The sequence below is a fragment of the Amblyraja radiata genome, chromosome 39, assembly GCF_010909765.2.
Source record: "Amblyraja radiata isolate CabotCenter1 chromosome 39, sAmbRad1.1.pri, whole genome shotgun sequence".
Lineage (NCBI taxonomy): Eukaryota > Metazoa > Chordata > Chondrichthyes > Rajiformes > Rajidae > Amblyraja > Amblyraja radiata.
In genome coordinates, this window is record NC_045994.1 from 10,062,643 (window position 1) to 10,180,562 (window position 117,920).

At 41.5% G+C, this 117,920-nt stretch overlaps 1 protein-coding gene and 1 long non-coding RNA gene across 11 annotated transcripts; one reads left to right on the forward strand and one right to left on the reverse strand.

The window, feature by feature from the left end:
* Positions 1-3,729: 3,729 nt before the first annotated feature.
* Positions 3,730-102,681, reverse strand: aak1 (AP2 associated kinase 1). Of its 10 annotated transcripts, none has more exons than XM_033013771.1 (21): positions 102,243-102,679; positions 78,232-78,350; positions 77,372-77,480; positions 71,045-71,187; positions 69,477-69,598; positions 62,035-62,116; positions 58,881-59,013; positions 56,225-56,328; positions 55,229-55,308; positions 54,093-54,247; positions 50,389-50,708; positions 45,419-45,640; positions 43,436-43,674; positions 42,332-42,489; positions 38,550-38,663; positions 37,999-38,094; positions 34,319-34,420; positions 32,808-32,924; positions 30,147-30,257; positions 27,140-27,241; positions 3,730-7,078 (listed from the first exon to the last, which is right to left on the reverse strand). In XM_033013771.1, exons 1-21 carry the CDS (start codon positions 102,409-102,411, stop codon positions 5,967-5,969), a joined length of 3,909 nt encoding a protein of 1,302 aa, XP_032869662.1. In that variant the 5' UTR covers positions 102,412-102,679; the 3' UTR covers positions 3,730-5,966. The 10 variants fall into 10 exon arrangements, with proteins under 10 accessions (XP_032869662.1, XP_032869669.1, XP_032869663.1 ...); XM_033013781.1 differs by lacking the exon at positions 3,730-7,078 and adding an exon at positions 18,788-23,674 and having other exon boundaries at positions 102,243-102,681; XM_033013778.1 differs by lacking the exon at positions 45,419-45,640.
* A 472-nt stretch (positions 102,682-103,153) lies between these two features.
* On the forward strand, positions 103,154-105,533 carry LOC116967403. The gene is made up of 2 exons (XR_004410213.1): positions 103,154-103,215; positions 105,229-105,533. It is a non-coding gene; the product is annotated as an uncharacterized LOC116967403 (long non-coding RNA).
* The last annotated feature ends 12,387 nt before the right edge of the window (positions 105,534-117,920 follow it).

A 117,920-nucleotide genomic window follows, 5' to 3' on the forward strand; every position in this document is an offset into this window, starting at 1 on the left:
AAAGTACCTTTGTAGAATTTCTCCAGAAGGCTCAATGAAGGGCGCTGCTTGGAAAGGTCCTGATCAGATAGTACAATATTTTTGATCGGTTTAAAACCAGATTTTTATTTTAGCCTTGGACAGAGGCGACAAAGCTAAGACTGGCCTCCAACTCAGATGGACCTCAGGATTGCAAGTGTGGCGGGAGAAGCCACGTTTCCTACACTTACTTCCCATCTGCAGTGACACATTCCAGCACGTTTGGAGGTGACCTAAGCAATCTATCCTGTGGTCCAGCTTTGTGCCGTCCACACGTCAGCTCATTTGTGACAGGCCTGCCAATACATGCCAAAACTCAACCGACTAAAGTCATAGCCTGGGATCGGGAAGGGGAAACGTCAACAGTAAATGCAAGCAATACTTTGATCCCGTGGTAAGCAGATGAAGGATTAGTGGCTTGAAAACGGAGGCGGTGACAGAAATGTTGCCAGCGACGACAATGGCCTTTTAAGAAATGAAGTCCATTGAGATAAGAAACTAGAAGCAGACCTGGGACAATAAAACAGAAACCCTTGGAAGAAACATTATGTTTCAAAATTTGAGTTATTAAATGGGATCAAGGGAGACTGTAGTTCATAAACAGATCTTAAATATTTCATGGTTGATCATTCTGTTCTTTTGCAGTCTAGTAAATTAAACACATATCAAATATTTCCAACTTTTGCATGACATTTTGTAATAAGATCTCAATGTTCTTAAAATGACTTATTTTTTTCATTAAAATAAAGAGAATGCCACATGTTTGGGGCAGAGGTTTAAACATAATATTCCATGGTAAAGTCAAGTTCACAATAAGGCAATTAAGTGCGGTCACAGAACATGGAACAGCACAGCACAGGAACAGGCCATGATATCTGTGCCGAACATGACTCCAAATTAAACAAATCCCTTCTGCCTACACTCTGGAACATGCTGCTAGGAATGGGGATGGATGAGATAGGATAGTAAGGGCGTCAAAGGTTACAGGGGCAATAGACAATAAGTGCAGGAGGAGGCCATTCGGCCCTTCGAGCCAACACCGCCATTCAATGTGATCATGGCTGATCATCCCCAATCAGTACCCCAAAGCAGAAGAATGGGAAAAATTGATTGGCCATGATTGAATTGGGGAGTAGACTCGATGGGCCAAATGGCCTAATTCTGCTCCTAGAACTTATAGTCTTATGATTGATTTGGGAAGGAATGACAGTGCCTCTGAAGCAGCAGAACTTTGGAATTCACAAGATAGCCAATACCCTCTGATCCAGGCAGCAGTCTGGTAAACCTCTTTACAGACTTGCACCCACTGACTCCAAGCAGAAATTCCCTTATTTATCCTTGAGTGGTCTTCGCCTCTTCCAAGTCACATTCTTGTTTTTAATGTATGTTTAAAATGCCTTGGGATTCTCCAATTCTATTTGCCAATGAATTCCATGGCTCCATTGGCCCCTCCTAATTCCCTGCTTGAGTTCTCTCCTGCATTATTTATATTCCTCAAATGCCCCTTCGGATTTCATCTTCGTACTTTCTTTCATCTTTCCGAAGAAGGGTCTCGACCTGAAACATCGGCAATTCCTTTCCTCCATAGATGCTGCCTCACCCGCTGAATTACTCCAGCGTTTTGTGTCTACCTTCCTGTACCTTAAATAGGCTTCTGTTTTCTTTTTGATCAAATTTACAACCTCTCGAGTAGGAAAGAACTACAGATGCTGGTTTAAATCGAAGGTAGACACAAAATGCTGGAGTATCTCAGCAGGACAGGACACTGTCCAGCTGTCTTACAACCTCTTGTTATCTAAAGTTCCCTTACCCATTGCACTGGTTTGAAATCCTCCCGCGTTTGTGTGGAGTTTGTGTGTAATGGATGCGGCATGTTAACTAAAAATTAATTGCCATTCACAATATCTCGCCAAAAGAGAATGTGCTTCCAGAAGTTCTGCATATTGGAATAGTCTTGCGGAAAGGTTGCAGGAAATTTCTAAATCAATCTAAAGTTTGATGTAATGGAAATTGTTTCAATGCAACATGTAAGAAACCTATAAAATTATAAAAGGAGTGGACAAGCTAGATGCAGGGAAAATGTTCCCAATGTTGGAGAAGTCCAGAACCAGGGGCCACAGTCCAAGGATAAAGGGGAGGCCATTTAAAACTGAGATGAGAAAAAACTATTTCATCCAGAGAGTTGTGAATTTGTGGAATTCTCTGCCACAGAGGGCAATGGAGGCCAATTCACTGGATGAATTTAAAAGAGTTAGATAGAGCTCTTGGGGCTAGCGGGTTACTGATTGTAGATGATCAGCCATGATCACAATGAATGTCGGTGTTGGCTCGAAGGGCCGAATGGCTGTGTCCTGCATCTATGTTTCTGCAGTCTTTGACATAAGGAAAGACAAGGCCTGTGCTGCCCAGTTTAGACTGGTCCTTCCAAGAATGGTGTGTGAAAACATTTCTGAAAGGGTGGGTGATGAGAGGAGGAACGATTGGGAAAATGTTGCATCAATCAGTCACTGTTTTACAATAAATATGGAACCTCACAGAAACTGCAAATGCAAGAAGTAAGCAGAAAAGTATATCCTAAACTGGAAAACTAAAAGGTTAGCATCTTTTTGGTTAGTAATCTTCATTAAAATAGTGAAGATCCATTAAATATTCCAACCTTTCCTTGGACAGTTTAAGCCAGAAATGAGAATGCTCAGCATCTGTAGAGAGCATTGGAATAAGAGTAACCCATGTAATAGCTAAAAGTTGAAATACAAACTGCTGGAGGAACTCAGCAGGTCAGGTAGCATCTGAAGAGGGAAAGTTGAACAATGTTTTGTGCCTGGACACTCCATCAGTTTGAAGAAGGGTCTTGAAACTCTGAAACTCTGCATGCCCTTCCGCAGTTTGTTTTTGCACAAGATTCCAGCATCTGCAGTCTCTTGTATCTCCAGTTAAATTATGATGGATGCAGGATTAAGGTTGTATTCTCTCAAATGTGGGAGATGAAAGGTCAATTACGCCACAGTGTTTATGACTGAAGAATTTGATGGGAGCAAATAAGACAAACTATTTCCTATGGAGAAGAGCACAGAAACAGAAAATTACCACCACCCATCTAGTGTTGGTGTCAGCAAGCGACTTTGTGTGCAAAGCGTTTGAAAATCCATCTCAAACCCACACCTTAAGAAATCTTGCTGAAATCATGGGATCAATTTAAAATTTCAAAACCACAGTAAAGTTTAGTTAGGCAATGTTAAGGATTATGGGTCCAGGGTGAGTTGATGTAATTAAAATACAGATCAGCCAAAATCCAGTTAAATGGTGGCGTAAATGGCCAGCTATTGTTAGAATAACTGTGAGAATATCCCGTGCTTTTTCTCTCTCTCTAATTGTCAAATTCTCTTTTTTCTTTCCCCGCTGCAAGTAATATCGTGGCATTATATTTTCCAATCATCTCGTTTTGAGCAATAATACTTCAAATCATTCATATTCACAATGCACAAAGAGAATATTGCTCTCTTTAATTAGATCCATTGAGTAAGCTGAGGGCCATTTAATAGACTATTATACATATTTTGGAATTGTCTGACATCAAATAATGCCTAGTTCATCATAATTGGAGGAATCGTTTAAAAGCAGAGGTCATCCACACTAAAAATAATAATTCAAGCACCATGCATTGCCCCGATTTAGTTTAAAACATCCTTATGAGCTGTCAATAATGATATATTCAACATCAATAATTTTCACTTTAATACAAAGAGTGGTAAATCACATGGCACATCTTGTTGATATAAAGTTCAAGTCATCCTATGAGCCACAACACACGAGGCAATCATTTTCTTCAGATCAATTCAAAAGTTAGAAGCTCTAGTGTTTAGATAGCGGTTTCTTTATTTATTGTATTGCTACCCCATTGCCTTGCACTAGTATCCCTTTTGTCATTTTGTCATCCTACCTTCTGATGTAGTTGACTTTTCTTTTGTTCTGTCCTCCCTTTATTCCTGCGTCTTAAAACTTGCTCTCTAATTTTTTCCAACTTCTATTTAAATTCACCTGGAACAATAACAACCTCTTTTTCTCTCTTCAGGCGCTGCCTGACCTGCCGTGTATTTAAACATTTTCAGGTGTTATTTCAAGTATTTTCACTTTCCATTTATAGTATTCTACAGATATTTGGAGATTGAAACCTGGTTGAAGAGACCACATTGTTCACCACTAGGTTGCAAGCAGACAGAGACATCGCTGACTCACTTGAGAGGTAACAGGTCTCCTAGCCTTTCAATTTCGATGAATCACTCTAGTTCCACTCCCTAAACATGAGGGGCAATTTACAGAGGGCAATTGACCTGCAAACCCACATGACTTTGGGCTGTGGGAGGAAAACGGAGCACCCGGAGGAAACCCACACAGTTAGAAAGTGCAAACTCCACACAGACAGCACCCGAGGTCAGGATCAAACCTGGGTCTCTGCCGCTGTGGCAGCAGCTCTACCAGCATTTGTCTGGGCGTTTGCAAAAATCATCTCTCGCCCGCACCATGCCCAGCCCTCCCCTTTCTGAGCCAGCTTGCATTAGTTTATTTCCTTCCACCAACAAGTGAGCTCCCCCCTCTCTGTTCCTGCCCCAAACAAGTGCTGAGACGGAAGTCACCGTTTTAGTTGCTTGGCACAATGGGATGGTCACCAGCGAATTGCAAGCAGGCTTGCGTAATAACATAATTGAAAATAAAACTAACATCAAATGCAGTTTAAATCACTTTAATAAAGTGTGCAACTCAAGATTGCTCTCAATGTACAGCGTTCTGCACTGACAACAATGGAGTGATTGGTGTACAGTACTGTACACTGACAATTGAATGGAGTGGTCATGTGTTTCTTTCATTAAATACTTATGATCTACCAATTCTGGGAAATCTTGCTAATCATGCGTGATATGAATTCACGGTGCAAATTAATCCATTCAGACCTCCACATGGATTATTTTTGTCTACTGCAAAAGTGGGGGATCTTCAGTGGAATAATTCACAAACTCAGACGAAGGCATCATGTAAGCTTGAGTCAACTTGAATATCATTGTTTGAAACTATCCAGTAATCAAAGGATTCTCTGATTGCAGCACTCATTTGTGCCCATTGTGCATTAAAATAGGGCTACACCGCACACAGTATAAACCACACTCCACTCTTCTGGAGGGCAGCAGTTGCTGAAGTGCCTCTCCGGACATTGTAGTATCACAATTCAATGCACACTGTCAGTCCTTGGAAAGATAAAAGAGTTTTAAAAAGGCACTGCTAAATTGCATTTATCTTACAATTTACAAATTAGGCAGCTTAATTAAATTGTGTTGCATGGTCATGTTTCAAATTTACACATTTAATGCAGTTTTTATAAAAACACACCAACAGGGGGACTAATCGCTGGGATCATTGAACACTGCAATGGACAACACTTCTCTGGTGGATTTTTGGTCATCCCGGTTTCTGACTATTACTACCAACTTGAGGTATGTTCTGGCATTCAACGTAGCTGAGACTAGAGACCTTACAGATCCCTGCTGAGCAGGAGGAGAAACGATCCCGGCTCTGGTGATGCACTTCCTATCTTCTTGTGCGTCTGTGAGGTTGGGCAAAGCTGAACCACTTCGGCAGAATCCATAACACAATCCCAAACCATTTTGCAAGTCAACGGCCCGGGTCTCATTTCCAAGGTGGTCATTACTTTGGAAAATGCTTCATGCAGACCCGAATGCCAGGGGTTATTTGCACAGTCGAAGGCTGACATCGGACAATTTGACAGGCTGATACTATATTGCTGAGTGACAAGGAAAAGACCCATTGGCCTTGACTGGTCAGGCGTTAAAGTGAGATACTGCTATTTTAATTGATGCTTCATCGCTCCCTGCCACGTCCATCCCGCTCCCATGTAGAACTCCTCTCCCAACTCCCACTTCCATTGAGGTTGGAAGTCAAGGTTTCTGATTTCGGGATTTAGTGGGAAAAGGAGCTGCAGCAAATGGATCGGCTCCTTGCACTTGGGAAGTCCTTGAGTGCAGAGAGGCAGGGTTTGTGGCTCCTCGTGCCCCTTGCAGCATATCGGGAGTGACTGCATAGGCATTGGGTAGCTGACCCTGCCACTCCTCCTCTTTGAAGTGGCGGGAGTACTTGGATAATGCTTGAGGATGAAAGGTTTGGGGGTTCCCTGAAGGCAGCAACGACTCTTGGGATCGCAAAGTGCTGGGGGTTTGCATTTGGTGGTTATGAGAATTATTGAAACTTTTTATCGGGTCTCCTTCTCGGTTAGACTTTGCTTCCTTGGAATCTTGCTGGCCAGCGGCCACGAAAGGTGCGGCTCTGTGCTGGACTCCGTGAGATGACCCAACACTCGAGTCTTGAAGACCAGGGAACATACTTTGAAGAATCTGATGAGTGTCTGCTCCAACACTTCCAAACTGGGATTGAGTAGCTATTTTTTCTGGGGCTTCCGGGACAGGAGGGTACAGAGCCGTCTCTTCCAACGTTGCCAGTGTTTTCTTTTTTGAAAACGGTGCCCTTGTGAAGACATCCATCTCCTCAGTTAGATTTCTAGCAGCATTTGCTTTTATTTTAAACGGAGCCTTGGTAAAAACATTCACGGCACCCTGCGCCGTTTCAGTGCCCCTCGCGTTCCTGAAGGGAGCGGCAGAGAAGACATCTGCCTCGTGGGTCGTCTCTACACTCTTCTCTACGTGGAGCTTGGATGTCTGTGCCAGCACGTCTGCTCCAACTGAACCGTCGAGGCTAGGTTGTATTTCTGCCGCCTCCCCCAAACGGCACACTGAACTCGAGGGCTTATTGGGATCCTCGTCATCTTCAGAATCCAACAGTAGAGGTCGGTGGCCGCTGCTGTCCAGGAGGTCCTCAATGCATTCTTCGTCGCTGCTGTGCATTGAACCACAGCTGGAAGGACACGAACGGTTCGGCCAATTCACTCTCTCGGCATCGGGTCCCTTTGACTCACCAGACTCAGAGAAAAGAGGAACATTATTGGCAGATGATCGGAACTGCTCCACAGAATGGCCAGATGTGTCCATGGGGAAATCTGGAATAAAACAAAAGTCAAATTAATCTCATCCGTCAATGATGCTGCACTCCCCAAACTCCACTGGTACCATACATTGATTTAGTGGTGGAGTGAGTTTGCATAAGACCCTGATTAAATCCTATGATGTTTAGCAAGACTCTGGACCCTGCCGCCACAGTGCACATTTGACTTTCACCCACTCAAAATATTCCTTTCAGTCCAGTGAAAGCCCGGTTTCCTTAAGGCACTTGGGGCATGTGCTTCGAATGGTAGGACGTGAACAAGGCAAATCTAAACAACTGTGTTGATGTTCCAAGGAAGTCCACTTGAAACTCAACAATTTCACCCAAATGTTCTCTCACAATCTGCATGATGAACACAGAAATGGTGACAGGCAGAAGCAATCAGAGACAAACCAAAACAGTCTGCTGTACTTTGAAAGCCAAGGGTGTCTTAGTGTTGCTCCTTTTCCATTGCAATTGATGCTCAGAACTTCCACCCCAAAGCATTTCCATAGAATCTCTCCAAAGTTATTTCTTTCAAAACTTTGCCTCCTTAATTAATTAGGCCACTTTTGCTCCGTACTCAACAGTTCTCCTCTTTTACAAATCAATATTGAACAAGCCTTGCTGTAAAAGCAATGCTAGTTAAATACAAAAGGGATTTAATGGAATATCAATCGCACTATTTTAAATTTTCAAATATCTGAGGGTGTGCTTTGTTTTGCTTTGGCTCTTTGCTTTTCAAAAGATGGCACAGAAAGAGTTCAGAAGATAAGGAGCAAGGTAAAAAGATTCCAAAGTGCAGCCATATTGCAATAGCATATCGTCAGACCACCAATTGCTTTTTCTATGGAAACATGGAGATTGTCATGCTACACGTAAACAGCCACAGTAACCAATGCACAGCAAGGGCCTCAGCAGTAACAAGGAATTAAGCATTTCAAAGGTAGGGCGTCTTGTGCGTACAACATCAAAGGCTTAGTGTGCAATCTAAGTACTGCATGTAAAATCTAGTAGCTGCAGGACTCTTTAGATATATGCTCCAGAAGCTCCTGTTAATTAAAATCGGAGAGCATAGCTTTTTTACACAGATTGTAGGGTAATTGAATGATGACGGAATCCCCAACAAGCATTTCAGAGTGAATTAAAGACCCGTGAAAACTGAATTGGGATTCTAGGTTAATTGAACAATGAGGGAAACTGTTGTGTAAGAAAGAACTGCAGATGCTGGTTGATACCAAAGATAGACACAAAATGCAAGAGTAACTCAGTGGGACAGGCAGCATCTCAGGAGAAAAGGAATAGGTGATGTTTCGGGTGGGAACCCTTCTTCAGACACCATCAGGGAAACAGATTGCCTGCTGTCTGCAAAAGGCAATGCCAGATCAACTAAACAATGGAGACGACCTAACAGCAGGGAAGACCAAAACACTGATCAAGGAGGACCAAAAGCCAGCAGAATAATTTCAGAGTCTGAAGAAGGGTCCTGACTCGAAACGTCACATATCCATGTTCTCCAGGGTTGCTGCCTGACCCGCTGAATTGCTCCAGCACTTTTTTTTTGGAATAGTTTCAGAGACTGGTCTGTTTTCCAACCCATTTCCCACTTTATTTCATAATTTTAACGACAGCATTTTAAGTTTGTTTCGCCGATTCTGTAAACATGATCGCTGCAGAATTGCCATAAACTGAATTTCTAGCATTACAATAGGATGTTGGTCAGTAGATCATACATATGGAAATAAGAAACAACCAAGAGATAATCCTACAATTAAATGCTTAACAGTTAATAAGTCGCATATTCTCATGGGAGTCGGAGAGAGTAATGGGATTAGTGTAATTCTGTTCTTGATGGTTAATGTTGACTTGGTGAGCCGGCCCTGTTTTATGCAGTATGACAACATCACTTCCCAGCAGCGATCCGCTGCAAATACTGCTCTACCCTTCCATCAACAAGCCATTGCCTATTGTTAAAGCACTGGGAACTAAAGGGTCAGCTGGTATTTTGTAACAAATGACAACATTGCAAGGGAAAGCGCAGGAGGACAATGTAATCAGCTCATAACTGAGCAATTGAACCTGCCCCATTCCTCTGCTCCTTCCTCAAGGCGCTTCCACCTTTGGTTACTAACAGCAGCTAGTTGGAAGTGGTCACAAACAATTTACGTGGAACATAGAACAGGAACAGGCCCTCCCGCCCACAGTCTGTACTGAACATGATGACAGGTTACACTAATCTCCTCTGCCTAATTGACGTCCATTAAGCGACAATTGGGAATGAGAATGGCTGAGTAGATTTTTTTTGTCTGAATCAGTCTGAAGAAGGGTCCAGACCTGAAAATTCACCTATCTACATTCTTCAGAGATGCTGCCTGACCTGCTGAGTTACTACAACACCTTTTTGTCCTTTTTTTGAAAAACAGCCTCTGCAGTTCCTTGTTTCTTTTTTTTGCAAAGTTGGTGTATTATCAAAGGAGTGGCATTCGCTGCCGTGGTGGAGACACATATATCCGCACCTTTTGCAGCTTGTTTCACACCTCAGGCATAACCTTGTTATCTTTAGACTATTAGACTTTAGTCATTAGAGATACAGCACGGAAACAGGTCCTTCAGCCCATCTGAGTCCACACAGACCAGTGATCACCGCGTACTCTACCACTATCCTACATACTAGGGACAATTTACAATTTTACCAAATCCAATTAACCTACAAACCTGTGCGTCTTTAGAATCTCGGACAAAACCGGAGCACCCGGAGAAAACCCACACGGTCACCGGGAGAACATACAAACTCCGTGCAGACAGCACCCATGCTCAGGATTGAACCTGGGTTGCTGGTTTGGCAAGCCAGCAACTTTACTGCTGCGCCACTTTGCTGCCCCACTCGTGATAGTAGGAGTTAGCAAAGCTACTGGGCATATTTTATTGATATTAACCTGTCACTCTGGAGAATGTCATCCCAGGAGATAGTCAAGTCCACATGAAAAGGAAAATGAATGCTGGCAACTGAAAGAAAATGTTTGAAATGCACAAGTCGTTCATCACCTGATATTGAACTTGGCAAGTTTTGGAGGTGGGAATGGGGTGGGGATGGGTGAGCTGATGTTAAAACTGGCTAACAAAACTGGTTGCAGACTGTGCAGCAATCCTGACATTTGAAACAGGAAATTATTCCCTTTTCTCTTCGATGCTGGCAGGTCTGCTCCGCACATCCAGCATTTGCTATTCTCGTTGCATCCAGTTAATGCTGACACGTGGTGAAAATGCTTTAAATTTAGCCGATTCACAACATGAAATCAGTGTGCCTCATTTTACCAATTATACTTCACACTTTTTGGGTGGAATAAAATTTGACTCATCGGTCCTGTAGCTCTTAAACTTTTCAAGCAATCTATTACTCGGCTTATAAACCAGGTCAATTTAAAATTGCTCCTAATGGGATGCAATTTTATGCATTATGTTACTGTGGAAGTGGCTACAATCTATGAAAAAATATAAATGAATGTGGTTCACAACACAATGATTGAGACAGTTCATAAAGCATGCAGATTCATGTCCACTGTGTGATGAGTGCAAGACCTCATCCAAGACATTGAAGAAGGTCTATAACAAGGGTTCCCAACCTGGGGTAAATTTCACCTACCCAGGGGGTACATTTGTTGATTCTGGATTTGTACTTTTTTCATTGACTGACTGTGTTTGGTTTTGGTATACCCGTTATCTGTTCATCATTAATTGTTCATAAATAAGTGAAATAACATTGCTACGTGCGATTAAAGTTGCCAGGGGTAAACGGGACGAAAAAGGTTGGGAACCCCTGGTCTATAACATTATAAGCAAGCCTTAAAGTTCTTTCCAGCTTATGAATTTCATATTTCAGTAAACAGAACACTTTAAATCCCAAATAATATTGCTGGCAAGTGCAAAGTCTCAGTGAAAAAACCCTTGTAGATTAAAATTAAAATTCAAGCTTATCGACTTAATCCACGTATTGAACTTTTAAAACATAAATCTCACCAATAGCTGATTCAGTGCATCATCTGCAGCAGATGTAAACAGCAAGGAATGTCTACGAGGTAAGCGTACATGCCACAATAATAACTAGCCTTATTGGAACCAGAATTGTCAATCTAATATGTAACAAATGGGAACAATTTTTATATATTAAGGCTCTAGAGAAACACTGAAAAATTTCTTACCTTAGCAGAAGTACCATTATGTTTTAAAATGCCATTTCTGCCAACCTCCAGTTGCATTTGCAGAAAAGTTCAGACAGAGTTTAGTACAGTTTAGAAACAAATTAGTTAGCTTCATTTCTCCTTTTCTGATTTTGTGCAAGGATTTCCCCCAATATCATTTGTGCCTCAAATTCCATCAATTTTAAAACACACTTTTTCTTTTCTAAAAATAAAAATGATTCCATCTCTTACATTTCTGTACAAATCCAATGTTAATAAGATGTGATTTATTAGCTCTAGATCCCCACCTGTCACCACACCTCCTCTCCCTAGTTTGCTCAGTGTCAGCCACTCTCAATCAGCTCAGCAGAGATTTAATATAAAGCAGTCTCTTTTGATACCCGGTTTAACTCAACCATCGAGAATATTCCAAGAACTGTACTACTGTGACATTTCTAGCAGTATCTTCCCAGCATCTTTAACTGGGATTTGTCTATCACTAAATTTTGTACCATGATACAAGGTGGTGAGAAAAAAGGGTGCGATGCCAGATCTTTTTATTTTGAGTCTTAACTGCAAGCTAATGGAGGTATATTTAACTTATCTATCCAGATTGAAAGATGGTTCTCAGAATTGTGTCCCGTCTTCCAAATCTTTGTGTGGTTATGATAACTTTAAAGGGTACTTTGACAGTGATTGCAGTTCATTCTGTACCAAGAACCTAGCTCTGCTTTGCACTTCTACCAAGTAAGGGGTAAGCTACGATTGTAAATTAAACTATTTGCTGTTAACTAGGTCTCGCTAATGCACATGCACCCTTCAACTCTGTACCACCAAGTACTGGGGTTTTATCTTTCTCCACCCAAGTGACTGAACCAAAATAGTCTGGACTTTATTCCCTTTTTCATGTATCTGTACACTGTGGACGGCTCGATTGTAATTGTGTATAGATTTTTCCGCTGACTAGTTAGCAGGCAATAAAAAGCCTTCCACTGTACCTCGGTACATGTGGCAGTAAACTAAACTAGTCTATCGCTTCTGACGACAGTGTCAATATTTCAAGTCTCATTATTGCCAGCTTGTCCCATAAATTGAGCATGCAAGCACAGACATATCAGGAACTTCAGCAGCAGGGGGCATCAGCAACAAAACCAAAGGAGATTAAAACACATACAAGATTTATTTTAAGATATATGCATCAAACATTATTTATTGGGAAAATGAATCACTTGGATACATTACACTGTGAAGTATAGATACAACGTCGTCATCAGCAAGACCCCCCTTTAGACACTAGAATCTGTACAAAAATACTCTGATTTGTAGCTTTACTCTGCTCAATAATGCTGCAAACATTCACTCTTCTGCACCATTTAATGCAAACTACTGAGAAGCATGCCAATATGTGTTCTGATTGCAGAAACTAGAAGCTGGAGTATCTCTCCTTCAGGGGGGTTTGCACAAGCCTTGAGTTTTTACAGCAAAGTTGCGCTTTGGCCAGAAGGCCGCGATGAAATCTGGGAAGTTGGGAGGGGCGGGGGTGAGATTGCATGTTACATGTTGCGCCTCTGCGACTTCTGGAAATATATTTAACACAGGACGGGAATTTTGCCTGGCAGTGTCACACCATGTGTGATAACTTACACACTTAGGCAGCATTAAAACAGAAACAAACCCTCAGAGGGAAAAAATAACAAAATAAAGCAGGTGCACTCTAAATGTCTGATATGGACGCAGTGTTCCATGTGGTGAAAGGGAAATGAAACACAGTCCGTGTCAACAAGTGTGTACGTTATGTGTATAGGTGTGCAAGGGGAGAGTGTGAGCGAGAGGGTGAGCAAAAGGGTGAGCGAGCAGGAGACCATGAGAGAGAGAGGAGTGAGAGAGAGAGAACAAGAGGGCTGAGAGAGTGAGAGAGAGCAAGAGAGAGAGACACCGAGAGAGAGAACAAGAGGAGAGAGAGAGAGAACAAGAGAGAGAGAATGAGCGAGAGAATGAGAGAGCAAGAGAGATACTGAAGCTTTGAAAATCACAGTAAAATCAAAGCAAATCAAAGCCTCTTGAAGCAGTTATATAATTGCTGTCCTAGTTTTGTTACAAAACCAGTGTAGAGTTTGGTACTTGCACTGATCTCAGTAGATCCTTTAAATGAAACCTTTTTAAAAAGTTAATTAAACCACAGCACCTCCCTTGGTTCTGAAAGGTGCATGTAACAACAGACATCACATTACACTAGAATTGCACAATACTGCAGCTGGAATAACAACTCACAATTGTATATTTTTACTCGTATGAATATAAAACCAAAGAGGGAGAAAAGACTGATCTTTAAGAAACCTACTTGATAATCCACAATGATTAGAAACTACAGTAATACAGGTTGCATAGGTTGGCGACACATCAACCTTTAGAGTGAAGAGACAGCATTTTTACAGGCAGTTCACATGTACATTATTTCAATTGGGAATCAGAAAAGCAAAATTAGTTCTGTTGGAAGCAAAAAGAACATGGATATAAGTACAGGTTACATAGATAAGACTTTAGGTTACAACAAGATGCACATTATTGGTTACAAGAGAAATGCAGCTTAGTGCAGGGTTTGAAGGAATGTAAATAATAGAGCAGCAAATGTCATTATTTGTTAAAACAAAAGAATGCAAACATCAAATGGCATGAACGTATTCTGAACTGAAAAAAAAAGCTTTATAGCTATAGAATTAAGCTATCTGGATACTGTCACATAAGAAACTCATACTTCAGGAATTTTTCAGTACAGGAAAGCTCTGTCTCACGAGGCTTTTCAAATTGAGAGAGATCAAATGTGCAACATACTTTCCACAGATACATATTGTGATCTCCAAGTTCCTGTCATTTTAATGTGGTGGGCTGTTTTGGAATTTATTGTGCCAGCTGGTAGGAACTCAGTGGTGTGCCAATATCAGCATTGCTCTGTGGACCGGCCAACAGTGAGATTTTGAGCAACACCCTGTTTCCTTTGCAGCTCGTTCCCTACAGCTGGATAAGGGAGCTGGTGAGATGTAATGCATTGCATAGGAGAAAACAGAAATATGTATGCACTGGTTCATGGTCTGGAATTTAAACAAATTTACACTTGCAGCAGCAGAGATTGGCACATGGGATGTTCAAACAGATAGCAGTTGAGTGGCCAGTGATTTGGCTGCTGTTCATATCAATGAGGCCAGGGGAAAATCTATCTGTGTCAGGACCAATGCAAGACTTTGCTCCACATAACACATTGTGGATCTAATCCACTATCACCTAATTTAACAGTGCCAATACATAGGTCAGCATGCATATTGTGGAGCAGTGCTGTAAACCAACATTATCGGCCTGATCTGACAAATGCATCATTTGGTGCATTGCAAGGGCAAGCAAGCTTTGAAGATTCTGACTGTATGAAGTGTGAAGGTACAGAAGCCATTTTCATACATTTCAGCTACACCGCCTACCCTGTCAAAGCATTGTTCAAATGACATAAGCCACTGTTATATTCAACTTACATTTTGCTTTGTATGCCACTTTGACAGTACTGTTGGGAATACATGTTTTCCATGCTACTTTAAAAAAACCCCAACTAATTACATTTTAGCAGACAGAAAACACCATATATTACAATTGGTATGAAGTAAGTGGTGGAGTATAACATAGAAGATGCCTATTACCCTGCCCATTACCCTTTCTCTCAACTACCTGGGAGACAATACAGGAGCTTGAGAGCACAGACACCCAGAACATCTTCTCTCTCCACTGCTGTCAGACTCCTGCACTAATTAAATATTATACACCCGCTTCCCGGGGGGTGCTGCTCACATACTATTACTCTTAAATCCACCTAAATTGTGTTATTCCATTATTGCACTTTAGTGTTTTTTTGCATTAATTCAGATTGCACTATTCTGCTGTTTTGCATTTATTTCATTTTATTTATTGTTATATCTATCATTACCATGTATACTTTTTACTCTATGAGCTTCATGCAAACAAGGGATTATATTGCACCTTGGTGTATGAGACAATAAATTAATCTAATGTAATCTATTTATAGATTTTGATAACATTTATTTCACTGCTTGCAAATGCTGAAAATATAGTCACGTATTATATAAGTTTACACATATCTCAGTCATCCAATTGGGTTGGCCAAAGCCGAGTAAAGAGGTGGGTGGGAAGGACAGTTGAAGGAAGCAAATGCTATGAGTGAAAACATTAAAATCCAATACTGGAGAGGAAGTCATACATCTGCCAGGGAGCATTCATTGCTAAATTTATTTTTGAATTTCAAATCGGCACAAACAACACACATGTGGAGTATACCATTCATGAACACGACACTTATCTATTGTTCCCTAGTGGTAGATAATACACTGTGTATATTATATGCAGTGTACAATACATAGGTAAATGGGGATGGTCAGCAGGAAGTCTTGCTATAATATGCTATTAGCTACCTTGGTCTGGTCATTTTTTAAATATATACGAGAACATCAGGAAAGACACACTCCCGTCATCATCCTCAAATAATACATATAAATAGTCTTATACTACATGACCAATTGGCAAAGCCAAGAGATGCCCTTGCACATTATTTGGAGAGGAACCCATTGGAGACTATTCTGGAAAAGGTTTTGTCTTATGAACACAAAATATATTTTTTAAAGAAGTTGTTTGGTTAATTCATGAAGTAAAATCTTGTAAGACATTAAGCACTGAAACTTTCATGAAGCCTCGCATAAGGTTATTTAATTAACTGGAGCCTTGTTGAATGAGTTGGAACTTTTATACTCGTTTAGGCAATGGCCAAAATGTTAAAGAGGATGTCCCCAAGGGTTGGTGCCAGTACAATTGGTTTATTTGATAAGTTTGAGATAAAAGAAGAGCAAAATCTAAACCAAACAAATTAAGCTCACCACTTTATTAGGTCACAGAAAGGTAAATGACATTTGGCCGAGGTAAATGTAATGTCGAGTGTGGTCGAATCACCTCAGAACATTGCCACAACATGAATTCATCCTGAAAGGAACTAAGAGGAAATGAAAGGTAGACACAAAATGCTGGAGTAACTCAGCGGGTCAGGCAGGATCTCTGGAGAAAGAATGGGTGACGTTTCGGGTCGAGACCCTTCTTCAGGCTGACGTCAGGGGAGGGTGTCTCCAAAGATAGAATATAGTTGGAGACAGTAAGACTAGTGGGAGAACTGGGAAGGGGGAGGGGATGGAGAGAGCAAGCAAGGGCTGAAGTTAGACAAGTCAGTGTTCATACTGCTAGGGTGTAAACTACCCAAGCGAAATATGAGGTGCTGTTCCTCCAATTTGCGCTTGGACTCACTCTGACAATGAAGGAGACCCAGGGCAGAAAGGTCCGATTGGGAATGGAAGGGGGAGTTGAAGTGCTGAGCCACCGGGAGATCAGGTAGGTTAAGATGGACTGAGCGGAGGTGTTCAGCGAAACGATCGCCGAGTTGGCACTTGGCCTCACCGATGTAGAGAAGTTGACACCTGGAACAGCGGACACAGTAGATGAGATTGGATGAGGTGCAAGAGAACCTCTGCCTCATCTGGAAAGACTGTTTGGGTCCTCAGACAGAGTTGAGGGGGGAGGTAAAAGGACAGGTGTTGCATCTCCTGCGGTTGCAAGGGAAAGTACCCGGGGAGGGGGTAGTTTGGGTGGGAAGGGACGAGTTGACCAGGGAGTTTCGGAAAAAATTATGCCTGTGTTATTTGCACAAAGCATTGAATGTTCACAATTAATAGAGAATCGGTGGCAAATGCAAACAATGCAACAGCGATATTTATAACTGATGAAGGACACCATTTTGTCATTGTGCAGATCTTTGGTTAAATGCATCAAATACAGTGAGCTTCTAATACATCTCTGGTCCCCTCACATCAAGGAGCTGGCTAAAAGTTCATAATACAGTCTGAAGAAATGATTCCTCCCATAAAGAAACGGATTAAAAGAACTGGATCTACTTCTTGTCAAGCAAAGGCTTATACATCAACTAATAAGAGGTTTAGTCAGTCGTGAAAGGGATAGATTTTGTGCCAAATTATGGAGGATTCCAGTTTGAAAGATTGGAGAGGAGACTGGAAAGGAAACACACAAACTGTGCAAATTTAGTAATGGACAACTCTGTTCCCTCTATAGGTTGTGACTGGAACCAGTGTTGTGTCCTATTGTAGATGAGTAAATATTTAAGTACATATTATCTCTTTGAACAGTTGTTTATCACTCAAGGGTGTCAGGAACAGTGGGTAAGGGCAGGATAGGTTTATTTTAGTAGGTTTATACAATGGTCTGGCTCTGTCTGCCAATTTGTATGTGCTATTATACAAAGCCATCAATGAAAGCTCTCCTTCGTACTAGTGGATTCCTGTGCATCTTCCCAGATTACCTGTAATACCTTGCAAACATAGATAGGTGATCCCAAAATGTCACCTATCCATATTCTTCAGCGATGCTGCCACTGAACCCACTGAATTACCCCAGCACTTTGTGTCCTTCTTTAGTAACCAGCAACTGCAGTGCCTTGTGTTTCCATCACATCTATCACATTCTCTTATTTTCTCTTATATTATGGTATCCTCTAGAGGACCCTTCGAAGTTACTGTGTGTGCAGGATTACGAAACGGTGCCAACACAAACTTACACCAGGCTATTCTTTCAGAATCCATTTTTCATTGCTTCAAACACATTTCATACAATAACAGCTATTAAAGCCATGCGGACAATTTTGAACCAGCTGGAATTGGGCAAACAAGGGGGGGGGGGGGGCATAAATAAAAAATTGTTGGCCCCACTTTAATGATGAAAATTGTGCTTAAAATGATTTTTAATTGACAATAACAATCTGAGGAATATGAGAATTGACGTAAAAAAAAAAATCAACTTTCACAGATAGGCACTTCCACTTAAGGGGTTGCATGAAAATGCATGAGTTCTCACAGCAAAGTTCCTGCCACATTTTCACATTTAAGCAGCCACAGGAAGTGTAATGAAATCCACAGCTACAGACTTGTATTAACCAGAGACTAGCATAAAAGTCAGGCATTTACATTTCTGAACTCCCAGATGACAATACAAATGTCAACAAAACAGCTCAATTATCATCAACAAGGCTCCTCCAGTGGCTAAACTGAACAGCCACATACTTTTATTTCCTCACCTGTTTTATGAGAGGTGGATTGCTATTGATAATCATCAGTGATCCCATTATTTTTTAAGTATATTGTGATTTACCTAGGTCAAAAAATGATTTATATAGGTTATCAATGATAAACATCCCTATTGGAGAAAGGAAAATAATTGGACCTTTTCTGCCATTTCCAATCTTGAACACAATGTACTTGTTGGTAATGACAAAGGAAGCCAAAACAAACCTAGAATCCTAGACACAAAGAGCTAGAGTATCTCAGTGGGTTAAACAGAGAAAAGGAATAGGTGACATTTCGGGTTGAGACACTTAAGGTTAAACTTAAGGGCGATTTTTATTTTTCTCTGAACACTTATATGCTGCTACAATTTTTAAAATTTCATTTCAACATGTCACTTCCGTTGCACTAAATTACTGACAGAAATTCAAGTTGGTTTATTGGGATGCAACATGTTCCATCTTTTTAAATAGAGGTGTTGATCATAATCCCACTGGGAGAGCCAAGATTCCAAGGACAAAACTGAGGCATTGAACTGGTAATGGGCCACAACGGCATCCTTTGTGATTTTTCAACATGTTGAAACTCCTGCGGCGGCCAGAAAGACGCTACGACTGTTTGGGCGACTGAGGAGACTACTCACGACCATACAGGCAACACCCCAGCGACAGCTTAGTCGCCTGTAGTCGCGTTAAAAAATTGCCTAAGTGGGACAGGCCCTTAAGTGGCTGATTGTCCAACCATCAGGGTCATTAGTATGGACCAAGATCACTCTGAAGCTATATCCCTGTTAGGTTTGAACCGGGTGGATGAGCAGGTAAAGTAATTTATAGGGTAAAGGACAGACATCAGGAATAAGAAAATCACGTCCTTCCAAACCTCACACTGAAACAAAAAAATGGGGAAAATGTTCACGGCAAGAGAAAAGGTTTCAGCTCTTCAGTCTTCCAAAGAAAGCGCACTAAGCAATGTATTATACTGGAGGTGACAATATCATGAAGTATGATCTTTTGAAAGTGGAAGCTAGTGAAGTGGAACACAAGGAAATTGGGAACTCTATTGCTTTGACTACTGATTATTAGATTCTATTCTTACATTGGATGTCTCAACATGATCGCCTATTAAATCTTCCAAACACCGCCAACTACAGTAATGAAACCTCCCTTCAAGCTTTTCCATTCATCTTTTGCTTTCAACATAATTTCACCGACACTACTTCAAGGAAGATCAAGGAGATTAGACAGCTGGTACAATGTGCAAACAGGAGACAAATGAAATCAAATGGCGAGAAATATGAAGTTATATTTTGGTAGGAAGGAGAGGGTGTACAATTTTAAAAGAGCACAAGAACAGAGCCATCTGAAGGGGGAGGGGGGAGACTATGTGCATCCTTCACTGAAAATGAAGTTACATTAAGAAGGTGGTCAAAATTATACAAGATATATAAAATCACGAGAGGCATAGATGGGGTAGACAGTCAGAACCTTTTTCCCAGGATGGAAAAATAAAATACTAAAGGGCATAGCTTTAGGATGAGATGGGCAACGTTTAAAGGATAAGGTTTTTTTTTACACACAGAGGGTGCCTGGAACGTGCTGACGTGTTGGTTGAAGCTGATACATTTAAAAGATTTTTAGAGAGGCATATGGATAAGCAGACAATGGACAGATATGAGTTATGTACAGATAAATAAGTGCTGTTCTTGGCAACATGTTCAGCACAGACATTGTGGGTCGAAGGGACTGCTCTTGTGCTGAACTGTTTGATGTTATATTGCAATTTTACAGATCCAGTGGTTATTTTTTAACTGATCTATGTTCTATGTCCATCCTGGGCTTTATACAAATCAGCAATGGAGTCAAAGAACAAGAAAGGCATAATGAACCATGTGTGGCTACAATTGGAGTACTATATTGAATTCCTGGTGTCAGGTGAGAAAGTTTCAGAGAGAGGATGGAGGACAGATTAACCAAGCTGATTCTCGGCATGAAAGACATAATGAAGATGGGGATTAAAGAAACTGCAGATGCTGGTATTCTGAGCAAAACACAAAGTGTTGGAAGACCTCTGAGTTCCTCCAGTACGTTGTGTTTTGCTTATCTTAACGATGGAGCAGTCTACATGAAAAAGGGGAGGATACTTACGAGACGTGGTACAGGTAATTACCACCTTGAAAGCTGTAGACTGAATCAAGGAAAATAAACTGTTCTCATTGGCAAAGGGGTAAAAAACTGGGGAACACCGAAAGACGCTGATTGTCAAAGAAACGGACAGTGACATGAGGATTAAAATATATATATAGCATGTGGTTTGGATTTAGAATACATTACATTTGAAACTACTGCCACTACTAAGTAGAGTCAAACAGACTGGATAAGTATCCAAAAACAAAAGATTTTGGAGGCTGTTGGGAGAGGATGTGGAAATTAGACTTGTGGAACTGTTCTTGCATAGAACCTGAATGGCATGTCAAATAGTTTCCTTCCATATTGTAACCATTCTATGATACAGTAATATTTGATAGAAAACACAGTGCATGAACTAATAAGAGCATTTCTGTACATGAATGAATAATCTGTAGGTTATGCCCAAAATTATATTTCATTCCTCATATTTCTTTAAAAATAATTTTAAGTTTTCATTTCATCCAATCTTGATGATCAGTTCCATTTTCATCCACTCAAATCACAAATTTTCTCTCAAGATGGCCTCATCTTAAACCCTTCAATGACAACTACCTTCAATGACCTTGGTTGACTTTGACAACTGAGTTTGTTATGTGTTCTATCTCACATCTTTCATTACTTCCTGCTTTTGCCTTGAAAGCAGCCAAGAGTTGGTTTAAATTGACATATGTACCAAAAACAGAACGACTAAATTCTTACTTGCAGCAGCATAATATGTCTGTAAACACAGTACTCATAGATAGGAACGCTCACACCCCCGTCATTCCCTCTTATTCCCTCTCCCATCAGGCAGAAGATACTAAAGCTTGAAAATGCCATATTCAAGAACAGCTTCTTTTGCTGTTATCAAACTTGAATAGACCTCTCATTTGTTAGGGCTGAGTTCTCAATGTTTCAATCTATCTCATTACAGCCCTTGCACTTTTCAAAAAGATGTGCACTTTATCTATAGCTGCAATACTCTATGCTGAAATCTTGTTTATTTTCCTCATTTGTACGACCTGATGTATTCATGTCTGGTTTGATTTGCTTGGACCATGGGCAAAGTTTTTCACTGTATCTCGGTATACATGACAATAGTAAGCCAATACAGTACTAATTCAAACTTTAACATCAATCCTTCCCGCTTATAAAATCAGAGCTGGAGAACAGTTCATAACGAGATACTTCGACAGTGACTAACGTAAAAGGTACTGTTAACACTGAATCTCCAATCTGTGCCCAGGGTATATAAGCAGGTGAAAGGTAAAAATCTTGTCTTACTGCTCTGGTGTCTGGCACTTGGAAACTCTGGAGTTACTGCACCAATCTTTCACAAAAGAGCCACCAAAATTAAAGAGGGATCGTACAGTTCTATGAGGTAACTAGGCGTCCAGGAAGGAAAATTGGACAATTTATCAGGACCAAACTTCTCATTGTACACACTGAGGAAAGAACCCAATATTACTTCAAACAGAAATCCTGGTCCTCCTCCTAACACACAATAACACTGATGAGAGATAAAACTGTACCTTAATTGGTACACGTGACAATAAAAGACCTTTGAACTCCACAGATCTGTAGAGGCACTGTGTGATAGTGAATTTGATCATTGAATCATCATAATTTTGAACAGTGTCAACATTTACAAGATTACATCAGTTTTGGATAACAAGGCACAGCTTGCCTCAACACAGTTGGCTATATGCTGACACTGCTTCATTTTAAACCACTTAATTTACAGAATTACTCAATAACTTATTTTTATTTAGATCTATATTTAGATTTAATGGAACTTCAAAGGCCAAAAGTCTCACCTGCATTTGATGACAGGGGGGACAAAGGGCACAGCGTTTTGGAATACTCCATGCAAGTCACAAAACACTACATGGCATTTGAGATAAGAATGCAAGGAAGGAGGGCAGCAACCAAAATTCTTGACTATTATTAAAATCCTATTTCTTCATAAGATTCCAATTTGTATTAAGAAATATAATCCACTGGGTAGTTATTTAGATCCAAATTTCACAATGTGCCCCTACACTCTGCAGAAATCAACCTCCACCACTACATCAACAATTCTTATTTGGCAGCTCTTTGTTATAATTTTGTTTTAATTGCATCAAAAAGATTTTTCAACTTCCTCGGTGAGGCGGTGTGGATTGTAATCTTTCTATGTAATACAAGGATGGGTAGATTGGACTTTGAGAATTTCAACATACATCAAGTCCAGATTTGCCCATATCACAGCTACTTCCACCTTATAGGGTTAATATATTTCAGAGTTTTTTTTGACCTGACTAAATCCACAGATTTTGTCCGTGGAAGGGCTAATAGTGTCAAGTGCCTAATAATTTCATCAAAGCAGGGACACACTCAACAATATACTGACATTAGTAATTGTACATCAATCACTCACTCTAACACTGTTAGTTTTCGACATGTACTGTTCAAAACTTGCAGTTCGATACAGAAACCATATAAATGACATTCCTGTATCCAACAATACCGTCATTGACTTGACCTGTTAAGAGAAAGCATTCCAAAAAGATCTATTGATTTTGCTAGTAAATACCCCACTAATTTTTCCATGAAAATAAATAATTTAACGGTATGAAAAAGCAAAACCAAGTTTGTTTAAAAGTTGGGATCAGGACATAATGCACTATTGTTTCAGTTTTGTACACTGAATTCTGTTAAATTAATTAATGCCTATCTACCCTTTCTAGGATTTTGCAGAATTTACTTTGAAAAGGACACAATCTTAATAATCAATATGACCGTACTTTTGCTAAAATGGCAAAATTATATCAATTTCAAAGATGAAAGAAAATGTCAGAAAGGTCATGCTTATTAGACAGGACACAATGGCAAGATAGCAAAATGAAAATGCAACCTATTTCCTCAGTCAATGAAACCTTGTCACAGATTGCATGGACAATCCAGAGGGAGATGCAAATGGCGGTGCAGAGGGCTGCTGAATTTAACGTGCTTGCTGGGCCATCCTACAGGTCTATCAGTTGATCCACAAGCAGTAAAGACCTAGCTAAGTTGGGAAGACTGGATTCAGAGCTCCCACTGTTGTTTCTAGAATGGCCACCTGGAAGGGTAACACAAATTGATTTATGTCAAGAAGCACTGGGTTACATAATCACAGGTGTAAGACAGTACATGAGTGAAAAAGGCGATATAAATTTCTAGAGATTTTATTTGGCCTTCTATGCTATTATTCAAGGGCATTTGTTTGTATTATGGGTTAGACAAAGGGGGGGGGGCAACAATATTTTCAAAAATTACTTTTTAAAAAATCACAAATTTGATCCTTCCTTATTGTGCTACAACAGACCTATTTTTACAATGCAAGCTTTTCTTTGTAATTCGAAATGTGATACAGTTACATCAGCCCGTGGTATTATATAGCATGTCCACTGGAAGCTATGTTCTGAGTATAAGCATTCAGAGTGTATTTTCAATTACGCATTTGGGCTAAGGACTGCATCATACACATAGTCTCTGATGCAAATGATGTGTTTTTCCAAATGTGCACAGAAATTATTTTCAAACTTCACATAAATTTAAGACACCTGCTCTGGAAGATTTTAAAAAATGGCCACGAGCATGGGGAAGGCTTTAGAAAAGCAAATTTTGGGGAAATAATTTTATGCATGGATTATTTCAAAGTAGATTTGACTGCTGAGTAAATTTATACTGCTAGAAAAACAATGTTAGCTTAGAATAGGCTGGAAATGTGCAAAGCTGTGACATCAAACTTAATTGCAGTTAAACTTAACTCTCAATACAAAGATTGAAAAAAATATAATTGTACTGAACTCAAAGTAATATCTTCAAATGCGTGACGATATTACCATTCCTATTCGGTTTGAGAGGATGCAAGATTCATGCTGCCTCCTCTAATTCTGTATTTCCAAAATGACTCATGTTCATATTGCATTTTAAACAACCTCAAAATGTCCCAAAGGGTTTTGTAGCCAACGAAATGGCTTTTTACAGTTAAAATCGTCGAATTTTACTGTGCTGGAATAGGCCCTATTGGCCCACCTTGCTTTTGCCAACTGTGATGCCTTTCTACGCTAATCTCATTTGAATGCATTATGCCTGTATCTCACTGTGCCTTTCCTATTTAAGTACCTGCCCTAATACAACCAAGTTTTAATAATAAGGCTGATTTATTTACACCCTCGCCTGCTTGCTCTGCATAAAATATTGGTAGATTATTCATTCATTCAAAGTCCAATGAAATGAATTTGTTGCTATAGTAAAAAGGGAAGTTTTACCGTTTCTCGGTGCTGTTCAAAGAAGAAGCCAGCACTTATGTGCCTTTGCTCTGCTTTGACACCGCAGGCATCGAATATTTAATTATAGCAACATATTCCACATTCAAGCTCAGACTATAACAGTATCTTCATGTTCATGTCATAGGTACAGAATTAGGCCATTCGACCCATCAAGTGCACCGCCATTCAATTATAGCATCTTTCCCTCTCAACCCCATTCTCCTGCCATCTCCCCATAATCTTTGACACCCTTACTGTTCAAGAGCCTATCAATCCCTGCTTTAAAAATACCCAAAGGCTCGGCCTCCACTAACGTATGTGGCAATGAATGTCACAGGTTCACCAGTCTCCAGATAAAGAAATTCCTCCTCACCTCTTTTCTAAAGATGCGTCATCTCCTTTCTAAAGCGACAGCATTTACTTTCAACAGCTTGGGTGCATCTGTGGAAGAGCCAGTTTCCGAAACCAGCTGGCTTTCTTTGCATTTAGCTGCTTTTTCTCACCCAAGATACTCAATATTCTTGTTTCGGAAGTGTTTGGGTCACTTTGACCTTAAAACTATTTGTTCTGGTCGAGTTAAAGATCATAATACATCAACAAAATGACGGATTGGTGGTCGTGGATGTAGTGGTGGAACGACATTATAATCAGCTTAGAAACAACAACAATGACAGTGAATGTGGGAAAGGGAGCCAGCTGGAGGGGTGGACTAACTCAATGTTAATGTGACTATCTCCTGGGGAAAATTATCCTTTCTAATTATATGTTCTATATAACAATTTTAAATAAGACAACTTTCTGAATATGGGAAAAAATGAATTACATGGCATTCCCAGCCATTAGAAAATTGTGCATTATAAGACTTGATAGAAGAATATACAATTATGAGAGGCATAGATAGGGTAGATAGTCAGAACCTTTTTCCCTAGGGTGGAAATGTTCAACAGTAGAGGGTATAGCTAGAAGGTGAGTGAGGGAAAGTTTAATGGAGTTGGGCCAGGCAAGTTTTTTTTTAAACATAGAGAGTGGTGGGAGTCTGGAATGCACTGTCAGGGGTGGTGGTGGATACTAATGAAATAGTGGCATTTGGATAAGCGCATGGAAGTGCAGGGAATAAAGGGACATGGATCGTGTACAGGCAGATGAGATTAGTTTAACTAGGCATCATGTTTGGCACAAACATTGTGGGTCGAAGGACCTGTTCCTGTGCTGTACTGTTCTATGTTCTGTGCTATAACCCTAATCTTACAGCCTAGTGCATTACCTTGACAAATACTTCAATACAATACTGAACAAGTGCAGCACTGTGGGCACACTTTTATTTGAATCTAAGGTGAAACTGAGTCCATATTTTTCTATTTGCCACGGCATTAAAGTATCTTTTTAGCCATTCAAACAGCAGGCAAGTTCTTAAAATACCCAAACCAATGCTTATTCCTCAATGATCATAAGCAAAGACAACAGATCGACTGAACTACCTGTTTGTGGTCGTTCCTTTACTTCATAACTTGCACTTTTGAAAGTCAGGGGAATGTGACCAGCTGCGGTCATCTTTCTAATAGTTGCCAATTTGCCATGGACTCAAAACAGCTGACTGGTCTCCTTCTCTACCGTTAAAATTACTCTGAATTTAATTCAATGGCTCCAGCCAGAAATATCCACAAACTTCTTTTGCTACGCCCCACTTTAGTGTAATTGTTGTCACATTTTCCCCAACCACCCTGCCGCAAATACATATTCTCTTTGTGTTAATGAATTATTATTGTATGATTGTATACCTTTCACCACTCGTCCCTTCAATAGGAGGTGGGAAGAGGAAAAGCCAACTCTTAGTTTGAATAGACTGCATAGAATTTTGGGACATCCCAAGGCTGAAAAAAAAATGCTATATAAATCCCTGGTGTGATGAGCAGAATCTGGAGCCAGTTGAGGGGAACATGGGGCGAATAAAAATGGGATTTGTACAAATTTTGAGGAAGTTATTCGGACAAGATTAGTTTTATTGCTTGATTTTCAATAAGAACTAAAGTGGGACGAAGAGCCTGTTTCCAAGCTATAAAATGGCAAAGTTGCACGATTAAGACTTAAACATTTGTGTAGTTATAGCTGTGGAAGAGGAATGTGTGATTTATATGTGAATTCACGAAGATTAGAACTACTAAAGCAAAGCTTGCATTATTTTCTTCCAATGATGGTTTTGTGGAAAGTGCACGAAATATCAAAAAAGGGGGAGGGTCAGACAACAGCAAATGTTTCATTCAAATCCTTACCTTGTGAATTTTTTGACAACACAGGAATGGGGTCAAATTCATCATCTTCCACTTTGTCATTTTTAATAGAAAGATCAAAGTCTGAGATGAGGTTAGTATCCTCTGCAGCATGTAAAAGGGAAGCATTGATAATAAGAAGCAAGATTTTTGTGAAAGAAAAGTTAAATATAAACAGAATGCAGGATTAAGTTGAGCAAAGTTAGTTCAGGATATTTTACCATTTATATATAAACTTTTGATCAATTTGAGCCAACCATGTGACAATGAACAGGACAGTGTAGAATATGCCAAAAACAATGCACCAATCAAAAGTTGCATTTCTATGTTATATGCTTATCTGTTTTTCAGAACCTTGAGGGTCAATGATTTGATAACTAATTTCTTGACAAGTACCAAATTTGCATGACAGTTTTGTTTAACTTTCTCCCTCTCTCTCTCTCATGCCTCCACCTCATGCAATGAGCAACAAACAACTTCACTTTAATAAACACTACAGCTTTATTTTCCACCTTTCTTTTAAAAATGTCTGACTTCAAGATACAAGGCACACAGGTGAATATCAGGAACAACCTTCTCTCGAACTCTATGCTAGACTGCCACTTAACCCGTTGAATATTGCAGTTTCTAAAATATCTCCTTAACTCATGTAACAGGAGAACACAACATCTTGCATGTTTATTCACCAACACACTGTAGTAATCCAAAGTGGGGGAAGGAAAATAATTCATTAAAATACTGGACCAGAACTTGTTGCCAACAAAGTGTTTAAGAAGGAATTGCAGATGCTGGAAAATCGAAGGTACACAAAAAAGCTGGAGAAACTCAGCGGGTGCAGCAGCATCTATGGAGCGAAGGAAAAAGGCAATGTTTCGGGCCGAAACGTTGCCTTTTTCCTTTGCTCCATAGATGCTGCTGCACCCACTGAGGAACTCCAGCTTTTTTGTGTACCTTGTTGCCAACAAGTTGGTCCATGCCGACCAGCGCACATCAACGCTATCCTGCACACACTGGGGACAATTTACAATTATACCAAGCCAATTAACCTATAAACCTGTACGTCTTTTTGGAGCGTGGGAGGAAACCGGAGATCCCAGAGAAAACCCACGCAGGTCACGGGGAGAACGTACAAACTCCTTACAGACAAGCATCCATAGTCAGGATCGAAGCCGGGTCTCTGGCGCTGTAAGGCAGCAACTCTACCTCTACGCCGCCATGCCGCCCCCATGCTCAACCCAATACTGTGAACCAACTATGGAGTAAGATAAAGGATATTGTGATTGACTTCAGGATTGACACATTCAGGCACACATTCGACTGCTGGCTGCGGGAGCTTCGATCGCCGCGACAGCGGGAGAATAAAGAGGAAGATTGGACTTTTTTGCCTTCCATCACAGTGGGGAATGTAGGGAATCCGCTGTGGTGGATGTTTGTGTTAACATTTATGTAGTTGTCGCTTTTTTTTTCTCGTATGGCTGTATGGTAATTTGCATATCATTGTACCTTAATTGGTACATGTGACAATAAAAGACCGTTGAAACCTTTGAAACATTGAGGGCGCCAAAGTAGAGATGGTTAAAAGCTTCAGATTATTAATAATAAATATCACCAGCAATTTGGTTTGGACCGGCCATACCGAAGAGATGGCCAAGAAAGCACACAAACAGCTCTACTTCCTTAGAAAGCTTTGGAAGTTCAGCTTGGCCCCAACAATGCTCACCAACTTCCACAGATGAGCCTAAGGAAGCATTTTATCTGGATACATCATAGCATGGTTTGTGAACAGCTCTATTCAATGCCGCAAGAAATTGCAGAAAGTTGTCGACGTAACCTCTTATCCATTGACTCCATCTACACTTCACGCTGCCTCGGCAAGGCCACCAGCATAATCAAGTGCCAGTCTCCCTCTTCGTCCCTCTCCCATCTGGCAAGATGTACAGAAGTTTGAAAACACATACCTCCAGATTGCTTCCCAGCTGTTATAAGACAAATGACCAGCTAGAGAGAGAGATCCTCACCTTCCATCTACCTCATTGGAGACATTCAAACTATCTTGAATCGGATTGTATTGGACTACCTTGCGCTAAACGTTATACCCTTTATCCTGTATCTGTACACAGCGGATGGCTTGATTGTAATCATGTGTAATATTTTTGCTGGCTGGATAGCACGCAACAAAAAGCTTTGAACTCTACCTCGGTACATGTAACAATAATAAACTAAACAACAGAAATTTACACAAATCGAATGGCAAACAGGTCCAGTTGAATTTTGAGCCAATTTTATTCAACCATTTTCAGCAAGATTTAAAATCAAAGTGTCTAGAATCAAATTGATCATTTTGCATGGATGAGAAATGTAGAATTGATAGAACAATATCTGATTTTAGCTATCAACTATTATGGGCCACACGATCCTATTAAAGAATTCAGTGCAGAAAATCCAAAAATCCATCTGCACACAGGTCCATAGAGAATGCACCAATAGGAAACAAATCTATCTTGTGAAAAGTGCTCCTTTCAATTCAAACTATAATGTACGGCTGTTTTATGATTAAAATAATAATGAATAAAAGCCCACCCACTAACACATTCAATGCAGCCTTTCTTTGACAGCTGTGAGCGACAAATAAAAATCACTTAAGCTTAAAAAACTATGGCAAAAACACAACTCTCATTTTAAATCAATAACTTGGTAACCATAGAAACACCTTGTTTTTCTCTCACAAACCAATAGTTGAACATTAGCTTTAATTTTGTTTAGAGTTTCTATTGTGGAATTTTAAGCATTTTGTCCCAATGTCTTTTAAAATTAAAATTACTTTTCAATACTAAAATAGGAAAGTGTACTTGGAAACATTTTTTTAAATATAAATGTGTTAAGAGTAAAATAAAACCATGGAGTGGAGGGCAAGCAAAAGAATGGAAAATAATATATTCGCAAGAAAAAGAATCAATGCTGAGAATTACCACTAAAAGGAAACGATTGTAACTGGACACAGGACACTTACCTTGCTTAACCTGCCCAGATGGAACTACAGGAGAAAATTCATCAATAATTTCAGTCACCGGGTTAGAGAGGAGAGAGTAGTCAAGAATGGAGTCCTCTCCAGTGAGAGAGTCTGAGCAAGGTTCAGCAGTGGCAAGTACAGGGCGGGGAAGCAGAAGGAGGATATACAGCAAATGATTAGTAAAACATTATAAAATCTTACATGATGCTTACAAAAACTAATTTCTCCATGCAAGTCTACCCCGTAAAATCATCATATTTAATTACCCCTTTAAAACACTTTAACCTCAGGGCAAAAGGATAGGAATGGTTTAGAGGGATATGGGCCAAATGCAGGCAGGTCTGACGAGTGAAGATGGGGCATTTTGGTCGGCATGGGCAAGTTGGGCTGAAGGGCCCGTTTTCTTGCTGTATGACTCTATGAAAAGATTCTTTCAAAGTAACAAAAAAAACATAATTAAAAACTGTGAAATTTGACCTCTTCGATTTTCTTCATCTAAACACGTTCCACTATTGAACATTTTTGAAAATGGACTTCATAATTTTCAGAAACATGATACTCAGCATTCTGGAGAATTCAATTATAATTAAACATAACAGATGCAGTGCCTGACATGGCATTGACATAATGCCAGTGCACTGTTCTTTCACATATTCCCTGACTAAAGCTCATTTTAAAAATTGATTCACTGTCATATTACATGTATTATATCAGTTCAATGTCCCAGAGGGTTTGCACAAACACAATTGTAGTTTCATTGGAAAGGACTCCATTACTAGCCATTTATTTTAGCACCACTTTTGGAATTCCACTGTAATTCCAAGTTTGCCGTGGAATATATGCTTTAGTTAAACGCTGGGGGGGGGGGGGGGGGGGGATGTTGGGGTGGAAAAGACCTTGCTTTTGATAAACTTATATGCTGCTGATGTAAATACATAGTAACCCCATGTCTCATATTACAGCTTCTCAGCTTGGACATCAAGCTGCAGTATAAATTTACTGTAAATCTACACCCATGTTTGGGATTGATTTTGCAGGTTCAGTTTACTCGGTGCTGCTCAGCAACACAAGGTAAGCTCTGCACTGTGTGGAGTGTGGAAACTCAAAATGGAGGAACCAAACCTGTTACAAGGCAAGGCTACTTTTATTTTCACTACACTACAGACAGGAATGTAATAACTGAAGACATCATTTGAAGAACTAGCTACAATTGTAATGTTTGAACCATTTTATGGCCTCCATAACCTAACACATTTCTATTTTTCTCCCACCACCAACACTCTAACATAATTACATCCTGAAAAGTAGTGATCACTACAGTACACTATGCTACAGAAGAGGACATTATTCTCTTTTCAAAGAACAATCTTCATTGGTTATACACCCCCAGTTAATTATTTGTATCCTTGCAATTACTTTTGCCTCAATATTTATACAACTCCCTTCCTAAACACACAATCAAATCTATATGAATTGCCCCATCCAAATTCCAATTATTCTAATGGAAAAATAACTTTTTCCTCACGTCTGAGGAAATTATCTCACCTTGCCGTATAGCTTCGTAACATATATATATAAAACATGGATTATTCAGTAACGTCTATTTAAAGAGCATTGGAAACAGAAACATCTTTAACGTCTCCGAATAAAAGCAAGAACGTATCAAGAATGAGTGGAGAGCAGTTGTATATTAACCTGTCACATCGCAGCGCCATCAAGAAACATTGCCAGAACTTTTCAACCAACCCTCGTATTGGCGCTAACATTGTCAATATCCTCCTGTTCAATATCATGTCAATATCCTCCTGTTCAATATCATGTCAATATCCTCCTGTTCAATATCATGTCAATATCCTCCTGTTCAATATCATTGTCAATATCCTCCTGTTCAATATCATGTCAATATCCTGTTCAATATCATGTCAATATCCTCCTGTTCAATCAGTTATCAGGTGCTCTTTCCCATGTCTTATTCTCTGGTTAGCCTGAATGCATCCCTTGAATAAAGACCATCCAGATACTGTATGTTAAACTATTAACCTAACAAATTAAACAGAAAAAGTTGGAAACTTAAGGCAGCTAAGAAAAACAAAGTTTCAGGTTGAAGGTAGACACAAAATGCTGGGGTAACTCAGCCGGTCAGGCAGCATCTCTGGAGACAAGGAATGGGTGATGTTTTAGGTCGAGACCTTTCTTCAGACTGAAGGGTCTCGACCCGAAAGGTCACCCATTCCTTCTCTCCAGAGATGCTGCCCAACCTGCTGAGTTACTCCAGCATTTTGTGTCTACCTTTGATTTAAACCAGCATCTGCAGTTCTTTCCTTCACATTCAGGTTGAAGGTCTTTGTTCAAATTCCATCAGTGCTTCAGTATTTATTTCGGATTTTCAGTACTGTTATTCATTGTGTCATTTATTCAAATCCCCAACATTGATTCAAGAATAAAAACCGTACAACGTAAATATTCCATAAAGGCCATCTTCTGGCTTCTCGGAAAAAGAACCCATGAACCAGAACAAAGGGGAGGAAGAAGAAGGAGGTAAATTGCAGTAAAGTGCACATTAGCAGGAATAATTTGCCGATTCAAAAACAAACAATGTGCAAATTATTTGGGAGCCTAACAATGTTAGGTACTGATGTTAAATGCAATGAGTATACCAACCTGAGGAGTTTATAACGGCCACGGCACCCAAAGCTTCCACTTGCAGTGGTGCCAGTTGCTGAGTCTTTGTAGACTCAAATCCAGGTATGAGATTTCCCACCACTACCTCAGCATTTCCTTTTGATTCAGGGCACAAACAAATAATTAAATGCAAGCAGACAATTGAAAGATGTTAAGGTGCATCAAGAAAACAGCCAAGCTGCCACAGAGCGTGAAGGTAAATGGGCAAAGCTTTAGATAATTCTACCCTTCCATATTATACTCTACGATAATAAGCCCTTAACTCTTTGTAGTATTGATGGAGACTTAGACATAGCAACTAAATTCCTTCAGATTATTCTCAAAGAAAGTTTAACTGAAGTACTTTGAAAGAAATTAAAACTAAAATTACTTAATCTCATTAGGACTGTGTTTAGGAGAATCAGAATTATGTTTCAGTCTATAAATAGAATACTGAGCTATTCACAATAATTCACATTAAAGCTGGTGGAGTAGAAAATTAGGATTCTGCAATGTGCCATGACTCAGTGACACATTTCAACAGAATGCAGAATGAACACAATTATGATGGGGCAAGCAAAATGTTGCCAAACAAATATTAATGGCAAATAATGTAGATGTCATAGGAACAATACTTGAATGCATTGTTCGCGCTTTCCCCCCCCCCAGAGCTCTGCAAAAATAACTTGGGTTTTCCCGTTGGATAATTGGTATCACTGCTTATACAAATCAACTGATCAATAATGGACAATTTTTTTCTTGTCACAAACAGGATTCAGGCAAATGAGAAGTTGCAGTCATGGGTCTGTTAACTAGGAGATCCATTAAAATGCCAACGTAACGCAGGCATACCCTGTTGCAGCTGGGTGTTTCTTGAGGCAGTTACAGACACATTAGAAAAAGGCACAGACTGTCACACCACAATCACCATCCACTATAGAAAAATGCTACATGATGGAACAGGGCAAGAAGCTGACACGATAAACAACTCACAATGTACTGTGACAGACAGAAACACAAGCAGAGTCAATGGAAGTGTCAAGAATAGGAACAAGAGAATTTTCAACTCCAACCCCTAAATTCAAATGTCAGGCATTTTACACAACTGATTGGGGACCAATTACTGATGACTGGATGCATAGACCAAAGTAATTGCCATATGACAGTGTTACAATGCCCTACCAAAGCGACAGGGTTCATATCATTTTGCTGCCATCTTTTGCTTTTAATGTGTGTACCGTACTGGTGAGAATGCACCAAATTTTCACACTGAAAATGCCAAATAAAGGGGCCCTTAAATAGACAATTTTTAATAAATAGTGGGAGACTTAGAACAAATATTCACCCAGGACGCCAACTTTGTGTACAATGTGTTATAATCGTGATTTATAAAACATTGATTTTTACAGGATCGCAAAAAGGGGCTGAAACTAACAGTTGAAAATACTCCAGATTCCTATAAGATGGTCATGCACGCTGAGAACAATACACCCAGATATTTTTTATTTTACCATTGATATTATCCTCATTACTCCCAAAGGGGTCAGCAAGAGATAGAAGGTCAGGAAGCAGAAAGGAAGTCTCAGGGGACTTCAGACCCTCTATGAGCTTTTCTGCATCAAGAGATGAAGGAGAGAACAATGAAAACGGATATAATATGAAATGCAAGCATAGAGTAAAAAATAACTGTCGTTCAGCAAAAAATCAAATTACATAACACAGGTTAATTGAGGGATTCGCACCAGCTCACAAGCCGTAAAATACTGAGCAATCTGGAAGTCACTAATTCCCAAAGTGTATGTTGCAATTATGATTCAAATAGTTTCAGGCACAACTCCTCCTAAGATGTGAATGTTATAAAAGCCTATCAAGAGATAATATTTAGTTGAATAATTTGACAATAAAATCGCAGGTTTTTATTTTGCACTGAAAATCCAGTAAAGTCCAGGAAAACAGTCCCAGCATGAAAATCCTGTAGTTCTACAAATATAAATTTCACTTATAAAACCGCTGGCTTTGGCATTGAGCTCTTATTACTATGCAAAGCATTAGTTAAAATTCCAGGATAGTGGCATATTAAAGAATTTTGACCTTCACCCAGGTTGTCAACCTTGTGTACAACATTTTATAATAATTTACAAAACACTGATTTCCACAGGATCTTTAAAGGGTTCTGAAACTAACAGCTTAGGAAGGAAAGGCATAGAGGGAGGGAAATGGCGAAAGAAATGTGTTCCTGCCATTTTATTTTCATCAATTCAACCTCCATGTAATAGTGACGTATCACAGTCTTTCAGGTTTTAAATCAGAGGAGACAGATGGTGACAATGGTATATCCATGTGCAGTGGGTGCAATCTTAATAGTAGATTACCATCCAGTGACTTCTACTGTAAACCACTGATATTGTTCCTTTAATACTTAATGCATAGATCTATCACAGAAACTCCTCAGTGCAACCTGCCCTGCTTTGATGACCAGTCATTTGACTACTCAACAATAGGTGATGGGAGATTATAGTCTCCCAAATGTGATATTACATTTGCTTCCCATTATTGTCTTGCAACAAGGAGCAGGAATCCTTGTTGATCTTCCACTGCTATTCAAACTATGGATGCCAACTGAACTACAATACAGAAAATAAGTGTAGGACTACCATTGCATATACTGCAGGCACTGGAACCCATAGACGAGTTCTCAAAGCACCCATACAATTCAAGGGCCCCAAAATATTTCTGAAAAAGATTTAAACAATTCAATTTCTAACATCCTTTTTCAGAAATAACATGTTCCCTTATTCTTCTCAGAAATCAATATAACTATAAAAATTTAATAATGTGCTTAAAACTGCTCTTTTCAAACAATCTTCCAATGGTTCAAAGATATTGAGTGAAACCAAATAAATGCAATGTGGTGAGTGAAATCACAAATGGTAAACTCTGAATAAAAAAAGCAAACTGCCTGAGGAAATCAGCGGGTCAGCAGCATCTATGGGGGACGTGGACAGTCAATGTTTCAGGTTTGGAACCTTTTTTCAAGACTGAAGAAAAGGAGTCCGACCGAATAGTCGTCTATCTATTTCCTCTACAGATGCTGCCTGACCCACTGAGTTCCTCCAGCAATTTGTTTTTGCTCAAGATTCCAACATCTGCAGTCTCTTGTGTGTCCAAATGGCAAAGCTTGTTCAGGAATCTATTATTATTATTATTATTATTATTATTATAGTAACACACTTTAGTCAGCTGGTAACATTCTGGTTGAAGGAGTAGGGTTTGAGAGACAATACTAAAGCACGCCTGTAGGATGCAATCACGGATTTACTCATTTCTCATTATTTGTGTTTTATGGTGTACTTAGGAAATCAGTGAACTTCGAATGCTTTCATTTGGTGGGATCAAAATCAAGTGTCAACACAGGCAGGCACTGTTCATTATGTTCAATGTCAAAGAATTGGAACAGAGCGTCATAGGCACGTCGAAGGGAATGCAAGTTACTTCCAATGTACAGTTTTATGGATTTCAGCACAAAGCTACAGTGCATTACTTTTGCTTTATAAAAAACTCACTTTAATAGCAAGGAGTGTAGAAGTAGAGTGGGAAAAAAAGATACCAATGCAGATAGTCTCAATGTAAAAAATGAGATGTAATAGGATGCAATGCTTTAGAATAAAACACTGGTGAATGTCCCACATGTCAGCCATTGCCAATCAATGTTTGAATGACAATATTAATTCGAGCCCATGGGAAAAGTCTCATATTGATCTTCCATGATTGATTTTGTACTAACCAGATTGAGAATTTAATCAACAGCCAAATTCCAGGGCAAAAACTAAATCAGAGGCATTATTGGATTACAGAATCTAAAAAGCAGAGGGCATTTAAAATTGTTTAAGATGCATCATTTGATAGATAGTTAAAACCTTGGATTCTGTCCCCAACTGACACTTTGGGACACTTTTATGTTTTCTCTCCCGCACAAAAAAGCCAGCAACACAGATGGTAAAGATAGCTTGAGTTGAACCTAGGGGAATTGTGCAAATTCATAATGCTTTTTGCCAGCAATGAAGTGTCCCTTCGACAGCAAAACTTTAACCCAACTTTGTTCCTTCAATAGAAACACAGAGGGTCGCTCTACACCTGAAACATTTTCTGATTACCATTCCCAGTGTGAACTCTCTGCAGGGTAGATCGAGTCCCATGTTAGAAACAGACGTCTCTTAAGCTTTGTACAATATTGAGCCTTCACTGATATGTTACAGGAATATTACCTTGAACTACAGGCAAGGCAACAAAACTTGGCCTTCTCTGATGTTCCAAATGCTTCAAGCTTGTGTTACATGCTGTTCTCAGTGTTAAGCGACTTCTAAAGCGGGTTGCTGTTTGATGGGAAGTATGGGCCTGCAGGAGCTGTTTTTAGCACTGTGCAATATGGTCATAACAGCAGGTATAATCACTGCCTCCGAAAATGCAAGCAGGAATAAAAAGAGGTTATGCAGAAAGACTTGAACACTCTCACTTAAAGACACAGAAACGACCAGAGGATTGAAACCTTACATCTTTGTTCTCAGCAGTGTTTTTTTCCCCCAGCTTGGAATGTAATAGTGCAATGTGTCACCATGGGAAGGTTCAGCTATTCTCTTTCCAGTACTTTGCAGCATTGAGTAACTCTCTCCTGTAGAAAGTTACCAATCCAAAAACCAATTTAACCTCTCCACATCGTTGGTAGCCAGACAGTATTGTGCAAATTTTTCAACTCAGGAACATTTCTCAAGAGCCAGAGCTAAATTTGATTTGTATTTAGGGTATGGTTAAATGTTTCTGAGGCTTTTGGATTTTGGATTGACAGAAGCTTAGGTTTACGTTATAAAGCCCATGTTTGATTCATTTGCTACAGAACCTCTCGGTGAAGTATACCTATTTAAATGCTCAATAACAAGCGAGCAGCAGGCTTTAAGTGAGGTGACGGATAAGTGTCTTCATCTTTGGGAGTAGGGGCTCATAACTCTAAAGAGATGAAATGGAGGCGAACTGGTCCATTTAAAACAACCCTTCACGATCTTGATCTCCAGAAAACTGTTAATAATAGCCTTGCTCAACCTGATAAACAAAAGCTGTTAGCTGCAATCTGAAAGGTCTCAACTATCCCAGCTTCAGCTCTGGATGGGATCCAAAGGCGCACCCAGTAATTATTTACCTGGCGGGTCAGATGATGGTACAGGAGTGAATGGATCGGGCGCGTTAATTGGCGGAATGGCAGCATCTGGAACCAGTAGTTCTGAAGACTTTTCAGCTGAACCAATGTAGTAGATGAGAGTAGGTAGAAGAGCAGAAGACAACAAGGAACAGCAAAGAGGGAGGAAAGAAGCAGAGAACAATTATACATCATAAAAATGATCCATCTATCTTCGGTCGCTGACTTCAATTTTACTGTTGATACAGATTCATTTGGTCCAACAGGCCCATACCAATGTTTTTTGATTTGAGAAATTATCCCAAAATGCAAGTTCTAAGAATTAACTAAATGTTGAACACATGACATAATGTGTAGGTTGATCAACCTACATCCTTCATTTTCTTTTGTTTCATGTCACTTCCCTTAAGGAAGGTCGTCACTCAAACCAACATAAATCTGCTTTTATTATCGTGGTGCCTGACCTTCAGTGCACTGGCCGCATTTTCAACATGGAACGCAGCACTATTTTAGGAAGTAAAACTGCTACGCTTAAGATTGGTTTGCATACTAACCTGTCCCAGAGGAAAAGGGATCTATTCCAAAAGCATCTGCCTGCACCTGCACCTGCGTAGCTGGAAGCCCTGGCATAAGACTCTCAGTGGCTGCATCAGTCTTCTCAACCTTGCCTGTGAAATTCAGAAACAATTAAATAAAAATGTTGTCCACTTTAAATAAATGTTTTGCACCAAAGGCAAAAAGCAAAATCACTACAATGAAAAACATTTGTTCACCAATTAATCACAGCACATCCGACTGTGGTTAATTTAATCTTTATCTGGCTTTATCTTGCACTAAACGGTATTTGCGTTATTCCATTTATCATGTATCTATACACTGTGAATGGCTCGATTGCAATCATGTATTGTCTTTCTGCTGACTGGTTAGCACACAACAAAGGCTTTTCACTGTACCTCAGTACACGTGACAATAAACTAAAGTAAAATAATTTAAACAAGTCAAAAATACATAGGTACTCAAGGAATAGGAAGGCTGTAATAAATAATGTACTTTTTTTTCCAATAGAACTCGGATTAATAACCATTTTAGCCAGGGGCCACAGGTTAAGGATAAGGAGTAAGCCATTTAGAACGGAGACGAGGAAACACTTTTTCTCACAGAGAGTGGTGAGTCTGTGGAATTCTCTGCCTCAGAGGGCGGCGGAGGCAGGTTCTCTGGATGCTTTCAAGAGAGAGCTAGATAGGGCTCCTAAAAATAGCGGTCAGGGGATATGGGGAGAAGGCAGGAACGGGGTACTGATTGGGGATGATCAGCCATGATCACATTGAATGGTGGTGCTGGCTCAAAGGGCCAAATGGCCTACTCCTGCACCTATTGTCTATTGGCTATTTTTTAGCTTTAATTTAATAGTCATTTTAATAATTGATGGATTATCATGGATGTTGACAGAATGTTGATGATTTGTTGTTTCATTCAACATTTGTTTCATAATTTAGTATTTTGGAACACTTAGGGTGCAATTTAAATCAACATTTTATTTTCATTGTCAGTGAATAGAAAAATAGAATTAAATGAGAAACAAAAATGATTCAAAGAATGTTCACAAAGTTAAGAGGGAAAGCAAAAACAGACACTCAGAAAAATCAAAGACAAATAAAAAAGGAATTAAATTAGTTATCAAGGTCACAGATAATTCTGTCCAAGTCTCTTCGTGCTCTTCCAGTACACTGTAGTGCACAATAACAATCGATTAATTGGGTTTTGCACTGCTTCACTGGAAAGGCATAATACTCAATCATTATAGCAACATCTTCCTAATATTCTTCACACATCTACCTCTCCCACTTCATTTGAACTCAAAATAATGCATCCCTCAAACGCCTTCCAAATATATTTTCCAATCGAAACAAAACTTCTGTTCAAAAGAACTAAAATGAAAATAGAGCAATTTTTTTGTGATTCGTTACTTTCTGCCTATGTTAGTGTAGCTTCCAAAACTAATCTCTTTGATGGCTGCCCTCACATGGTATGGAATGTAAATAACACATGCCTCAGTTCATAACCAGCATAAGGATCTCCAAGGGGAGTATGTGGATCTGCTAGGCAATTTACAAAAATGTGCTTTTATTCAATTGTAGCTCTATCATTTTATCAAAAGCACCGTGAGACTTGCATTAAAGAACATTAATCTGCTCAGTTCCACGGTTCCAACTAGTTTCCGGAAGTGGCGGCGCTGTTAACAGCTGCGGCTCGCCTGCAGTCCGTCTGTCTTTACTTTTTGTTGTTGTTTTTTTTGTCTTGTTTTGGCTAAGTTTTAGTTTATTAGGTTGTGTTATGGGAGGGGGGGGGGTGAAACATGTTTTTTTTGTCTCTCCCTTCGGGGGAATGCGACTTTTTCTTGTCGTATCCCCCTTCTCTGCCTCCGTCTGCGCTGAGGCCTAATGGCGGAGCTGGCAGTCTCCAACCTGCGACCGACCTTGAGGTTCCGGAGGCAGAGCCAGCCAGGACTTACCAACGCGAGGCTGGCCGTCTTCGGGGCCGAGGCAGCGGTGGCTCGACTCGCTGATGCGGCGTTCCAGCTTTCGGCAGCGGCCCGGAGCTGAGGCTGCGGGACTCGGAGCTGTTGCAGCGGGACTCGGAGCTGATGCGGCGGCCCGGAGCTGAGGCTGCGGGACTCTGAGCTGATGCAGCGGCCCGGAGCTGAGGCTGCGGGACTCGGAGCTGTTGCAGCGGCCCGGAGCTGAGGCTGCGGGACTCAGAGCTGAGGCTGCGGGACTCGGAGCTGTTGCAGCGGGACTCGGAGCTGATGCAGCGGGACTCGGAGCTGATGCAGCTGCCCGGATCTGAGGCTGCGGGACTCGGAGCTGTTGCAGCGGCCCGGAGCTGAGGCTGCGGGACTCGGAGCTGTTGCAGCGGGACTCGGAGCTGATGCTGCGGGACTCGGAGCTGATGCAGCGGGACTCGGAGCTGAGGCTGCGGGACTCGGAGCTGTGGCTGCGGGACTCGGAGCTGAGGCTGCGGGACTCGGAGCTGATGCAGCGGGACTCGGAGCTGAGGCTGCGGGACTCGGAGCTGATGCAGCGGGACTCGGAGCTGAGGCTGCGGGACTCGGAGCTGTGGCTGCGGGACTCGGAGCTGATGCAGCGGGACTCGGAGCTGAGGCTGTGGTGGGCCGACTCGGAGCGGAGACGGCGTTCCGGCTTTCGGCAGCGGCGACATCACCACGGAGGTCCGCTGGACTGGAGAGCGGCATCTTTGGCCTGGATCGATCGCCTCAGCGCAGAGGGAGAACAAGGAGGGAAGAGACAGAGACTAAGACTTTTGCCTCCATCACAGTGAGGAGGTGCTTGGTGAACTCACTGTGGTGGATGTTAATTTGTATGTTTTGTTATTTATTGTTACTGTGTATGACTGCAGGCAACGTAATTTCGCTCAGACCGAAAGGTCTGAATGACAATAAAGGAATCAAATTTCAACAGTGCAACTGGGAATAGTTAAGAATCAATAGTTGCTGCATTGCTCAAGCTGCAGCAGCAGCATTTCTTCTAATGATGCCAAGAGCCCAGATACACTCGGAAAAACACAGGATTTAAATTGTTTGTGTTAATCGACAGCACGCTTGGAAATGTGGTGTCTTTGTGAAGTAAACAGGAATGAAAATATGGTTAACCATACAGAAGTAGCCACACTCACTCTCAATTATGCTAATGGCTACTACATTTTCCCTTTGTTCTACGAAAGATCAAAGTTACACCATCATTCATTCCCAAGTGCTAAAATAATGCTGGATTGAACGCTTAATTTGATCACGTGAATTTTCTTTGTCCACTTTCGGAATTAATTCATCTGCTTCATTTGAAAGATTTTCAGGACGTTCAATATTACTAATTCATGACAATTCATAAGTGGGGAGACAGGTCAAACCTTCAAAAAATAATTTGATAATTGGAGAATAAACTTCAGTGATACAATGAAAGGTGGAGGGGGTTACACTGACTGGATTACTTTAGTTTAGTTTAGAGATAAAGTGCGGAAATAGGCCCTTCGGCCCACCGAGTCCCTGACGATCCCGTACACTAACACTATCCTACACATACTAGGGGCAATTTACAAATTTACCAAGCCAATTACCTAACAGACCTGTACGTCTTTCGTGTGGGAGGCAACCGGAGCACTCGGTGAAAAAGCACGCAGATCCTGGGGAGAGCATCAAATTCCGTACATACAAGCATCCATAGTCAGGATTGAACCCGAGTCTCTGTAAGTCAGCAACTCTACCGCTGCGCCACCGTGCTGCCCACTACTCTTGTGAAGTATTCTTCAATTTTATACTTACTCTCTTTGAGCTTTTCAAAGTCCTTGTTGAGTAGTTCCTCTGCAGTAAGCTTGGAGAAATTGTCATCAGCAAATGGGTTCCATGTAGAAACATCAGGAGGATTGTACACATTTTGTTGGGAAGTCCTAGGAGAGCCTGAGGGAGTGGTGGTTGCTGACCTGATTGGAAAAAGGTCTTGTGGTGAATACCTTACTTTGGTTGGTTTCAACGTATTAAACACACCCTTCTGTCACTAAATTCAGTTAAGAACAACCCAATAGTTTTGTAGATAAATGTATTCCCCTTGTATTGCAGTCAGAGTGGTCCAAATTCAATTTATGCTCTACGCAGAGCTGAATGCCTTAGATTGGACTAGGAATTCCCCCAAGAATTCCTGGACTAGGTACAGTTGGTAAGACCAACTCCATAAGACCTAGTGCGTGGATCGAACTTTGGAAATACAATAACTCCAGCAGTGCAGGTTTAAACCTGCAACTGCAGTTCCTTTCTACACAAGAAATTCACTGTGTTTTGTACATGTGACAATAAAGCACTATTGAACATGAGGGGTGGAGGGATTGTGTTTTTGAGTGAGATTGGGGTTAAACAAAAGAGCCAGTGATTATTCATTGAAGTACTGACAGATATAATATTGAGTACTCCGTTCCGAAACAGGAACATCACTTGGTGTCTGGAATTACCATTTGCTCTTAAAGAGGTGTGAATTTGTAACTCGTTACGGAATGGAATAGAATATACAGCCTGCATGGTGCATTTAAAAAGCCAGCTGAATAACGACACTTGAGCGGAACAAATTGAGGGTGATTGAGGCAGAATAATAGAGGCATTTGAAACTTGGAAAGGCAAGTGGATATGCATGATGTGCAGGTAGTTAAAATGGTCTTGGCATCATGTTCGGTACAGATATTGTGGGCCAAAGAGTCTATTGTTGTGCTATACTGTTCTATGTTCTATAAAGAAAGATAGGAAGAGACTTTAAGGAGTCATAATAGATTATATTGTCTGCTCGAACCATAAAATTTATTGCAATTCCTTCAAGACAAATGATTATAATTACACCAGGCAAGGAAATGACTGTTCATTATCAAAATAAATGAAACCTACTTGGATTTGTTTAAACCAGCCTCTGCAGCAGCAGCAGCCAGCAGCTGGGTTGATTTACTGACTGGAACTCCAAATACTGCACTGTACGTGACATCGCTCAGAATCCTCCTGTGCCCTGCACGCTGAGTCTTGGGGGACAACGGAGGAGTCACAGACACCGGCACCAGTTTTGGAGACGGGTTTGGTGCCACCTGCGGCGGTGGTGGTGGAGGCGGTGGCTGCGGCAGTGGAACCTGGGTCTGCAAGGGAAACCAGCCAGCGGAAATCAGTGCATTACACAACATACACCTGCAATCACAAACAGTGGTCAAAATGCGGCTTTGGGAGTGATTGTTTCGTTTAGAGATAGATACAGTGCGGAAGCAAGCCCTTCGGCCCACCAAGTCCGCACCGACCAGCGATCCCCACACATTAACACTATCCTACAGTAAGGATATTTTTTACATTTATACCAAACCAATTAACCTACAAACCTGCAAGTCTTTGGAGTGTGGTAGGAAACCGAAATTCTCGGAGAAAACCCACGCAGGTCATGGGGTGAATATACATACTCCATACAGACAAGCACCTGTAGCCAGGATCGAACCCACGTCTCTGGCTCTGTAATAACTGTACGGCAGCAACTCTACCGCTGCGCAAACTTGCCGCACAAATCAGTTTCACCAAATGAACAGCAACTGTTAAAGACATACTGATCTATAATGATACAGTATTCAAATTCAATCTGAGCACACTTATTCTGATTTCTGCTTTTGCTTTCCAGGATTAAGAAAACAAAAACGCCGTGAAAGTTTTCATGTAGCACGTGATTTCTGGTAGCTCTCTCGTTGTTGTGGTTCAGTTGTCGAGCAGATAACAGGTAACTGAACCATCCTACCAACAACTAGAGAACAGTCCTGAGCTACTATCTACTTCATTGGAGACCCTCGGACTATCCTTGATCGGATTTTACCTTGTACTGAACGTTATTCATGTTATTCCCTTTATCCTGTATATCTGTACACTGTGGATTGCTCGAATGCAATCATGCATAGTTTTCCACTGACTGGTTAGCACGCAACAAAAGCTTTTCACTGTACCTCAATGCATGCAATAATAATCCAACCTAAGCTAAATCATAAAATAGTTCAGACAGCTTTGTCTAGCAGTTGCGAAGCTGATTCATTTTAGTGCCTACAATTTCCATGTAACATTATCACTTGGAAAAATCAGATTTGGCCAATTTTGTGGCTTGTGTGGACTAGGGGTTGAAATCAGAGAAATACCTCTTTTTTATTTTTTTAGGTATGAACGCTGACTGTATGAAAATGGAAACAATTAGACATAGCCTGTATTAGAAAGATGACCACAGGGGGAAGGAGTGAACAAAATTGCTTCATTGCAAACAGCAATGTAAGTATGACAGGCTGCACAATTATAAGCAATATTTTTTTTGTTAATGAAAACTTTAATTAGGTGTAAATTTCATATTTGTATAAATGTTGGGGTAACAATATATTCTCTTATTTCCTTATGACATAGGAGAAGGGCATTTTGGCACATCAGTTTTATGCTTGCTCAATGAGCAATCCCATTCCCCGCTCATTTTCCCTGTAACCCATCCTCTATACTAATCCGTTAATCAGCCTAAGAGTCTACAAATATTATCTACTTGATACGTGGGACAATATATGGTACTCAACTAACCAACCAAACTGTATGTCTTTGGAATATGGGAGGAAACCAGACCAACTGGAGAAAACCCACATGGTCACGTGCAGAATGGGCAAACTCCACACAGGCAAGATGGAGGTCAGGATTGAACCTAGATTACAGGAGCTGTGAGGAAGCAGTTCTACCAGCTGTACCCTGGTGCTGCTGATTTACGAGGTGTATTGGTCTCTTGGCCCATGCTTCCCACTCATCTGCCCATAAAGGCACATCTCACTTCTCTGCAAATGTTTGTATTATAAGGGTTTAAACGCTCAATTTGCAAACTCTTACCATTCCCTGTTCCTGAGAGGCTGCTTGTGCACCTGCAGCATGTTGCTGCGGAAGGGGCAATTGTGTGTGTGCTGCAGTCAGCTGCGGCTGGACATTAGCAGGGTGCTGGCTCGCAAACTGCATCTGCTGCATGGCTGTGGAAAGCTGGTGTTGCTGGAGATAGAAATTCTGCATCATCTGATGTTGCATTACTTGTTGCTGGCCTTGCTGTATCGCGTGGTACTGGCGCACAAACACATGCAAATAAAACACTCAAAATCAATTAAAATAAATCAATAATATAAAGAATAAAATAATGAAAAAGGAAAAGGAATAAGTTGACAACTTGGATTTCACCAATGCCAGATGATGACTGACCAGTATAAATACAGGCACCACAAGTCTGCTTTATCAAAGGATAAGCTTGACTGCAGTAAAATAAACATCAATCTGGAGCAAGTAGATTGAGGTAAAGGGAATGAGACAAGTTTATTCAGCGCATAATTGAAATGAAATCTTAAAATGATTTAAACAATATAAAATAGTTTGCCGTGTTGTGACATTTTTACATAAAGACAGTGGGCCAGAGGTTTATAGGCAAGAACAAGATGACTTTTTGGTTTTAATATCATAAGTTACGAGAGGGTTTCTGGCCAAGGCATGCAGTCTTGGCCTTGGAATGCATGCTTTTTTCAAAAGCAGCATTTATTCCAATTGTACACTTTGTCAGTCTAAATTATATGTTCAAACTGAACAGAGAACATAACGTTAGAGCTGTTCCCTCACATCTCCAGAAACCCGGGTTCGATCCTAACCACGTGTGTGAAGTTTGTATGTTCTCTCTGTCACCGCATGGGCTTTATCCGGATGCTTCGGTTTCTTCCCACCTTTCAAAGATGTGCAGGTTTGTACGTTAAATTGACTTCTGTAAATTGCCCCTAGATGCAAAAGTAGGATAGTGTATGGGTGATCGATGGTTGGCATGGACTTGGTGGGCCGAAGGGCCTGTTTCCATACTTTATGTGTAAACTAAACTAAACAAAATTAAATTATAGTTGTTCAAACCTACAACCTAAACCTAGTCTTCTAACTCAGGACCAGGAATACTAGCAATATAATCATAAGTCTAGACAACCACTAATTGCAGAGGTAATTAAATGAGTTGGCAAAATAATGTTCTGCGGGACTTATTTACACACTAGTGCATGACTTCTATATACACTGGGCAGTCATGGGCAGTCATGATCAATGAGTTGACAAATAGATGGTGAAATTGTAAGCATTCTGTAAAATAGAAAACCCAATCAAACAGAATAAAAGGTAGACCAGACCAATGATTGATAATATGAAGAAATTAAATCATAAAAAATGATGAAGTTTCTCTGCACTTGTCTTCCTTTTTAATATAATTAACTATTGAAGTTGCTGCACAATTACTTTGCACAAATACACATAGGGGATATTTAGAAAAATGACAGTTTCAAATATAAAATTGATTGCCACGGCATCATATTCTACCTATCATTGCGCATTTTGTGCATGATCAATATATTGCCACATTGGTACACCAACACAAAAACCTTATCTAAGCCTGAATTAATAAAATATACAATCTTGGGCTAGTAATGTACTTGCAAGCTGCATAGTTCCATTTGTAAAATTCCAAAATATATAAAGGGTCTCCAGAATTCAAAACAAAAAAAAGCACTCCAGAATATCTTAAAAATAATTGCATTGCAAACTTTGCATGACCTGCTGATGCACAGATGCAGCACTAAAAGTGCACGGCTTCCTTTCACATACCAAAATGTTTCCATTTAAATTGCTATTGCCCCCGGTACCATTTCCCTGTTTCTATCTGTACTGAAGCAAGTTCCACCCTGCCCCCAACTAGTTTAATTAATGATACCAGGGAATGGTGCGCATGGGGTTTGGTAAGGCATTCAAAGTACCACACTGGCCACTTGTTACAAAGATAAAGGCCTGGGGAATGGGGGAAATAAGGGGACAGTGATAGTGTGGATACCACATGAACTCAGTGATGCAAAGCCTGATTATGGAAGTTAGCAATGGTGTTTCAAAATTTAGCATCACCACCATATATATATATATCTATATTACTAAAAGTCTGTTCTTGACCGGTTTTGGCTTTCTGTGCTGCGATTTCCGAGGGTACGCGGCCACCTACGGCCGTCATTTTGGCCACCTCGCTCAGAGCCCCCCTCCGCCGCATGTGTGCCGAGGATTTTTCCCGTCGATGAAAATTGACAGAGATATTAATGTTTTTACAAAATTCCCCATTCTCTCTGCTGCCCCTGCTGGAGGGAGGGGGAGGGACTATAAAACCAGGAAGTGGTGTGCCTCAATCAGTCTCTGCAAGTGGTGTGCCTCAATCAGTCTCTGCAAGTGGTGTGCCTCAATCAGAGCTCGGAATGACACTGACAAATGTCTACAGCACTGTGAGTACCCTTAATTTGGTTTGAAAATGAAAATATGGTTAGAGGTAAAAAAGCACTGCCTGCAAATGGTTGTTTGGGTTGAAGTAAAAAGGCACTCTCTCCCCCCCCATCCCCTCCCCCCTCCTCCTCTCCCCCCTCTCCTCCCCTCTCCTCCCCCCTCTCCTCCCCTCCCCCTCCTCTCCCCTCCCCCCCCTCCTCCTTCCCCCTCTCCTCCTCCTTCCCCCTCCCCTCCTCCTCCCTCCCCCCCTCCTCCCCCTCCCCCCCTCCCCCCCTCCCCCCCCCCCCCCTCCCCCTCCCTCCCTCCCCACCTCTCCTCCCCTCCCTCTCCTCACCCCCCTCTCCTCTCCCTCCCTCCTCCCCCCCTCTCCTCCCTCCCCCCCTCTCCTCTCCTCTCCCCCTCTCTCCCCTCTTTTTCTCCCCCTCCTCCCCTCCATCTCCTCCCCCATCATCCCTCCCCTAAACTCCCCTCCCCTCCACACACCCCTACCCCCTCCCCTCCACCCTCCCTCCCCCTCCCTGCTCCCCACCTCTCCCCCGCCCCTCATCTCACCCCCCTCTTAGCACCCCCTCTCTCCTCCCCCTCTCTCCCCCCCCCTCTCTCTCTCTCTCCCCCCCCCTCCTCCCCTCCATTAGCGTGTGCGGGGGGGGGGTAGTTAGTGTGTGATGCTGCATGCCGCCTCCCCCCCCCCCCCACAACCGCACGTTGGTGGAACAGACCCAACGGGTCTGCACTTTGTCTAGTATATATATATATGATCTGTATATATGTGTATATGCGAGTATGTGTATAGATATATGCGCACACACACATTGAACTTATTTTTCTCATTTATTATATAGGTTACAGTGTACTATGTTTACATATTCTGTTGTGCTGCTGCAAGTCAGTAAGAATTCTATTCTATCTAGGACACATGACAATAAAACACTCTCGACTCTTGACCCATAGGGAAGAGAGAGGGAGTATGGGAAGATGAGAAAGGATTTTGAAAGAATAAAGTTTCACATTTCAGTGAGTGGGTGGAGCCAGAGTTTGTAATTTTAAATTAAGTACCAAAAATATAGAAACAAATTGAGGAAGTATTATATCACTGATACACTTTTGTACACCGGTGAGACCGTTCAGAGATCGTTTCGCTGAACACCTCTGCGCAGACCGCCTTAACCTACCTGATCTCCCGGTTGCTCAGCACTTTAATTCCCCCTCCAATACCCAACCTGACCCAGCGCAAATTGGAGGGGCAGCACCTCATATTTTGCTTGGGTAGCTTACACCCCAGCGGTATGAACATTGACTTCTCTAACTTCAAATAGCCCTTGCTTTCCCTCTCTTCATCCCCTCCCTCTTCCCAGTTCTCCCACTTCTTACTGTCTCCGACTACATTCTATCTCTATCCCGCCCACTCCCCTGACATCAGTCTGAAGAAGGGTCTTGACCCGAAACATCACCCATTCTTCCCGAAACATCACCCATTCTTTCGCTCCAGAGGTGCTGCCTGTCCCACTGAGTTACTCCAGCATTTTGTGTCTCTTATATCACTATGGTATTGTTTTACCTAAATAAATGAGTGAAAGTTGGCTCCATTAAACAAAGAGTTGGACAGTTGTTGAGGATGAAGAAGCTGAATAGTTACCAAGGATATTGGGGTAGGTATGATAGGGCTTTCAAACAACAAGCATTAAATGCTGAACAATCTTCTTGTTTGTTATTTTACCGTGATTTTCAGATCTTAGCCGATTGTCAACCCCATGACCATCTCCACAATAGCATAACCTAAACCAGCATCTGTATCAGTTCTCAACATTCAGAAACAGAGCAATCCATAACCAAATCAAAGAATTTAGCAAATGTTCAGTGATTACAGTGATTGAAATTTTCAGATGCATTGTAAGCCACATTCATTTGAAAATAATGTTCTCTGATGTTCCCTGTTGATGTGCAAAATGGGCAAAATTGGGATCTTATAGAAACTTATAAAAGGACTGGACATGCTAGATGCAGGAAAAATGTTCTCAATGTTGGGCGAGTCCAGAACCAGGGGCCAGTCTCAGAATACAGGGGAGGTCATTTACGACTGAGGCGAGAAAACACTTTTTCACCCAGAGAGTTATGAATTTATGGAATTCCCTCCCACAGAGGGCAGTGGAGGCCAAATCACTGGATGGATTTAAGAGAGAGTTAGATAGAGCTCTAGAGGCTAGTGGAGTCTAGGGATATGGGGAGAAGGCAGGCACGGGTTATTGATAGGGGACGATCAGCCATGATCACAATGAATGGCGGTGCTGGCTCGAAGGGCCGAATGGCCTCCTCCTGCACCTATTTTCTATGTTTCTAAAATTATTGCACCAATGTTGTTTTCCAACACAAGCTCCAAATAATCTCCAGATAAGGTCCACAAATAGGAACGTATACATTTCATGGGCTGTAATTTTGAAATATCCTCACCAAGGTGAGCACGAAGGCAGAAAACATAGAGCAGGAGACTTACCATGAGAATGCTATCAACACATTAAATTGCATGTAACTTTTACCTGCTGCACCATTATCTGCTGCTGCTGCTGTTGCTGCTGGTATTGCTGCTGCTGTAGAAGCTGTGATTGCTGGAGGAAGAGCTGTGGTTGCACTGGAGTTTGTTGCGTGACTGGAGGAGGCTGCACTGTTGCTTGAGGCAGCTTCTGCTGCGCAGTTGCTTGCGGCTGAGGTTGTGCCTGTGCCTGTTTCTGCAGTGCCACTGCCTGTGTCTGCTTTTTCTGCAGCAACAGTTGTGGTTGTTGTAGCTGAGGTTTTGATTGTTGCAGGGCTGGTTGCAGGCCAGGGGGTTGGTTATTATGAGCCGTGCCAAGTACAATACCTGTAAGAAGAGAAACATTTGGAAATAGCACATCCTACAAAGGATGCTATTGAACTCTTTCTCTTATTCAAGAAGGAGGGTCTCGACCCGAAACGTCACCCATTCCTTCTCAACAGAGATGCTGGCTGTCCCGCTGTGTTGCTCCAGCTTTTTGTGTCTATCTTCTATTAGTTTAGTTTAGCTTAGAGATACACTGCGGAAACAGGCACATCGGCCCACTGTGTCCGCGCTAAATGCCGATCCCCGCACACTAGCACTATCCTACACACTAGGGATAATGCACAATTTTTACCGAAGCCAATTAACCTACAAACCTGGACTTCTTTGGAATGTGGGAGCAAACTGGAGCACCCGGATAAAACCCATGCGGTCACGGGGAGAACGTACAAACTCCATACAGACAGCAACCATAGTCAGGATCGAACCTGGGTCCCTGGCGCTGTAAATAAGCAACTCTACCGCTGCGCCACCGTGCAACTCATAAAAGAATTCCAAGTAGGTAACGCAAAAGAAAATTGAAATAATGTCCTGAATTTTTGGTACAATAGTGCTTTGGAAAATTTAAGTACAGTATTCTGTTATAATGGGATGGTTTACCTTTCTAATAAACTATGTGTTATAGAAAATCATGTTATAAAAACATTTGTCAATGGGGAAAAAAGGGCTGAGTTTCAGACTCATAACAGTGAAGTTATTTCTCCCACAGGATTCTCAAAAATGTAGGTCTTTTTAGTAGCTGCAAGTTTATTTTTGTTACTGCGAGTCAAAAATAAGAAAGGCGGTAAGGTACATTGTTTAAAAGAGTATCCTTGCACGAGTGACAATAGAAGCGATTCTTGTCAATTTCAATTGCCAGCCGCACGGAAACTGACAGACTATGTTCTTAAGAAATAATATTGTCTGATTACTGCATGGAGGTTACATGGAAACACATAGACTGTTGTTTTGCCCAAGACAGATTTATTTTCTGTTTTTCAATTTGAACTGATGCCAATTGTATTAGAAAAAATCAAGCCACAGAATAGCCCCAAATTAATTGGCATACAAAGATTGGATTACGTACATTTTTTTAATGACAGATGAGGATTTATAAAACTATAAAATGGTTGTTTACATTTTGAAATGTTTAAATTCAAATTCCAAAGAAACAATATCCCATAAGAGACACAATGCTGTAATGGAGGATGATTGTTAAATAATTAACATCCTGAATGAGGCAATGCAGAGGCACCACGTGCTCTCTGAGCACTCATTCAACCAAATTAAATGAGTACTTTATTCCATTTCCCTATCCTTACTGTATATCAGCTGAGACTCAATTATCAGCAATCTTAGACTAGTTCATGCAACATTCATTTCCAAAGGTGGTGAACAAAGCAATTGATAACAATAGACCCAAGAAATAGAGGATGTGGATTTAACGTGCCTGACAGAGAAGCAGGGACTGAAATGAGGAAAATCATGTCAGGCAGGGAGTAATCTCTGACCTGGAATTAACTGCCTGAGCGAGTAGTGAAGGCAGATTCAACTGAATGTCTTACAGAGAAGAACTGGAAAGATATCTACATCATCTTCTATATCTCTCGTTTCCCTTTCCCTTGATTTCAGTCTGAAGAAGGGTCTCGACCCGAAACGTCACCCGCTCCTTCTCGTCAGAGCAAGGTGGAATAGTTTTATAATTCCCTAGCCTTAAGTTCGTTCCATGTAAACCAGCGGATTTAAACTGTCAGAAGTAAACTTGTGAAATCCTACACATGCCAATTACATATGTGGTTATCATCATGCCTGACCAATCCTTGAGAATGAATCATCCATATGACAGGAGCAATCTCGAGATTTGATCCAATTTGATCTCCAGAGTTGACTTGAAATAGCTTAGCACAAAACTCCACTATTAAACTCAAAGTTTTACATTTCCAAGTAAACTTAGATGGTGGGAAAGGTATTGGTAAATGTTGGGAAAAGAGTAGGTGGCAAGAATTGAGTCTTCATGGTAAACAATGTGATCTGATGGCTCCTCATTAACTATAGTGATTTGTATCCAGAGCACAAGGCAAGTTGCCCAAATCTTCTGGACATAGCAATTCAGAGGTAATCATTCTCAGGTAGCTTGGGAAATAAAAGATATGCCAACCAGTTAGAATATCTTGTACAATTTATAATTTATATTGCTGCAGGAGCCAAGGGTAAATCTATAATTCTTATCGATTTCATCCGCTACAGGTCTACCTTTTCCAGGCAACAATCAATGAGGCCAATGGAATGCCAAGCAACATGGACCAAAAAAGTGAAGAAAGCCAAACCGCAAAGTGATCTAATCAGACCACATCTTTCGTGTCCGATTTTAGGTGCAGTATGGAAGTTCAAGTTCGAGAGTGCAGCGTTGAACTCTAAATTGACTGTAACAAAAGGTTTTGGCATTTTTGGAAACTTGAATTTGTGTCTTGAAGGAAGCAAGGTAGTTTTCCAAACTGTATACTAGACACTAAACAGAATTTAAAATTATGTCACCTTCATACAATAAAATTGACACAGGAAAAGCATAGGGGAAAAATTGCTTAATTCATGATCAATTTTGAGATCATAAAAATGCCCAGAAAGGTTCATTCAGAGAAATCTTACGACGGAACAGAGTGTGCCATCGCAGCAGTCTCTATTATGTAGAATGTAGAGCTCTGAAACCAATACATAGACAATCTTCCCCACGTCATCCAGAGATGGGGTGAGAGGGATCTATGAGTGCAGGTACACAGTTGTTTGAAAGTGGAATCACAGTTAGATAGGGTGGTCAAGAAGGCTTTCGGCACTTTGGCCTTCAGAAGTTGGGATGTTATGTTACAGTTGGACAAGATGTTGATGAGGCCACATTTGGAATTTTGTGTTCAGTTTGGGTCACCCTACTACAGGAAAGATGCTGTTGAGCTGGCAGGAATACAGAGAGGATTTAAGAGGATGTTGCCAGGACGAGGGCCTGAGCTGTAAGGAGAGGTCAGGCAGGCTTGAACGATGAGGGGTGATCTTGTATAAGATCATGAGGAGAATAGATACTTCCTTGCAGGGAAAATCATCTTGGGGTTCTCTCGTTCACTGACTCACAAAAAGATCCAACCGATATCTCTGGATTATTCTATTGAAATTAGAATTCTCAGTGTTACTATGAATACTTCTTCTAAGATGGAAAACCATAAGACTGAAGTTTGTTAAAACATTTTGACTAGGTTGTATGCACAAAAAAGTAGGTGGCATTAACACTTGTGCTCACTCTCCACTCATTATTGTACCAGAAATCTGACGGAAACATTTAAATATCGATTACAGTTCTTGCAGGCCAACAATAGAGGCATTTCAACAAAAGACAGAGAAGATGGATGCAATTCATCAGACCTGCTGGTGGTACAACTGCCTGAGCAGACGGCCTCTTTCGTGGTGTCAGTGAGGGCTGAATCGGTAGCATCCCTGGGTTGGCTGGAGCCTGCCCAGCTTTGGGCCTTTGGCGAGGAGCTATTGAGGTCTCAGTGGGAGGAGTTGGGTCTGTAAGCCTTGAGAAAATTAAGTATCCTTAGTGTGTGGGAAAGATACGGTACCAACATTCAATTGATCATAACATGCATCTTTCTTCAACCTTTTCAATATTTCTTTCTTCGAACTCCAATCAAGTTCAGAAGAACAAATATTCAGTAGAATGAAAATTGCCGAATAGCATGAACCATTCTTATCTAAGTCCATGGAGTTCTCAAAGGAGTTTTGTGCTTTTCACTTTTATTATCTTAGTGCTAAGTGTAATCAAATGAGTATTTTTTAATTCAAATAAATAAATACAAAATAGATTATTTAACAATCATAATTCGAGTCATAATCAGAGACATACATACAGCATGGACATCCTTCGGCCCCACTTGTCATGCTGACCAAGATGCCCCATCTGCCTGCATTTGTCCCATATCCCTCAAACATCTATCCATGTTCCTGTCCAAATGTTCTCCAGAAATTGCTATAGTACTTGTCTCAACAACCTCCCCTGGTAGCTAGTTCCATACACCCACCACCCTCTGAGTGAATTGAATACTTTATTGTCATATATGACAAGTCACAGTGAAACCCTCCTTAAATGTACCATTTCAATAATCTACATTGAACAATTTTTATAGTGTTGCCCAATAATTAAATGGAAAATATTTGCTTCATTCCTCTATGTGCAGTAAGAGGTTTTCCTCACGACTAACGTCACTAAAATGTTCTGAAAACAATGTCATTTTCAGTCACCATCAGTTTCCATATAAAGACTTATGACGAATTCCAGCTATAAGGCATTCATACGATGTTGAAACAAGTTCATTTGATGTCTCAAACGTGACAACTGATCGACCTCAGCCTACCTCTAACTCCCAACCAGCTCCACAACTATTCAACCACAATGTCACTCATGATGGTAGGTGAAATATTCATCCCAAAAGTCTATTACAGCTTTTCCTTAAAAGGCAAGCACCTGCTCCATTTAATTACATGAAAGTGATGCAAACCTCGCCTTGGGCTGTGTCTTCTTAGCAGCCGCTTCACTGGCTTTCACTGGCTCAACAAGCTTTGCTGGAATGGGTGAGTTCTGCAGAACAAAGTAATTATACAATTATTGATGAGTTCACTAACTTAATTGCAGCTCAATAATATCACCATTTGCTCATATTTTTTAATCTATCCCGATCAAAGAAAGTTCATGGGCTATGTTGCCTTACATTGCATTTGCTATAAAATCCACAAAAGAGATGAATGAGCTGTGCATACATGTGCACAAGCTAATTTTATTTCCTCCACCCATTAAAAACTCAAAAGGTTTCTGACACTTACTGTACATTGATAAACCACGGCACTTCAACCATAATTTCTCACTTAATTTAGCTAGATGTGTAAATATTCAGAAACAAGGAACTGCAGATACTGGTTTACAAACAAAACAGACACAAAGTGCTGGAGTAACTCAGCGAGTCAGGCAGCGTCTCTGGAGAACATGGGTAGGGAAGGGTCTCGACCCGAAACATTCCCCATCCATGTTCTCCAGAGATGCTGCCTGACCTGCTAAGTTACACCAGTACTTTGTGTCTTTTTTGTGTAAATATTCAATGAACACAGGCTGGATTGTACGTACACAGAACTCCACTCACTGATAGAACCTATAATAAATGTTATTTGGAACTTGACACTAAAGTGAGGTCAGTAATTTGTTTTAAACAAAGAATGTATAATTTCACTCTGATTTCTCCAATTTCAAAAGTTTGCTTGGCACTTCCATTCATGGACAAGATCAATATCTAATAGTGTTAAGACTCACAGTAACAAGATGGGCTCACTTCATTTCATGGAGGCCAAACACACTGTGTCATCCCACCAAACTATCGGTTACTTGCTGATAGTACATCTCAATTGGACATGGATTGGTTTAACATTGATAAACATTGATATTTTACATGCACTGTTAATAGACATCTTACATGCAATCGAATTCAAATTATTTCTAGACTTACACCAGCGTTCTGAACAGGGCATTCCTTCCTAATTTGTTTAAAAGCAAAGTGGGACACCTGATAAATATCTGGCCTCTTGTCAGGGTCTGGTTCAAGCATGAATCCTGCAAAGTGAAACCAGTGTGAGTGGACAATTTCACATTAGCATTAAAGCAGTTTTACTTTTAAGAAAACATTTATCAAATTTCCATTCCGCAATAACATTATTTTAACCATGCATGTTTGGAAACAGATTTCATTTTTACTTCTATAACATGTTTCCTCCTGCACTTCCATTTTCAACGTCCTTTTAGAAACATAGAAAATAGGTGCAGGAGTAGGCCATTCGGCCCTTCGAGCCTGCACCGCCATTCAATATGATCATGGCTGATCATCCAACTCAGTATCCCATCCCTGCCTTCTCTCCATACCCTCTGATCCCTTTAGCCACAAGGGCCATATCTAACTCCCTCTTAAATATAGTCAATGAACTGGCCTCAACTACCTTCTGTGGCAGAGAATTCCACAGATTCACCATTCTCTGTGTAAAAAATGATTTTCTCATCTCGGTCCTAAAAGACTTCCCTCTTATCCTTAAACTGTGACCCCTAGTTCTGGACTTCCCCAACATCGGGAATAATCTTCCTGCATCTAGCCTGTCCAACCCCTTAAGAATGTTGTACGTTTCTATAAGATCCCCCCTCAATCTTCTAAATTCTAGCGTGTACAAGCCGAGTCTATCCAGTCTTTCTTCATATGAAAGTCCTGCCATCCCAGGAATCAGTCTGGTGAACCCTCTCTGTACTCCCTCTATGGCAAGAATGTATTTCCTCAGATTAGGAGACCAAAACTGTACGCAATACTCCGGGTGTGGTCTCACCAAGACCCTGTACAACTGCAGTAGAACCTCCCTGCTCCTATACTTATGACTGCTCCTATACTTATGACAGGTCTATTCTTGTGCATTAACTGAAACAAAATGTATTGCAGATGCAATCAAAACCTGAAGCATGTCTACATTTCAGCATGTTATCCCATTCTAGTTTCCCTCTGGACCTAGCATTATTCAACCTAGATTTCAGGCCTTGAACAATAATAATATTTGGATATGCCATTGTGAGAGGAAAATGAGTGCCTCAGGATTTTACGATCAGGTAAGCTCCTCCTGAAAGTATAGATAAGACATTGGGAAGGAAGTTGGGAAGCATAGATTAAAATTCACATCTAATCACTGCGACACAGTATGCAGACATTGCAAAGTGACCAAACTGCCTATGATTAATATGGATAGTATACATTCAATTCCTTCACCTACAAAAGCTAACTTTTATTCAAGTTTTAATTCCTGTTCACTTGATTTGTGATAAAGTAAATTCTGCATAAATGAAACAAAGGTATACCAAACGGTAAGATTATCAAAATAATTTCCCAACAATGTTTTACTCTTTTAGGAAAAATAGCTCTCAATGTTAATGGATGCATTCATTTCAATTCAATTAAGTAATTGCTCAATACCACAAGATTCTGACTGCCCCTGGGAAAGACCAGCCTCACATTAAAATCTTGTTTTCCACTGTATTCTCTTCTCCAGTAGCCGATCCTTATTGTTTTGTCAGCAGCCGCAATTCCTTCTCATCTTTTGCCTGAGAACTGTTCTCAGGGATGCAGCATAGATGATGGAATGTGTGTCTAGCCTACTTATCTGCAGACTTTAATCATGCCACACAAACACAGAAAAATACCAAGACAAGATTATACCAGGAATGATAAATACTAAGATGAAAAGCTGTTTTAAAAACAGTTGTTTTGAAACCAATCAGTAACAGTGTGACGAATAAAAGGAAAGGTTTTCTCTGAAGCATCGGAGGCTGAGGGGAGACCAGATCTATATAAAATTATGAGAGGCATAAATAGGGGTAGACAGTCAGAATCTTTTCCCACGGTAGATATGCTTAGCACTAGAGGGCATAGCTTTAAGGTGAGGAGCAACGTTTACAGGATACCTGTCGGGCAATTTGGTTTTATACATAGAGCATGGTAGGTGTCCAGAAAGCGCTGACAAGGGTGGTGGAGGCAGATACAAGAGAGGCATTTAAGAGGCTTTTAGTTAGGCACATGGATATACAAGGGAATGGAGGAATAAGGATCATGTACAGATTAAGGAGATTAATTTAACTTTGACATTGTGGGCAGGAGGGCCTGTTCCTGTGCTGTATTGTTCTATGTTCTATGGAAAGGACCAGCACTGAAATGTGTTTCCTACTATCCTCATAACTTAGCAGTCACAAATAGAGACAAAACATATGTGGAACATCAAACCAGGCTAAACCAGTCAGTTTGTCAAGGAAAGATAGGGTCAGAAAGCTTGAACAAGAATAACACAACTTTAAATACATTAGATTCTCATGATATTGAAAATTCAATGTCTTCAGCTATGAACTGTCTTTTCTACCTTTCCAATCATCCTGTCTCTTAACTTTAACACAACATTTAGCTTGCCAGTAGTATGTCTGCTTCTGATTATCGGTCACTTTAAAGTGGATTTGATCAAACAAAACTTTTTGGAAATCTATCCTAATTTATTATTAATTTCAGTGTTCAAGTGTTACCGCAATGTTCAAAAGGAATTAACCAGAAACTGAAGAGGAAACAAACTGAAAAATTTAGTAGCATGTACTTATTAGGCAGTGCATGTCGCTGGAGTACTTGGAGTTATCTGGGATTGTGAAGTTTCCATCACAGATTGCAACCTGGCTTTCTCCAAATGGCAGTGTAAAAAAGCAGAGTTTGTACAATAAACATCCAAGTGCCTGAAAAAGAAAGTAACATAATTAGCAGATGCTGAACAGCAATTAAACAGTTTAGTTCTTCAAAATTAACTCAACAATCTGCTTTGCTTTCGACAAATGCTCCTACATCAATAATGTTTTGGAATTAGAGTGGACTAAACCCCAAGCATACGGACCTTTCTTTTTCTCATCACACAAAACAATTAAAGCAGTCCGAAGCTCTGCATATAGTATCCCAAGAAATAAAAAAAGAGACACACAAAATTTGGAGCGACTCAATGGATCAGGATGAGGATCCGGAGAAAATGGAGAGGTGACATTTCGGGTTGGGACCCTTCTTCAGACCAAGGAATAATGGTCCTGCTGAGAAACTAACTGAGAAAGTTGACAGCTAAAGGGCCTGTCCCACTTTCACGACCTCTGCCGAGTTTGCCCTTCTCATACTCGCAGCATGGTCATCACAAGGTCGTAGGTAGGTCGTAGCAGGCCGTGATGCTAGTCGTAGGTACTCGTGGCATCAAGTAGGTCGGGGCATTTTTCTGATGAAAAATGTCCACGAGTAAAAAAGGTTGTGAATTAGGTGGTGAAAGTGGGACTGACCCTTAAGCCATCCTGTCCACAGGTACGCACATGCGAATAGGTACATGCAGTGTTTTAAACATGGGAATCTCTATACATCTCTGTACATACAACTCACCTGGATTTGGCATTGACAAACAGATGAACTTTAATTACACTAACAGTGAGTCCCATTTTATCAAGCTTTGTATGTTAATAACTGTCCTGAGACTACATTGCAATTGCAGTATAGTAAACCAATCAGTGTAACATTCAGATAGAAAATCCTCCAAACTATACTATGCATGAATGTCAAATTGACTGTAGATTTACTAAAAAAAAATACTATCAATTATTTAACTGCAGTGTTCACCCTTGATCAAAGTTAAGTTTTTTATTCCTCTTGTATAATGTCGTTCACCTGGTATTTTCTGACAAGGATACTTTAGATGCTTCAAATAAGTTGACTTTCACTAGCTTAGCTTCACTGTATACTTCTAAAGGGGGCATGTAAATACAGAGCATCGTTGAGGTTATAAATTCTGGGATCATATTTGAATAATCTTGATGTAAAATTAACCACAGGTTGAACAGCGATTTTCCGGCACACTTGGTTTTAGAGCTTTCCTGTATTAGCCATTTTCACGGACGAACAGAGGTGAGGAAATAATGACACAATAATAATAATAATAATAATAATAATGGATGGGATTTATATAGCGCCTTTCTAATACTCAAGACGCTTTACATCGCATTATTCATTCACTCCTCAGTCACACTCGGTGGTGGTAAGCTACTTCTGTAGCCACAGCTGCCCTGGGGCAGACTGATGGAAGCGTGGCTGCCAATCTGCGCCTACGGCCCCTCCGACCACCACCAATCACTCACACACATTCACACACATTCACACACAGGCAAAGGTGGGTGAAGTGTCTTGCCCAAGGACACAACGACAGTATGCACTCCAAGCGGGATTCGAACCGGCTACCTTCCGGTCGCCAGCCGAACTGTACCCCTCCTGTGTATCTAAAGCACCATGGACTGCTAGAAACTTAAATAAAATAAATATTAAATGCAAATTAATTTTACAGCAAAACTTTCTTCCGTGGGCAGCCATGGAGCCGGTTAACGAGTTGCCCTCCAAAGTCTTTATGCGGGTCGGATCGGCAGCCGCCCACAGGATCGAGATGCTGTTTTCCCGGCAGGACTATTGGGCCGACCTGAGATTTTTCGAATCTGTCGAAAATGCGGCCCTACGAGAACGGTACCGGAACGGTCCACCTAGGCTGCAGGGGTGCCGAGATACCAGCCCGCAAAGTCGGCCAGGGGAACGGATCTGCTGGCACCGGCAAGGGCCAGAGTCCGAGCGCTCTGGCTGCAGGCTGCAAATTCGACCTGCTAATCGGTACGGAAGTCCCGAATCGGTACGGAAGTCCCGATGAGGTCAAGATTGGCCGTCTCACCCCGCATTTTCGGGGGGGGATGTCCGAGGGGGTGGGGGTGTGTGTGGAATTTCAAGTGCGCTCTAGTGATTTTGTCCAGATCAAACGAGGAGTCGGACCACCAGTTGTTGGAAAATCACATTTAATTAACGTAACATGAGTAGACATGTCAAACTCTGTACAGCTGGATCTTTAATTTCATGGAATGAAAAACTTTGCCAGTTGTGGTTTAAGCATTTTGTTTCTGCACTTTTTCAGTTTCCTCCCGCAACATATATTCGCTGCACATGAATATAAACTCAACAGACTAAACCACCAGACATAAATCCCTTCCATGCCAAGGCATTTAGTTAAATTAGAAATATTACATTATCCAGTCACATTTTTATAACAACTAAGCCTATCAAAAAGGAAAAGATGTAGAAGATAAATGTGAACTGCCCCACTGCAGTGAAATTTAACAACCTTCACTCCTGATACTGTTATTTTCTCCCCAACTGTTAAATTGATTTCCATACTTTCAGAGGCGTTAACTTTCAATGAATATATCTGCCTACTTAACAGGATGTAAAAGATTGCAGAGAAATATTTGAAGATTACCACAAAGGTTTTCTGGCCAGCATTTTATTTATTATCCACCAGGGGACTGAGACTTGCTGCACTGCTCTTATGTGGAGCCAGATTGGCCTATATCCATGCTGTAAACATTATGATTCTGTGATCACTTGAACACAATGCTGTTGAGGTTATTTGCTGTAAATAAACCATTTGCTACATTTTTTCTACTCTACAACAGTGGCTTAACGTTGAGAAAAAGACTTCACTGGTCATCCAGAACACTGACACTGTGAAAACTGCACAACAAATGCAAGCTTGCATTGTTGCTAATGTTGTGCAATCCTATCAATTGAAAGTACTTGCTTGTCTCGTTATTCCCATGACATCAGCAGTGGAGAATCAGGAAATGCCTAAGCACACATAACCTTTTAAGCAATCATTCCCATTCATAACACGAGACACTAATTGGTTTCCCTCTACTCACCCATACATCAGCTTTTGTGGTGATAGCTTTGCCACAGTAAAGGTTTACCATTTCAGGAGCTCGGTAGGACAGAGTTGTGTACCTGAACAATACAAAGAGGCTTTGTATTAACACATACTTAATACATTGATGCATGAAGGTAGACACAAAATGCAGCGTAACTCAGCAGGATAGGCAGCATCTCTGGGGAGAAGGAATGGGTGACGTTTTTTGGTCGAGATCCTTCTTCAGTCTCGACCTGAAACGTTACCCATTCCTTCTCTTCAGAGATGCTGCCTGTCCTGCTGAGTTACTCCAGCATTTTGTGTCTACCTTCGATTTAAACCAGCATCTGCAGTTCTTTCCTACACATTGATGCATGACGTCTGCAACTTCTAATTTGAGTTTAATTTCTGTATTTGGTTCACCATGAGGGAAAACAACTTGCTTTTATTATCCTTGTTAGGTTTGCATGGTGTATTTAAAAATACCTCTATCTAAATAAGTATGGTTGTTTTTTTCCCAATTACACAACCTGAATCATAGGTTCATAAGTTCATGTGATAGTAGAATGAGGCCAATCGGCCTTGCCAAGGCAGCGTGGTGCAGATGGAGTGCATAGAAGGGAGGTTGGTTTGCAAAATCTTCTGGGCTCGGCCCACAACTCTCTGAAAAGGCCCAAATGTGACTTTCTTGCTCAAGTCGAGAAAGACAGAAAGCCGTAAACTTTTGGTCACTAATCTAAACATCTGATGCTACAAGGAGTTTGAGTCTATAAGTAAGGAAGAAGTAAAGAAAGAGATCTAAAGCAATCAAACTGAGTCAGCATATTTTAAATGGAAGAAAAATCATGTCTGACAAATTTGTTACTTGAGGATTTGAGGATACAACAAGCAGATAAGGAGCCTACAGATAGAAACATAGAAAATAGGTGCAGGAGTAGGCTATTCGGCCCTTCGAGCCTGCACCGCCATTCAATATGATCATGGCTGATCATCCAACTCAGTACCCCATAACTGCCTTCTCTCCATACAGGGTATCCCTCTAGCCACAAGGGCCACATCTAACTCCCTCTTAAATGTAGCCAATGAACTGGCCTCAACTACCTTCTGTGGCAGATAGTTCCAGATATTCACCACTCTCTGCGTGAAAAATGTTTTTCTCATCTCGATTCTAAAGGATTTCCTCTCTATCCTTAAGCTGTGACCCCTTGTTCTGGACTTTCCCAACATCGGGAACAATCTTCCTGCATCTAGCCTGTTCAATCCCTTAAGAATTTTGTAAGTTTCTATAAGATCCCCCCTCAATCTCCTAAATTCTAGCGAGTACAATCCGAGTCTATCCAGTCTTTCTTCATAAGAAAGTCCTGACATCCCAGGAATCAGTCTGGTAGTGTATTTAGATGTAGTGTATTTAGATACCAGATGGCATTAAGATTATGTGTCAAATAAAAACCTGGTGCACAATTAGAACATGCAACATTGGAGGGCGGGGGTGGAGGAAACATTCACGTGGATTTAAGTGTTTATCCCATAGAAAGTCAGAATAAATGTTTTATTTTCAACGTGGAAGAAATGTTTCATTTTCGTTCAGGCTAGTGCATTGCCCCAAGGATCTGTTATTGGCCCTCACCTATTTGCCATCTACATAAATAATATGGAAGAGATAAATATAATAGTACGGTATCCAAATTTGCTGATGGCATGAAAACAGTTGGGTGGGTTGTAATATGAAAAATAACTCTGCAAAAGGATATGGATAGGTTGAAAAAGTGGGAGAATTTTGTTCAACAAAGTTTAATGTTGGAAAGTGCATGGTCATCCACTTAGCTAAAAAGAATGAGAAGTCAGATTATTTTCTGCATGGAATGAGCGCCGTGTACAATTTTGGTTGCATATTTAAAAAAAAGTTGTACTAGCATTGGAGGTAGTCCCGAAGAGATTCAACAGGTTCGTTTCTGTGATGAGAGGGATGTTCTATTACCAACCGTTTAAAAAGTCAGATCTGTATTCTTTGGAGTTTAGAAGCATGGGGAGTGATCTTATTGAAACATACAAGATGCTAAGGAGGCATGGCAGGGTGGACATTGAGATGATTCCACTTGTGAGACAGGATCAAACATGAAAACATTTACAAGGAAACGAAAAATACATTTATAACCAAGGAGCTGAGGAATTTCTTTTCATAGATGGTGACGAATGTGAAATCTCTACCCTGGAGAGTTATCAAGTTGAGATTACTCAGGGAGGTGGGAAGTTGATTTTGTTTTAAAGATCAAGGTATTGAGGATTTTGTGGAACTGGCACAGGAGGATTGGGGCAGATCACTCATGATCAAACTGAATGGCAAGACAGACTTGAGGATCTAGGTGGCCTATTCTTGTTACTTTTTTATTCTGTTCTGGTGTATTATAGACATGATCCTGTAAATGATATATGGGATTAAGTAATAGCATTTTAAAATTTAAAAAAAATTAAACCTATCCACAGGAATTTGTAATTGAGAGAATTTATCCAAGTGCTTTAAAACCTTCAGCCTCTTTGAAGGAGCTCAGAGAAACATGCTAAGAATTACTATTTATAACAAATCTGCAGTTTAACAAGTCTGCAGATATTTTTGTACTTCTACACCTATGAGATCATAATTGGCTGAAGGATCTGTGTCCTTCTGTTTTATTAACGTGCTTTTTTGTTTCATGTGAGTTTTGGCAGTGGAACAACACACCAACCTGTCCTTTATTGGTTTATGTCTTCACTTCTCTACCTTAATTATGAACAATTTTGAAAAAAATGTTTCTAAGAAACCTACTTTGGATCCGTCTGTTTTAGTCTCAATATTTTGTTAGATATGATTGCAAAATAAATCTTTCTACAATTATTTAAACCAAAGCTGCATATTGTGATAACTCGAGCCAGACAGACGGGATGTTATTGGGTAATTCCAATAATCCTGCTTCGCATACTGTTGTGTATCATTGAGTCATACAGTGTGGAAACAGGCCCTTCAGCCCAACTTACTCATGCTAACCAACATGCCCTATCTACACTCGTCCCACCTGCCTGCTTTTGGCCCATATCACTCTAAATCTCCCCTATCCATGTACCTGTCTAAATGTTTCTTAAACGTTGTGAATCAAGATAATTTGCACCAACCACCCTTCACTCAGTCACGTCCCGTGAGTAATTACTCAGGGTAGGCACTGGGCAGTCAGTCAACCTTTAAAAATCATTAAAAACTGCACATGCGCAGGAAAAAAAAAATTGTTAAACCACGCATGCGCAGATCGGTCCTGTAAGCAGTCTGTCGACTTTTACAAAATCTTTAAAAATGCGCATGCACAGATTGGTCTCCTCCCCTGTGGGCATGTGCAGCACCTTGCGCACAGTCCACGGTACAAAGGCAGGATTTCAGCTGCCTTTATTGCCCGTTGTCAGTGAAGGCTTGAAGCAGCCAAAGGCAAATAACAATGCAAAATAGACTTATTTTTGAATTCATACTCTGGCCCCACCCCACCCAGTAATCATAGGATGCTGGATGATGAGGAAGTAACAGAGCAAAAACCATTCATATATAAATCAGGGAAGACATGGAGCCAGCCATGTGAGTCACAGCATTTGCATCATGATACACGTTATTAAACCAGCTCACGGATTTTCACACGGCAAGGGAGAGGATTCTTGATTTGAGAGGAGCTGGGCATATATTCACAAAAAGCAAGTCTCTTACACCATCTTTTGTTCACAATTGTCTGTTAACTTGGAATGGTTGTTGACTATAAGAAAACTTCAACAGCAGATGCTATCGCAATGTTTTGGAAACCTTTAGACAGGTACATGGATAGAGCTGATTTAGAGGCCAAACGCAGGCAGGTGAGACGAGTGTAGATGGGACATGTTGGGCAAGTTGGGCCTGTTTCCACACTGTATTACTCCAATTTGAATGAAGACACTTTTTACATTAGGCAACCAGGTTTTCTTACATTTTATATACCTGTACAGAACTAAAGTAAGTAGAGTCACAAGATGGTCTTTTCGTTCAATAAGTAAACTAAAACAAATGTTCTTCAAGGTGGAGTTGTGAACTGAGGGTGAGGGATGTTGTGGAGGAGGGAATCAAATTTAATTCTGATGGAATGCTGCATTACGCCATTTGATTCATATAATAAGAATGTGCCCAATAGTGCGGCTATCATGCAATTAACCATCAGTATATAACCCTATTGTTTCATTCTTCAACAGACGCAACTTGCATTTAGAAAGAAGAAACCTATAAATACAAGACTTCCAATGGATATAATTGGAAGATTAGGAATGCCAGCCATTAACAAAATTACAAAAAATCTAATGACACAGATTGATAGTTAAACTTCATCCAAGTTCACTGCTCAGTAGGAGTAACAAACTACTTAGCAATATATTGAGGTATGATTTCACTTGAAGAAATATTTAAAAATACTCATTAGTTATGTCAAGAGACACAGCACAAGACAATGGAGAAATTAACTCGTCAAGTTCCTTATTGCTCTCATTAAATGTTACCAAAATTAAATACAGAACAATAAATTAAATATGGGAAACAATACTCGAGGGGAGTCTGAGCCACAACGGATTCTTATCAACGCATTGCTGCCCCAGGATTGCTAGCCACATCTGGGAAAGATGCCAGCTTCGACTTGGTGTAATAATTATGGATCACAGACAGGTTCAACCTCGACATAATCCAAATGGGTCTTTTAAAACCAGGCTGATGTGCCTCCAGAGAGTTGGTGATTTTGGCGAAACAAAGAGACGCATCTCTTTTTGAACTGGCTCAGTTGCAACACTCTAACCTCTGAGACAGAAGCTCACAGGATATGTCTACTTCCAAAGATGAGCATTTAGTACAGTGCTGGGGGAAAGTGCCACTGGAGTACTGAGGGAAGGCTGCACAGTTAAAGTTGGTGTCTCTATGTTCAGCTATTGTTAAGAGGGGCGGAGCTGGTAGAGCTGCCATCCCGTAATCCCAGAGACCCTGGTTCAATCATTACCTTGGGTGCTGTCTGCGTGGAGTTTGCATGTTCTCCTTGTGACCACCTGGGTTTCCTCCGGGTGCCACGGTTTCCTCCCACATCCCAATGGTGTGCGGGTTTGTAGGTTAATCGCACTCTGTAAATTGCCCCAAGTGTGCAGGGAGGGGTGCAAAAGTGGGATAACATAGAACTAGTGTGAATGGGTGATCAATGGTCGGCATGGACTCGGTGGGGCAAAGGACCTGCTTCCTTACTGTATCTTTAAACTAAATCAAACTAAACCGAGGTTGCAAATGACACTATTCTAAAACCAAAGACCAATCAACATTGCTTAATCAGAATGACTGATTCTTCATGCACTGTTATCTTTGGGAATGTGCCACATTGTGCCATATTTCATAAATTTTGACGCTAGTTTCTTTTCAAAAGAACTTGATTGCCTCCAAGGTTTTTTGGAACGGCTCAGGGTTATGAAGGGTGTTAGAAACATTTTTGTGGCTCCTTGTCTTTTTGGTTAAGGAATAATTGCAGTTGAACTATGGCTAATTGCTTGGGATTCCTGCCAGTGTTTTGGGAAATAGTATCCTGCAATTGTTTTTGACAAAATGGTGAAACAACTTGCCTTGTCTGTAATATATTGTAGGCCGTTCCCTTAAACTAAATAGAAGTACGTGATGCTAACACGATAATTGGACCGATGGGAACCTTCTCACACAGTTCTGCATTTAACCCTGTCAACAATACTCTTTTTTTAGTCACCTTTCACTATGCTCTTTTCTTGGGATAAGGGCTCCATCTGGTTCTCTATGTCTTGCTGGCTAGCTTTGATATTAGCATCACACACCTGTTCATTTGAGACTTGAGAGATAAACAGACCTTCAGCCCACTGAGTACCCGCTGACCAGCGATCACTCCAGACATTAGAACTAACCTGCACACTGCAGACAATTTACAATTTTTACTGAAGCCATTTCACCTACAAATCTGCATGTCTTTGGAATGTGGGAGGAAACCGGAGCACCTGGAGAAAACTGGGTACAAACTCTGTACAGACAACACCCGTGGACAAGATCGAACCCGGGTCTCTGGATCTGTACGGCAGCAACAATACCACTGTGCCACTATAGTTTCAAGAGAGAGCTAGATGGGGCTCTTAAAGATAGCGGAGTCAGGGGATATGGGGAGAAGACAGGAACGGGCTATTGATTGGGGATGATCAGCCATGGCGGATCTGTCTCGAAGGGCCGAATGGCCTACTCCTGCACCTATTGTCTATTGTCTGCCCCAATTTGCCAACATTTTAATTTTAATAATATGTAATTGATAATTGCTCAAAATCTCATAATGTTGATCCAATCAACATTAAATATAAATATGATTTTAGTTCTGACCCTCATAGGGGGGCTATCAAGACTTATTTTTATTTCCTTTCAGAATTTCTGTAATGTCAGGCAGTATGCCGAAACCAGCACCACCCACAGCATCACCAAACCAGATGAACATGAAGGTTAAGTGTGTCTGCAACAGCAGCATTTTGGTACAGTTTACTGAAGTGGTGATATACCTTGCGGTGCAAAGATCCTGTTAGAAAGTTGAAGCTATATTTTGCAGAGAAAATGTATAGTTGGCGGTGAATGCAATTGGCAAGTTAGCCTGTCACTTTTACTTGTGTAAAAATTGAGTAGTTGCTGGTCAGGAAAAATAATTACTTCCGGAAAGACATCAGGAAAGATGACCACAAAAATATCTACATCAAAATCTTTCTGCAACTTTAGTATTTCTGTGGATGTTATTGAACAGTGTTTGGGAATTCATAAAGTGGAATCAATAACTGAAAATGAGAGCATCAATCAAAGCTACACAGGGGATTTTTTTTGAGGAAAATGTTTCAGCGGAAGTAAGAATACACATGTATTGCAATTCTTGCCTAATTACTTCCAGTCGCAGAACTACCAGTGCTGGAGGTTATTGATAATGCAAAATAATGTTTGGTGGTTACCAGAACTCTGTTCTAGAACTGTCCCAATTACAATTAGGAATGGGTAATAAATGCAGGCTTGCAGCAGTGCTTACATCCTTGAGCAAATAGTTTATCCTGTCTTGTGGTATCTTATGCTGATTCAATGTAAAACAAGAATCATGAATGGTCATGCCAATTTGTCATAGGTTCATGTGATAGGAGCAGAATTAGGCCATTTGGCCCATGACATCTACTCCGCCATTCAATCATGGCTGATCTATCTCTCCCCATTCTACCTTCTCCCCATATCCTCTGGCACCCGTACTAATCAAGAATCTACGTATCTCTGCCTTAAAAATATCTATTGACGGCATCCACAGCTATGAATTCCACAGATTCACCACCTTCTGATAAATACTATTTCTAGACAGTTTTCATGACATTGATTACGGACAGCCAATTTATTAAGAAACGTGGAAAAATAAAGACACTTACTTTTTAATTTCATCTTCTACAATGTTGACTCCTTCGACCTGTGGATTCTGGAATTTATTGGTTGCACTTCCAAAATCACAGAGAACATAGTGCCCTTTGTCATGAAGCAATATATTTTCAACCTAAAGATAAATCATCAAAACCCAACAATGAGAATCATTCACAGATGGACCTCATTTCACTGTACAAATAGAGCACAGATTTAAAAGTACATAACTCCAGAGAATAAACATTTTCAAACTTCCCACTTCCGACACACCCTAGACTTCTGAATTTATTTTCTCAATGCAATTCACTTTGTCGCTGCGTGAAATTCTGATGTCAGGTGCAATAATTTTAAATAGTTTATGAAAAATACACATGCCTGAAAAGGTCAGAATTTATTGCCCATTTCCCTTCCCCTCAAGAAGGGATTGGTGAACCTCTTTCTTGATGTATTGCTGTCTGTCTGGTGAAGATATACATTGATATTGGGCTGTGAATTATAGGCATTAAACCCAGAAATTGAAGTACAGCAACAAATTGCCAAGACTAGATGGTATGCGGAGGGGAGCGTGTAGATAGTGGTAGTGCTCCCAAGTACCATGGAAACTGTCTTGGTTGGAAGGAATCAGTTTGGTAAACCTATGAGGCAACTGTAGCCAGTTTAGCCACAAAACAAAAATCAAGACAAAAAAAGCGCCTTTCCTAAACTCCATAACCTACAGAAGCCATTTTGTGTCTCTGACCCACCTAGCGAGATCAGCTAACCTCGCCAAGATCAGTCATTCGTAACCTTCCCAACCTGTATCTGCCCACGTCTACATCAATCACTGCACTTAGCAATTCAGTCATTAAAAATTGTTGCTTTTCCAAAAATACATACACTCAAAGATAAAATCAATGCAGACAATTAACATAAGAGCAGCCTTATCCATTACACAACCTCTGCTTTGTGTTCACAATAAATACGGAGCGGAAAGCAACCAAGGCCTTATGTAGAGCGGCATTGCTTTCTACTCCTAGATTATTACCCTGGGGAGAAAGGAGGTCGTATAGTCACTTCATACAGAAAGCCGTGTGGCCTTGAGGTCAGATTTCAGTGCGTTGTGATTATCGTGAGGATTAGGTGTGGGAAGGAAAAGAAAGAGAGCACTTTTCCAGTAGTGTCTTCACTCGTGAATTGTTAAGATTCACGATGCTATGAAAAGAAACTCATCACATGTATGACAGAAGACTGCTTCATGTTCATCTTTAAATTTATGGTAACTAAAAATGGGGAAAATACTGTGGCAGAACAATGCTTGGTTGGCGTGATTCATTGTAGTAGAGGATAGTAACTTAAGTGTTGCATATCACTGTGTTTAGTATTGCTGCCAATGCATTTCTTAAGTTTCCTGAGCTACAAAAAATCTAATTTAAAATGCTGTTGCACATTGCACATCGAAAGCAATCTTTCCCTTCTTTGAGAATTCTACCCGCTGACACAACCCTTCTTAAATCATAAACAAAACAAATTGACCAAACAGGCTGACAGTTTTCAAATTGCATACTCTACTGAATCTTCCTCCGGAAGAGCAGGCAGTCACCTTTAGATCTCGGTGAATTATGGGGGTCTTGCACTGATGCAACCTTGCGACTGCTTCACATGTATCGCAAAATATCTGCAACACCTCATTCTCAGTGAATCCTGTTTGTAGCCGCTGGTTCATCAGGTTCACAACTTGACCTCCTGCAACAAGAAGAGGGGCACAATACTTCATCACAACCTTTCAAAGCAACAAACGTGAGCTAAAGCAGGAGAGATACTTAACCTTGAAAGGAACTATGAGAGACCTAATACATACATGCAAGATTGCAGAATGAAAAAGGATAAATCCTTTTAATCTGCAAGGTAGGCGATGTGTATAAATGCAGCCATTCAACCGGCGAGCTGTTAAGTATATCAAAAGTTATAAATAATTTCTGAACCCACAAAGTGCAACTTGGAGACTAGAAATGAAAATTGGCGTGGGCGTGCTTTGATGCACTAACTGGCTTTCCCTTTCTATGTTTGCATTCACAAGATTGCACCACATTGACTAGTTTTAGAAACACCAAGGCATTAGAGGGTATGGTGGAAAATGCACAAAGTGAAAGAGGAGGCAAGATTGTGTAATTGATAACCGCCTCAGTCACATTGATGCAGCATTAGGTTGTAGAAACCCCCCCCCTCCCCCCCCCAATCCTCAGCCGATCAGGAGGTTGGAATAGGCATTTCAACATTTTTGTAAATTATTCATATGCGTGATATTATCCTCAATTCGGAGATTTTAGTGTCCCTCCACCAGATCCACTTCATGCCTTTCGGAAAGTTGGTCAGAGAAAGAAACTATTTCTAAAGATTGCTGACTTGCATCCAAGTGTTAAAGATGATAATAGGCATTCTGAAATAATGACAGAGCAATAATCTATGGAAAATGAATCCGATTGCTCCGGTTTACTCCTATACCCAATGATATATGGGTTTATAGATTAATTGTGCTTTGTAAATTGTCCCTAATGTATAAGGAGTAAATAAGAAAGCGGAATTACAGTGAACTGGTGTGATCAGGTGATCAATGGTCAGCATGGACTCGGTGTGCCAAAAGCCCTGTTTCCATGCTGTATTTCTAACCTAAACTAAAAAGATGCAAACCTCTATCTCAAACTGACATTTTCCACATCAAGCATAGTTTGATGTGCAGATATTGCTTGTGAAGGTTGGAGTAAAGTAATCCAAGGCAAGTGGTGTGGGTGCCCTGGGCTGGGAGATGGATTCAGGGCTGTAGGTTGCTCAGCACATGTCTGTCAACACATGGAGTAGTTGCCGCCATTCCCCAGCAATGAACCACACTCACCTTGCTCGCCACACATAGCTCCAAGTCCTACATCTCAGTCCTGAGCAGCTGTGCGGCCCACTTCAGCGAGCCCCACACCAGTCCTCACCTTTCCGCGCTGATGAACAATTAGACAAGTGTACAGGAGAAGGGCAGTGGCTTGTGCCAGGTTCACAGCACAGCGACACAGATGGTCATGCATCTCTTTATATTTAATGCCATAATGACGATTCCATTAGTGCTCTTGTTCTTGGGAATATATGCTAAGTGCTAGGGCGGCATTGTGGCGTAGCGGTAGAGTTACTGGTTTACATTGCCAGAGACCCGGGTTCGATACTGACTATGGGCGCTGTCTACACGGAGTTTGTACATTCTCCCCATGACCTGTGTGGGTTTTCTCCGGGATCTCCTGTTTCCTGCCGCACTCCAAAGATGCACAGGTCTGTAGGTTAATTTGTTTCGGTAAAATAGTAACGTTCCTAGTGTGTGTAGGATAGTGTTAGTGTTCGGGGATCGCTGGTCGGCATGGAATCGGTGGGCTGAAGGACCTGTTACGGCGCTGTATGTCTAACCTAAACCAAACTAAGAAAGCTAACAAAGTCATAGAGTACATTTCCAAGTCAGAAGTCATGTGTAACATAGAAACAAATGCTGGAGGAATTCAGCAGGACAGGTGGCTTCTGCGAAGGGAAGGAACACAAGATGTTTTGGGTCAGGAACCTTCTTTGCAGTTTCGGAAGATCCTTGCAGTGGTTCCATCATACTCCTATTGCATCAAGTTCCAAGAACTGACAGAAAAGTGCCCTTAGCTTTCCACAAATCTAGCTCAGTCAGCTATTTCAGTGGATAGGTTCATTAAGATACATCATCATAGGTTTCTCACAAATGCATTCAAAACAGCACGAAGAGAGATGTTGAAACTGCCCCTCATTTCTCTTCCTTTGGTGATAAAGAGGAAAATCAAAATAAGTGATAAGGAAGAAAAAGTTCCAGAAATCAAAGAATACTGATTTAATTGTATATGTACTTTAATGCCAGAACAAATACATTTCTGGTGTTATATTGTTTTTGCGATCTTCACAGAACCAACAGCTGTAGCCATGGAAACAGGCAATCACTATCCATCGCTTGAAAGGAGCGCACACACATTGCACTCCCAAGTGGAATATCAGTGCCTGCAATGTCCGGGTGCTGCAAAGTGTGATCCGAATGTGTGCCAAAGGAACTGAATGTGCAAATTTATATCGTTACAAATGTGGGCATGTTGCCAAATCTGCTCTCCATCAGCTACAGGCATTAGCAGACTGATGGTTTCTTCATTGTGATAAAGTTTCACGTTCAAGAAAATCTATTATTTGTTTGCTGAACAGTTGCTTCAGCTTTGTCGTAGACTTTCAGGTACACAAAAGGTAGTGCAGTGGTAGAATTGCTGCCTTACAGTTCCAGATACCCTGGTTCGATCCTGACTACTGGTGCTGTCTGTACAGAGTTTGTACGTTTTCCCTGTGACCGCATGTGTTTCCCTGGGTGCTCCGATTCCTCCCACATTCCCCAGACATACAGATTTGCAGGATAATTTGGCTTTAGTAAAAATTGTAAATTGTCCCTAGTCTGTAGGATATTGCTAGTGTACGGGGAATGCTGGTCGGCGTGGACTCAGTGGGCTGAAAGGCCTGTTACGGCACTGTAAACTATGAGGTGTTCTCATGAAAAAAAATTATTTTCTTCAGTAATGATATTATAGAGTATAATTACTCTTATTTCTTCATGGCAACAGACGAGACAAATTGACAAAAAAAATCTACTTCTATTAAATAAATAGCTAGTTACAGAAGTGCATGGAAGCACAAATCTTTCATGTCCATTAATTTAGTAATTTTAGTCTCATCATGACAGGAAAATCTAGAAGGATTGCACTGGTCGATAAAAAGTGGGAACAACAATATTCTGAGGTGACCTTTCATCAAGAAGTATGAAAATATTTTTTTTAATTTAAATGGAGTATTAATAATTACATCATTCAGAGCATGACATGGCGGGAAAGGCCATATAACTCGGATCAGGAACATTTCACAGATGGGGAGTGAACAGTTTATATCACTTACTGACAGATAATATTCCACATTTTTCTAGAACAGTGGTAAGCTGATCTTGAAGATGAAGATGCATAGCATCCATGGTGATTTGGTCTTTTGGATTCAGAACTGGCTTACTTACACAAGACAGAGTTGTAGTGGGGGGGTGTTATTCTGGCCTTATGTCTGTGACCAGTGGAGTTCCGCAGGGATTTGTATTGGGACCACAGATTTTGTTTTTTTTAGTTTAGAGATACAACACGGAACCAGCAATCCCCACTCATTAACACTATCCTACACACATGAGGGACAATTTATACACATACCAAACCAATTAACCTACAAACCTGTACGTCTTTGGAGTGTGGAAGGAAACCGAAGATCTCGGAGAAAATCCACGCGATCACAAGGAGAACGTGCAAACTCCCTGCAGTCAGCACCCGTAGTTGGGATTGAAACCGGGTCTCCGATGCTGCAAGCGCTGTAAGGCAGCAACTCTACCGCTGCGCAACCTGGATGTTTGAGATGTGTATAAATGACTTGTACGTAAATGTAGATAGTTTGGTTAATAAGTTTGCAAACAGAGAGGAAGGCTGTCAAAGTGTCCAGTGGGATATAGATCAGCCACAGAAATTGGCAGAGAAATGGCAGATTAAGAGTCTAATCCAAGCAAGTGTGAGGTCGAATGCAAGGGAAAAATATACAGTTAATGGCGAGATCCTTAATAGCATTGGCGCAGAGAAATCTTGGGGTTCAATTCCATAGCTCCCTGAAAATTCCAACATGGATGATGAAGTGGTAAAGAGGGTGTATGCTATAAGATGAGAGGGGCAAAGTTTAAAGGAAATATGTTTAAGAAGGAACTGCAGATGCTGGAAAATTGAAGGCACACAAAAAAACTGGAGAAACTCAGCGGGTGCAGCAGCATCTATGGAGCGAAGGAAATAGGCAAGGTTTCGGGCCGAAGCCCTTCTTCAGACTTTTTTTTGAAAAGTACTGAGAATGGTGGGTGCCTGGAACACGCTGCCAGGAGGTGATTGTGGAGGCAACCTGGGAATGGAAGGACATCGATCATTTGCAGGCAGAGGAGATTAGTTTAATTTGGCATATGCTCAGTGTAGACATTGCGGGCCAAATTGCCTGTTCCTGTGCAATACTGTTTAATGTTCGGTGCTAAGTTTAAATTGGTATCGTGGTCAACAGAGACATCATAGGCTGTGCTGATGTCTGTGTTCCTGTGCTGTACTTTTCTATATTAAACTACATTTTAACTCTCAATTATGCTAATGGCACATTTTCCACTTGTTCCCCAAAGTTACACCATCCTTCATCCCCAAGTGCGGAAAAATACTGGGATGAACGCTTAATTTGATCACGTGAATTTTCTTTGTCTGCTTTTGGAACAGTAATATTAATTCACCAGCTGTATTTGAACGTTTTTCAGGTCTGTTACACAACTTGGCAAAGTAGTTTGAAATGTAAATGTTCAAAACCTGGTTGGTTTGACTGCGACTTATCCCGTTTTCAGCCATCTTAGTCACAATGGTGCTCAATATAATCATAAGTCAATTTGTCCTCCTCAACATCACGATGAGAATGAAAATGGGAGGGCTAGGTGGTTTACTAGCAATAATGTCTTTTCTGCTGTCAAAGACTTTCTATGTACTACTGGATTACTCAGTACATGCTTGTCAAGTAAAGAAATGATAAAATGTGTGTGACTAATAGAAGCTGACACATCATTCTACTTCATTTATCTGATTCAGAGTACATCAGGAAAAACATGTTATACTCCTCTTCCTACTCCCAAAAATGTTATGTCCAATGGTGCATTTAATTGCCCAAACAAATTAATTTCTTCCATTCCATGTGAGCAAGAGCATTTATGCAATGGAGCACAGCGGGAGGAGGGAGGCCTACGCATCTCCCAATGGTCAGCATTGATAAAAAGTATTGTGCAGCATGGTGGTGCAGCGTACAGCACCAGCGACCCGGGTTCGTTCCAGACTACTGGTGCTGTCTGTACGGAGTTTGTATGTTCTTCCCGTTACTGCTTGGGTTTTCACAGGGTGCTCCGGTTTCCTCCCACACTCCAAAGACGTACAGGTTTGTAGGCTATTTGGCTTCGGTAAAATTCTGACTGGTCCCTAATGTGTAGGACAGTGCTAGTTTACGGGGATCGCAGGTCAGTGTGGTCTTGGTGGGCCGAAGGGCCTGTTCGTTGGCTGTATTGCTAAACTAAAAAGTGGAACAAAAAATGTTTGTTTTATATAATGGTAACTTCTGAAGGAGTGTCTCGACCCGAAATAGCACCCATTCCTTCTCTCCAGTGATGCTACCTGTCTAGCTGAGTTACTCCAGCATTTTGTGTCTAACTTCAAGAATACCCTGGATCTACCACACCCACAACCACTACCACATCCTTCACTTTGATTTAAAGGTGATCTGCAATTCTCCAAATAAATACCACAATGTTTCCAAATTAAATTGTTATTTTCCTCAAGAGCCGTTTTATGATCGCATCTAGCACAGATTCAGTTTGCTGATAGACATTGTAAGATATCACGGAGTCAGATTCAACATGAGGATGTAATCAATTTCAAGGATTAGCCTTTGACTCAGTAGTTGAGAACTTGTTCCATAAATCCATGGAAAATGTAAGGAAACAATTTATTTTACCGAAACTACAACACTCGATGTTCGCCGTTTGAATGAAGCTGCAAAGGGATTAATCAAGTTAAGCCTCGCAATTGCTGTCACTATCTTTTTTTTAGAATGGTAGCATTTCGTTGTCTCTGTACTGTACACTGACAATGACAATTAAAATTGAATCTGAATCTGCATTGTTCCCCACAACACATTAGTCGATAAAGGAGAAATTTAAGTGAAGAGGACTGTAATTTTCGTTCCCAGTTGTACAACAAATCACATCACACTTAATTGCAACGCAGTTTCCAACGGGTAGTGGAAGCGAACTCCTCACCTCGACAAAAATCCATGAGGATCAGCACTTCCCAGACTTCTCCAGAGCCTACAGCCGTTGTGCTGGAATCGATATACCCAACAATGTTCTTATGCCCCGTCAGGTCCCTCTGCAACAAAGCAAACAATTTGGTCACTGGATCAACACTTGTTCCTATTGTTACAACATTGCTACCTAAACGATCATTCAAAAAATAATTTAATAGTTCACTGTTGCATTTTTGCTACATCACCTCAGGGCATCAAAAGCAGTGGTACAACAGGCATCTTAGGGCTGGGGCCATGAATGGGGGCAAGTGGGCATGATCCATGACTCCAGTTTCTAACAATAAGAAGCGATGTGCCTGGAAAAAGTATGATCCTGGAGGCTTTATTATTAACTACACGAGACTTGGCCGCCACATACCCCAGGATATTTCAGCATGCTCGTATTCTCAGCCGAGGTAAAGGGCTAACGTTATGTTCAGCAGTAAGGAAATGAGCAGGAAGAGTAAACAAACAAAAACATAATAGCTGCTGGTACTGCAAAATGTATATTGACAACTTGCAGGCTCACTCTCAGATACTTGCATTGTGTGTTCCAAAAGCAGCATAAAGGAACAGCTGTAAATATGCTGTAAATCTGAAATACAAATTGAAAATCCTTGTACCACTCAGCTAGTCAAGCAGGACGTGTCAGGGAGAGAGACAGAGGGGGAGGCATAGGGAGGGGGGGGGGGGGGTAAGAGGGCAGAAGGGAATCACATCTATGATCATGTGCCAGCTCACTGTGCATATTACCAATTCTTACATTATATGCAACACTTAGCAATTTCTTATATATTTTTTAATAGATACTGCCTGCAAACATTTGCTACCTACCATTATCTGAATTTCTCTCTTGCACACCTGCAGGTCATGTTCATTGTTAACATACATTCTTTTCAGTGCACTTTTAACACCATTGTGAGTCTTCACCAGGAATACTATGGCAAAACCACCTGGGGACAGAAATAAGGATGAAACATTAGTCAGGGATAACATTTATATGGCTACCATTTGAAATACCGAATCTCAGCAAACTTCACCAAACTATGGCTGTATTTGTGAGATCACCAACCCTCTGCCTCCAGAGAGTACCTCCAGAGAGTACCACTATCTTACTGGTGTAGTATTCTAATTACATATATCGGCCCTTTCAAAATCTTTTATCCGTCCTTGCTCTGAGTAAACAGACGGATCATCAAATATAAACAACAATCAGAGATTAAAATCTTATTCTCTACCTTGCTGTTTTTATGAACTTTCATTTCCTGAGTTGTCAACTGTGGTCATTAGAATAATAATCTGCACCTGAATATGATTCATGGTACTTTTGGGACGACTGAAAGAGATATTAAGCTGGAAAGGGTACAGAGATTTACTATAGCGAGAGGCTGAGTAGGCTGGGATTCTATTCCTTGGAGCGCAGGAGGATGAGGGGTGATCTTATAGAGATGTATATAATCATGAGAATAGATTGAGTAGATGCAGTCTCTTGCCCAGAGTAGGGGAAATCGAGGACCAGAGGACATAGGTTTAAGGTGAAAGGGAAAAGATTTAATCGGAATCTGAGAGGTAACATTTTCACACAAAGGGTGGTGGCTGAATGGAACATGCTGCCACAGGAGGCAGTTGAGGCAGGGACTACCCCAACGTTCAAGAAACAGTTAGACAGGTACATGGATGGGACAGGTTTGGAGGGATATGGAGCAAGCACAGGCAGGTCTGACTGGTGTAGCTGGGACATGTTGGAAGGTATGGGCCAGTTGAGCTGAAGGGTCCGTTTCCACGCCGTATGAATCCATGACTATCATAATGTCAGCAAATACTTCTCTTCGATGTCTGGAACCTGGTAAAATTTACCAACCATGCAGTGCTTTGGGCTAAACACTTTCAGGAATAAGATACTGAGCATCCTACACTCAACACTCCCAGAGATCATTTAAAAAAAAATCTGAGTTTTCTTGGTACTTGATGATAACCAGATCTTGCATCCAAAACAGACCAAAATTAGTTACATGGATGGTAGGAGTCTGAATTATCAGATTTTCCATTATCTAAAACCATAATAATGCAAATTTAAAAAAATGTATAACCAAATATCGGGTGGAAACAAATTCTGGTATTTGGAGACAGAGAAATTGGAATGAACATTTCTGACAGATCACCTCCTGTAAAAAACTAGAGAACTGGGAAGGAGACAGGGTGGAAAGTCCAAAAGGAGCATAAGATAGAAAACAGAAACCCAAAGCATTTATCAAATGACGAAAATGGGATGATCGCTCAAGACAAAAAAGGATGGTAATTATCTGCTTGAATTACCTCTCATTTTCTACTTTTCATTTCTGCAAATGAAACCTTCTTGAACAAACAAGCCGTTTTGTTAGAAACATTTTAGATACTTTATGATATTTTCCTATATTGAATAGCAATTGAAAAGTAGCAAAATCTACAGCCTTTTCACTAGCTTGAAATTGTTGAGAGAATTTTGATCTACTATAATAGGCAGCACTGATCCTTGATTAAAATCAGTGGACACAGATGCTGCTTCCAACAGTAGCCTGGATCAGTGGCAGTAGTGGCACAGATGCAATATTCAAAGCAGACAAATTAATCACAAGGACAGCACTGACAGCAGGCAGCAATTTGCTCTGGCACACAACAAGCTGCTCTGAATAACCAAGCACAGCTCCCTGCTGGGAGGCAACAGCAGAGTGTCATGAAAGGACAAAGGCAGGAGGACATAGGATGTTGGAACTCCACAAAGAACACGCCTAAATCTTCAATAGATAAAGGTCACACAAAATTAAGTTCAAGCTTAGCCTCACTTAGTAATGATGGTTAAATTGGGCAGTGCGGCAAGGTGAACAGCCCGCTTGCATCCCTCCTCCAATCTTACTTATTCAAGGACTTGACATGGTAGATGTTGACTGATGAGAAACTGCTTCCCTTGACTGGAAGTGTCGGAGCCGGAGGGAACTGCAGATGCTGGATTATATTGAAGATGGACACAAAATGCTGGAGCAACTCAATGGATCAGGTAGCATCTCTGGAGAAAAGGAATAGGCGATGTTTGGGGTCAGACTTTGCGTGTGGCTGACAGTGGAGGAGACCCAGGCCAGAAAGGTCAGTGTGGGAATGGGAAGTTAAAATGTTTGGCAACCCCAGAGATCGCGTAAACCTAGACAGACTGAGCGTAAGTGTTCAGCCACATGTAAATTGGAGGAAGAGCACCTTATATTTCGCTTGGGCAGTTTGTAACCCAGCAGCATGTATGTAGATTTCCCTAATTTCAACTAACGCCTGCATTGCCTCCCTCCTCCCCATCCTAGTCGTCCTACCAGTTCGACTGGTTGCATCCTTGTATCCCTCTTGTTATCACACCTTCCCAGCCAACAATGGGCCATTATCGACTCCACCCTTCCAGAGGTCATCTGTAGGCGGCCCGATTTGTTCTGGCCTTTTCTAACCTCCAGTTTATTCCCCCCCCCCACCCACCCCACCCCCACCTCTACTTTCAGTCTGAAGAAGGCTTCTGGCCCGAAACATCATCTATTCTGCTTCTCCGGAAATGCTGCCTGCTCCATTGAGTTACTCCAGAATTTTGTACCTACCTTTGCTTGACTGGAAAATAGACTCAAAATAAACTCATGAAAAAAGGGTCAGCCCTTTACTTGAAGTGAACTTTCTTGGTGAATTATGATCATTTAAAATCTCTATCCCAGAAGACTGTTGTTCATGGATAACATTCAAAGCTGAGATTGACTGATAGATATCTAGTTTGTACAGGAATCAAGGATGTGGAGATAGAGCAAACATGATTCTGTAAGATTTTCAATTGGGCCATTGCTGGTATATATGACAATTAAACACTTGACTCTCTGAGTAGGGAAGCTTGACAATCACATAATCTGCTGCAGCTCCTATTTCTGAAGTTCATTGCTAATGCATTGATTAAAGGTTTTCAAAAGAGAATTAAAAATCAACAAAAAATTGGATTTCAATTCTTCCTCTCCTTACGATGTTGTTTCTTACAGAGGGGTTTCTAATACTTGAGACCAAGAATAAAGCAGAAAATGCTGCAGATAGCACGTTAGGCAGGTTGGATGTAGAGGAAAACAGTCAACATTTTAGAACAATGACCTTTCATAAGAACCAAACTGCAATTTAAATTGCAGAGTCAGATTCAGGTAGAGTATATAGAACAAATTGCCGGAGCTTAGAGGTGATGACGTACCGTGGGACCTTGGTATGCAAAATCATAGCTTATAAAGTGTTGACACCAGTAAATAGGGCAGGGAAGGGAGCATTTTGTATATGCCGTCATAGGCCAAGGCATTGACAACACGAACTGGGAAGTAAATATGTAGCGGTACATGTAGACTGTGTACAATTCTCGTTGGCACTCTGCAGGAGCGAAGCGGTAGCAATAGAGGGCAGAATGGATATTACTTGGAACGGAGAACTGTAATTATGGGAAGAGATTGGATAGGTCAGGTTTATTCTCCCTGGAAGGTAGGAGGTGGAGGGTAAACTTATAGAGATTTATAAAATTGTGTGAGATGTAGATGAAATAGATAGTTAGGATCTTTTTACCAGGGCAGGGAATCTATAACCAGACGGCAAGATTTAAAGTGAGAGGAGATAAATTTAAATGGGTATGTTTTTCCACACAGAGGGTAGTGGTTATTTTGACTTTTCTTTAGACTTTAGAAATACAGTACGGAAACAGGCCAATCGGTCCATTGAGTCCGTGTCAACCAGTGATCACCCCGTACACTCGCAGTATCCTACACACTAGGGGAGATTTACTGGAGTGCGGGAGGAAACCGGAGCACCTGGAGAAAACCTACGCGGTCACAGAGAGAACGTCCAAACTCCGTAGACATGTATCTAACATGGATCTGTGGCGCTGAAAGTCAGCCACTCTACTGCTGTGCCACTGTGCCACCATGGAACAGACTGCCAGAAGAGGTTGAACTGGCAGATACAATTACAAGGTTTAAAAAGCATTTGGATAGGTATTTGAATAGGAACGGCACAGAGGGTTATGGGCCTAATGCAGGCAATAGGATTTACAGGCAAATGGGATTCATAATTGGCACATATGAGGTGAGGGTGAAAGCATATGTTTCTATACTGCGCAATTCTTTGAGGAGGAGAAGGGTGGAGACAGCAATTGGAATGTCTTTTCTGGGTGGAGATCGAGATTGTTCTGGCGACACAAATGCTGTAGGTGTTGTCAAACACAGGATGATTAATGCTTGTCTGGTTGAGTATAAAGAGGAATTAGTTCAGTGAGTGCAGAAGAGTGAGCAAAAACAATTATGGAAATTGTGAAATGCACAGCAGTTACCAGAGATCTGAAATCAAAGTTAATGCAGTGAAAAATTAGCAGATCAGATAGCATTAACTGATCATCCATCTGGAAAGTTTTTTCTCACCCAACATAATCTACTGTCAGCAACAATAGCATTAGTCTTGCCTAAAGGATTGTGGTTTCCACCCGATCACAAACATGTCTATTTGCAATGCTTGTTGTTCTTGTGCAGGGCCTGATTGTACTTATGTCTGGTATGATGTGGCTGGATTGCATGCAAAAACAAAGTTTTTAAAATATGTGACATGAAACCAAAACGATATAATGACTGTGCATCGGTATCAGTTACATTAGAATTCATAATGCATTTACAAGGTTGGTAACACAGCCAAAATCTTGATGGAGCATCAAGGCACATATCTAGCAAATAGGATTTAAAGGAGTGCATTGCCTCTTGGTTCATTCTTTACTTGGACTTCAGCAGCAATTTGTCTTACCACTGTTTATCCTAACTACTGTTTATCCTTCACCCCATATATTATATTTCACCTGGCAGAATGAATAATGTTACCCAGGTACAACAGAGGCTGTAAACAACAAATGGGCTCAAACAACACACTGTGTGCAGTCAGTGTTACTGTGTTTTTTATAGAATTGATTCACTACTTCAGGAAAACTCATGTCAGAATGGAACTTGGCTCCCCATTGGTGCTTACAGTATATACTGGCTTTTACCCTAAAATGATTTTTGAGCAAAGCAGTGTTAGATTCACAACAGCATACAAAAGAAACACATACAACAAAACAAAATCCAGATTTACACCAAGTAAACCCAGTTAGTACACCTGAAGAAAAAGTGTTAAGGAACCGACCAGTTTCTAATTAGGTAGACAAAAGTGCTGGAGAAACTCAGCGGGTGCAGCAGCATCTATGGAGCGAAACGTTGCCTATTTCCTTTGCTCCATAGATGCTGCTGCACCCGCTGAGTTTCTTCAGCACTTTTGTCTACCTTCGATTTTCCAGCATCTGCAGTTCCTTCTTAAACAGCTTCTAATTAGGACAAGTAAGGTAATTGTGAATATTACTCAGATTTAGCCAAATAAGCATGACCAAAGATGACATTAAAGTTTTAGGTAAAGTTAATTTCAAATACCTATTAGGAAAGCAGCCCTTTATTTAGGAATAAAATCAACACAGATAAAACACTTCAGCCTTTTCTCTTCCTCCACTTGCTTAATTAAAATAATTAAATGTATGAAAACATACTGCCTCACATTAAATCATAAAGTACTGGAGGAACTCAGCAGGTCTGGCAGAATCTGTAAAGGGAGTGAATGGGCAGGCAACGTTTCAGGTCGAGACCCTTTTTCAGACTAGGCCAAAACATCACTTGCCCATTGTCTGTGTTCCTCCAGCACACGGTGTTTTGCTCAAGATTCCAGCGTCTGCAGTTTCTTGTGTCTGCCTCACATCAAACTGTGGGCCAGCAAGATAAATATAAGTGTTAATACCTTTCCTTCTCCATTCAGACTCACAGCCCTATCCTCAACAACCTGTGTCATGCATTTTCCTGCAACTACTATTGTTCCTTGATTTCTGTTAGCAATGCTGCAATGCAGGGCGGCAGAGCCACTTTGTTCGATGGTGCATTTCGTGATGACATAAAATAAATGGGGAAGGTCAATCAATGTTTGCCAACAGGCTGAAGCAAAAATTCAACACCCTATGCGGAAGACTGCAGACAGAGAGCTTAATTACACATTTGACCAGACTCAGTTCAGAAATAAGAGACCAGTGTATCAGGTGACATTTGTTGCATGGATTCAATTGAGAGCTGCAGAAAATGTTGTGCCTGGAAAACAAACTTTTAATTCAAAATAAAAATAAAAGAGTGTTGCAAAAATTGATAATGTTGAATTTGAGACTTTAACTGTTTTTCTCCCCGAAAATAGTGCCTGACCTGCCGAGCATTTCCGGTTTATATTTTAAAATTCAAACATGCGTGGTGGCGCAGCGCCAGAGACCCAGGTTCGATCCTGATTATGGGTGCTGTCTGTATGGAGTTTGTACGCTCTGCCCGTGACCGCATGGGTTTTCTCCAGGTGCTCTGGTTTCCTCCCACACTCCAAAAGATGGACAGGTTTGTAGGTTAACTGGATTGGGTAAAGATTGTAAATTGTCCCTTGTGGGTAAGATAATGCTAGTGCACTGGGATCACTGGTCGGTGCGTCACTGGAAGGGCCTGTTTCCGTGCTGTATCTCCAAACTACACTAAACATCTGCAGGTATTTGTTTTCTAATCACATCAATTTCGAATGCCACCTTGATCAGCCATCAAATGAGATCACATGTTCAAGAAGGAACTGCAGATGCTGGAAAATCGAAGGTAGACAAAATTGCTGGAGAAACTCAGCGGGTGCGGCAGCATCTATGGAGCGAAGGAAATAGGCAACGTTTCGGGCCGAAACCCTTCTTCAGACTGATCATTCAGTTCTGTCTGAAGAAGGGTTTCAGCCCGAAACGTTGCCTATTTCCTTCGCTCCATAGATGCTGCCGCACCCGCTGAGTTTCTCCAGTAATTTTGTCTACCAAATGAGATCACATGGATGTTTGACTGTACTTAGGAGCACGTGACAATAATAAACTAAATCACTCACTCTTATGCATCAACTCTTGCAGAACTGAAACTTTCGTACCTCCATTCCCAAAGAAGGAAACATTTTACACACCATTTTCATTGAACACACACTAATTTCAGCAGAATGCCAAAATAACACTTTGTTGGATTTCTTCCAAGGAATTTTAGATCCCACTGATTATCAGTAGCAAATCACCAGGTTCAATTAGTTAGTATTGTATTGCAGCAAGCTCGGGTCATTGGGCAACTTCTTTAAAGGAAAACTATTTTGAAAATGAGCAACTTAAATTCACAATCACCCAGGAACAACACACTGTAAATCGCGAATGAATTTATTTAAAAAACAATCAAGTCTTTGCAAAGCCAATTTGGTCAGCACACTCAATTGGGACAACCTAGAAGCATCCCAAGTGTGGACAAGTACAATAATTTTCTTTTCCATTCATTTTTTTAAGTTTAGTTTTGTTTGTTGTCAGGTATACCGAGGTAGAATGGAAAGCTATTTTGTTGTGCGCTATCCAGTCAGCGGAAAGACTATATACAGTGCCCTCCATAATGTTTGGGACAAAGACCCATCATTTATTTATTTGCCTCTGTACTCCACAATTTGAGATTTAATAAAGGCCATTTTTATACGTTTTGGTTTCACCCTGTAGAAATTACAGCTGTGATTATACATAGTAGGTAAAGGGGCTGGGGAAGAGGAATGTGTAAGATAGAACTGCAGATGCTGGAAAAATCAAAGGTAGACAAAAATGCTGGAGAAACTCAGCGGGTGAGGCAGCATCTATGCAGTGAAGGAATAGGTGACGTTTCTGGTCGAGACCCTTCTTCAGACTTCTGCTCGAGTAACTCAGTGGGTCAATTTTCCCCAGAGATGCTGTCTGACTCGCTGAGTTACTCCAGCATTTTTTGTCTATCATCGGTTTAAACCAGCTTCGGCAGTTTCCTCCTACATATCTGCAGTTCCATTCTGCACATGAGTGTATGGGCACTCAGGTCAGGATTGTTACTTTGAAACTTTGAGCCATGGTATAATTAAAAAGGGACTATATAAATAAGTCTCTTTCATTACTACATAGGCATAAAGTAATTGCTTTTAATTATTGGTTATCCCTGGAACAGAACAAACACAACTGCAGTTTGACACAAATCATAAACTTAGTGCATGGGCAAGAAAGACACAAAGTGCTGGAGTAACTCAGCAGGTCAAGCAGCATTTCTGGAGAAAAATGGATGGGTGACATTTCGAAACGTCACCCATCCTTTTTCTCCAGACCAGTTACACCAGCACTTTGTGTCTGATTTCGGTATTCGGTATAAGATAGCATCTGCATCTCATCTTTCAAAGGTTCAAAGGTTCAAAGGTTGATTTATTGTCACATACACCTAGGTGTAGTGAAATTCTTTTTGCCAATGCAGCACATAAAAAAGAATACAAACATAACAATAATAAATAGCTTCAACATAAAAACATCCCCCCACAATGGTTCCCATTATGAGGGAAGGCACAAAGTTCGCCTGCATAAACTACCTACTATCTTATGCCAACAAAGCTAAGACATAGGTATGATTAAAATAATTGAATTTGAATTAAGGCATTCCAATCAATGAATAAATCAAGGTTTCAAGGTCAAGGTCAGTTTATTGTCACATGTACCAAATAAGGTACAGTGAAATTCAAATAAACCAAGCTGCTTGTTACTTTGCAGTCACAATGAAATAGAAGAGATTAAATTGCTCTAAATTGGCCTTATGCAAGACATTTGATGGAACATTAAATGGAACATTTTGTTTCTTTGTTAATCCAAAAATTCTAACCTTTCAATATTTTAAATTCCCGAATGTCTACTCCAACCCCTCGGATGGAATATCATCTTACAAGGTTACATCCCATGAATCGGAGAGAGTAAAGCAACATCACTGTTCACAAGTAGTATAACCATATAACATATAACAATTACAGCACGGAAACAGGCCATCTCGACCCTTCTAGTCCGTGCCGAACACGTATTCTCCCCTAGTCCCATATACCTGCGCTCAGACCATAACCCTCCATCCCTTTCCCGTCCATATAACTATCCAATTTATTTTTAAATTATAAAAACGAACCTGCCTCCACCACCTTCCCTGGAAGCTCATTCCACACAGCCACCACTCTCTGAGTAAAGAAGTTCCCCCTCATGTTACCCCTAAACTTCTGTCCCTTAATTCTCAAGTCATGTCCCCTTGTTTGAATCCTCCCTACTCTCAGTGGGAAAAGCTTATCCACGTCAACTCTGTCTATCCCTCTCATCATTTTAAAGACCTCAATCAAGTCCCCCCTTAACCTTCTGCGCTCCAAAGAATAAAGCCCTAACTTGTTCAACCTTTCTCTGTAACTTAGTTGCTGAAACCCAAGCAACATTCTAGTAAATCTCCTCTGTACTCTCTCTATTTTGTTGACATCCTTCCTATAATTAGGAGACCAAAATTGTACCCCATACTCCAGAATTGGCCTCACCAATGCCTTGTACAATTTTAACATTACATCCCAACTTCTATACTCAATGCTCTGATTTATAAAGTATAGATTTATTCCAGCCAGCTAAAGCAGGGCCACTGGTTCACAGTATGAGGTTAAAACCCCTGTCCCACTGTACGAGGTAATTCAAGAGTTCTCCCGAGTTTTCCCGATTCGAACTCGGAGAATGTCTGTAGCGGGTCCCGTAGGAGTTCGTGGATGTCTCGTAGCGGCTCGTACGAGTAAAAAGTAACCAATTTTTTAATCACGAGTATTTTTTTACTCGTGGACATTTTTTGCAGGGATGAAAAAACGTCACGAGTTTACCGGATGTCCCGAGTACCTACCGTTAACATTACAAGCCGTTACGAGACATCCACGAACTCCTACGGACCCGCTACGGACATTCTCCGAGTTCGGATCAGGGGAAAACTCGGGAGAACTCGTGAATTACCTCGTACAGTTGGACAGGGGCTTAACATGGAATTATAACATTTTTGCATGGCTTTTCTGTGCCCTCACTCTCCATTACAAGATAAAACAAGGAATGGCAACATCTCTTGGCTTTACATTAACCAAATATCAAGTCCGGCATAGAGGGTACTGCATTTTATTCAGTATTTTGGAGAAAAAAAATCTACACTTTTTGCAAATAAAATGTCAATAGGTTCTAGCATTCTGTTCCTTACTACCGCATTTGCTGGACCACCCAAGCAAGTTAAAGCAAACATCTCATGTAACCTATTTTTGAGGCCACATAGCGGGGCTGGAAACTGGAAGTATCCTGAGCTAATTCTGTTACCACCATCATCTATTGCGACATTTGATGGCTCCCACTGATTGTCGCTGGAAGCTTGTGTCCTTTTCAGGACAGACGATGACAGCGAGGTCAACATTTGTAACAAGACGGACACAAAAAGAAGAAGAAGACCCATTTTTGAGAGTCCAATTTAAGTTCGATGACCGTACAAACTTACAGCAGCGATCAATGCTATTAGAATAAATTAGCGGGTATATTTTAATGATGTTAGTTAATTGTTTCACCAATTTTGCGTTGTCTTTTCCTCTCCCCAAGGAACAGTATGTATGTTGAATACCTTAGGCAAGACCTTGTACAAACTGGAAATCGAGCATTGCCATAGGATGCCGGTCAAATTCAGGGCATTTCCTGGTTTGGATGTACAACTGGAAATACCGCATTGTTTGCTAGTAAACACCTCAAGGTTCAGTAATGCAATGTAACACAACCTGAACGAAATAACTTACTCAGCCAAACAATACTGTTAAATTTAGAATCTTGATATGCTACTTGTTCAAGTACGATATATATCATATCTCCATTGTATGATTTACATTGATTAACTGGAGTATTAGGAAAAGAATGCCCTTCATCCATCATACTAATATGCAAAGCATAATATAAAGCCCATCCCTTCCTCTGCACAGTAGTTTAATCTGTTAGGTTACTCTATTCTATTTATTGCCCCACTCTTCCATTATCTCCAGTAACTATTAATAATACTCTTTCCTCATCCTCCTGTTTCCCAATATTCAGCTGGAATGACAAACCTTCTTATCAACTAAGAAATGCAGTAAAACAGGAGCAAGAGTTAATTTAACCTCATAAATTTCAGAAGTCATTGAAATGTTCACCACTTTATTGAAAATGGCAATGAAGTACTTTTCAAAAATTGCCATTTGATGTCTTGAAGAAAGGAAAGAAGGAAAACATCAACAAAGGTGGTGGAATTGGAATAGCAAGCTTGATGTAGAAAGATAAGACAAACAAATTAATTGCAAATACCTTCTATATTGTTTAGCACCAGTGAAAAACAGACTGCTGGTCCAGATAGGTTATGCATGACTCAATATTTCTGATCTGTTAAAATAAGTTACAAGTCTCTGTAGCACAGTTTTTGTTTGAAAGTCAGTGGCAATCTGTGGACAAACCCTTATTGGCACTGCTCAGGTCCAAAAGGTCATATGAAGTGTTAATTTCCTTTCAAAATTGGGCAATTGATTAGAAGTGAAGTCCAGTACAGGTAGTTTTGCTATAATGTGATAGTTGCAAAGAGACCTTGTACTTTGGAAGATCGTAATTGTGTCGGTGGGGAGAAAGGGACTTGGAGGCTAGAGAGATTCAGACTCGCAATAACAAAGTTATTCTTTCCTTACAAGATGTTCAAAAGTAAAGGTATTTTTAAGCTAAAAAAATTATTTTCGACTACAAGCTAAAAATACTAAAATACAAAATACAAATACAAAATACAATGTATGTTACATTGTTTAATAGAGTATTTTTGTACGTGTTTATAGAAGCGTTTGCTTACAGCCACACACAATTAAAGTAGCAGCTGCTTACTTAAGAGACAATGGTTCCTAATTACTGCAAGGAGGTTTTATGAAAACAGGTTTTCTTTCCGTATATTGCTTAAATCCAAGACAGCTTTTTTTCTGCTTGTCAATTTTCTAAGTAACTTTTAAGTGGTTCTCTAATTGGAAAATCAAAATTATTATGGGATATGTGGGAACTTGGGTTAGAGCAGAGCTACATTAAAAAAAAAAATACTTTCTTGATATTAAATCCTAAAACACTTTACTGCCAATAAAATACTTATTGGAAAAAAAATTTATATGGTAGGAAATGGGTCAGCTAATCTCCGTGTTGAAAACTCCCACAAACATCAGCAAGATAGTGATCTAACAATCTGATTTCAGTAATAGACATAAAGTGCTCCAGTAACTCAGAGGGTCAGGCTGCATCTCAGGACACCAAGTTCAAGTGAGTTTATTGTCATGTGTCCCTGTATAGGACAATGAAATTCTTGCTTTGCTTAAGCACACAGAAAATAGTAGGCATTTACTACAAAACAGAGAAATGTGTCCATATACCATGATATAAATATATACACACATGAATAAATAAACTGATAAAGTGCAAATAGCAGAAAGTGGTTATTAATAATCAGAGTTTTGTCCAAGCCAGGTTTAATAGCCTGATGGCTGTGGGGAAGTAGCTATTCCTGAACCTGGTTGTTGCAGTCTTCAGGCTCCTGTACCTTCTACCTGAAGGTAGCAGGGAGATGAGTGTGTGGCCAGGATGGTGAGGGTCTTTGATGATACTGCCAGCCTTTTTGAGGCAGCGACTGTGATAAATCCCCTCGATGGAAGGAAGGTCAGAGCCGATGATGGACTGGGCAGTGTTTACTACTTTTTGTAGTCTTTTCCTCTCCAGGGCGTTCAAATTGCCGAACCAAGCCACGATGAACCGGTCAGCATGCTCTCTACACCATGAGTCTTTTTGTGTCTTTTCATCTCTGATCTTTGTCCAACCATCTGCCTATCAAAACCCCCTCACCTTTATCCACTTGCCAGGATTTGTCCTACTCCCACTTCTCTTCCAGTTTTTTCTCCCCCACCTCTCTCCACAATTAGTTGAAGAAGGATTGCAAACTGAAACGCCACCTATCCATGTTCTTCAGGGATGCTGCCTGACCAAATGAGTTACTTCCAGAGATGCTTCCTGACCCGCTGAGTTACTTCCAGAGGTGCTTCCTGACCCGCTGAGTTACTTCCAGAGGTGCTTCCTGACCCGCTGAGTTACTTCCAGAGGTGCTTCCAGACCCGCTAAGTTACTCCAGAACTTTGTGACTTTTTTTGGTAAACCAGCAACTGCAGTACCTCGTATCTCAATCTGTTAACAGTGCTGTTGGCTGAAGAACATTGACAGTCACATCACCAAGACAGAACTCTATACGAGGTAGTTGAGGTTGCAACTTTTAAGAACCATTTGGACAGGTACTTGGATAGAATAGGTTTAGAGGGAAAGACAATAGACAATATGTGCAGGAGTGGGCCATTCAGCCCTTCGAACCAGCACCGCCATTCAATGTGATCATGGCTTTTTGTTTAAGAAGGAACTGCAGATGCTGGAAAATCGAAGGTACACAAAAATGCTGGAGAAACTCAGTGGGTGCAGCAGCAGCATCTATGGAGCGAAGGAAATAGGCAACGTTTCGGGTCGAAACGTTGCCTATTTCCTTCGCTCTATAGATGCTGCTGCACCCGCTGAGTTTCTCCAGCATTTTTGTGTACCAATGTGATCATGGCGGATCATCCACATATGGGCGAAACTCATGCAGGTGGGACTAGTGTAGATGGGATATGTTAGTCGATGTGGGTAAGTTGGGCCAAAGGGACTGTTTCCACACTGTATGACTATGACTATTGAGAATTTTGTCATACCGGGCTTTGTTCCATCCACGCGAGTAGCAAGAATCAGACTGCTGACAAGTCCTATTCACATATTAATTGCTGAGACAGCAGTTTTTCTTTCCAAAAGGACAAAATGCAGCACTCTTTATTGACATACTTAGCTGTATAATAACAGTGAAGCTTGGGATTTGGCCTATGTAAAGCAGTGGCTCAAATGAGGCCATGGCCTTGCCTTTCAGTGTTTTTATTGTGTGGTGGAGAGAGTGAAGTTACAGAATAACTATCCTAAAATGCTGAATCAGTCTGAAACAGCACCCATCCATGTTCTCCAGGTGCTGCCTGAAACCCGAGTTACTCCAGCACTTTGTGTCTTTAATTTGTAAACAGTATCTACAGTTCCTTGTTTCTATACCCTAAAATGTTCGTATTTCAGGTAAGAAAATAACAGAAGTGAACACCTGTAATGGCTCTCGACTGGATGGTAGAAAGTCTGGTATGACTTCATATTCAATTGTGATTATCTATTCCTTCATAGCTATGTAATGGCAGCTAAATGGCAAGCAAGTTTTAAGGCAAATTATTGAACCATATTTCCTGTCACATCTACCATGTTTCACTTATGTAGCACCTTTCAAAGCTTCACGACTCCCAACATGCCTCGGTGAAAATTACAACATTGTTAAGCCCTTTATATTGATGCTAACTGAAAGAAAAGACTGATTTGTCAACTTGCAGACAGCAGTGAGATGAATTAAACTAAAACTGTTTCTGATTCCCTGCCGCTCCTCAAATAGTATAACCTCAAGGGCCTATCCCACTGCGGAGACCTAATTTGCGAGTTCAGAAGAGGTTTAAAAAGTGTCATGGTCTTGTTGTATCGCCGAAGTAGAACACCTTCTACGACCTCCTTCGACTATGTAGAGAACCTCCTACGATTATTTAGAATACCTCCTTCGACTATGTAGAAGACCTCCTTCGACTATGTAGAAGACCTCCTTCGATCTCCTTCGACTATGTTGAAAACTAGCTTTGGGAAAATTGGACACCGAATATTGGAGAGTGAAGACGACCACCTTCGACTATACTAACACTATCTACGACTACCTTCGGTTACATTCGACTACCTTCGATTACCTTCGATTACCTACGATTACCTACGATTGCCTTCGATTACCTAAGAATAACATGCCGACCTACTTCGACTAAACCTACGAGTAAAAACCTACGAGTTTTTCCAAGCCAACCAATTTTTACTCGCGGACAATTTTCAGCATGCTGAAAAAAAACGCCTCGACCTAGCTGAGGCCTCGAGTATTCGGGAACTTCTCTCGAGCATGAGGGAGGGTTACATAGACCTCCTAGGACCACATGTCGACCATGCTGTGAGTTTGAGTCGAGCGCAAACTCTTCTAAACTCGCAAATTAGGTCCCTGCAGTGGGACAGGCCCTTAAAGGATTGAGTACATACCTGGTTTAGTTTTTTTGAATGGGACACGTGTTCTTGCAGTGCTTAAGCCTAGATTAAGTGCCAAAGGCCTAAACTCAGTCTGTAGGCTAGAGAAGGTAGCACAACTCCTCCATAATGCCAGCAAGGAAGTCTAGCACACTTAAATACCATCCGTGTGGGTGAGACTCTTTACCTTTGGGTCTTGCTATGTTTTCTAAAAAATGTGCTGCCTCTGAATAAGACTGATACTGACACATGCTTAGCAAACAGTCCTTGGAATGTGTGCCAGTCATTTGCTCTGAAGGCTTGAACCTTGGTCACAGAGTCATAGAGTTATACAGCTTGGACACAGACCCGTTGACCCAACTTGCCCACACTGACCAACATGTCCCATCTACACTAGTCCAAACTGCTTGAACTTGGCCCATATCTTGAACCTTGGTTTTCAACTGCTCTAAGAGAACGTTTTGATCTCAGACTTTGAGCACTCACAGATTTCCTCGAGTCTTGCCTTCCACAGTTGATTTAAGCTGCGTTCTATCCCCAATATAACACAAAAGAATGGTATACAACATCATGCTGAGAGTATATTATTCATCCTCCATGATATTTATCTTGACTTTTCAACTGACCTCCCAAAGACAATCTTTTAAGGCTTTCAATGTTCTCTCAGAACGTTATTATATCCTGTGCAAATATGCGACTGATTTTGATCACACAAAATCTAATTCCTCTCCATTCTCGTCAAAATCGTAAACTGCTAGAGGAGTTTCGATTAAAAGCACTGATCAATCTCATGACTTAATAAAAGATTGAATGTCAGAACAATCTTGAAGAGTTCTTCAGAAATCAAATCCACTCGCATGCATCCAAACCTATTAAGTAAATGGAGACCCAGGACCAAATTCACTGACCAGACAAGGGTTACTGGCCGATCTATTGCACGCTGTAAACCTGATGCCAGAAAACCAATGTAAACTATCTGGTAGAGACTGACTCTTTCAATGACACTGTCATCCAAAAGATAACTGCGTGAAATAAAAATCCTGTTCTTTTTATTGAAGCGATAAACATAATAGTTCACGTTCAATACTCACAATCACTTCTACATTCAAAATGGCTCTAAGAAAAATACTCCACAATCAATGATGAGAAATCAATAACTGCACCTACAATTCCAAAAATTATGGTCTGCTTTTGACTTCAATCAGAAACATGGACTGCATTTTCTGGAAAAGAATTGTAGGTTCTGATAAAACGTTGCTCCAGGGATATTCCTACCTATTCACCACCTCTAAAACACAAGACGGATCACGCTGATGGGCAACTTGCTATTGGAAACAGGGCCTCACTTTCTGCTCCAGCCCTCACACAAAAGCATGAGCTTCAGCTAATCTGTTCACTGATCAACCATATATCACAGAATATATAGACCCACATGTTGGAGTAACTCAGCGGGATAGGCAGCATCTCTGGAGAGAAAGAATGGGTGACGTTTTGGGTCGAGACCCTTCGCAGTCTGAAGAAGGGTCTCGACAAGAAACGTCACCCCTTCACTCTTTGCAGATATGCTGCCCGTCCCGCTGAGTTACTCCAGCATTTTATGTCTATCTTCGGTGCAAACCAGCACCTGCAGCTCCTTCCTGCACAATCATATATCACAAACTGGTCCAGGAATCTAAAGTAGGGCTTCACGGAGGGACAATTTGTAATAGCTACAAATCATGTTTTTAACGTTGTTTGGACGTTGGCAGACAGAGGTTTATCAATCCCCACCGCCTCCCTGTGCTAGGGACAGGAGGGGGGGGGGGGGCACAGAACCAGTTTGGGAACATTGAAGGGAGGCAAAGAAGCAGCTCCTTCTACAGACTGCGCAATGTTTTGCATGGTTGAAGGAAAATGTCAGTCTTGCCAGGGTGGATCTCAGTCAGATCTCAAGGTCCGAGGTTAAAGATATCACCAGGGATAAATAGTCAATCTGACCCATCATGACAAGTGCTGATAATATTTCAACATGAGATGTTAACTTAAGGCATTGACTGCTCTCTTGGAGAGATGTCAAATATCCCATGGACTATTTCAAAGAGCAGGGATGCTCTTCCCAATTTCTATCCTTCAATATTAGTGAAAGATGGGATCTAGTGGTTGCCACATTGCTGCTTGCTTGTAGCATAATTCTGTCAAGGAGAAACAAGAGGGCCATACCTTTTTCCTTGACTGCCTTTCCTCACATCCGCACTTTGTTCCCTTCCCTTAACTGGTGCTCCCGTGGAGTCATACAGCGTGGAAACATGCCCTTCGGCCCAACTTACCCAACTGACCAACATGCCCCATCTACACTAGTCCCACCTGCCTTGTTTTGGCTCATATCCCTCTAAACCTACCCTGTCCATGTTCTTGTCCACCCACTACTTCCTCTCCGCTCCCTTCCATTCACAAGAAGAGCACAAAATGCAGAGGTTGCAGAGTTTAAAATCAGGGTGGTAATCGTATCAGGGTGATGATGGCGGTGCAGCGAGATCCTTTGGTGCCTGGGATGCTGTGTGTCATGACCCATGAATCTACCTGCCAAGCACACAAAGACCACTATCTGCCAATATTGGGATGCCCTGGGTAAGCACCTGTAGATCCCGAGGGCGTCGGTAGCAGCACTCAGGCTCTGAAATAGGGCGAGCAGCAGCGATCAGTGGGCGACCTCAACGTGTGAAAGAGAGTAGATGGCAGCGGGAACGTGCAGGGAGAGCAGGAGAACTGAGAATGAACGATCTGCGACGGGGGTAGGGAGTTGAGAGGGCGGACCATGAATGTACCAGTTAGGGTAATGGAAACAAAAATAGGGAGATAAGAGAAGGGATGGGAGGGAGGACAGCCAAGGAAATGAGTGTGGGCGAGCCGGTGTGACTGTGCGTGGTCAGAATGTGTCAATGCCAAGTCTATGTGTCAAGTCTATCTGCACCAGAGCCGGACCATGACCCGGGTTGGCTAATGTGATAGCCGACATTATAATACAATCCCACATTTAAGGAATTAAAGTCATCTTCCACTCTTCAGAAATGGAACTGGATCAAGCCAACCTTAAGCCAGAGACTGTCAAAGAGGAAACTTGTTTTTAACATAAAGGGGGGGTCGGTGTGTGGAACTGCCAGAGGAGGTAGTTGAGGCATGTACTATCACAATGTTTTAAAAACATTTGGACAAGCACATGGATAGGATAGGTTTAGAGGGATATGGGCCAAACGTAGGCCCTTCGGCAGATGGAACTAGTGTAGATGGGCCAAAGGGGCTCATCCCACACTGTATGACTCTATGACTCTCAAAGACAGTAGGCAATTCAGTAGCCGCCCAACTTAAAGGGCAATGAGGCATTTCAGAAAGTTAAAAAAAATTGTTGCTATCATAAATGCAAGCTTTCCTTTTCAAGGAACTATACAACTGGGCGGCACGGTGGCGCAGCGGTAGAGTTGCTGCCTCACAGCACCAGAGACCTGGGTTGGATCCTGACTAAGGGTGCTGTCTGTACGGAGTTTGTACGTTCTCCCGGTGTACTGCGTGGGTTTTCTCCGGGTGCTCCGGTTTCCTCCCACATTTCAAAGACATACAGGTTTGTAGGTTCACAAAAATGCTGGAGAAACTCAGTGGGTGCAGCAGCATCTATGGAGCGAAGGAAATAGGCAACGTTTTCGGCCGTTAATTGGCTTAGATAAGAATTTGAAATTGTCTCTAGTGTGTAGGATAGTGTGTAGGGATCGCTAGTTGGCACGGAGTCATTGGGCCTGTTTCCGCGCTGTATCTCTAAACTAGCTCTAAGTTGCTTGGCTCATGCCAGCTTCAGGATGAAGGAAAATCAGGACCACTTTGGGGTCAATCAACCGGTGGTGCTGCTCTCCAGGTTATTTTCTCCCAAGAGCTTTTATGGGGGAGGGAAATAAATGCAAAACTTAACTATCAAGTCCCTGAATTAATCCACCAACAAACACTATCTATGGTCACCAGAATGATCACCATAATGATCCTTTCAGCAAGGAATCAGCTCGAGTGATCTAAAATTTGGTATGAACTTTTCAAAATGTAATGGATGCAAAAATGCAAATTGTGGATTCTTCACAAAGTAATTCCCATTGAGGACTTAAAAAAAAGTGCTGCAATTTGCTAATTGCACTAATTATGCTACATCTGTAATTTTGCATAAATAAAGGAAATACTTGGTACAGAGTGCACGTTCGATTCACCAGGTGGATTTCTGACCGTTCCAGGATTTCTTCATCTTTTTGTTTTTTATTTTAGTTAGTTAAGTGTTTTGTTTGGAGGTCTAGACTTTTTTTATGTGGGGGGGGGGGGGGGAAGGGGGAAACTACCTTTCAGGGTCCCTACCTGGTCAGAGAGGCAGCTTTTCTCCGGGCTGCAGCTTCGACCCGTCCTCGCGGCCTACCAGCGGGCCTGGAGCGGCGTTTCCTGTCACGGACCGCCCAGAATCTCGGCTTCGGCGGCGGCACAGCGCTGGAGCGCTATCGCGGAGCGGGCGATGCCTTGCCTGGGTCGCCGCGCTGGAGCTCCGGTGAGCTGAGACAGCCGGGTAAAACATCGCGGAGCTGCGGGACTGTGGAGCGACCAGCTGCGGGCGGCGGCGCTGAACTTAACATCGGGAGCCTGGGATCTCTAGATGAGATCACCAGTTGTGGAGCTCCAACCGGCGCGGCCTTGTTGGCTTCGGAAGCCGCGGCCTCCAGTGCGGAAGCGGCCGTTCCAGGGTTCCCAGGGAGGACTCTCCCGACGCCGGAGCAACATCACCCGGCGAGAACGGCCAGGAACATCGGGCCTCCGTAGAGACAACTGTGGAGGCCTCAATAGGCCCGACTATGGGTGAACTGGGGTTGGGGACTGGACTTTGTGCCTTCCCTCATGGTGGGAGCCATTGTGGGGGGATGTTCTATGTGTTTAAGACTCTCATTGGTGTTATGTCTGTATTCTTTTTTTGTGTGCTGCAAAATGGCAAAAAGCATTTCACTTCACTACACCTGGGTGTATGTGAATGTGACTAATAAAATACCTTTGATACCTTTGATACCTTTGACAGGACTGGTTTTATATTTGAGGATAAATGGCGTAGGATAAAATTCTAATCTCTGGACCAGGAAAGAGTGAGACATGGCCTTTAAAAAACAGACAGAATACATGGGATAATTGCTGGGATGATGTGTCCCTGGTTAAGAGTCTAGAATTATGGGACAATGTCTCAAAATACGGGGTAGGCTATTCAGGACTGAAATGCTGAGACATTTCTTCACTCAGAGAGTGATGAGTCTTTAGAATTCTCCACCCAAGAGGGCTATGAAGTCATTGACTGCATTCAAAATAGTGATTGATAGATTTGGGTATATTGAAGGAATTAGGGGATAAGACAGAGATCCAAGGCAAAAGATCAGCCACGATCTTGTTGAGCGGCCTACTCCTGATTCTATTTCTTACATTCTTTACAGGATAAATGTAACATGGGTCAATCTGCAGCCATATACTCGATGCAGGTCTGCCGACAGTAATAGATGCATACTTTAATAAATGCCACGGTTTTTTTTTTACAGATCGCAAAGATTTAAAAAAGTGAATTTTCATCAGCAATTTAAACCGAACAATATAATACAATAATTCTAAAATTTCCATCTATACTATGTCAAAGGATGCTGAAATTTCATTAGTACTGCAACATGGCCTGCAGATTTATCAGTTTTATGGCTGGAATTGCTGTAAATCGGCCAATAAGATTACCCTTGTTTGCCCCAGGTCTATCAGGAATATCATATATTTGCAATTTAATTTCCAAAGATCTATTAATATTAAGGACAACGCTGCAAACCTATAGATAAATAACAGAAGCAAATTTCAGAAAAAGTCAAATCTTTTCAGTAATATAATTCAGAATATTCCAATGATCCAGAAAATTATTGAAACTGCTGAAAGGCAATCAGCATAAATGTACATCCTACGGGTTAAAATAATTCTACTGCATTTATAATTGGACACCAGAAATAAACATAGCACATCACAGTAACACTCATGTGATTATTGCAGGTGCATCGGAAATGTTAATGAACGCTGCAGATTCAAAACCGGGTCTGTTGACTGCTAAAGTATTAGAGTTCTGGTTATATTAGTATTACTTAGTTGGCTGACACTCGATAATAGACCAAGGGCAGGTGGATCAGTAAAATAGGAGGATCGATTGCAACAAGACAGAGCCAGGAAACAAAGTGCTGGAGGAACTAAGCTGTCATCTGTGGAACAAAATGAACAGGTAAGATTTCAAGTCAGGACCCTTCTTCAGATAATTCTGAAGATGGGTCCCGAACCGAAATGCCGCTGGCCCATTTCCTCCACAGATGCTGCCTGGCGTGCTGAACTCCTCCAGCACTTTGAGTTTTGCTCAAGATTCCAGCATCTGCAGTTCATTGTGTCTCCGGAGGCAGGGGTGTTGTAGGGTTCACCAGCTGTATTGCTGCGATTGCCAGAGTTAATTTTTGTTTTAAAACTCATTCACAAGATTCAATGTAACCATGCAAAGTCAGCATGCTATGTCTAATCCCGTGTGTCATCAAATGAGTGGCTTGCTTGGCCATTACTAATTCTAAATGCCGAACGGGGTGTGGAGGCCCAGATCCGGTATCTCAAATCCCACCACAGGATCTGGGGTGTTTTAGCTGGTATTCTAAATCACTAGTCTAGGTTTGGAATAATCAGCCACATCATGACCACACTCTGCTGAGTTCTTCAGTAAGCGTAGTGGGCAGGGAGGCAATGTCCACCCATGCATTTGCACTAGGGTCATTGGGCGGGAGTGGTAAGGGTTAGCCAAGACATGGATGTTAGTGCATGGTTTAGGGGAGGATAGAGAAGTGATGCTGATGCGTGGGCTTGGCAGGGATGGGTAGTTCAACTGATGAGTTTACGAAACCTAGGATGTCTGGCCAAGCTGTACAGGGAATGTGGGGAAAGTGGAGGTGGAGGTAGGGATTATAGGGACCTTCCAACAGTGTGGAGGATGGGGGTAGGGGCTCGTAGCAAAATGGGAAAGATCAGGGAGTCAGGATGAAGAAGGGTCCCAACTCAAAATGTTACCCATGCATCTTCTCCAGAGATGCTGCCTGTCCCGTTGAGTTACTCCAGCATTTTGTGTCAACCTTTGTCCCAACTCAAAACGTCACCTATCCTTTTTTTCCCGAAAGATGCTGCCTGAGTCGCTGAGTTACTCCAGCACCTTGTGTCTAGCAGTGGGAGAGACATGTTGGGTTGTTCACTGGCTCTACTGGGGGCTGCTGACTGCACCATGTGGAGGGAAAAGTTGGAGCAACGGATAGATGGCATCGGAGAAAAAGAGAGGGGATAATGAATCAATTATATTGGGAGAAAGAGGAACGATTTGTCAGAGGTCAGGGGTGAGAGGAGTGAATGATCTGTGAGTGATGTTATGGGGGGGGGGGGGGGGAAGAGAAGGGTATGTTAGTGATGTTGGGGAGGGAGGGGGTGGGTGGTCAGTCAGTGATGATGGGGGATGATCTTGGGAGTGACAGAGTCACTGACAGATCATCCCTTATATCATTGGCATCGAGTGAGATTGGGGCAAGGACAGGGAATGATCTGTGAGTGACGTTGGGGAGGGAGGGGGATAATACGCCAGTGATGTTAGTTTGAGGATAGGGGATGATATTGGCGATGGGGAAAGGAAATGCGATATTGGTTTGAGGAGAGGGGATGGTTTGTCTATGATACTGGAGGCAGGTGAGGGGCTGATCTGTCAGTGATATTGACGATGAGGAGAGGGGATGGTCTGCCAGTGATATTAGGGGCAAGAGAAGGGTCGATCTGTGAGTGAGGTTGGAGAGCGAGGCCATGATCTGTCAGTGAGAGGCGATGATATGTCAGTCTGATATGTCTGAAGAAGGGTTTCGGCCCGAAACGTCGCCTATTTCCTTCACTCCATAGATGCTGCTGCACCCGCTGAGTTTCTCCAGCATTTTTGTGTACCTTCGATCTTCCAGCAACTGCAGTTCCTTCTAGAAAACGATATGTCAGTGATATTGGGGATGAGCAGAGGGGTTGACACGTTATTGATATTGGAGATGAGGGGAGGGATTGATCTCCGAGTGAGATTGGAAGGAGAGGGCATGATCTTTCAGTGAGATTAGGGATAAGGAGAGGGGATGACAATGGCAGTGATATTGGGAATGAGGAAAGGGATTGATCTGCGAGTGAGGTTGGAGAAGGAGGGGTTCAGTGAGGTTGAGGTTAGGGGTAAAGAGAGGGGATGATGCCAATGATATAGGGGATGAGGAAAGGCATTGATCTGTGAGTGAGGTTGGAGAAGGGGGCATAATCGTTCAGTGATGATGAGGTTAGGGGTAAAGAGAGGAGATGATGCCAATGATATAGGGAATGAGGAAAGACATTGATCTGTGAGTGAGGTTGGAGAAGGAGGGCATAATCGTTCAGTGAGGTTGAGGTTAGGGGTAAAGAGATGCCAATGATATTGGGGATGAGGAAAGACATTGATTTGTGAGTGAGGTTGGAGAAGGAGGGGGTTCCGTGAGGTTGAGGTTAGGGGTAAGGAGAGGGGACGATCTGTCAGCGAGATTGGTTTGTGGGGAGGCGAATGACCATGGAGATACGATGGGGGCAGCAGCGGTGAGCCCCGGGCGCCGCACCGATGATAATGCCGGCCCTCCTCCCCTCTCCTCACCTTCAGCCACCACCTCCTCCACCGTGACATGCTGCCGGCCCACGCAGAAGACGCGGCCGATGAAGCCGCTGCCGGGGCAGGAGCCGGAGCCGCCGCCGCCGCCGCTGCTGCCGCCGCCGCCGCCACCCGAGCCCGCCGCCTCCCGCCGCGAGTCGAAGAATTTCTTCATCCCCAACCGCCTCTCTCTCACTCTCTCTCGATGATGATGATTATTATTATCGACCGACGGATTTTTTTCCCTTCAAAAACACACACCGACCCTCCCCGATCGCCGCCTAGCCGGGCCCAGCCGCGGCGGGGAGAGAAGCGACGGCGCTCCGGGGCTGAGCTGCGGACCAGGCCGGGCTGCGCGCCGTTAATCCCGGCATTAAATAAATAACAGCAGCGCCGACGGGACCCAAAGAGCGGGACATCGGCGCGCCGCGACCCGGATACGCAGCGTACCGGAAGTCACCCGCCTTCCAACCTCGAATTATCCCTGCTATTCTTGTTTTTCAATGCAGCCAAATGCCATAATCTCTCGCAAATGTCATCTTCTTTCCTGCTTTGAGACGATTTATAATATCTTACAAGTGTGGTTGGTCTACTTTGCCAAGTGTTGTCAAACCCCATGGACCGGTGCATCTTGGGTGTTGTAGTTTCCGTTCTACGCGTTATTTTGGAAACCAACGTCTCCTGTCACTGGGGGGACTACAAATCCCAGAGGTCTGTGCGGCATGCGCCATGGGAGGAGCGCCCCCATGGACTACAAATCCCAGAGGTCTGTGCGGCAGGCGCCATGGGAGGAATGCCCCCATGGACTACAAATCCCAGAGGTCTGTGCGGCATGCGCCATGGGAAGAACGCCCCCTTGGACTACAAATCCCAGAGGTCTGTGCGGCATGCGCCATGAGAGGAACGCCCCATGGACTACATGTCCCAGCGGGCCTTGTCGGCCTTTAGGTTGAGCCGAGGGTCTTCTCTTCATAACAAGGTCTGGAGTTTTCTTCACATCCAATGTGTTTTTTTTATCAATGGTTTACAAGTATGTTTTTTGTCGTGATCAGGATTCAAATGTCTGAAGTTTGACGTTGACATCATAGTATGGACCCCATTCCTTCTCCCCAGAGATGTTGCCTGGCCCGCTGAGTTACCCCAGCGTTTTGTGTCTATATTCGGTGTAATCTGCAGTTTGTTTCCAACACATGGACCAAGTGGCCTCTGTGAATGCATTTGCTTCAGAGGGACAAGAGCGGTGCCGGGTGGTGTAGTCTTGTTACTACAGACTGGTGTAAGCAAACATTACACTTTTAGTGCATTACACACCAATTGTGTTGAGATATGTGTAGGAAGGCACTGCAGATGCTGGTTTACACCCAAGGCAGACACTAAATGCTGGCGTGACTCAGCGGCACCTCCGGAGAGAAGGAATGGGTGACGTTTCGGGTCGAGACCTGCTTCAGACTGACAGTCCGGGGACAATGAGACAAGTGATATGAATGGGTAAGGATTGAGTCTCATCTCAATTCTAAATGGTTTACCCCTTATTTGTGAGTCTGTGCCCATTTATTTTTGGCTGGGGTAGCAAAAGAAGCTTCTCAGCTACCAATTTATGTTCAAAGTAACCAAAGATGATGCAATTACAGATGACTTAACAACTTAACTGCAAAGATCCATTTTAAGAAACATCTTAAAAGGTGATTGATAAGACTGAAGAAGTGTCACAACCCGCAACGTCACCTATTCCTTTTCTCCAGTGACACCTGTCTGAGTTACTCCAGCTTTTTGTGTCTATCTGTGGTTGATAAGACTGTTGGTCTGGCTAAAGTATTCAATGGTAATAAAAATGACATGTATTAATAGCCACCTGACAGCCCACATATCTCCATACAACCTCTTTCATTCTGTTATCTTCCCAGAAACTGACTCCGTTTCTTTCAGTTCATTTGAGCTCTAGACTTTTATGGAAATTCAACTGCAAAATTACACTTCCGAAAGAGTATTTTAAGTACAGAGTAATATTGTTGAGACTGAATGTCCGCCCACAATATTTTTCTGGAAGAATTTAGAATGAGGATGATTTGTGCCCAGTAAATTGTTGCATATCTGAACATAAATATGCATGCAATAATTGATGCTTCACTGAAGAAATCAAAGCAGCAAAAACTGGTTGACTGAGATTGAATAACATATTTCAGGAGGTAGCTCAATAAGTACAATAGTGCATACTCCGTCTGATCAGTTTGAAGAAAGGTCTTGACCCAAAACGTCACCCATTCCTTCTCTCCAGAGATGCTGCCTGTCCCACTGAGTTACTCCAGCATTTTGTGCATACTCCCAATTGTCTTGTTTGGCACATCCCAATTTGGTTTGTATGTGGCCTTGTTGAAATATTCTTGGTTATAAACCTGCTTCTCCTTTTCACCTACCCTCCCCTTCACTCCCACAATCTCATTACTCACTCAACTGTCTTTCTATAGACTATATGATTTACCACTTTGAATCATATTTTTGGTTCTTCCAGATCCCAAGAACACCGACCAGAAATAGCTTATTTTAAAAACGATCAGGAGTTGTAAATCCAAAAATGCCAAAGTGTTCAGTGAAGACATTAAAAATACTAAAAGGGAAACGTTTGCAATGAATGAAAAATATGAGCTGTTTATCGATTTGATCATTCTTATTTTAATTTGTGGGCCTCGCTGTTGCCTTGAAGATGGGAATGAAATTATTGACGGCGGTTGGCCCCTGTAGGACTGATGTGTAAGTTGATACAGTCACAAAAATAGTCTCAGTGAATTGGGAAAAGACTACATTGACTTCCCTTTTGGATGTGGAATCCCAAAGAATACTAAGGTGAAAACGAAAGCAAGAGAAAATTAAATGAAATGCAACTAGAATATTGTTCCTCTAACAAAGGGTATCAGACCTGAGATGTTAACTATCTTTCTCTGTCCATAGAGGCAGCCTAACCTGCTGTTTCCAATCTTTTTTGTTTTTATTTCAGATTTTCGACATGTGTATTTTTAATTAAATCTTCCTCCATGTCTGTATACACGCTGAATGAAAGAATGCAATTGCATGCGTATAATTTATTTATCAGCTTCTTGGGATATGCCTCACTCCTTAAAACCAATGATGTACAGCTCCACAAGGATTGCACAGAACTCACAAAACCAGAAACATGTTGCAGCATTGAAGAAAACCATTTGGATCTTGCCCCAACTGGCCAAAAGTGGACTAATAAGTGAATGCTTCTAACCTTGGTCCTTTTAACAGTTTGTGTTTATAAAGGTACTTTTTACATGTGAATGTTTCTGACTTCCACCCCCTTCATGCTTAATATCACAACTGCTCATTCAATGAAACAAGTCTTTATCTCTCTCATCCTCATACTAAATAATGAATTTATGAGTCTCAGTATTGTACTCTCAGCAAAGGGAAGAAGATTATTTCTGTTTACCGGTCTAATTGGCACATAATTTTATTCACCTCATGTAAGTTCCCATTTGAAATAACATGAACAGAGCGAAAACAGGGCTGTGACCCTCACCTCCCTACTGGAATGTAGCTGTTTTAGCCATGTTTGTACCATGGTTGTGGTGTGCTCTGGAGCTGAGAGGTGGTGAAACCCAAACTGGGCATTATGTGTTGCCATTGGATAGTGCAGAAAAGACAACTTCCACAATCAGCAGCCAGGCAGAGATTTTATACTTTTGGACTTTAGAGACACGGAATGGAAACAGGCCCTTCGGCCCCTTGAGTCCGTGCTGACCAGCGATCACCCTGTGTACTAACACTATCCTCCTACACACCAGGGACAATTTACAATTTTTCCAAAGCCGTACAAACCTATGCGTCTTTGGAGTGTGGTAGGAAACTGGAGCACCCAGAGAATACCCATGCAGTCGCATTGAGAATGTACAGACTCTGTATAGACAGCACCTGTAGTAAGGATCAAACCTGGGTCTCTGGTGCTGTAAGGCAGCAACTCTACTGCTGTGCCGCCCCTAACATTTGAGAATGATGATATTCTCGTATCTAATCCACCTTCCATTGGTCCACATTTTCTTTTGCTTACAAGTTATGTTTGATGCAAATATTTCTCCCTTTGTCAGCCTTTCTGATCATCAGGAAGATCAACTTGATGAGGTGGTGGTGAATGAAGAGGAAAAGAGCAATGCATAAACCTCGCCATTGCTTGATTTAACACTTTTGGCTGATCATCTCAGCGAATGACATTTTGCACAGTGTAAAAATCATCCCAGATTCTGCCAATGCATTTGGCCAGGACAGTGATAGTAGCCTGATTTCCAGAGGTTGACACTATCTGCAGATAAGGACATTTGTGAGGGGAGTAGATGGTGAATGCTACTTGGATGTGCATTAAGGAAATGCTTGATCCATTGGAAAGCCTTCCAGAAAGCTTGTGTATAGTGTCAAGGAGTGCAGAGGGGTGCAGTGTAAATATCACATGTGACTTTGTGCATGGTGCGAACCTCATCTTTTCCAGCGGGCACACTTCCAAATAAAATAATCATGCCTCCTCTGATGTTCAATGTTTGCGCCTTCCATTCCAGCACAAATGAAAGGCAAACAGTGTCAGTGAAAGCTCGGTTTGCTGGCATTATGACTGTTGATAACTATATTTAAAGGGAATTGTCGGATCAATTTGTGTACATATGTGCATTAAATTATAGGTCATTTCTGTTTTCTGTGCTGAATGAAATGTTCTTCCTGTATCAGTATATGGGAACTAAATAGTTGAACTTCCAGTAAGGGATACACCTGATCAAAGCATCAGGCTAGCATTTTCGACATTATTTAATGGCTATAAACCAGTGTCTCCAATGGGATTTAATGTCTATCCTTGGCCCAGATACATTTCATCATACCCCACCAAAATATGTTTAGCAAACTCAATTTATTGGAAGTAACCATTCTTGATGCACATTACAAAAATAGTTCCTTAGATCTGAGAATCATAATTGAAATACAAAGTAACATTTATTTATTTAGGGTTTTTTTTAATTTGAAAGCAATGCATAATTACTCCAGGAAATCCCGTGTTATTAATGAAGCCACATTTTACATGAGGTTGCATGCTTTGTATAAATGGCATGTTAAAGGTCTATTAGGTTAAGTTGAAGCGCCTCTTTGGAGGAGGTATAGGTGACGTTTCAGGCCAGAACACCTCTTCATTCGAAGAAGGGTTCCCACCCGAAACATCACCAATTCCTTTTCTCCAGAGATGCTGCCTGACCAGCTGAGTTACTCCAGCATTTTGTGTCTATCTTCAGTATAAACCAGCATCTGCAGTTCCTTCTTACACAAGTTGAAATGCACAGTGGTTCAAGCAAATAGTTTCTATGTTTCAATGTAACTGAAGAAACAAACCATTCAGACATAATTTTGCCAAAATGGCAGCTTTGACCCTGTCTACTGTGATAAACAGTAGCCAGACCTTGTAACGAGACTGCAGCCGTCTAATCTGCAAAGTCTCTGTATCTCAGTCATTTTTCTTTATCTTATCTCCGTAGCTTCACGAAGGGCTCCACAATATATCAGTCTTTAAGTGTAATATCTCCCGAGTACTGGGATGTTTTAACTGGTAAATTCATCATCTTCCAGGAAAGGTTCTGGACCTGCAGAAGCTTTGTCATGTAATTATGCATGCCATGCCATTTGACATAATCCACAATAACAGGAGGAATGCTCGTACTATTGAGTGTCATGTCTGTGCTGCTCTTTCTAGCAATACCTCATCAAGACCGCCGGTTTTATTTTGGAATAACTTTAGTTGTGGAGTATGTTCTCATCATGAGGTATTCTAAATGTGCACAAGTGACTTGTGGCAGGAGAGTAATACCATCTACCTATTGGCGTAACCTTTCAGTTTACATCACAATGTCATTTGAAGTCTTACCTATATAGTTTTCATCAGAGGATCATTGCTGTTGAGCAGTTCTGCCAGTAGGGGGCTCTCATTACAAGCATTTTGTTCAAGTACTTTCTAAATAAGTCTAATCCCCAGATTGTGTCAAAATCTGTTGCACGAAAGCACATTGTTCAGCCCAACTGACCTGTATGCGTTTACATTCCACATGAATCTTCTTCTGTCTTTTATTGCATCCAATCAATGTTGCTTCCCTTATGTTCTTAATTTAGGTTTCCTTCAACAGGAATAAATTCCACCTTAGGGTTAGATTTATTTTGACAAGTGCACTAAGGTGCAGTGAAAAGCTTTGTTTTGCATGTTATCCATTCAAAGCAGATAATATTACACATAGATACAATCAAGCCAAACTTCAATACAACAGGTAGAGTGAAGTGTGTACAATTTAGCTCACCAATTCCCCCATTAACTAGTGTGCTCTCTCAATTCCCCCATTTAATGGTGAACTCCACCAATAACCTTGTTTACTGAAGTGCTCCTCCAATTCCCTCATGCGATTGAATACGTGATTGAACATCAGAATCAGAATCACACTTTATTCGCCAAGTATGTTTTGCAACATACGAGGAATTTCAATGGCCAGGTCAGTCATACAATTAAAAGTAACAGATCACTCAAAAACACATTTTAACATGAACATCCACCACAGTGACTCCTACACATTCCTCACTGTGATGGAAGGCGAAATAAAGTTCAAGTCCTTCCCCTAGTTCTTCCTCGGTCGTGGTCCTCGAGCCCCCATTGACGGGACGATCTTGACTCCCGTAACCTGCGGCGTTCGGGCCCTCCGCGTCGAGGCGATCCTCTCCCGCATCGGGGGGGATGTCAGCTCCCCCGCGCCGGGCGATCAAACCTTGCATCGGGGCTGGTCGAGCCTTCCACGACGTTGGAGCTCCCGACTAGCCTCACTCGAGACTGCGAGCCCTTGGTGTTGGTGATTCTGCGGTGTTCGCAGTGGGAGCTATTTGAAACTTTACAACCACAGTAAGGCTAATTTCATTCTCAATGTTTAGATAAAATGATAATGAGGCTTGGAGCTACATATCCATAATTGTAGTCACACAATGATAATAAGATTATCGAAGTGTACATTGATGACTCCCAACATATGATATCTTCCATTGTCTGAAAATCATTAGACTGTCTATATCACATCCAGCACTAACTGAACAGATGTTTTCTACATCAAAATATCAGGAAAATAAAAATCATTATCCTTTGTCGCAATGTTGTTCCACAGCTATGGACTCCAATACTGAATCAGACGATTCTCAAATTTAGTGTCATATTTGATCCAGAGCTCATGATCCAGAGCTCATCCAGAGCTCAGAGCAGTACCATCGTTAAGCCTGTCTATTTCCAATTGCATTACATCACCCAATCTGACCTTTTTCCACTCTTGAAGATGGTTAGATATCAATTTCTAACCATCTTCTGCAAACCTAGTTTGTCAGCTGTATCCTTCTGGATTCAACATAACCACTTAATAATGGCACTGCCAATTCTGTCTCAGTAACTTTTAAATCCTTTAAGTCCCATCAATCACGGTGTTGTCCAAGAGTCTATTCATAGATGCTAAGCATGGTGGACTCTGGATGGTGCTGTTTCATTTCTGGTAGACAATCTGGAGAAAGCCCACGTCATCACGGGGAAAATGTACAAACTCTATACAGACAGCACCCATAGTCAGGATCAAACCTGAGTCTCTGGCACTGTAAGGCAACAACTCTGCAACTGTGCCAAGTAGTGGAGCGGCACAGTGGTGCAGCGGTAGAGTTGATGCCTTATAGCACCAGAGACCCAGTTGTAATCATGACTGCAGATGATGTCTGAATGAAGTTTTTCTCCAGGTACTTCAGTTTCTATCCACACTCCAAAGACGTACAGGTTTGTAGGTTAATTGGCTTGTGTAAATAGTGTGTAGTATAGTGCTAATATATGGGGTGATCCCGGACTCGGTGGGCCGAAGGACCCATTTCCATGCTGTATCTCTAAAGTCTCTAAAGAATGTCCCTTCAGTATCTCTCTAATAGATATTCAGATTGATAATGTGAGGGAAAGAAGTAATAATAATAATAATGGATGGGATTTATATAGCGCCTTTCTAATACTCAAGGCGCTTTACATCGCATTATTCATTCACTCCTCAGTCACACTCGGTGGTGGTAAGCTACTTCTGTAGCCACAGCTGCCCTGGGGCAGACTGACGGAAGCGTGGCTGCCATTCTGCGCCTACGGCCCCTCCGACCACCACCAATCACTCACACACATTCACACACAGGCAAAGGTGGGTGAAGTGTCTTGCCCAAGGACACAACGACAGTATGCACTCCAAGCGGGATTCGAACCGGCTACCTTCCGGTCGCCAGCCGAACACTTAGCCCATTGTGCCATCTGTCGTACCCAAGTAGGTGGTAACCAGTGAATAGGTGATTTTTGTGACTCCTTTGAAAAAGGTCCTCTACGTGGTAAACCTTGAAGCCTTGAAGGAGCTCAGAAAAGCGTGTTTTTTCCAAGAGTAAATAACCCAAACTCTCATTTTGTCTGTGTGGAGTTTGCACGTTTTCCCTGTGACGGCTGTGTTTTCTCCGGTTCCTCCCACATCCTAAGGATGTGCAGGTTTGTAGATTGATTGGCTGCTGTATGTTGCCTCAAACATGTAGGGAGTGGATGAGAAAGTGGAATAACGTAGAAATAGTACGAATAAGTGATTGTGTCGGAAAGAACTGCAGATGCTGGTTTAAACCGAAGATAGACACAAAAAGTCTGAAGAAAGGTCACGACCAGAAACATCACCCACTCCTTCTCTCCAGAGATGCCGCCTGTCCCGCGGAGTTACTCCACCTATTTGTGAATGGGTGATTGATGGTCAGCTTGAACTCAGTGGACCAGTTGGTCTGTTTCCAAGCTGTATCTCAAAACTAAGATGATTCAGCTCGTTATACTTTGTTGCCTTTCGCTTGTCAATGTATCAGATTGTCTCCTTTTGACTAAATCACCACAATCCAAGTGATAGAGATTGCAGGGTTGTCTGGGCTGGCTCCTTAATGTATCTAGATCTGATAACTGGAACCATCCAATCCAAAGGAAGAAAAGGTAAACGTTAAAGATATTTATGAATTTCTAGAAGGACACCAAATAACTCAACACAAAATATATCCAATTCGTGAGAAATTTGTACTCACTTAAGGCCTGAACTAATTATAGTATTTTAGGCTAACTTTACAATTATTCTTGAGTTATAGATGTCAAGAGTACCATATATAAACATGTGCCCCGTACACTCCTATTCCACGGAATTCTTCAGATTATTGAGTGTCATATTCCAATTGTGATTTCTTCATAAAGCCACAAACATAGATGACTTGGATTTAGCGTAGGTTGAATGTGCTTGAAAACTACCTCGCAATCGTGCCACAAACATGTAAGTCCAACAACTTCAGGATGCAGCAGTAACCCACATAGGGACTGCACTTTTAAAAACAACCTTGCAAACGTTTGCATGCATGCAGCACAAAGCTTCAGACAGCTACATGCAGTTTACCACGTTATGAGGAAATACAGATAACCCTCGTTATAATGGTCCATAGGGGGGGGGGGGGGGTCGGGGGGAGAACCCAGCTGTATGAACATTGACTTCTCAAACTTCAGATAGTCCTTGCTTTCTCTCTCCATCCCCTTCCCCTTTCCCTTCCCAGTTCTCCCACCAGTCTTACTGTCTCTGCCTACATTCTATCTTTGTCCCTCCCCCTCCCCTGACATCAGCCTGAAGAAGGGTCTTGATCCGAAACGTCGTCCATTCCTTCTCTCCACAGATGCTACCTCCCCGCTGAGTTACTCCAGCATTTTGTGTCCACCTTCCAAACTCAGTCCTTTGTTTCCAATAGGAATGGATGCCTTAGCTACAAATGATTTTGTCGGCTATAACTGAAATCCGTTATAAACAGATCCGCAATAACAAGGGTGGACTGTAATGCATTTTGTGTACAATAATAGTGGTAATCTTTTGATCTTTTCATTTCTTTTTTTTATTAATAAGTGTAATTGTTTTAATTTGCATTAAGTAAAAGTAATGTACCATGTAAACAAGTGAGTCCCAGTCCATGCCTGCAACAGTAATTATAAAAAGCATGCTCTGCATCTCACTTTCTGTGCTACACTATAGCACTAAGTTAGTCATACAGTCAGACAGCACAAAAACAAGCCCTTCGGCCTAACATGCCCACGCCAACAAAAATGTCCAATAAAGTAGTCCTACTTGCTGGAAGTACATAGTCATTTTTGAAAGTAATTTTATTTCTGGCAATTTCAATTGGGCTTATCTAAATGATATATATTTTTTTTTCAGAACTGATTCCATTATTTGTAAAAAAAATCACCTGTTAATTTCTGATTTACATCATTTTACCCTGATCCCGGTTACTATCGTTAAACTGAACCATTGAATTGAGCTATAAAACTTAGCATTATTTTAAAACTCTGCAACCAAACAAATATATCATCAGAGTGGCAGACGAACATTACTTCCGTTGGACATCCGCAAGAAAGGTTATCTGCGATGGTTTATGTTTTACAGGCAAATAATTTAAAAGTCTGTTTTCCTTCTTTTTTGCCAGTGTTTATTTTAAACTTGAACTGTGAACGGTGATTTGTTATGAAATGCAGTTGAAAAGCACTTTGTTTCAAATCTATGTGGAAAAATGAAGATTTCCATGTGGTACCCATGAAATGTATTTACTATTGGCAATTACTCTGTTTTCCACTGGCAACACTTTTTTTCAACTGAAGCAAAATTTGGTTTGAGCATAAAGGATATAATTCACTGTGTGAAGGGCATTATGTCATTCAGCACCTTGACTTAAAGCGTCACAATGGCACATGTAAGAGCCTGAAGCATACAATATAATAGCTGGAGAACAAAACCAAGCTTCTGTTTTACTCCTTGCTTTTCAAGGAACTTACTGTTTGCTGTCTGTCTATCTTAAGAAAACATGTGGGCATTTGCTTTCAAAGCAATAATCTTTTAAAATGCTATTTGGCAGAGGAGAGCTTAACCTTGAGCTCTGTTTCAAGTAAAAGTACAAAAATGGGGCAAGAGGACACAAGCTAATAAAAGGCAAATTGAGGACTCTTGAAGATACTTTTCTCAATGAGTGACTAATACTTAGAATTATGTTTAGGGTTGGGTAATTGAGACAAGTAGTCTGGAGTCATTCAGAAAAGGTTCACAATGGCAAGAGACTGTAGGTGTTTACAAATGGTTGAATCTTTTATACCCATCCCTTTTCTGTCCCCACTTATCTCTGCTCACAGAGTGTGATATTCCCCAATTACACATGCAATCCTATTTTTAAAATGTGGCAAAAATAATGTGGGCATTCCTTTACTTTTTTTAGTAAAAATGTACGTGTAAAATGGGATGTGGCAATAAGGAGCTTGACACCATCTAGTATTTAAAGGGAAAGTAGAACATGGTTACTCCAGAAATCTGATAACTGATTCAGTGCCAAAGATTCAAATCCCACAATAGTGACTGGGGAATATAACTTATAGTCATACAGCACGGAAACAAGCCCTTCAAGCCCAACTTGCCCATGCTGACTAAAGATGCCCCATCTACACTAGTCTGACCTATCCATGTTTGGCCCATATCTCTCTAAATCTTTCCTATCCACGTACCTGTCCATATGTACCTGGTTCAACTACCTCCTCTGTCAGATCGATATAGTTCCATACCTTCTCAGTTGAAAAAAAAGGCCCCTCAGGTTCCCATTAAATCTTTCTCCTCTCACTTTAAAGCTATGTCCTCTGCTTCCTGTTTCCTGTTTCCCCTACTCTGAGTAAAATACTTTGTGCCTTCACCCTATCTATTCCTGTCATGATTCTATACACCTCTATAAAATCGCCACTTAGTTTCCTACACTCCAAGGAATGAAGTCCTAGCCTGCTCTACTACGACCCATCGCGCAGGCCCTCAAGTCCTGGCAGCTTCCTTGTAAATCTATAAATTGTAAATTGTTAAATAATACAGAAAATAAACAGTATCATTGACCAAGCTGCTACTAGATTGTTATAAAACCGTGTCTATTTTGTTTAAGTCCTTTAATGAATTACGTTTGCTGTACCTGCCTCTTCTGGTCCACACGTGATTCAAGATAGCAATCTCTGCAACTTTCTGCCACACAACTACTCTCTAAGTGGCGAAAGAAACCAGACAGCAATGGTAATGAGTAGGAAGGAACTGCAGATGCTGGTTTAAACCAAAGATGCTGGTGTAACTCAGCGGGGCAGGCAGCATCTCTGGAGAAAGGGAATGGGTGACGTTTCGGGTCGGGACCCTTGTTCAGAATACTAAACTCTGCATTCAATCCCAAATCCTTGCCATTTTCTTGATGTGGTTCGCCGTTCAGTTGCGTTGACTGACCCCGTGCATTGAAAGACCCGTGAAGCTGCCTGCACGGTTGACACACTGGTCAACCTGAGGAGCACCTTCAGCAACAGACTAGTTCCACCAAGATGCAGCACAGAACGCCACAGGAGATCCTTTCCCCATGTGTCTATCAAACTGTACAACTCATCCCTCGTCTGTCGTGGGATAGACTGACTCCCCCACCCCATCCCCAATCCTTTCCACTCGTCAATTTAATTTCATGTTTGGTGTATTGTGTGTTTTTATGACTGTTGGCAGGTCAATTTCCCTCCTGGGATAAATAATGTTCTATCGTATCGTGTCGTATCGTATCAACCCACCGTGAACCAGTGTTCAGTTAGGCGGGATCCAAAGGGTGAATGGTCAACTGCAGAGCTGCAAGGCGTGGGGTCCAAATCAGACCCTATTCCAAATGAATCCCACTTTATTATTGAATCCATCCCAAACACCGCCCATGCGCAGAGTCTGGATCTAGGCTGTCTGAATTGCAAACGGGTCATCGACAAGGCCACTAGGTTGTGAGTTCCAGAAACAAAAAGGATATATTTGCGATTCCCGAAACACTAACTGACAATGTTCTGCTCATTACCACTTTTCCGGGCGCCGAAATGTCTTGAAAATACATTGTGCCGTCTTTAAATGACCACTGCGTTTACTTGCTTGCAAACTCATTTTCACCAACCGGAGATCGCATTGAAATGCAATCCGAATTACATGTAATTAACAGTTGGGGTCGTTTAGTAATGCAACACTGAAATATGTAAACTTCATGTGTGGGACCACGTGCGAAGGGAGGGGCGTTGGTTTATTTTTAGTTTGGGAAGGAACTGCAGATGCTGGTTTCACCGAAGATAGACACAGAATGCTGAGGCAATTCTCCAACACTGGAGCGAAGGAATGGTCGAGACTGAAGAAGGGTCTCGACCCCAAACGCCACCCATTCCTTTTCTCCAGATTATTTTTAGAAGCGTGCGGCAGTGGTTTGGGATTTCGCGTCTGGGAAATTGGGACGTGCATATTTCATATTTCATAACACACAAGAGTGAGATTACAGGGATTAACCGAGTACCGGTCTGAAATCGGAAACCATCGTATTGCAGAATGCCTCGGTTTTAAAGTTCTCCTCGCTGTTTTCAAATCCCTCTGTGTTGTCGCCTATTCCTGTCGGCCGATGTTTCAACCATTTAATTGTGCCCTCTTGATCCTTCAGTTCAATCGTCCCACCTCTGCAGCCTGCTTTCAGTTGCCAAGACTCCGAGCTTCAGAATTCCTTCCGTAAATATTTTCCCACTCCCACCGCCTTTCCATGTTAATGATGCAAAATAAAATATGTAGAAAGGAACTGCAGGTGCTGGAATATACCAGCGGGTCATGTGACATTCATGCATCCTTAACCTCCAGAGATGCTGCCTGGCCCACTGAGTTACAACCAGTATTTTGCCTCTATCGTCATGATAAACAAACAAGCTTTTGAGCATTTTTGTTGTGGGACTTGGTATATTTATTTGGCCATTGTGCGCTGTTTATTTACAATTGTTGCGAAATCGACTGGTTGTTTTTTAAGTGGCGGTTGGCGTTTAGATAGACACATGCATATGAAGGGAATGGGATCGTTATGGGTCATGTTTAATATAGGATGTTTAATTTTTAATGTTGAAGTTGAGATCAGTTTAATTTGGCATCATATTCGACACAAACATTCTGGGCCAAAGGGCCGGCTCCTGTGCTGAACTGTTCTATGTAGAAACAAGGAACTGCAGATGCTGGTTTATATGAAAGGACGCAAAGTGCTGGAGTAACTCAGCGGGTCAGCAGCATCTCTCCTGTACTGTTCTATGTTCTGTGATTGTAACCACAGGATTTGTGATTTTTTTTTTAAATCGTTCTCAAATTGTGGCTGATTCACCAGGAGTTGTTTCACTGCCAGACACGACTACCCGCCCAAGTCAGTCCAACACCGACCTCTCCACAGTAACCCCAAGTGTTTTGCAATTAAAAAACAAAACAAACGACCAGCTAGCTGCTTGCATTTCTCCTGATTAGAATGGAGTTAGGAAGCGAAATATAGTGGAGGCTGGAAGGAAGAATCCGAGGTAGCAATAAGGCAGCATCGATGGGGAATGGACACGGAGTATGGATTCTTCGCTGGTCACCAATGCGCTCCGAGTTCACATTTAGTGCAGTGGGATGTTTAATAACTTGGGAACACGATGGTAGAGAAGAGATGGTATTTTTTTAAGTAGTGTTTTTATTTTCAGGAAGAGTTCGCTACCTTAGGCATTTGTGATGTCTGTGCTACCCTTTGTAGCTTTGCCCCGTGTATTTTCAACATCTCCTGAAGCGGGAATGACCAATACTGCTGCCTTCAAAAGAGCGACTAATGCCTGGTCTGTTATCAATTGTAAAGGACAGAGGTTGCTTTGGACGCATGTAAATGGCGTAGCTAATCGCAAAAAGGTCAACGGTGCCTGATATTCGGCCTGATATTCAATCGCTTCACCTATCAAGCGATTAGAGCCTCTTGTTCGCTCTAAAACATTGGTTTACTTCATCCCCTCCATTCGATATTAACGAACACAGCGCTGTGATAACGGTGTTGGGCAATCGCACACGGGCCATCATTATCTCTGAAAATGATTGTGCGTTAGCCTTGGCAAATGCAAAGTTGTTTTGAGGAACGTTTACATAGTTTTTAACGCCCGTGCACTTCTCAAGGGCGGGAGCTAACACGATTTGACACTGAGTTTACAGCAGCAAAATAAATCAAAACTTGATTTGAAAAAAAACACCAAAAAAAACAGGGATATAACGTTCATATCAGACAATAAGTAAATCAGTGTTTACTTTCCGTCTCTTATTGCAGGTTTAGATACCAGCCCAGATCCCAGAGGTCCGGCAATGGTCAGTCGGATTCCAGGCCTCCCAGCCTTCGCTTTCACCACACACTGGGATCACAGTCCAGAGGTAGGGTTTCACTGAAACTTAAGGTTTGTTCAATAAACCTTCGTACCGAGGGGGTAAACGGTAAAGAAATGCGATAGCAGGTTTCGAACATAATTAAACATTCTTTTTTCGGATTTGCCATTAAAATACCAGTCATATCTATCCTGTTCTTGCACATGTTGGTTCACTGCAAAAACAAATATTGTTCAAATTAAATGTCTAATTTTCAAACGAAATATTTGAATCAGAACCTCGGGGTTGCCCGACATCATGTGGACAAAATATATCTGGGGACAGGCGCGACTTTAGTCATTTTCTACCCGGACAATGGCTAGTCCTATTTAGTCTAAATAATCTAGTTAGTCCAGAA

Coding starts and splice junctions, on each gene's coding strand:
- aak1 (XM_033013771.1), bottom strand. CDS start 102,411: ATGAAGAAATTCTTCGACTCGCGGCGGGAGGCGGCGGGCTCGGGTGGC. Junction 56,329..58,880: donor CGACATGCACTGCCTAATAA/GTACATGCTACT, acceptor TTCACTTTGCAG/GATTCATGCTTGAACCAGAC. Junction 27,242..30,146: donor ATCTGGGCAGGTTAAGCAAG/GTAAGTGTCCTG, acceptor TACATGCTGCAG/AGGATACTAACCTCATCTCA.